The 144,179-nt window shown below is 40.3% G+C and overlaps 3 protein-coding genes, 1 long non-coding RNA gene and 2 pseudogenes across 5 annotated transcripts; 1 reads left to right on the top strand and 5 right to left on the bottom strand.

Moving 5' to 3' along the window:
* Positions 1 to 46,755: 46,755 nt before the first annotated feature.
* On the bottom strand, positions 46,756 to 128,669 carry LOC115680836 (F-box/FBD/LRR-repeat protein At1g13570-like). Its single transcript, XM_056311311.1, has 4 exons — positions 128,536 to 128,669; positions 48,084 to 48,914; positions 47,796 to 47,951; positions 46,756 to 47,154 (listed from the first exon to the last, which is right to left on the bottom strand). Exons 2-4 carry the CDS (start codon positions 48,900 to 48,902, stop codon positions 46,756 to 46,758), a joined length of 1,374 nt encoding a protein of 457 aa, XP_056167286.1. The 5' UTR covers positions 48,903 to 48,914; positions 128,536 to 128,669.
* Positions 56,161 to 118,230, bottom strand: LOC115680834 (F-box/FBD/LRR-repeat protein At1g13570-like; annotated as a pseudogene).
* On the bottom strand, positions 84,139 to 86,274 carry LOC115680812 (F-box/FBD/LRR-repeat protein At1g13570-like). Its single transcript, XM_030604652.2, has 3 exons — positions 85,434 to 86,274; positions 85,147 to 85,302; positions 84,139 to 84,474 (listed from the first exon to the last, which is right to left on the bottom strand). Exons 1-3 carry the CDS (start codon positions 86,250 to 86,252, stop codon positions 84,196 to 84,198), a joined length of 1,254 nt encoding a protein of 417 aa, XP_030460512.1. The 5' UTR covers positions 86,253 to 86,274; the 3' UTR covers positions 84,139 to 84,195.
* On the bottom strand, positions 94,659 to 96,412 carry LOC115680818 (uncharacterized; annotated as a pseudogene).
* Positions 101,170 to 122,981, bottom strand: LOC130138155 (F-box/FBD/LRR-repeat protein At1g13570-like). Its single transcript, XM_056311310.1, has 5 exons — positions 122,853 to 122,981; positions 113,968 to 114,149; positions 102,545 to 103,247; positions 102,257 to 102,412; positions 101,170 to 101,716 (listed from the first exon to the last, which is right to left on the bottom strand). Exons 1-5 carry the CDS (start codon positions 122,979 to 122,981, stop codon positions 101,438 to 101,440), a joined length of 1,449 nt encoding a protein of 482 aa, XP_056167285.1. The 3' UTR covers positions 101,170 to 101,437.
* Positions 128,670 to 130,006: 1,337 nt separating the features above from the next.
* Positions 130,007 to 134,552, top strand: LOC130138104 (uncharacterized). Of its 2 annotated transcripts, none has more exons than XR_008816508.1 (4): positions 130,007 to 130,217; positions 130,296 to 130,396; positions 130,479 to 130,576; positions 133,944 to 134,552. It is a non-coding gene; the product is annotated as an uncharacterized LOC130138104 (long non-coding RNA). The 2 variants fall into 2 exon arrangements; XR_008816509.1 differs by having other exon boundaries at positions 133,938 to 134,552.
* Positions 134,553 to 144,179: the final 9,627 nt, after the last annotated feature.

Genomic DNA, 144,179 nt, shown 5'->3' with positions numbered 1-144,179 from the left:
CAACTCGTTCAGTACCCAAATCACTTTGAAAAGCTCTGAAATTTTTATATGTCATAGCAAAAAGTGATTTTAACAATTTTCGTGAAGGAAGTTTGTTGAAATAAGGTCTAGAAAATTTTATAAAAAAATCGGAAGGACAAGAAGGTCGGGTGAACAGTAACTCCGGCAGCCCTGAGACGGTCCGAAAATCGACTTCCGAATGACCCCAAAAAAATTTCAAAAATTCTGAATTTAAAGTATGTTATACCTCAAGATGTTGGGAACAAATTATATGAAGAACACTTCCTCATATTCGGCCCACAATGATCACCAAAAAAATAACAAAGCGCAGAGGTACAGTAACAACCAGAAATCCGTGAATCATTAAACTTGCACCATTAAGCAAATCAAGCTCATACAACCCCTAAACCAACTATCCACAGCCCCTAATCTATCTCTAGACATGTCATTAGTAACCCACTAGCCTAACCAAGAATTAGGAAGTCACTTTAAAGGGTTTAAGCAAGAAAACCGGTGAACATGCAAACTGAGCTCCGGCGGTGAACAGGGAAGGACGGGAAGCTCTGGCGACTTTCCGGTGACCAGGCTGCGATGGTTGGAACGAACACAAGATGGTGGTGGTCGGGGTACCAGGAGTGAGGCCTAAAGAGAGAGAAAGAGGGGAAAATGAGTGTTTTCCAGTTAGTTTCTGGGCTAGTTCAGGCTTTTGTGAACAGTGCGCACTCTGGCAGCCAGACGGGTGGGTGGCCGGTGATTCGGGCGGCGAGTCCGGTGGCTTCTAAACTGAAGAAGCAAGGCGGAGGTGATGGTGCTTGGAGCTTCGGCCGATTCCAAGGAGGGAAAGAGAGAGCTCCGGGAAGGAGAAGAGAGAGAGAGGGAGAGAGAGAGAGAGAGAGAGAGAGAGAGAATTCCGGGAATGAGAAGAGAGAGAGAGAGAGTGACAAGAGTGAGGGTGAGAGTGATAGACAAGGGTGATGTGAGATGACTTCTAAAAGCCTATCAATGGCCAAGATTGAACCACAATCAAATCAAGATATCCAAGGGCCACAATTGAGTCTTCTAAAGCAAGATGGGGAAAATATACTAGGGCAATTAAGGAATAAGCAAAAAGGAGAGGGGGCATTCTTGTCCAAATTTTTGCTTATGGAGGGAAATGTAATTGTCCGAATTGCCCTTCAATATTTCAAAAGTGCTCTATTAACCTAGGGGCAAAATGGTCTTTTTCCACTCCCTGTCCAAATTTCGATTTTTCCGATAATTCCAATCGATCCGATAGTTGGCCACGCTAAATGAGACGATGTCCGATAAATTAGTCATCGAAATCTTGAAAATTCGACATCTCAATTCGTATTCTAATAAATGGCCAAAATCCAACAATCGCGACTTTAGTGTATCTCAAACTAACAGGCGGCTTTTAGGAGTTATGCGTATCGACACATGGCCAATGACATCGAGCCACATCCAAGTTAGTTAAGCCATGGCGATCTCGGTTGTTATGTAATTGCGATGGTCAATCACTAGTTCCGAAGGACATGATCTTTCGGATTAGATTTAGGATCGTTCGAAACTCATACAATGGTTAAGCGGAATCACCCGCGTTCTAATCGTATAAGATTTGCGAATCGTTCTATAGCCATCCTTGGATCGGTCTATAATGGTACAAAATATTCCCTCGTCAATCTTATGGTCGAAGTGCCAATCCATGATCAAGTTTTTAGGTCCACGTACTTAATTCCTAGCTAGCCTTTTCCTAACAGTTAGTATCTCGAAAGTGATCAATTTCGGAGTGAGATTTTACCGAAAGTGCATCGAAGAAAAAATTTATTTCATAAATCCCGAAAATGGGTCGAATTTCAGAATGTCACAATTCTTCCCCCCTTACAAAAATTTCGTCCTTGAAATTTACAACAAAACTACCCTACTCAAATAACTGGGGGTACTGATGCCTCATGATCTCTTCACTTTCCCACGTGGCTCCTTCCGTTCCGTGATGCTCCCAGATTACTTTGACTAGCGAAATAGTCTTGTTCTGCAAAACCTGTTCCTTTTTGTCTTCTATCCATATCGGTCTCTCCACGTACGACACCCTGTCATCCACGTCTATTACTTCATAATTCAGCACATGGGTCAGATCCGGTTCGTACTTCCTCAGCATGGACACGTGGAAAACGTTATGAACTTGAGACAAATTCGGCGGCAATGCAAGACGATAGGCTAGATTTCCGATTCTTTCCAATATTTCAAACGGACCTACGTACCTCAGGCTCAACTTCCCTTTCTTATCAAACCAAGACAACCCTCTCATTGGTGAAACCTTGAGAAACACATGATCTCCTACTTGAAATTCCAAGGGCCTACGTCTCCGATCCGCATAACTCTTCTGACGACTCTGAGCAGTCTTAAGTCTGTCCCGAATAACCTTAACTGCTTCGATTGACCGTTGGACCAATTCCGGACCCGTTATACTCCATTCCCCAACTTCATCCCAGCAAACTGGAGTTCTGCACGCTCTGCCATACAATACCTCAAAAGGTGCCATTCTGATACTCTGCTGATAACTGTTGTTGTAGGCAAACTCAACGAGGTGCAACTGCTCTTCCCAACCTCCTTTAAAGTCTATAACGCACGCTCGTAACATGTCCTCGATTGTCTGAATTGTCCTTTCAGACTGACCATCCGTTTGTGGATGATAGACCGTGCTATATTGCAGCTTCATTCCCATAGCCGTCTGAAGACTTTTCCAAAATGTTGCGGTAAGCTTAGGGTCTCTGTCTGACGTTATTGTCACTGGCACTCCACGGAGACGGATTATCTGTCGCATATACAGCTTAGCATACTTATCCATTGCGAAATCCTTTCGTACTGCCAGAAAATGTATCGACTTAGTCAATCTGTCGACGATAACCCAAATGGAATCATGACCTCTCTGACTCCTTGGCAAACCCATGACAAAAGTCCATCGTGATATGCTCCCATTTCTATTCAGGAATTTTTAAGGGCTGCAACTGTCCACTGGGCTTACAATGTTGTACCTTCACTTGTTGGCACGTCAAACACTTGGCCACATACTTGGCTACATCCACTTTCATTCCGTTCCACTAGTAGTGCTGACGCAAATTTTGATACATCTTTGTGCTGCCTAGATGAATGCTGTAGTTGCTACGGTGAGCTTATACCAAGATTTCCTCCTTAAGCTCTGCATCATCGGGCACACACAAACGTCCACGAAACTTCAAGATTCCATCCTCAGATACTTGAAAGTCAGCCTTTCTCTTAGTTTCGTCCATTTGCAGAATCTTTTGAATCTTAGGATCCGTAGATTGTAACGCCTTAATCCTCGCCTGAATCTCTGGTTCAATCCTCAAGGTAGCTAACAAACTTGAGAGGTGACTTACCTCAAACTTGAATTCCGAATCTCGCACCCCTTCGAGTAATGTCCATTCTTTAACCATCATCTGCGCAATACTTGATTTCCGACTAAGTGCATCCGCTACCTTATTAGCCTTTCCGGGGTGGTATAGAATGTCGCAATCATAATCCTTCAGGAGTTCCATCCAGCGACATTGTCTCATGTTTAATTCCTTATGAGAAAATAAGTACTTTAGGCTCTGATGATCCGTGTAGATTTGAAACCTTTCCCCACATAAATAATGCCTCAAAATCTTAAGTGCAAAGATGATAGCAGCAAGTTTCAAATCATGCATCGGGTAGTTAAGTTCATGAGGTCTTAATTGTCGCGATGCATATGCAACCACTCTTCCATGTTGCATTAACACGCATCCTAATCCTTTTAGCGACGCATCACTATAAATCTCATATCCTCCGAGACCTGACGGTATCGTCAACACAGGGGCGGTAGTCAACTTGTGCTTAAGCTCCTGAAAACTCTTCTCGCACTTGTCTGTCCATTCAAACTTTGATTCCTTCTTAAGTAAACGTGTTAGAGGAGTAGCTATCGCGGAGAACCTTTCCACAAAATGTCTATAATAGCCCGCAAGTCCTAGGAAACTCCGAACCTCTGTCACTGTTGTCAATCTTGGCCAATTCGTGACTGCCTCAATCTTTGTTGGATCTACTGAAATTCCAACCCCGGAGATTACATGCCCAAGAAATGCTACCCGGTTGAGCCAGAACTCGCACTTACTAAACTTGGCATAGAGTGCGTGTTCTCTTAGAGTCCGTAGAACCATCCTTAGATGTCACTCATGATCCACGAGGCTCCTTGAATACACTAGAATGTCGTCGATGAATATAACAACAAACTGATCCAGAAACTCCTTAAACACCCGATTCATTAAATCCATAAAAGCAGCCGGGGTATTAGTTAATCCAAACGGCATTACTGTAAACTCATAATGTCCATATCGAGTACAGAACGCTGTCTTCGGTATGTCCTCCTTCTTAATCCTCAACTGATGGTATCCTGTTCTTAGGTCTATCTTGGAAAATACCGATGCCTCTTGCAGTTGATCGAACAAGTCATCTATTCTTGGCAACGGATACTTGTTCTTGACAGTCACTTGATTCAACTGCCTATAGTCAATGCACAAACGCAAGGACCCGTCCTTCTTCCTTACAAACAGCACTGGCGCTCCCCATGGTGACGCACTTGGATGGATGAACCCCTTATCCAGTAGTTCTTGCATCTGAACCTTCAACTCCTTCAACTCTGATAATGCCATCCTATAGGGCGCTCTAGATATCGATTCTGTCCCGGGGACCAACTCAATTATGAATTCCACTTCCCTCTCAGGTGGCAATCTTGGCAATTCCTAAGGAAAGACATCAAGGAAATTGCACACCACGGCTATCTCTTCTAGCCTCGGTTCCTTAATCGATGAATCAACCACAGTCGCCAAGTAACCTTGACACCCATCATCCAACAACTTAGTCACCTCAAGCGACGAAATCCAAGGGATCGAGGTTCCTCCCCGGTTCCCCACAAACTCATATCTAGGATGATCAACCGGATTAAATTGGACCACCCTGTTACTACAGTCCATAACGGCTTTCTGTCTAATCAGTCAATCCATGCCAATAATGACATCAAAATCAAACATAGCCAAAATAGCCAAATTAATCAATTCCTCCCTACCACCAACAACAATTTTACAATCTGAACATCCTGACGAGATTAGCACTTTATCCTTAACAGTGGTGGTAACACATAAATTTACTTCTAACGGTTTCAATTTCATGCCAGCCAGATCAATAAATTGCTCAGACACAAATGAATGGGATGCTCCAAGATCAAATAAGGCATAAGCAGCATGACCACATAAAGAGACCGTACCTGTGACCACGCCAGGCGCATCCTCCGCCTCTTTGCGAGCCATAGCATAGATTCTCCCTTGAGCTGGGGGTCGGTTCTGAATATTTTGTGGGGCAGTTCCGGCCTAATTTTCCATCCGAGGCTGTTGCAGTTGCATTGGTAGCCTAGCTTGTCGGCTCGGGCAATCTTTCACTTGGTGACCATGTTGGCCACATCCATAACAAGCTCCACTCTGCCCGGGCAAGGACCATTCCCATGCCTCCTTCCGCACGATCGACATGCCGCGCTGGAGTGATAGTTCGGCTTTCCAATGTCTTTCCTAACGGGAGGGACATATCACCTATTCCCAGTCATAGGCCTCTTTCCAAAGTTCCGATTGTCCCTAACCGGCGTGTACCGCGATCCAGAAGCGGCAGCCCTTTCTGTCATATCTCGTTCAACCATTTGTGCCCGCTCGTAAAGTTCATTATAATCCCTCAAATTCAGAAGTATCAGTTGACTGCGGAGTTCCGGCTTCAGTCCATCTCGAAACCTCCGTGCCCTATCCGTAGGGTCTTCCACCATCCTCGGTGCAAACTTAGATAGTTTGGCGAATTCTACTTCATACTGATCCACTGACATCTGATTTTGGCGAAGCCGTAGAAACTCTGCCATCTTCTGTTCCCGTGCACTCTCAGAAAAGTACTTGCCATTGAAGACTTCAACGAGCACAACCCAAGTCTGAGCGGTACCAGCAGAGAACACTCTTCCTCTGGTGGCCTTCCACCAATCACTCGCATTTCCTTGGAGCTGGTACACCGTCAAGGTTACTTTCTCTTCCTCGGTACACCCTAGTACCTCAAAAACCTTTTCCAATTCCTCTACACACAGCGATGCAACCTCAGGGTCGCCTTTATCATCAAACTTAGGGGACTTTAACTTCAAGAACTGCTCAACTAACTGATGCATCTGCCTATTCGCATTCCCTTGCCCTTGACCATGATTCCCATTTCCATTCTCATTATGACCATTATTCCCATTATTTCCATTAGCCCCGTTAGCAGCAGCAATAGCGGCTTCAGCAGCAGCGGCAATAGCAGCAGCTTGTCCTTGAGTTTGCCTACCCATCAAGGTTCCAACTTCCGCAAATGCCCTCAATATCCCATCCACTCTGGGATCCTCCATAGCTCTAGCTCGTGAACCCCCTCGGCCTCTTGTCCCCCTGGTCCCTCTGCCTCGGCTGCTCATCCTCATAGTGTCCTCTCACTAACACCTAAACCTGCTATAATTCCGTCTAGGAATTAGAGACCTAAGCCATCTACTCAAGTCTAGCAGTTCTAGGCAGTAAATCACAACAGCAATCATAAGACAAGCAACCACAAAGCAAGCATGAGAGACACATAATTAACAGAGTTTCAGTCTCACCTTAATCCTCGCAGCGCCTGCAACCAAGAATATCACTAAGCAAGCATCTAGCAATCACAAGCACATAATCGTGAAGCATGTATTAAGATTCTAAACTTGTGATCAAGCAGGTCTCCCTAACTGATTACCCCAAAGTCATCGTCCTTATCACTCCAAGTCTCGACCAAACTTGGATTGAGCTGACTTTGCTCTGATACCAATTAAACGGGGATGTCATGCCCCGAACCCCGCGAGTGCACCAACATCCCTCCGAGGTCATCAAGTATGCGACATCCCAGGATTTGTCGCCGACCCAAACCGAACGCTAACGAATAGCGTAAGCGGAAGCAAAACGAACTCTTCATACAACATGTAATCCAACGGGATAATAGAGAGACAATCGAAACACATCAACAAATACATTTTATAAACATAGCGTTAAACACAAATAAGCAATTACAAGCCTTACTAGAGGCCACCATCTAGACACCACTCATAACAAAAAGGATTTGTTGGTGGGTAAGCTTAACTCCTCTATTAAAGGGGTACTCCAAAAAGAGACGAAGAGAATAATCCCATCCTTAGATCATCACGGTACCCTGGTGGCATCTCCGGATCAATCATGGTCGTGGGTTCGAAATGGTTTGGTTATACAACTATGAGAATACATCTCAATAAGCAACTACCTAAGCTTCGCTTAGGCTAACACGTACATCCAGACAATCCTAAACGTGCAATTCTAACAAACAACGTGCCATAGACAATCACAGGCGTTCTTACCTCGCCTTGGCACATGCACACGCCCTGCACGTTAGAATACCGCCATAACATGGCAATTCGCTGCATGAGCACATAATACAACCACATGACGTAAACGTGCATAAAACGGTTATTAATCAAGACATGCTCAATAGCAACACAAGCACATTGCATTCCCCAATGCATAACACACGATTATAAATGTCCAGATTATTAACGGCCCCTCGGGCCACCGAACCCCCACCGGTCTTCTGCCGTAACCAGGCATCGTCCCGCTACTTCGGCAACGGCAACATCCGGAACCCCCGTCCAGACGGCATTCCATAAAGGAGCATCGATCCGGCCTCCACCGCGATCAGCAACGTCTAGAACCCTCGCCTAGACGGCATCCGAACCCCCGTCGGGAATCGTCTAGAACCCTCGCCTAGACGGAACGTGTCGTGACCATGCACACACTCAACAACCATTACTGATTCTTATCTTTACGAATTAACAAATGCCAACTAAGTTTGTACTCATCAATTAAAAAGCCTCACCTTTCTTTTGTAACAAAAAATCTCTGAAAAGCCCCCGAGAGAGAGAAAAACGGAGTATGCACAGAATCGGGGCCAAATGGGCAGTTGTGCAGTGACCGAAATCCTTTTGAAATAAATAGTAAATCAACTCCAAAAATTCTGAAATTTGGATATGTTGCATAAAACATCTTGATAAACATTTTCCGTGACGAACTTAAAACCCAGTTCCAACCGTAAACACATCGTTTTGACACTCAAAGCTGGATAGAATCTGGTTCGCTCGGACAGCCCCTCAGACCATCAAAAATACAACTCACTCAGTACACAAATCACTTTGGAAAACTCTGAAATTTTTATATGTCATAGACACAAGTGCTTTTAACAATTTTTGTGAAGGAAGTTTGTTGAAATAAGGTCTAGAAAATTTTATAAAAAAATCGGAAGGACAAGAAGGTTGGGTGAACAGTAACTCCGGCAGACCTGAGACGGTCCGAAAACCGACTTCCGAATGACCCCAAAAAAATTTCAAAAATTATGAATTTAATGTATGTTATAACTCAAGATGTTGAGAACAAATTCCATGAAAAACACTTCCTCATATTCGGCCCACAATGATTACCAAAAAAATAACAAAGCGTAGAGGTACAGTAACAACCAGAAATCCGAGAATCATTAAACTTGCACCATTAAGCAAATCAAGCTCATACAACCCCTAAACCAACTATCCACAGCCCCTAATCTATCCCTATACATGCCATTAGTAACCCACTAGCCTAACCAAGGACTAGGAAGTCACTTACCAAGGGTTTAAGCAAGAAAACCGGTGAACAGGCAAACTGAGCTCCGGCGGTGAACAGGGAAGGACGGGAAGCTTCGGCGACTTTCCGGCGACCAGGCTGGGATGGTTGGAACGAGAACAAGATGGTGGTGGTCGGGGTACCAAGAGTGAGGCCTAAAGAGAGAGAGAAAGAGGGGAAAATGGGTGTTTTCCAATTGGTTTCTGGGCTAGTTCAGGCTTTTGTGAACAGTGCGCACTCCGGCGGCCGGACGGGTGGCTGGCCGACGATTCAGGCGGCGAGTCCAGTGGCTTCTGAACTGAAGAAGCAAGGCAGAGGTGATGGTGCTTGGAGCTTCGGCCGATTCCAAGGAGGGAGAGAAAGAGAGCTCCAGGAAGGAGAAGAGAGAGAGAGGGAGAGAGAGAGAGAGAGAATTCCGGGAATGAGAAGAGAGAGAGAGTGACAAGAGTGAGGGTGAGAGTGATAGACAAGGGTGATGTGAGATGACTTCTAAAAGCCTATCAATGGCCAAGATTGAACCACAATCAAATCAAGACATCCAAGGGCCACAATTGAGTCTTCTAAAGCAAGATGGGAAAAATATCCTAGGGCAATTAAGGAATAAGCAAAAAGGAGAGGGGGCATTCTTGTCCAAATTTTTGCTTATGGAGGGAAATGTAATTGTCCGAATTGCCCTTCAATATTTTAAAAGTGCTCAATTAACCCAGGGGCAAAATGTTCTTTTTCCACTCCCTGTCCAAATTTCGATTTTTCCGATAATTCCAATCGATCCGATAGTTGGCCACGCTAAATGAGACGATGTCCGATAAATTAGTCATGGAAATCTTGAAAATTCGTCATCCCAATTCGGATTCTAATTAATGGCCAAAATCCAACAATCGCGACTTTAGTGTATCTCAAACTAACAGGCGGCTTTTAGGAGTTATGCGTATCGACACGTGGCCGATGACATCGAGCCACATCCAAGTTTACTTGAGCCATAGCGATCTCGGTTGTCATGTAATTGCGAGGGTCAATCACTAGTTCCGAAGGACACGATCTTTTGGATTAGGTTTAGGATCGTTCGAAACTCATACAATGGTTAAGCGGAATCACCTGCGTTCCGATCGTATAAGATTTGCAAATCGTTCTATAGCCATCCTTGGATCGGTCTATAATGGTACAAAATATTCCCTCGTCAATCTTATGGTCGAAGTACCAATCCATGATCAAGTTCTTAGGTCCACGCACTTAATTCCTAACTAGCCTTTTCCTAACGGTTAGTATCTCGAAAGTGATCAATTTCCGAGTGAGATTTTACTGAAAGTGCATCGAAGAAATATTAATTTCATAAATCCCGAAAATGGGTCGAATTTCAGAATGTCACATTGTGGGAGAGATAGAGAGAGCACATTCTTTGAAAATCAAGACTTTCAATCAGACTCTGAATTTTGATATTCAAATTTTCAAAAAAGTTGAAGTCTACAACTCTGTTATTCATTATTCCTCTGGCTATGAGCGAATTGTATGCAACCTTATTAGTTTTGATTCTAAACAGACTGTCGTTTCTCTTGTCATCAAGAGGAATTCCAGAAATTGGCACAAACTCAACAAATAGTTTCTCATATTTATCCTCCTTCCTACTATCAATGTTTTTGCTTTTCTCCAAAGTCTGCAGTTCCTCCTTACCAACGAACTCATCTTCTCCAACATTCGAATGTTCTTCAACTTTCTCTTTTCCTTTTCGAGAAACTCCTTTTTTTTACGGTCACAGGGATTTCCTGAATATTAGAGGTTTCTTTAAGAACTATCCCCTTTTCAGCAATAGGTAATCTACCAAGCCTTATACCCTTCCCATATTCCTCCATAACTTCACGCTCAGACAGAAACCTAATGATTTACACACGGCATTTACAGTACTTTGGTCACTCCGATTTTCTCGAAGTACTCTAATGGTTTTTATCAGTCGTCTTGCCATAACAAAACGATCACGTTCTTGAACAGGGATACGCGGAAATTTATTACCTGTAGATGACTCTTTCTCAGAGCCCGAGTCAGAGATATCAATTTTCTCTGCTTCTCCATCTTTGTTTGCTCTGGTGAACATTCTCGCGATTCTGTTCGATCGTCTGGAACCCTTGATTCCTTTCTTTGATTCAGTGGTCGATTTTGGTGCCATTGATGAGATTTTTGAGTTTCCGAAGAAAAAGATGAGATCTTTTAGGGTAAGACGTGTGTTTGGAGATCTTTAGGGTTTCATAAAGTAGAATGTGTGTTCGGAGAGAGTGTGAGAGTGAGAGAGAAGATGGAAAAGGTTTTAAACTGAGAAGTACCATATATCGGTTTTTATAAAAACCTTTTTAGAAACTGTCAATTGACAGTTATGGGAAATTTCGGAAATTATATTCTGAAAATTTTGGGATTATAATCCTCAAACAATGTCAATCAAAGCAACTAATTTCAAACAATCATTATATTAAAAATATATGAGATATACATACCTTTTATAAGATGAGTTGCGCGCCAAAATCAGACACTTCACATATATGTTTGATCAAATAAGTCATCAGATGCAATGAGAGTTTATTCTGCACATCTCAATAAAGTGGGTTAATGATGTTTAGTTTATCTCTAATAAGCTCAAAACTTTTCTTCTCTAGAGGTTTTGTAAAAATGTTAGCTAATTGCTGTTTAGTGTCTATAAATTGAACATGTATATTTCCTTTTGAAACATGATCACATATAAAATGATGTTTAATATCAATATGCTTAGCTCTGGAATGCAGAATAGGATTTTTGGTCAGCTTGATGGCGCTGGTATTGTCACACTTGATCTCCACAGTTGAGTCTTAGATGTTGAAGTCTCTCAATTGTTGTTTCGTCTAAAGAATTTGAGCACAGCAACTACCAAGTGAGATGTATTCTGCTTCTGCCGTTGAAAGAGTTACAGTTTGTTGCTTCTTTGAATACCATGAAACAGGTATGTGTCCTAACAATTGACATGCTCTTGAAGTACTTTTCTTGTCTATCTTGAAATCAGCATAATCAGTATCAGAATATCCAATAAGAGTAAAATTTGATCCCATAGGATACCACAACCCAAGTGTAGGATTGGTGCTAACATATTTGATAATTCTTTTGACTGCAGTAAGATGAGATTCTTTTGGTTCTGATTGAAATCTTGCACACAAATAAACACTGAACAGAATATCTGGTCGTGAAGAAGTTAAATATAAGAGAGAACCAATCATGCTTCTATATAATTTTTTATCTACAGGTTTTCCTTTTTCATCCTTGTCTAATTTAATGGAATATGACATTGGAGTATCCGTCTTTTTGCAATTTACCAAACCAAACTTTTTCATAATTTCCCTGGCATACTTTTCTTGACAAAGAAATGTGCCATTTTTGGTTTGTTTAATCTGTAATCTAAGGAAGAAAGTTAACTCTCCTATCATGCTCATTTCAAATTCACTTTGCATCATTTTAGAGAAATTCTTACACAATTTTTCATCCGTAGAACCAAAAATGATATCTCTACGTAGACTTGAACAATTAAAATATCTTTACCTTTTCTTTAGATGAATAGGGTAGTGTCTACATTACCTTTTATGAATCCATTTTGTTCCAGAAAACTGCTCAGTCTTTCGTACCAAGCACGTGGTGCTTGTTTGAGACCGTATAATGCTTTCTTGAGAGTATATACCTGATCAGGCTTGTGAGGATCTTCAAAACTTGGAGGTTGTTCTACATATACCTCCTCTTTGATGTAGCCATTTAGGAATGTGCTTTTTACGTCCATCTCCAAGACTTTGAGTTTGAGTAGGTCCGAAAATGTCCATATGAAGCAACTGCAAAGCTCGGTTAGTGCTTACATAATTTATTGATTTAAATGAACTTCTTACCTGCTTACCTTTAGAGCAAGCTTAACATAATTCTGTGCTTTTAAAATTTCGTTCTGGTAATCCTTTGACAAGTTTCTTGGAAGCTATTTTGGAAATTAACTTGATACTGACGTTTCCGAGCTTTCTGTGCCACTGATTAGATTCTTCTTTTATGAAAACGAGACATTGCAAGTCATCAGACTTTGTGTCTAGTAGGTAGATGTTTCCATGTCTTCGACCCGTAAATAATTGATTGTTGTCTTTACTTATCCCAGAGCATTTGTTTTCTTGGAAACTAATTCTGTAACCAATATCACATAATTGACTAATGCTAATTAAATTGAAATTCAAACCTTTAACAAGTGAGACTTCATTGATGATGAGATTGTCGATTCTGACAGTTCCCTTGCGAATTATTTTTCCTTTGTTGTTGCCTCCAAAGGATACATTTCCCCCTTTAATTCTTTCTAACTTAATGAATTTCAGAGGATTTCCGGTCATGTGTCTTGAGCTTCCACTGTCAAGGTACCACTTGTTCTTTCTATTCTTTGGTACCTGCAAAAGATAAGTAACTCACTTTTTCTTTGGTACCCATATTTTCTTGGGTCCATTTTGGTTAGGATCAGTCATTCTCAGAATATCTCTCTAAATAGGTCTTCAAACTTTAGGACAGTCACTCTTAAAGTGATTTGAATCACTGCAATTTGAACATTTTTGGGAAGTTTGACCATTGTATTTTACAAACTGCTTTTGAAAGTGATTTTTATAATCAAATTTAGAAGGTCTTTTCTTAAGTCTTTCTTTGACATTCGGAAAAGAATTTTTTAATTCAGTATTTTTCTCAAAATCCAGACTTGATTTGTTATAATAAGAAACTTGAATTGACAAAATATGTTGAAGATTTTTCAAAGCCATTGAGAATTTCTTGGTTATATTAGACATGTCATTTTTCAAAAGTTTTTTTTCATTAGAGATGCGATCAAAACTTTCCTTAGAAATATTTTTCGGATTAGAAATTTCCTTTTTCAGTGAATCATTTTCCTTTTCAAGAAAATCTTTACTCTTCTTGATAAGATTAAACTCTTTTGCAAGAAATCAATCTTATCCTTTTGCGAAATATCTTGCTGTTTTAAAAGATTGTTTTCCTTTTTTAAACATTCAATTGACTCATCAATTTCCTTGTTTTGAGTCGTACTTCTTAGAGACACAATTTCCCTCTTCAATACAGAAATCTTTTTGAAGGCAGTTTTATTAACAGAGATTAATTCATCAATATAATTTGCAACTACTTGAGGAATATTTGAATTACTTACCTCATCTTCTTCATCAGAACTTGATTCTGAGTCTATTTTGCCATCAAACAAATATTGGCAAACTCTTGTTCGCTTTCATCATCCTCTGAATCACTCTATGTTTCAGCTTTGAAAGCCTTCTTGTATCGTTCGTATTTTCCTTTGTTCTTTTTTAGAAGAGGACATTTGGGCTTTATGTGTCCATTCTTTTTGCAGTGGAAACATATCACATCTTTGTTTTCTTCATCTTCGATACTAGATTTCTTCTGAAAATTTAGCTTCTTGGCTTTTGATAGCTGAGAATTCTTGAATTGCTTCTTTGACTTATTCATCTTCACCTTCTTTGCCATCTTTCTGAGTTTCTTGACCATTACAGCCAGTTCTTCATCTGAATCTATATCTGTGTCATCAGAATCAATGTTAGTTTTTAAAGCAATGGACTTTTTACCTTTGGGTTCTTCACTTTCTAAGAACTTTTCAGTTTCATAGGATTGAAGAGTTCCGATAAGTTCGTCCACCGTGAGTGGTCTGATCCCCTGAGTTTCTCGATTAGAAACTTTAATGTTGTTCCACATTTTGAAAGAGCTCTTAGCAACTTGTTCACCTTCATAGGTTCTGAGATGGGATTGTTTTGGAATTCAAGCCCATTTACGATCTCAATGAATCTGCTCTGCATCTCAGAAATTGTTTCATTTGGTTTCTGAGTGAAAGATTCGTACTGCCCAAGGAGAATGTTGAGATTTGTCTCCTTGACTCTTTCTGTTCCTTCATGGACAAGCTTGAGATGATCCCAAATTTCTTTAGCAGTTTTGAGATTTGCAATTCGTTTGTCTTCAACACTTGCTAGACCATTGTATATGGCCATTCTGATCTTTGCATCCAGATGGATTCTTCTGGAAATTTCCTTGGCCGAGAGAGGTAAGGCTTAAGGTCTGATTTGCTCTCTAACTCCTTCATAAGAAGGTGTCTCATTTTGCCCTTTTGAAGTTTTTGGGGAGTTTGTTTCGTTTGGGATGATTCCATGTTCAATGATGTCCCATATGTCTTGATCTATTCCAAAGATGAATGTCTTCATCTTGTTTTCCCAGACACTGTACTTAGTTCCATTGAAATAAGGTGGTTTATTGTTGTGATCTGACTTAGCATTACTAGCCATCAAGAATCGTTAGCTCAGAAGTAAAATAACACTTCAAAGAAAAATGAGCACTAGGCTCTGATACCAATTGTTAGGGCTAGTGCTGTCACCTAAAGGGGGTGAATAGGTGATTTTACCAAATTGGATGATTTAAACGTGCGGAATGAATATAATCAAGGTCAACAACTCGTATGTACAATATCATATAAATGCGAATTACAAATTTGCATGTAAGTTATCGTCAAATGATTGCATCTGATGACTAAGATGATGTTCTGACGAACTTGTTTGACAGATATATATGCAGTATAATGTCAGCAATAATAAATGAAAGTTTAGGGATAGAGAATACTGCATATAGATCTTTATAGTGGTTTGGCTTTATCAAGCCTACGTCCACTCTCCACGCTGGCAGCCTGTTGGCTGTATTTCACTATTAAATCACCAGAAGATTGTAAGAGCAGTGCTTCTCAGATGATAGACTACACTATCACGTATACTCTTCACTCAAGTAATTTTCTTTCTAAAAACACAACGTGGAAAACAGTAATCACAAGTATGTAAGATCGAAGCTCTATTCAGACTTTGGAATTCTCGATTCTGGTTTTTCTATCTTGTACGACGTTTGCACTCTTTATATACTCCTCTACTTCCAATCTATCCGTTGGACAGTCTTCAGAGGATTGATCTCTAAATCAATCCGTTGGAGATTCTTCCCAAAATAGGATGCATAGCCGTTAGAAAAAGAACCATTATCTCCGAGTGATTTGATCGCCCATACAATCAAATCAAGGTTTCCATAAGTGTAGTTCTTCATGTTTGAGGAACGATCTTGTGATTACCAATTAGGATATCTTAAAATATCAATTTGATTATCCTGCATAAAGATGCCAAAAATAACACTCATCGAATCTGACGAGTAATTTTGAGTCTGATGACAAAGTCCTTTCATCAACTAAGTCCGAAGACTCAGCATTTACCTGTATCAAATAACTTAAGTGTAATTCTGATCAGTAATAGATTGTTTTGTCATTCCTCAAAACTCATTAGGGATTTTGCTCAACAAACTTGATAGTAACCCGACAGCTTGGAAAACCATTGAGCACCTCTAAGTTGATCGAAGAAGTCAGCTATGAATGAAGTTGGATACTTGTTCTTCACCATTAGCTTATTGAGCACTTGGTAGCCAATACATAGCCGTAAGGATCCATCTTACTTCTTTTGGAAGAGGACGGGAACACCAAATGGGGCCTTAGAAGGCCGGATGAATCCAACATCAAGTAGCTCTTTGAGTTGTCACCAAAGGTCCTCCAATGGTACCATTCGGTAAGGAGACATAGTCAGAGGACAAGCATCGGGCATCAACTCGATTTTAGGATCCACCTCTCTCTGTGGTGGCAACTTATAGGGAAACTTCAGGGACATCACATCTTTGAAAGACTCAAGCAAGGTTGCCACTTTGGGAGGGAGTCCACCATTGTCTCCTCTGTCTTCCTCAGACTTGAGGGTGGTAATGTAAGTTTTTCCCATTCTTCCTCACCCCCTTGGCAAGTTGCATGATCGAGAAGTACTTGGTGGCTTGACTCGATTGACGGGACATGGGCACCACATGTTGCGAAGTCCCATTTGCGATGTGCAAATAATTTCCGCTCAGACTAGTCAAAGTATTGACTCGATCAAGAAAATCTATCCTTATGACAAACTCGTAGTCATCAACGGGAATTACCTCGTGTGTTTCCTTGCCTTCTCATGTGCTAATGCGAAGGTCCACATTTCGAGCGAGGTCCATGGTTGGGATCTCCTTTGAGTTGATGGTTTTGAGTCACCCTCCCGCCTTTTCTTGGCTACAACATTGGATATGAAGAGGTAGGAGGCCCCAGTATCCACTAGGGCATTCATCTTCGTTCCAACAACGAAGATATCGATGAACATTAGACCCCTCTTCTTTGAAGTTTGGCCTTTGATGGCATTGAGAATCTGTAAGGACCTGATGCAAGTACCTTCCCTTTTTTTGGCCTTTGTTGACATCTAAATTTTAGCTAATCATTTAGGAATTTATTGCATAACAAATTTGGGATTAACCCCGACCCTTAACAAAAATAATATTCATTAAATTGCATATAGCTTAAGAGCATATTTCATTTGATAGATAAGTTCATCAAAATTGCATTAAATTGGACTAGTGGTGGATGAGAAGCTTTGAACTTAGAGTAAATTATATATAGCATTGAACCGATCAAGATCTGGGACAATGCGGTCCGACTGATGTTGACTAGTCGATTATCCCGGGATATTTTCTAGCCAATTTTGGCCGTCCGGTAGCCCATTCCGGCTAGCAAAATAGCCGGCCGACCAGCGCCCTTCCACAAATACAGAAATTACAAAATTGCCCTCCATTGCTTGAAATGACCAAAATACTCGTAATCCTTGTAATTTAAAATCAAACGATGGGAGCATTCCTTAATGATTAAGGAATTGATCTTGGTCATTCATTGCTTAATCAATCTTGATCATCCATTGTGACACTTCATCAATCCATGTGAAAGGATTTAAACCAATGAGGACATATCTTAATTGTTAAACTTTCAACCATAACCATTGGATTCCAATAGTTGAGATTCAAACTAAAGGGACTTGTTATGAAAATCACCGATGTGGTGATTGTTGGGAAAATCCCCTATGTTGTTTTGAAGATGATAAAGACAATCAAAGGCTACTAATATGTGCATTGGTTAAGTATTACCGGGTGATATATACATGAGCCAGAATGCAAATGTTGTCATAAACAGCACCAAAACATTATGATATGAGGAGTGCTCTGCCACTATCAAGAAGCTCTGTCAATAGCTAAGGTGAAAAAGATATCGGGTAATTGAATATGTCTACAAGTTGGAAGGATCTTCGGATAAGGTGAACATTTGGAAGGACCTTGATCAAGGGTGAACAAGTTGAGAAGAATGGGGATGTTCGTGATCGCTTGGAGGTACAAAGATCGGGTGAATAGTTGGATGGACCTGGTGATGGTGAACAAGTCTAGAATGAGGATGTTTGCTAAAGCTTGGAAGGACCATGAAGATGAAGAGCTTGGTAGAATCGAAATTGCCAATATGCTTGGAAGGACAAAAAAGATCAACATCGATATCGGGTGAGAGTAACCGCCTTAAACAGATGAGGTTGAAAGCTGTGATGATCTTTAAGGACTACATGATATCCATGGTGTGATCCATTGGGAGAGGATCGTAAGATGTCCTTGTACATATTTTGTAAACAGCACTAATAGACCTAAAGATCAGCTGATTGATGATGTTTGTGTCGATTTGAGACATCAAGTCATTAATGATATTGGGTTAATGGACGTTTGAGGATGTTTGAGATTATAGCTGTTGAAGGGTGGAAATGCACAATGGAAAGATTAAGAAGCCTATCGGGGAACAGGAGAAGGTGTCTATCAGAATTGTCAGAGCAGTCAGCGTAGGGAATAGTAGTTACAGGACCTATTTCTAAGTAGCTTGCAAATGTTCAGGATAAAAGGGCTGTATGAGCAACACCATCTCTAGATAGCAACACCAACGGATCTCTAACGGCTAGTTGATCTTTCAAGACATCTCCAATGGGAAGATTGAAGATGGCTATTTGAGAGAAGAGCTTCCAGGCCAAAATGTTAGAGAGAGCACAATGTAGAATCCGAATATTTGCTCTGAGCTACTTTCTTTGTTGATATTGTTTTGTTCTCCTGAAAGATCTTCACTGTGATAATCTTGCCATATAGTAATTGTGTGAAATATCAAGTGTACAAGAGTAAGTGTAGTAGCTGAGTCCTGATAGTGTGATCTATTATTTGTAAAGGATCAGCACTTGTCAATTGTAACTTGTTGAGTAGATTACTAATGCAATCCAGCCCGTATTGCGGCTGTTAGTCTGGAGAGTGGATGTAGGCTTGGAGATAAACCCAAACCAATATATATATGCTTGTGATTCTTCTATCTCTTTACTATTAGCATTATCTGATCTTTATTATCATGATTTGTCAAACAGCAGAACGCACCTGATTCTATAAACTGTTTCTGCCAATGTTTGAAGTTTAACTTGTTATATTCCACAAATTTTTTTAATAGTTCTTAAACAACTTATTCACCCCCCTCTAAGTTGTATTGTTAGCCCTAACAATTGGTATCAGAGCCTCGTTGCTTGTTATTTGAAGCGTTTTGTTTCAAAGCCTAAAGATCTTGTTTTGGCTAACTCTACAAGAGGCGGTTTTTCAAATTTCTATTTGTTGATGATCTATTTTTTTCAACTCAAAAATTCTGAACTTACTTCATTGCTTTAAGAAATTCCTTGTTTAAATCACAGTTTTCCAGGTTTGAATTTTATTAAAGGATTTTCAATATCTTCAAAATTTCATGAACTCTCCTTATTGGCTTTGAATTTTTTTGTGATTACTTTTGATTTATTTTTTTGGACAGAAGATTATCCCAATCCAAATGTGTAGTCTTGCTTTCTAGCATTACTACTTACTTGGATTCTTGTGACCAAATGAATTTGTTAAATCTCGGAGTCTAAAGATCATCTTATTCGTTTCTTAACCGACATGATCTTTACAAGCGATAGGAAAGACAACCTGATTTCTAGCTTATCAATGTGTTCATCCACAACAATCAACATGGAATGAAAGGTGCAGCAAAAGCAATGGTCGTGATGAATAAGCAAATAGTTGATGCGATCAAACATGGAACAACAACTCAAATATCGGCAAGACCTCTTGTTCTGTAGCTAAAGAAGAACAACCACTAGCTCCACTTGCTTATGCTCTTGACGATATCCAGAGAAGACTTGCACTAATTGTTTAAAGTTATTTACTTCATACATTGTACATTTCTTATATGTTATTTAAGACTATTTCTTTTTGTGTGAGATTTGGAATCAACTCCGAAGTCCCATTTGAAGGAATCAATGGAGAAAGGGAAATGAAGCGGAACATCTTACTTGGATATTTTGAGACTTTCAAGATGAAACCACATGAAGATATCAAAGAAATGCTCATGCGCTGCAAAGACATCGTGTATGGACTTGCTGAACATGTCAAGATCTACACAAATGAAGAATATGCAATCAAGATTCTTCAAGCATTATCACAAGAATGTGTTCATGAGAAAATCATCAACCTGCGAGCTCAAAGGCTACAACTCTTGATCTTGGATGAGCTTATTGGAACTCTCATGACTTATTAAATAGAATCCAACATTGAGCCGTGGAAATCCAAAGGTAAAAAAGTTTATTGCTTATAAAGCTAACACTTTTCATGTAGACTTTGAAGGATTGGCTCCAACAACAACAACAACGATGATCATGATGATGATGATGATATGGCCTCATTGATTCAAGAGCTCCTAAGATTCTTGAAACGAAAGAAATCCAAAGGCAATCATATCATCTATCCAAAGTTTAGAAAGAAGAAGAAAATTTGAAAAGAAAATGCTTTGAGCAAATCGGATTGAAAATCAGTTGATATCAGTAATCAGCTCAAAGATCACTAAAAGCAAATTTCAACACCTATTATTTTTCTACTGAGTATCACCAAATCTGATCCTGTTCAAATCCTAATGCTATCAACAAAAGATTTCAAGTAAGGATTAATAAAAATCAGATTCAAAGGTATGGTATGTGTTAAATTTATACCTTGGATAAGAGTATCAAAATTTCATGATTATCCTCTAACTTGCCTCGCAAATATTTTGATGGAGTTATCACGATTCTTGATGATACTTGCTGAGTTGTTGATGATTATATATGATATATATCTATAATATTTCTAATCATAAATATAAGTCATTACATGCATTTATTGCAAGATATAGCATGTGTAATGCTTATATAGGAAAGAGGTATCAACATCTCATTTTACCAATGATGCTAGTGCTACATGTTATATTCTCATTGCATTTGAGATTATTTTTGCTTGAGGAAAATCCTCTAATATTGAAAGCAACCATTGCATGGTTTCATGTATTCGGTTGTGAGTGCCACATTATCGAAAATATTGATGATGGTTTGGTTAGTTCGAACCAAGAGCTCATAAAAGAAGTGGAAGAATCAATAAACATTAGGTTCAGAGATAAGTTAATAGGTGCACAAACTGATGTTGATAAAGAACAAGTGCCACTGCCTGTACCAACTAATGATATCTATCAAGATCAACAACCTGAAGCACAAAGTTTGAAATATGCACATTGTAACAGCCCGAATTTCGATGTAATTTCCGGGATCAATGAAACTGATATTATTTCGCATTTCATTTTAGTAAGTCTCACCCAGAGCTGATCACTCTCGGGATACTAACCAATAGGGTATGGCTAACTAGTAGATGGTACGTGGACCGGGGACCCTATCGCGAAAGGGATACCGATCACGAGAGACGCTAAGGAAATATTTTGGGCCAACGTGAGCCGATCTTAGGAAAGGTAACGGATTTGGTTTGGCCAAGGCCAACGATGTACGATTGGGACGCAGGTGATTCTGCAAGACCAAAAGTGCACGTGGTCAACCAGTCCGGAACTTGAACCTAATGATTGTGACCTCTGGAACTAATGATAATTTCTCATTCTCTCAATGATCGAGACCGTCACGATACGAATAGCCTTAGGTCGATACGCGTAACCTCTAAACAGCCACCCGTTAGTGAGAGACTCTGAAATTGAAAGTTTAGCGGGTTTTGTTCACGGAATTGGGCCCGGATTTCGGTATCGATTTTCAAAGGCTTAAGAGACTATTTTTGGGAATCTGACGTCATATTACGCTGGCCACTCACATGTGGAGTTAGTACGAGTAAAAATTGGAATTTCGGTCCGGGGGTGAAAAATTACGATTTTGCCCCCGGGATGCCAGCGTCGCTTTTCGAGGCCAAATGAGGTTATTTTTCGTGGCCGATTCCATTTTTGGGTGGCCACGCTTACCAGGAGTCATTTTGGACAAAAACTGAAATTTCGACAAAAATTGGAAAAATAATATTATTTTATTCCCGAAACTTTGACGTGGATTTTCGAGGGCTTGCGCGATGAATTTCGCGATTCCGACGCCATATTATGTTGGCCACGCATATATGGAACGCGTATGTGCGAAAATTGGAATTTCGGTTCGGGATTGGAAAATTACGAAAATGCCCCTAGGCCATTTTTGATTAATTCCGAAAATTGGATTTAATTTTGGGATTAACCAAGGTGAGTTAAGGTTAAACCAGGTCTGGTCAACCATGGTTAGGGGCAAAAGACCATTTCACCCCTAAATTATTGGATTAGGGCAAATCCTAGCCTTTGGATCAAGGGCAAAATTGTCCATTGGCTTGATTTTTGACACATGGCACCCTAGGCCCTAGTTTTTGACTAAGATAAGCATTTTTTTCTCTCTCCTCTCTCACTCCCACGACCAGACCAGCCTTCAGAAAATTTTCTCTCCATTTTCCCCACACTTTCTCTCATTTTCTCTCAAATTTTCACTCTCATTTTCTCTCTCGTCGGAGCTTCGCCGGAGCACGCCGCCGACCGCCGTGCCTCGCCGTCGACCCCCTTGTCCCCCGCTCAGCTCGGCCTCGGTTCCGTCCATTTCTCTCTCCCTTTCCCCCTCTTTTTCTCTCTTTTTCTCATTTTCCATTCTCGTGAACGATGCACCGCCGGAGCTTCGCGGAGCTCCGATCGCCGTTCCGTCGACACCGCTTCGGCATGTCCATACGTCGCCGTTCAGCCGGTCCGTACGGTGACCGTACAATTCGCATTCACGTCCGTACGGTCACTTGTTCATCCGACCCGTGCACGGCCGTCGCCGCCGTGGCCGGCGCCTCGCCGACCACCGTTCCCGGCCGTCCGCACATGTGTCCGTACAGATGTACTTTTTCACGCCGTCCCGTACGAGGGTACTGTTCCCCGTCCGTACACCGCGCAGCCGTCCGCGGAATTCCGCCGCGGTTTCACTGTTCATCGGTGATCGGCCGCCATTCCCGTCGTCGTGACCCTTGTTTTGGTGAGTAAAATTCCTAAACCCGGATTAGGACGATGTTGCGTTTTTACGGACGGTTTAGGTGTTATCGGTGCATTTTGGACCGGCTTAGATAATAGCAAGTGTGTAATTGAGGCTGGGTTGAGGACCGATTAGTAGAATTTATTATCGGAAAATTTTAGTGGATTAATGAGAATCGTTGGGGAGGATAATAGGGTTTAATGACCAATTTAGGAGTTCATCGGTGAAATTGCCGGGTATGCCCGGGTTGTCTGAATTATATTGGTGCTCGTGGTTCATTGCATTGCATAACATGGACACGCATTGCGTATGCCAAGAGTGAGGCATGTGATGAAAATTGTGCGAGAATGCGTGTACGCCATGAGCATGTGATCACCTAAAATACCCCGAAGCGTTATACGGGGGTTCGGATAATAATGAGCCGTGTGATCACCTAAGGACCTTCGGGTCGATACCGTCCTCATGCACTTTGAAGCAGGATGATGCCCGGTATGTCCGGAAGGCGACCATCCTCATGCACTTTGAAGCAGGCTCTGGTTCGCAAGGAGAACAGTGTTGCGCCTCATGCACTTTGAAGCAGGCTAGACGCACCGGGCCGTGAAAAATTGATGACTCGAGTCGTAATAATAATTAATTGGGCAAGTGTGCCAGTGTGGGCCAGTGGGCCAAAGAAATGTGCATGACATGTCAATGCCATTTGCATGCATAAACATGCATTGATTGGCATGCGAGTGTGTGAGACTCGGTGTGTGAGCTTGTGATTGACATACGTGTAATTATGCGTGCCACGCATGTGCCGTGATTATTACATATTGAACTGTTTAACCTGCAGGGTCAGATAATTGTTTGACTATTATGGTATTGTGATTTGAATAATTGTTTTCAGTCAGGAGATTGCATGCTAGCCTAGCCTAGGTTTAGGGGTTGAACTCACTGAGATTCGTCTCACGGTTGTGTAAACCGAAACTTTTCAGACCCCCAGCAGTAGGATGCCGAGGTCACCACCTCTTTTTGGGAATACCGCCTTTTATCCAGTAGTCGTCGAGCATGCACCCCGGTAGGGATGGAGCAGAACGGAGAAGTGGCTATTTGGGTTATTCCCAGCTCTTGGTGTTTCCTTTTTGGTTGTCGTGAACACTGTAAAAAGAGTTTTAAAATAGTAATATAAGTATGTACATATTTTCTGCGTTGAATCTTGTTTATTGGATGGCTATCCTTGGCTCATATTGTAATTGTCTGGGTTTGTTTATTTTATACTTCCGCTTGTGCTTGATCTCTGTATGGGCGTGGGTCGGCGGCGATTCCTGGGACGTCGCAATTTATCGACCGAAGGTGGGATGCTCCCGCTTCGTGGGGTACGGGGCGTGACATCCCCGTTTGATTTGGTATCAGAGCAAGGTCAGCTCGATTCCTTTGGTCGAGGTTTGGAGTGATAAGGAGCGATGAGACCCTGGGTAGCCAGTAGGGTGACCTCGTGTGCTACATGCATCTCCTGACAGCTTGTGATTGTTTTTGAATTGTGATTGTGTGACCCGTAAGTGCAGGTGCGGCAGGATTCGAGGTGAGTACGCGAATCCCTTGGGTGATGTGTTGGATAATTGTTAGACCGCGTGCTGATTGCTTGATTGTTGTTTAATACCTGCCTAGGACTTAGACTGGGATAGATTGGTTTAATTCTTTAATTCCTTCGTGGAATTATAGTAGGTAGTCGTAGAATCGAGTAGCCAAGATGAGTAGCGAGGGGAGAGGTATAGGAAGAATTCCCAGAAGGGGTGCAGGAAGAGGAATCCGAGGTAGAGGTCGTGCTCGAGTAGGAGCAGTAGACAATCTGGGAGTTAATGTGGGAGCTGCAGTAGACCCCCAAGTTGATGTTAGAACCGTGGAAGATCCACGTATGGAAGGAGTTCTGCGAGTATTAGAAAGGATTAGGAACGTGCTGGATAGGCAGACTCAAGGGCGAGATAATGTAGCCGCTGCTACGGTAGATGAGAATCAAGCTAACGCCGGACTGCTCGCCGCAAGGGTTAAGCGATGCCCGATTAGTAGAACAGTTTATGAAATTGAAGCCGCCTAAATTTCATGGTCGCGGTGACCCGAGGCTGCGCCAAGATGGATTGAGGAACCTGGAGAAAACCTTCAAAGTTAGGGTGCACCGATGAGGAGAAGGTGACATTGGCGGTTTACCAATTTCAAGAGGGTGCTAATGATTGGTGGAATGCCGTGGAGAATAGAGTGTTTCCAGTAGGAACGGCCCCGACTTGGGCTGCGTTTGTGGAAAATTTCTACGAAAAATATTTCTCGGAGAATGCGCAAGAAAAGAAGTTGATGGAATTTATGCGCTTGCGCCAGGGACAAATGACTGTGGATCAATATGAGGCCGAATTTGCAAGATTGGCTAAGTTTGCACCGACTATGGTGGAGAACCCGAGAGATAGGGCGCGAAGATTCCGGGATGGAGAGCCGGACCTTCAAGTCGATTTTGTCTCATGATATCAAGGACTATGGGGAGATGTTCAGACGGGCTCAGATCATGGAACGAGATCAACAGGAAAGGGCAGCCGCTTCAGGATCGCGGTTTGCTCAAAATCAAGATAATCGCCGTTTGGGAAAGAGGCCTATGACTGGAAATAGGCGATTTGTTCCACCAGCCAGACGGAATATCGGAAAACCGAATCCCCAGTTGGGTAGATATGGGGCGTGTTTTAAGTGCGGGAGTATGGGACATCGGATCCGCGATTGCCCACAGATGCAACCATCAGGACCGTCCAGAGTGCCGCCACCACGAGCGGGAAATCAAGCCGGACCTCCCCACCGGCTAATCGGGACGACGCCAGCTCAAGGAAGGATTTATGCAATGGCGCGCAAGGAAGGCGAGAATGCGCCGGGCGTGGTCACAGGTACGATTTCTTTGTGTGATCATGCCGCGTATGCATTGTTTGATCCGGGGGCAACCCATTCGTTCGTTTCAGAGCAATTTATTGAGTTGGTTGGTATGAAACCAGTGCTGCTTGAGCATGTGCTTTGCGTGTCGACACCTATGAATGATAGGTTGCTAGTTTCTTTTGGATGTCCTAACTGTAAGATAATTATTGGAGGTAAAGAAAAGAGCATCGACTTGGCAGTAATAGCCATGTTCGATTTTGATGTGATTATTGGAATGGATTGGTTAGTCCGACAGAAAGCTGTAGTGGATTGCAGCGATAGGACGATCCAATTTAATCCGGATGGACGCCCTAGTTTTGTATTTCGGGAAACCGAGGAGGAACCTCGATCCCTTGGATTTCCTCGCTCGAGGTAAGTAAGTGTTGGACGAAGGGTGTGAAGGATATTTGGTGAATGTTGTGGATCCAACGGTTGTTGAACCTAAGTTGGAAGATATACCCGTAGTAAGCAATTTTCCGATGTGTTTCTGAGGAATTGCCGGGTTTACCGTCCGAGCGAGAGGTGGAGTTTGTGATTGAATTGGCGCCGGAACAGAGCCGATTTCGAAAGCGCCATATAGGATGTCCTTATCGAATTGAAAGAATTAAAGGTCCAGGATACGGGAATTACTTGGATAAAGGTTTTATTCGCCTAGTGCGTCCCCATGGGGAGCGCCTGATCCTGTTTGTCAAAAAGAAAGATGGAACTCTGAGATTGTGTATAGATTATCGGCAGTTGAATCAAGTGACAGTGAAGAATAAGTACCCACTGCCGAGAATTGATGACCTGTTTGATCAGCTGCAAGGAGCCTCAGTGTTTTCCAAGATAGATTTGAGGACCGGGTACCATCAGCTAAGGATCAGAAATGAGGACATTCCCAAGACTGCTTTCAGGACTCGGTATGGGCATTATGAATTTACGGTTATGCCCTTTAGATTAACGAATGCCCCAGCCGCTTTCATGGATTTGATTAATCGTGTGTTCAAGGAATTCCTAGATCAGTTTGTGATAGTTTTCATTGACGATATACTAGTGTACTCCAAGAGCCTGGAGGAACATGAGATACACTTGGCTGAAGTGCTACGAACTTTGAGAGAGCATGCATTATATGCTAAGTTAAGCAAGTGTGAGTTTTGGCTCAACAGAGTAGGATTCCTTGGACATATCGTTTCTGGGGATGGGATTTCGGTGGATCCAGCTAAGATTGAAGCAGTTACCAAGTGGCCTAGACCGACGTCAGTAACGGAGATTCGAAGTTTTCTCGGATTGGCGGGCTATTACAGACGATTCGTAGAAGGATTTTCATCAATAGCCATGCCAATGACAAGGCTGCTTAAGAAGGAGGTGAGGTTTGAGTGGGATGACAAGTGTGAAAGGAGCTTTCAGGAACTGAAACACCGGTTGACAACTGCTCCTGTATTGACCATTCCGTCGGGCCCAGGAGGATTTGAGATTTATAGCGATGCTTCGCTAAGAGGATTGGGCTGTGTGCTGATGCAGCATGGAAAAGTGGTAGCATATGCGTCGCGTCAGTTGAGACCACACGAGATGAATTACCCGACGCATGACTTGGAATTAGCTGCTATAGTGTTTGCACTTAAGATTTGGAGGCACTACTTATGTGGGGAGAAGTTCTAGATTTATACGGATCATCAAAGCCTCAAGTACCTCTTTTCACAGAAAGAGTTGAACATGAGGCAGCGCCGATGGATGGAGCTTCTAAAGGATTATGATTGCGACATCTGTATCATCTGGAAAAGCCAATCGAGTGGCGGATGCTCGAGTCGAAAGTCTAGTTTGGCGCATCTAATGGTCAAGGAATGGACCTTATTGGAAAGACTCGGGGATTCGAGTTTAAGCGGAGATGAGTCACGTATCGAATTTACTAGCCGCCTTGAGGATTGAGCCAGAGATTCAGATCAAGATTAAGGAACTACAGACTACGGACCTAGAAATCCAAAAGATTATGGAGATGGATGCAGCTAAGAGGAAATCGGACTTTCAAGTGTCCGAGGATGGAGTTCTGAAGTTTAGAGGGCGACTCTATGTACCAGATGATGTGAAACTTAAGGAAGAAATCTTGTCGGAAGCTCATAGGAGCAATTATAGTATCCACCCGGGAAGTACGAAGATGTATCAGAATTTAAGACAACACTACTGGTGGAATGGAATGAAGGTGGATGTGGCCAGGCACGTAGCTAAGTGTTTGACGTGCCAACAAGTGAAGGCACAACATTGTAAGCTTGGAGGACTATTGAGACCGTTAGAAATTCCAGAGTGGAAATGGGAACATATTACAATGGATTTCGTGTCGGGACTGCCGAGAAGCCAGAGAGGACATGATTCAATTTGGGTGATAGTGGATAGACTGACTAAATCAGCGCACTTTCTGGCTGTGCGAAAGGACTTTGAGTTGGAAAGATATACAGACTTGTATGTGAGGCAGATCGTGAGGCTGCATGGAATACCAGTAACGATCACTTCGGATCGTGATCCGAGATTTACGGCTAACTTTTGGAAAAGTTTGCAAACGGCCTTAGGAACGAAGTTACAGTTCAGTACGGCCTACCATCCACAGACCAATAGCCAGTCTGAAAGGACCATTCAAACCCTAGAGGACATGCTGAGAGCTTGTGTGATAGATTTCCAAGGAAAATGGGAGGAACAGTTACACTTGGTGGAGTTTGCCTATAACAATAGCTATCAGCAGAGCATTCAGATGGCACCGTTTGAAGCCTTATATGGTAGGGCGTGCAGGACGCCAGTATGTTGGGATGAAGTGGGTGAACGGAGTATCACGGGTCCAGAATTGATCCAACAAACTGTTGAGGCAGTTGAGGTTATTCGAGACAGACTCAGGACAGCGCAGAGTCGTCAGAAAAGTTATGCCGATAGAAGACGACGACCCTTGGAGTTTCAAGTTGGAGATCACGTGTTCCTTAAGGTGTCGCCTATGAAGGGACTATCTAGATTCGGCAAGAAGGGAAAACTGAGTCCTAGGTATGTCGGGCCATTTGAGATTTTGGAAAAGATTGGGGAGATGGCCTATCGACTTGCCTTGTCGCCCAATTTGTCCCAAGTAGACAATGTTTTCCACGTGTCGATGTTAAGAAAGTATCAACAAGACCCGACTCATGTCTTGCGGTACGAGGAGATAGAAGTGGACGATAAAGTGTCGTACGTGGAAAGACCAGTCAGGATCGAGGATAGAAAAGAATGGGTCTTGAGGAACAAAACGATCCCGATGGTCAAAGTTGTGCAGGAGCACCACGGAACAGAAGGTGCCACGTGGGAAAGCGAAGAAGCGATGAGACGTCAACACCCCGATTGTTTGAGTAGATAAGGATAGATTGCAAATTTCGAGGACGAAATTTTGTAAGGGGGGAAGATTGTAACAGCCCGAATTTCGATGTAATTTCCGGGATCAATGAAACTGATATTATTTCGCATTTCATTTTAGTAAGTCTCACCCAGAGCTGATCACTCTCGGGATACTAACCAATAGGGTATGGCTAACTAGTAGATGGTACGTGAACCGGGGACCCTATCGCGAAAGGGATACCGATCACGAGAGACGCTGAGGAAATATTTTGGGCCAACGTGAGCCGATCTTAGGAAAGGTAACGGATTTGGTTTGGCCAAGGCCAACGATGTACGATTGGGATGCAGGTGATTCTGCAAGACCAAAAGTGCACGTGGTCAACCAGTCCGGAACTTGAACCTAATGATTGTGACCTCTGGAACTAATGATAATTTCTCATTCTCTCAATGATCGAGACCGTCACGATACGAATAGCCTTAGGTCGATACGCGTAACCTCTAAACAGCCACCCGTTAGTGAGAGACTCTGAAATTGAAAGTTTAGCGGGTTTTGTTCACGGAATTGGGCCCGGATTTCGGTATCGATTTTCAAAGGCTTAAGAGACTATTTTTGGGAATCTGACGTCATATTACGCTGGCCACTTACATGTGGAGTTAGTACGAGTAAAAATTGGAATTTCGGTCCGGGGGTGAAAAATTACGATTTTGCCCCCGGGATGCCAGCGTCGCTTTTCGAGGCCAAATGAGGTTATTTTTCGTGGCCGATGCCATTTTTGGGTGGCCACGCTTACCAGGAGTCATTTTGGACAAAAACTGAAATTTCGACAAAAATTGGAAAAATAATATTATTTTATTCCCGAAACTTTGACGTGGATTTTCGAGGGCTTGCGCGATGAATTTCGCGATTCCGACGCCATATTATGTTGGCCACGCATATATGGAACGCGTATGTGCGAAAATTGGAATTTCGGTTCGGGATTGGAAAATTACGAAAATGCCCCTAGGCCATTTTTGATTAATTCCGAAAATTGGATTTAATTTTGGGATTAACCAAGGTGAGTTAAGGTTAAACCAGGTCTGGTCAACCATGGTTAGGGGCAAAAGACCATTTCACCCCTAAATTATTGGATTAGGGCAAATCCTAGCCTTCGGATCAAGGGCAAAATTGTCCATTGGCTTGATTTTTGACACATGGCACCCTAGGCCCTAGTTTTTGACTAAGATAAGCATTTTTTTCTCTCTCCTCTCTCACTCCCACGACCAGACCAGCCTTCAGAAAATTTTCTCTCCATTTTCCCCTCACTTTCTCTCATTTTCTCTCAAATTTTCACTCTCATTTTCTCTCTCGTCGGAGCTTCGCCGGAGCACGCCGCCGACCGCCGTGCCTCGCCGTCGACCCCCTTGGTCCCCCGCCGGCTCGGCCTCGGTTCCGGTCCATTTCTCTCTCCCTTTCCCCCTCTTTTTCTCTCTTTTTCTCATTTTCCATTACGTGAACAGATACCGCGGAGCTTCGCGGAGCTCCGATCGCCGTTCCGTCGACACCGGTGTTCGGCATGTCCATACGTCGCCGTTCAGCCGGTCCGTACAGTGACCGTACAATTCTTCACGTCCGTACGGTCCACTGTTCATCCAGACCCAGACGGCCGTCGCCGCCGTGACCGGCGCCTCGCCGACCACCGTTCCCGGCCGTCGCACGGTGTGTCCGTACGATATCTGCTTCACGCGTCCCACTGGAATACTGTTCCCGTCCGTACACCGGCGCCGTCCGCGGAATTCCGCCGCGGTTTCACTTGTTCATCGGTGATCGGCCGCCATTCCCCGTCGTCGTGACCCTTGTTTTGGTGAGTAAAATTCCTAAACCGGATTAGCGATGTTGCGTTTTTCTCGGATTGGTTTAGGTGTTATCGGTGCATTTTGGACTGGCTTAGATAATAGCAGTGTGTAATTGAGACTGGGTTGAGGACCGATTAGTAGAATTTATTATCGGAAAATTTTAGTGGATTAATGAGAATCGTTGGGGAGGATAATAGGGTTTAATGACCAATTTAGGAGTTCATCGGTGAAATTGCCGGGTATGCCCGGGTTGTCTGAATTATATTGGTGCTCGTGGTTCATTGCATTGCATAACATGGACACGCATTGCGTATGCCAAGAGTGAGGCATGTGATGAAAATTGTGCGAGAATGCGTGTCTGCCATGAGCATGTGATCACCTAAAATACCCTGAAGCGTTATACGCTGGGTTCAGATAATAATGAGCTGTGTGATCACCTAAGGACCTTCGGGTCGATACCGTCCTCATGCACTTTGAAGCAGGATGATGCCCGGTATGTCCGGAAGGCGACCATCCTCATGCACTTTGAAGCAGGCTCTGGTTCGCAAGGAGAACAGTGTTGCGCCTCATGCACTTTGAAGCAGGCTAGAGACACTGGGCCAGATCGGATGCTGCGCCTCATGCACTTTGAAGCAGGCTAGACGCACCGGGCCGTGAAAAATTGATGACTCGAGTCGTAATAATAATTAATTGGGCAAGTGTGCTAGTGTGGGCCAGTGGGCCAAAGAAATGTGCATGACATGTCAATGACATTTGCATGCATAAACATGCATTGATTGGCATGCGAGTGTGTGAGACTCGGTGTGTGAGCTTGTGATTGACATACGTGTAATTATGCATGCCACGCATGTGCCGTGATTATTACATATTGAACTGTTTAACCTGCAGGGTCAGATAATTGTTTGACTATTGTGGTATTGTGATTTGAATAATTGTTTCCATCGGGAGATTGCATGCTAGCCTAGCCTAGGTTTAGGGGTTGAACTCACCGAGATTCGTCTCACGGTTGTGTAAACCGAAACTTTCGAGACCCCGGCGGTAGGATGCCGAGGTCACCACCTCTTTTTGGGAATACCGCCTTTTATCCAGTAGTCGTCGAGCATGCACCCCGGTAGGGATGGAGCAGAACGGAGAAGTGGCTGTTTGGGTTATTCCCAGCTCTTGGTGTTTCCTTTTTGGTTGTCGTGAACACTGTAAAAAGAGTTTTAAAATAGTAATATAAGTATGTACATATTTTCTGCGTTGAATCTTGTTTATTGGATGGCTATCCTTGGCTCATATTGTAATTGTCTGGGTTTGTTTATTTTATACTTCCGCTTGTGCTTGATCTCTGTATGGGCGTGGGTCGGCGGCGCTTCCTGGGACGTCGCAATTTATCGACCGAAGGTGGGATGCTCCCGCTTCGTGGGGTACGGGGCGTGACACACATTACCAAAGGATTGAAGATACAACTCAAGTCATCCTAAAGATCAAATCCTTGGAGATATTAGCAAATGAGTAAAGATCATATGATGATTCAAAAAGCAAATGTTTGTAGAGCAACGATGAAAAGATCTAAACAGGATCAACGACGTGTACCAGCTCAAGAGAGCACTTTACAAACTCAAACAAGCACCAAAAGCGAGATATGAAAGGTTAAGTACTTTTCTCGTTGAAAATGAGTTTGAGAAAGGTAAAATTGACACAATGCTATTTATTAAGAGAAATGATGATCATATTCTGTTGATTCAAATATATATATCATCTTTGGATCTACTAATGATCTATTGTTCAAGGAATTTTCAAATATCATGAAGAGCAAACTTGAAATGAGCATGATGGGAGAATTGAACTTCCTCCTTGGTGACAAACCAAAGCTGGCCCTTTCATATTCCTAGAAAAATGTGTCAGAAAATTGGTAAAGAAGTCTGGGATAGAAAGTTGCAAAAAACATGATACGCCAATGACACCATCAAGCAAACGTAACAAGGATGAGAAATGTATGATTAAAATGCTTATAGTTGCTACTCTTATTTATTCAAAAGCTAGGGCACATTATACATGAGATATTATGTTATTAACATCATTCGTGCAAGAGTTTGATGAGTTCATGCAAGTTGAAATTGAGATAAGCTTGAATGAAGAACTCGAATCTTGTTCTCAAATTTCAAAGGCAAAGATCATGAGGATGATGCTGTTACAAGTAGAAGCAAAACCTTCTATTTAGCACCCAAAAGAAGTGATATCAACACTGAAAGTGGAGACATTAGCACTCAAATCAGCACAAAAATCGTGACAGCACCTATGAAAGTTGAAGCAGGAGGTGACGTGGAATATGTTTGGAATTGTGAAAATTGAACCCCCGATGAAAGCTATTCGCAAAAACTATAATGATGATAGGGGGAGGAAAACAAAAGGATGAAGCAACAAGAGGAAAAATACAAAAGAAAAGGGAAAATGATGATCATATCAAAGAAGCAATATATAAGGAAAAGCAAAGATCAAGTATAGGCAAATCTTGATGAACTTGAGCTGAATGCAGCCCGAATCTTGATTATCTTTTTGAGGATGGAAGAAAAGGTGAATGCATGTGTAGAACCTACTAAGTTCTACATAGTATGATTAGTGCATCTTACATATCTCTTACTCTTCGTCATTTGTGAATCACATGATGATATTGATGAACATGATGTGATAATATTGAGATGATTGTTCATAACATATGCAAATAATGATAATATTCTCTGCGTGTTGATGATGATTGCATACTGATGATGATTATATGTTGATGATAATAATCTTAAGAGATGATAGCATGTAGATAGGGAAAGCAACATTGTTCTTGTTAATAGTTCATATCAATTGTTAATATGTTGTCTTTCAATACTTGTCTTTGAATATGATTTCATGATTAAATGCTTTTATTTATCATTTCTTTATATTATCATGAATTCTAATTGTTTCTATTATTACTTGATGATTATCAATATATGGAGACGTTGAAATCTGCTCATACAAATTATTAAAGGTATCTAAACCTATTTGAGCAGATCTTTATATTCCCTTTGCTGTATCATGTTTTTCATTAAAGGGAGAGCATTACTATGATTGCATGCATCTATATTTCTTGATATATATATTTCTTGATGTATATGATGTTTGATTCACCTAACACGAGCTTCATTCCACATCTTTTCTGTTCTTCTGAGCATGTCAAAATGGAAAAAGGTTAGATTGTGAGAAATGAGCTGAATTGCATATATACATTATTAGAGCCTTTTTTATCATGACAAAAAGAGGGAGAGGTTTGATGAATATGCATATGTGTTTGGAAGAGTATTACTTCACATGATGATTGTTCATTTCTACTCGAAAATCATGTGATTTAGTAACTTGCGTAGAAACATGAACTGTTGTTAATTTCTATTCTTCGCTCATAATGTTCCTACTTGCCATCTCTTGTTTATATTCATTGAATATCTTGATATTTGGAAATTGCATTGTTTGCTTAGTATTCCCTAAACTAAATTCTTATTTTTGGCAAAATAAACAAATGTTTTTTACTTTTCACGCACTCAATAACTCAATATCTTTTATTGCGTGTTAAGATATCTGCATATTCAAAGGATTGTTTTGTCATCATAAAAAAGGGGAAGATTGTTGGGAAAATCTCCTATGTTGTTTTGAAGATGACAAAAACAATCAAAGGCTACTAATGTGTGTATTAGTTGAGTATTACTAGGTGATATATGCACAAGCCAGAATGTAAATGTTGTCATAAACAGCACCAAAACATTCTGATATGAGGAGTGCTCTGTCACTATCAAGATGCTTTGCCGATATCTAAGGTGAACAAGATATTGGGTAATTGAAAATGTCTACAAGCTGGAAGGATCTTCAAATAAGGTGAACTTATGGAAGGAAAATAAGGTGAACATATGGAAGGACTATGATCGAGGGTGAATAAGCCGAGAAAAATGGGGATGTTCGCGATGACTTGGAGGTGCAAAGATCGGGTAAATAGTTGGATGGACCTGGTGATGGTGAACAAGTCTAGAACGAGGATGTTTAGTAAAGTTTGGAAGGACCATGAAGATGAACAGCTTGGTAGAATTGAAATTGCCAATATGCTTAGAAGGATAAAAAAGATCAGCATCGATATCGGGTGAGAGCAGCTGCCTTATACAAATAAGGTGGAAAGTTGTGATGATATTAAAAGACTACGTGATATCCATGGTGTGATCCATTGGGAGAGGATCGCAAGATGTCTTTGTACGTATTCTGTAAATATCACCAACGGATCTAAAGATCAGCTAATTGATGATGTTTGTGTCGATTCTAAGACATCAAGTCATTGGTGATATTGGGTTAATGAACATTTGAGGATGTTCGAGTTTATAGCCGTTGAAGGGTGGAAATGCATAACGGAAAGATCAGAAAGTCTATTGGGGAGGAGTAGGCATCTGTCAGAATTATCAGAGCAGTCAGCGTAGGGAACAATAGCCACATGACCTATTTCCGAGTAGTCTGCAAAAGTTCAAGATAAAGGACCATGTGGGCAGTAGAATCTCTAGACAGTAGCACCAACGGATCTCTAACGGCTAGTTAATCTTCCAAAACATCTCCAACGGGAAGATTGAAGATGGCTATTTAAGAGAAGAGCTCCTAGGCCAAAATGTTAGAGAGAGCACAATGTAGAATCCAAATATCTGCTCTAAGCTACTTTCTTTGTTGATATTGTTTCGTTTTCCCGAAAAATCTTCATTGTGATAATCTTGTCGTATAGTAATCGTGTAAAATATCAAGTGTATAAGAGTAAGTATAGTAGCTGAGTCTTGATAGTGTGATCTATCATTTGTAAATGATCAGTACTTGTCAATTGTAACTTGTTGAACATATTATTTATGCAATCCAGCCTGTATTACGGCTATTAGTTTGGAGAGTAGATGTAGGCTTAGGGATAAAGCCGAACCACTATATATTTGCTTGTGATTCTTCTATCTCTTCACTATTAGCATTACATGATATTTATTATTACAATTTGTCAAATAGCAGCATGCGCATGATTTCTACAAACTATTTTTGCTAATGTTTGAAGTTTAACTTGTTATATTCCGCAAATGTTTTTCATGGTTTTTAAATAATCTATTCATCCCCCTCTAAGCTGTATTGTTAGCCCTAACAGGACTGTAAAAGGATTTTTCCCTCCAAAATCAAGGGAGTTTAGCTATTATACACATAAAATTCTCTCTCTCTCTCTCTCTCTCTCTCTCTCTCTCTCTCTCTCTCTCTCTCTCTCTCTCTCTCTCTCTCTCTCTCTCTCTCTCTCTCTCTCTCTGCGAGCACCACTCAGCCGGCCTCTTCCCTTACCATCGTTGGCTGTTCTCCGATTGTCCTCCAATGAGTCACCACCGTGTTGACGTTCTTCTAGTTGTCCTCGAACTGATCGTGATTGGTATTGCACCGGAGTATCGCTGGAAGACCTCGAATTTGGTAGTTTTCTTCCCTAGCTTCATCATTGAGGTACACGCCGGTGATCATTACAGCTAATTCCAACCACAATTCCGGCTAGCTGGCAACCTTTCTTTTTCATTTTAAGCCTTGCGACTAGTTCCCTCAGCTATTCCTCAAAGTTTTGGTGGTTGGAGCTCAATCAAAGCTTCATCGGATCTCTATTACTTGATCATTTTTTGTTGTTCATTTGTTGTGGTTATTATAACCAATTCTCTCTTCAATTTTTACTTCGTCTATTCAGATTTTGGCGAGCTCACATTGGTTAATCTGTTGTGCTTATGAAGTATATACGGTGGCCAAATAGCTTGATTGAATATCAAGAAGTCCATTGACAAGGTTAGTACCTCTTGAACTTAGATTAGGATGAATGTGGTGAATGATGTGGCCAATGCATGTAGGAAGTTTGATGATGGCCAATGATAATGCTGAGTTGTTAAATGTAGGCTTAGAATGATGTGTGTTCTGCAAATCATGTATAGAAATAAATAGGTGATAGGACATTGATTGGTCGATGCATGCCATAAATGAATGATCAATTTCCGTAATTGATCTGTTTTTCGATCTATGCATTCACCGATTTTGTCTTGCAAATTTTACAAATTTCGCATCCTTTTTTGCAAAAACCTAAAATTGGAATGTTGTTCATTAGGATCTTAATTAGTAATCTTGAGAATTTGATGACCTAATTGCAAATTTTAAGATGTTCTTAGGGATAAAATTCCGGATGAGGTCACTCGGCCTACAAAACAATTTTGCAAATGAGTCCTTGGGATAAATTGAAAATCTAACAAATAACCATGGCTAATTTGCAAAAACTCAAAATAAGAAAGTTGTTGAAGACACAATAATTTAACTGACTGTAAAAGTTGTCGCATTTTTTACATTTCTAGATATTTTCCGCAATTTACAAGAGTCAGGTCAAAATCGGGTCAATTTCGGGACAAATAGGTCAATTTGTTCAATTTCAGATTTTTCGGTGTAGAAACGGGTCAAGTGATCTAAATGAATTTCAAAAATATACATTTTGAGCTTTCTATTGATGCCTGAACCATTTCAATTGGATCTCATTTGATAGGTTAATTGGGGCAAAGCATAATTAGTTCGAATATGAGTTAAAATGGAATAAGTGATCCTTCATGGCTCACTTCCTTTCTTGATTGATGGTTGTGAATCAAGGTCAATTGGCCTGAATTTGTGATTAATTAAATACTTATGCATGTGTTTGCTAGATATATGTGAGGTGCGATGCATGATCGATGGGTAGTCTATTGGGAATTGATTAAAACGGAATTACGGATTAATTGATATTGACTATCGTTATGTGAATGCAAATGGTGGCCAATCATCATTAACCATTAATTAATGAACCCTAGTCAATAGGAGGTTGGGGTAATCGAAATGCATGAAAATCAAAGGCCGATCCCAAGGCTATGCCGATGTTTGATTAGATGAATATTGTTAATTGTTTGGACGCATGTTATGCTAATGAATGGATTGAATGGAAACCAAAACCAATAATGGTTGCCATGCGAGGTAGTCCATGGAGGAGGCGGACAAGGCTCTTGAAGATGGTGATTTGAGATCGATGACCAATTCGGTCTCATTTTGTAATAGCTAGTCTATTGTTGCTAGTTTAGATTGGCTAGTGCATTATTAGGTTCAAATTTGCTTAGTTTAGCTAATAAAAGCCATATCAACTTAGCTTCATTTTTTTTAATAAAATGATTAAGGTAATTTAGTCTTAATTCAATCATGATCAATTCATTAGAATTAGGCCCGCCCTAGTTTCGATAGCAAGCTTCCAAGAACTCATGTCTCAAGGCTCAAAAACAAAGCCAAGTGATATTCTTTGCTCGACATTGTACCGGGTTTTTCATTTCCCGCACTTATATTAGCTTGTCTTTCAATTCATTGGGTGTTTAACCCTCACATAGCTTTCAATACAATGATTGTTAATTACTTTTTTCTAGGTTAAGAATTACGATTAGCTTAGAATTTTAATGAAAACTCCCACAAAAAATAATTGCATGAAACACTTAGTGGTTCAAGAAGACCTTTAAGATCATAAAAGGTAAATCACATTTGCATGATCACCATAGAAAAAAAAAAACTAACAAGTTTAGGTACCAAAAGGGCGCTAATAGAAATTTTAGCATAATCAAGTCCCCATTCTTAGGTATCTCTGGTTGTGTAGAAAACGAGCATGAACCTCTTGCTTCTCATTTGGGTTTTAGTCGACCTCGACAATGGCAAGTGGCAACTCTTAGTAAACACTTAAGCTCTAAAGAACAAAAAAATGATCCTGATGCCACGTGAGTTATAGTCTTAGGATACACCATGCTCAAAATTGATGGACCGATTGGGTGGAGAAAAAAATAGTGTTCGAGCCGTTTTTTTTATTCATCATTCGAACCGTCTTTCGGGTAATACCTCTAAATCTATTCCCGAGAGGCCCTTGAGAATGGGTAGCGACAAAATTGATGAATTCAAAGTTCAATTAAGCATAAAAGGAGTTGATTTGATGATTTCTTATATTTTCAAATATTTGAAAAATATTGACCAAAGGTTGACTTCAGTGACCAAAAAGTCAGCTCTAAAAACTTACTTGGATTATGAGTGAAATCAATGTCTCGGTTTAGACAGAACACTAGAGAACATGAAAAACTTGAAAAAACACTAAAACAACTCTTTTTGGCCAAGAAAAACGCCCTATCACGATCAGATCATGCACCATAATCTTGAGTTTTTACCTTTATCCAATACGTCGGTTAAAAATTAGATGTCAACAAAAATAAAAAAGGGAAAGGATTAGAGACTCACAAAGCTTTTGTTTTATGATTTCAATGGCATTGTGGGCAGCCTTAGTCCATTCTAAGGTTCCATTCTTCACACATTCCGTAACTGGGAGCTATGATGGTGCTGAAATTCTTCATAAACCATCGATAGAAGGATGCAAGTCCATGGAAACTACTCGCATAAAAAATCAATGTTGGCTCAAGCCAAGTCTTTTTTGCCTCCACCTTGGACTAATCGACAAAGATTCCATCCTTTGACACCGCGTACCCCAAGAAAACATTGCTTGTCGAAAAGAATTGACATTTCTCCATCTTCGCATAAAGCTTTTGCTTACTCAAGGCTTCAAAGACCCATTTTAAATGAAATACATGCTCCTCCTTGTTTTTGCTATAAACAAGAATGTCATGGAAATAAAGAACAATAAATTGACAATGAAGGAACAAAGAACTTCGTTCATTAGTCTCACGAAGGTGTTGAGAGCATTTAATAAACCACATATGTGACATCCCGAATTTCGGCCCATTTTTGGGATTTATAAAATGTGTAATTCGTCAGTGCACTTATAATAGAATCTCGCCCTGGAACTGATCACTCTCGGGTTCTTGTTTTTAAAATAGAGATTTTGCTAGAATTGCACTCGATCGAATTTGGCCGTTATTTAGACCCCGGACTTGGCAGTCGATTTTCGGGAGTGTCGGGACGAAATAAATTGGACGGTGTCGATATGGTCGGGGCCAACGTTGAGATTGTCAGGAATAATGGAAAAAGGAGAGTTTTTGACCAAGTGTGAATTTGGACTAGTAGACCTCCCTCGTTATAGTTTGGTTCAATTAATTTGGCTCAATTAATTTGGCCTTTGTCCCTTTTTATGTGCGAGGCTTATTTTAGACCGGCAGATCGTTTTCGATTTTGAGATTGGGCCTTCGGATCGCGATTAATATTTGAATGAAGTTTATTTTCTTTTATTTCTCTCCCCTCTCTCTCTCTCTCCCTCTCTCTCTCTCCTCCGCGCACACGCTCCCCCTCCTTCTGACCGCGCACGTTCCCTCTCTCTCCTTTCTCTTCTTCTCCTTCTGACCGCACGCAACATCCCCATGCAACGTCCACTCTGGCCCATACCCCCCCTCTGACACTCTCTCTCCTCTCTCTTTCTTCCTTCTTCTTCCCTTTCTTCTTCCTTTTTCTTTCTCTTCTGGCCTTTTCTTCGGTCTTCTTCTTCCTCCCCCGACGAGCCTGCGCGTGGCCCTGCTCCGCCAGCGCCGACCCGGCTGGCCAACCGCCGCTCATCGGACCAACCTCCGCCGCCCGTCGCCACCGCGCGTCTTCCGGCCGTTGCCTCCGCTCTGTGGTCGGACGCCCCCGACGCCGCCGCGAGCTCGCGACGCGCCCGCAGCTCGCCGGCTGGCCCCGCGTAGTCGTCGCTGCCTCCGGTGCCGCCGATCGCCGCCGTGTCCCACCCCAAGCAGCCGGCAAGCCCCCTTTTCTCCTTCTCTCTCTCTCTCTCTCTCTCTCTCTCTCTCTCTCTCTCTCTCTCTCTCTATTTGGCCGTGAGAGGCCTCGAGCCGGAGGAGCTCCGCCGCCGCCGTTACTGTTCCGGCGCAGATCCGTCGCCTCGCCCAGCCGTCCAGCCGTTCCATTTCTCTCTCTATCTCTGATCGTGCCCCTCTCTCTCCCTCTCTAGGCCGTGGATTAGCTTAAACCGTCGCCGCCGCTCGCGCCGTTCGCCGGAGCCGCCGCCGCCGTTACTGTTCCGGCAAGGGACCGCCGCTGCCCAGCCCCTTTTCATCGCGTGTTTGGCCGTTTCAAGCTTAGGACATCCGGTGAGTTTGACCCTAAACCCTAATTAGGATAATTTGCATTTCTAGACGGGTTTTAGGGGTTAATTAGGGTAATTAGAGGCTAAATGGTGGCTGCTGTTGTGGTGGCTGATTTGGTGGCTGTTCTATGGGCTTAGCGCGATAAATTAATGGAGGTTTAGCGGCCCGATAGGTATCGTTCAATGGCTGAACAGATTGGGTTAGAATGGCCCGGGTTCGGAGTAAGTTCGGGCCTTAAGTGTGGATTTTAGTGCGCGCCTCATTAGTTCTTGTGAGAGCTGATCCAAGTGAAGTTTTGGGGAGTTTAATGGAACATTTTGGAGATAATTATTGGCCTAGAACTCGCGGTATAGTGGCTGCCCGCGACGGGATTTAATTTGGGCAAGGCGCGATCAATTGAGGTTTAATTGTGCAATTACCGGGAATGATCGCATTGATCAATTGACTAGCTAAATGAGCCTTGTTGTGATTGATTTTAGGATGCCATGTTGCTTGTTTAGCGGGACTAGGATTGGAATGGCTTGGCGGGCCTCGGGTGCGTGAATTCATGTTGATCAAATTGTGCGAACTACATGTGTGATTTATGTGCCGTGCAAGAGTGCCTTGAATAGTGATATGGGCTGGTTCTGTGGTGTTTTTGGTGACCCAGGGATCATTATTTAGTCGAGGTTTAGCGGCTCGTATAGTGCTGTGATATGGCGAAGCATGGGTGCCGAGATTTAGACAAAATGGCGGACTTAGTGGATGAAATTGATAGACCGGGTGGTGGCTGTTTTGGTGGCTGTTCTACAGGCTTAGTGCGATAAATAAATGGAGGTTTAGTAGCCTGAGAAGCGCCGAGTATTGGCTGGACAGATTTGGATCGGATTAGCCCAAGTTTGGGAAGTTTCGGGTTTAAAATGTGGATTCTAGTGCGCACCTTATTTGGCATTATGGTGGCTGATTAAAATGGTGTCTTGGGGAGTCTAGTGGAACATTTTGAGGTCATTAAATGGCCCGGCGCAATTGATTTAATGGCTGTCCACTTTGGAAATTAGTCGGACAAGGCGCGATTGAATTAAGGTTTGGAGTGTAAGTGCCGGAAATGATGGATTGACCGAACTAGTGGTTGAATGGTCCCTAAATGCGAGTGATTTTGTGGTGCCATGACATGTGCCTAATGCTATCAGGAAGGGAGTAATGTGATGGGCCTCAATTTCCGTGGATTCATGCTGAACTGATTGTGTGATTTATACGCGTGAATTGTGTACCGTGCTTGAGTGCTTGAATTGAATTTCATGGTCGTGCTAATATGTGGGTTGGGCATATTGAAATGTTGATTGGACATGGTGCATTGTGAACTAATTAATTGGCGTTGTGCTATTGAATGTCCATTGTGAAATCGTGAATGCCCGAGTGTGAAGTTTATGGCCATAAGTTTGCATCACGAGCATTGGCACGGCATGTGCATTTACAAGTGTGCTCGAGTGACATGTGCATTGTGATCACCTAAAATGCCCTGATGCGTTTAACGCGGGGTTCAGATGAAAATTGGTGCTTGTGAATGTGTGATCACAATAAACCCTGATGCGTTTTACGCGGGGTAGTGAACCCGTCCTGAGGCGTTTAACGCGGGACGATGCCCGGATTGCCGGAAGACGGCCAACCTGATGCGTTTACGCGGGTTCGGTCCGTATATGGAGATCGGTGTTGCGCCTGATGCGTTTACGCGGGCTAGAGACACTGGGCCTGATGCGTTTTACGCGGGCCAGGAAGTGTTGGATAGTGATAGACCTGATGCGTTTTACGAGGGTCGGACCTGATGCGTTTAACGCGGGTCGGAGGAGAAATTGATAAATGGCAAGTGTGCTGAGTGCAAGCGTGCGAAAATGCATTGATGAGGCGTGAGCACGCGTATGAGCACGAGCATAAGCATGATATGCGTTGTGACCAAATGATGTGTACGTGTGCTGCGATTGGGTCCTATGTTTTATGCTTGAACTGTAAGTGCCTAACCTGCAGGGCAAGGTGAGTGTTGGATTTGGGCCCGAGGGCCTAAGTCAATTATGATTTGCTTGGGGTGTTGATTTAGTACTCGTCAGGAGGTGCACTTTAGCCTAATTTAGGTTTAGGGAATTACTCGCTGAGATTTATTCTCACTGTTGTTGAAACCCAATTTTTCAGACCCCCAGGCTTGAGGATGGCAGGCGTATTGAAACGTTTTGGGAGGAGCCCCGGCTAGATATAGTGTTTGATCGCCGAGCCACGTACCCGCTTTTGATTTTTGAGTGTGGGCTGTATATGAATATTGTATATGTTTCCCAATGTCAAAACAAGTGTATATTTATCCGTGCTGGTTGTTGTATGGCTATCCTTGGTTAGGTGTATTTTAATGTACGGGTGGTTTTAATTACTTCCGCATGTGCTTTAAATCTCTGTGTTGGGTGTTGGGTCGGCGACGCGTCCTGGGACGTCGCACACGAATCGACCTTTGCGAGGGATGTGGCGCGCCGAGGAGTGCGGGGCGTGACAACATAGCATAACTAGCCACTCATAAAAACCTCCTTTCATCTCAAAGGCTATCTTTCATTCGTCACATTTCTTCATGCAGATATGATGGTAGACACTCCTTCGATCTTTCTTTGAAAACATTGTCGATCCATACAATCCATGAGCATATCATCAAGTCTAGGTATATGGTACTTATACTTGATTGTGATGTTGTTGATAGCTCGACTATCGACATATATCCGGTATGAACCATCCTTTTTCAGCACAAGTAGGGTTGGAACAGAACAAGAACTCATGCTTTCCTTTACACATTCTCTTACAAAAAGCTCATCGACTTGTCGTTGTAGCTCTATTGTTTCTTCTGGATTGCATCGATAAATAATTTTGTTGGGTAGAGAAGAACTTGGGATCAAAGCAATTTGATGCTCAATACCTCTTATGGGAGGTAATCCATGTGGTAATTCCGTAATAAAACATATTTAAACTCATTGATCAGGGTATGCATTTGGGGTGTATGGGTCTCTCTTCTCATTTTTTCGATTTTCAACCAAAAGTAACCCAAAAACATTTTTCTATTTGCTAATGGCTCTCTCTACCCGTGTTTCACTCATGAAAAAATTTCTTTGATATTGTTTCCCTCCCAATGTTGATTTTTGTGGATCATGAGTGGGCTTAAAGGTGCAAGGGTGATGAGTTTTTGCTCTTTCCAAAATGCGTAAGTGTTTTCTTATCCAACATAGATGGTTATTCTATCAAATTGCCAAGACCTTCCCAATAATAAGCGACATGCATCAAAATGAGTAAGTGTTTTTCTATTCAACGTAGATGGCTATTCTATCAAATTGCCAACACCTTCCCAATAATAAGAGACATGTATCCATGGGAATGATATCACATAGAACCTGATCTCGGTAGCCTTTCCCATTTGAAAATGGAATCAAGGCTTGGTTAGTTACCTGGAGATCGTTCCCTTTGTTTAGCCACTGCTACTTATACGGTTAAGAGTGTTTAGAAGTGGGAAGATTTAACTCGTCGACGCTACATTGGTGCAGCTTTCACCATCGATGATCAAATTACACACCTTCCCATTAATGGTGCAATGGGTTTGGAAAATATTCTCCCTTTGCTCGTCTGCCTTTAGAGTAATTGTGCAGTGCAAAGCTCTCCTGATAACAAGCGATTCTCCTTCATCTAGCCGCTTGGCGATTTCATCTTCCTCCTCAGATTCGGACACAATCTTATCGGGGTCTTCCATAACTTTTTGAAGCCCTATGTCGATCTTGTCAATGTCTTGGAGAGTCATACCTCTTCGATTAGGATAACCGGCTTTGAAGTGTCCATAACCACGATACTTGAAGCACTTTCGAGCACTTCCACCATCGATCTTTCTGGAGAGTTCTTTACAGACTCTGTGGCCTTCTCTTTGCATTTATCTTTCATCGACGTATTCTCAGCCTCGCTAGAAGAAGCACCCCTAAAGAAGGGTGTCCCTCTTGTTGATGATTTAGTTGACAAACCCTTGCCACGCTTCAGTTGTTTCTCCACCTTCATGGCTAGCTTACAAACATCTTCAAAAGACCAATATGGCTAAAGTTCAACCACATCAACAATCTCTCTATTCAAGCTACTAAGGAAATGAGTGATGGTTTGCTCTGACATTTTTGGAATATCTCACCTCATAAGGTTTTGTTCAAACTTCCTAATGTATTATTCAATGCTCATTCCACTCTGTTAAAGGCAATTCATTTTGAGGAACATGTCTGGCTTATAGTTATCGGGCAAGAACCGTTTTTTCATAAGTTTCTTAGCTTTTACCAAGACCTGATTCGGCTTTTTCCATCACGAACTCTCTAGTTCTTCAAAGCGAAGCATCTTTCTTTAACTTGAGAGCAACAACCTTGCAACGCTTTTCGTCTGAGTATGAGTGGAAGTCGAATACTCGTTTGACATCATGTAACCAATCGATAAATTCCTTGGGGTTAAGGTTTCCCTCAAATTCTGGCATCTCTACTTTTACTTCACGATCATTCTCCTCGCGCCTTCTTCTTCTTCTAACTCAATGATTTGAATCACTTGAGTTGCTTTCGGTGTCGTTGGATTCATTACCAGAGTTTTGATGAGGATCTGAATCGTCATGGTGTGGTTAATTAATAGGGCGTATCGGTGGTGGTTATTATCTCGCCTGATTCTCCAGGAGGTTGATAACTCGCTCCATCTCCTATTGGAGTTTCGTTATGGCATGGTCACACCTTTAAGTGTGTGCCTACTCTAGGGTCAAGGCTCTTGGAACTGGATCACCCTTTTTTTTGAACGAAAATATGAACTGGAGTAATAGAAGAAATCGTTAAAAACGAGTTCAATATTGAGCTCTAATACCAATTTGATGCGGTTGTGGGTACGAGCGCAAGCAAGTGATGTCAAAGGAAGTACAGATAAATCAGAGTATCTGGAATGGATGTTGATAGAAAAATGTAAACGCATGATATGAAGGATAGATTATGATCACCACCAAGGTCTAAAGGATGTGCCACCAGCCAATGATTATGATCAGGATTGACGAAGTTCATCACAAAGGCTTAAAGGATGAACCTGCCGAGGATAAAAAAACTTCATAATAGGAGAAGCTCATCATCAAGGCCTAAAGGACGAACCACCAACTATGGATATAGGGCTTCTTGGTGCACCACCAAGGAATAATCCACGTTCTCAGGATAAAGGAGCTGGGATAGGAGAAATCCATCGGCCATGGACATGGATAAAGGACTTCTTGGCTCACTACTAAGGAATAATCCACCTTCCAGGGATAAAGAATCGGAAAAGATAATTGCTCACATAGACGAAAATCTCATATGTTTTCAATATTCAAGTCTTCTGCCTTTTACAATGAGATTACACCTCAATTTATAGAGATATTGCTAAACAATTGAGAATTGACTCCTCAAATTCTCAAAAATTGAATAGACTCTTGGGGGAAATCACCTAATTATGACTCTTAAATAAAAGACCACAATAAACACTCATAAAAAGCTATGAATTAAGAGACTTAAATGCATATGACTTTTATTGGATGCGTAGAAATGAGTGGAGCTTGGTTGATCGATGAGACATGAGTGGAGCCTGGTTGATCGATGAAACCCAATCCTCCCACATCAAAGTTGGGTTGGCTTCTGGATCAACGGGGTCGAGAAAGATCACTTCCGCTTGCGCCGAGGCTCGCCGGAAACGCAGCAACTCCCTGAACAACTTGCCTTCTCCACTCGTGGAATTAGGCCTGATCATCATCGTTTGTAGTTTCGGCGAACTAGCAAGTAGAAATTTCATCATTTCCTGCTCTGGCTTACTACCATAAATTCCGCCCATCGATACAACTTGTACTTGTTCTAGGCAACACGCCTGATGGTCTTCCCAAAAGTTGGCCATTGTCCCGATCCATGTAGTTTGTTGATTCTCAGCACGAGACTGTTTTTAATGATCAAAAGAGCAACTTTAACAAAACGATGCATAGAGAGAGCTTAATCTGGTCATTTAATAAAGAGAGCAGAGAACTTGATTTGTTTATTTCCTTTATGAATCATGATCCCCGGATTGCGATATCTTTTTTTTTCGGGTGAACCGGATTACTATACCGTCTTTTATTCTGAGAATGTATAATATAGTCGCTGTAAAGTATAGGGTAGCTCTCTTTTTCATCAAATTCGATGATTTAAAGAACCAAGGTAATATGATGATCACTAAAAATCAAATCAAATGAAATTATTTCCAACATATATTTTGAAATTTGATACAAAGGAAGCATTAGACTTCTGATAACCATTTATCTTTCTTTAAATCATGAACAATTTCGCTAAATAGAAAAGGTTTCGTCAATTTGTTTCATTCTGATATGTTAAGCATATGCATTTCGTCAGTAAAGTCCATTTAGACTACAGTGATACATCCTTGGACTTTAAGTTTGACTCACTATTTGCTAAAAAAAATTTGCCAAGTAATGAAAATTTGTGGAGAAGATCACACAAATACCTAAATAAGATCTTCGATAATAGTTTCGAAGTAATACCCAGATTAGTCTGCTGAACACTAATCTCAATGATCATACTCACCTGAAAGTCTACACATTTCAATTGAGGAGAGCTTCTGATCAGGCACATGACGGTCAAAATCTTCTCGGGACTATTGAAGTCTATGCATGTGAAGAGGTAATTCAAATGAACGAGCTCATTAGGTGGTGGCTGTGGAACATTTCCAATAGCCAAATACTGCACAAATAAGCCAAAATCAAGTGTCAATATATAATATTGATTTAGTAATAGAACCAACATATTTTCGTCCCAAAAATAATATTGTACAAAATCCTAACAAATTTCAGAATTTATGCGCTTGACATGTACCTTCAATGAGTAATTTTCAAGCTTGAGACTCTGAATTTTGGGCAGATTTCGGAAGAATTTGTGCAAATTGCTTGAGTTGGCATTGCCAGGTATGCATTTGTTAGCAATTTCATCATAGAAACCTACCGTGATTGACTTCAAACGGTTCATAATACCGAAAGCAACATCCCGTAAACCTCCTCGAAGCAGAAGCCACTCGAGGTTGCCAGCTTCAACGTTAATTTGCTTAATCCCCTCCAAGTTACACAAGTTCAAACGTTTTAGTAAGGGGCAGCAAGAAATCAGAGCCTCCAGCCCATTCGAAGACATGTCAACGTGCTGAAGATCCAAACTTTCCAAATTCTTGAATCCTTCAAACGTCGATGGGATTTTCACAAAACATCTGTGCAGTTCCAAATGAATCAAGTCTTGGCATTTGAATAAGGAGGTGGGAATCTTGTAATCGAACCCTTTCCATATGTGGAGTACAATTGCTTTAATGGAGACTCTGGATAGATGAAGAATCCAGTGGTCAATGTTACTCGTGGCACAAAATCCCGTGTGAGAGAGCATGAACTTCTCTATTGGGCCAGTATGAAGCAAGAGGACCTCGTCAATTATCTTCACCAAGTTTTCATTCAGAGATTGTTGAAGAGAAGGAACTCCCCTGGCCCTAGTACATTGCTCATCAAACACAAGTTGTGGAACAGAGGACCATTTGTACCTCCACTTTCTTGACAAAATACTAGTTCCCACTGCGTCCTTGATTGGCAAGCGCGACAAGATTTGGTCCATTATGTGCTCCGGTAAATGGCTGATCTTGTCCAACTCATTCATCATTCTTATTCTCACCTGCGTTACTTTAGAATTTCAGACAAACAGTGACGTATTAGAAACGGTTAGATGCAAAATTAAAAACTCTAATTAAATTCTAAATATAAAATAAGAAAATATAAACTAATAAGATAAACGAACGTACTAAATCTTAAATATAAAAATGGATAACTACACAAAATTGAAAAAAAAAATCATCTAATATCCTAACAAAGTTAAAAAGATAAGGAAATAAGTAAAAATTGTAATCTTCGAAGATGTACACTCCGCATTAATTTTTCTTTCTTTTGGCCGTCAATTGGAATTCCCTACGATGCATGGTACCTTACTAAAGAAGTAACTGTCATGAATGCACAGGATGCATTTTCAACCTTGAAATCTCAATCCTTGGATCAAGTGGAACTCATACGAAGCCGTGAAATCCAAGGGCCTAAATTTTGTAAGTGCACATGCTCGGAGTTCAGTAAGTTCGTCCTCTAAAAAATCCGCCACTACTACTTTCTAACCTCCTTGCCCAAGGTCCGAGACAAATGACTCATGTTACTTTTGCATAAATAAATACCATGTAAAGTTCAGCTAAAAATAAACAGATGAAGTTCGGTTACATTGCTCACCGGAGGAATATGTTCTTGCTTGGCGATGGATTCAGTCAATCTTTGAGAGAGAGAGAGAGATGAAGTGCAATTGTATGGAGCAAAAGGAAGTGCTAAATGCAGGAAGGGGAGTAGTGAAGTGGAGAGAGGTTAAAAAGGGCAGCCGGTTTGGCTTTTTAAAGTGGAAAAATTTTAAAAAGCCAAAAGCAACCCCTTATGTAACAAGTTACTTTAGAACTCCTTTGTCAACAAGTTTTTGACAGTGTCCCGCCCCTTTTCCAACTTTGTCGCCTTCTACTTGTCTCCTAGCATGTCTTCTATCTATTACTAGAACAACTTGGTAGTCTTTTCTCATAACTATTCATTGAAATTCCATGGCGTGCGGTGCGTGCCCTTCCCCTTCAATTTTTCATCAATGTTGCTCCGAAAGTGGCGCCCCTCATTTCCCTAAAAGTGAGTTCTTGGACCTCTAGTCATGGTAAAAAAAATGATTTTTAAGAAGTTAAAATTGCGGAAATGAAGTTGGATGACCCGACCTGCTTGGAGTGCCTCGATGTAGACCAAACTCTTGGCTTCATGATCTTAGGAACTTACCCTGTCAATATTGAACTTGTTGAAAAGTTCTTGCCACAAGTTGTCCGACACCGTGAAGGTGCATAGCAATTCCATCGTCACTGCCATCTGTAGAAAATGCATCAACTGCGTCTGTCATCTTCTGTAGATCTGCATGAGGAAGCTTTAAGAGCAATGATCTTTTCCTTTTTAGATTCCTTTTCATCGGAGTGTTCAATCTCAACTTCATATGCCATGAAGGATCCAATTAGCTAATCTAGTGAGAGTTGATAGATCTATGGGCTTTTATAGTGCGGTCTTCTTGGGCCTCCACTTCTTTGGTCAACACCTTAGAATTGTCTTCTTCACTAGATTGGCCATTTGTGATGGTTTTCCAAGATTACCATTCACACTATCTGCGAATCTAGTGAACATTTGTATGATGTTCTCTTCTAACTTCATCTTGAAGAGCTCGTAATCGTTGACCAGTATCTTGGCTCTAATCTCCTCTACACAAGTTGTACCTTCATGTGTCACAATAAGTTATCCCAAATTTCTCCTGCTGAGGTACATGAAGAAACACAATTAAATTCAATCAGAGATAAGGCACAATATAAAACATGCCTAGCCTTGAAATTTAAAGAAATCTTTCTATAATCTTCCACAATAAACTCTTTTTCTTTCGGAGACGAAGTTCCTTCTGATGCAGCCAAAGGAAGAAATCACCCATTTTGCACAATCCTCCAAAGCTCATAAATCACGGATTTATATAAACATAGTCATCTTGGCACTTGTAATATAAAAATTTAGAGCCATCAACTGGAGGTGGACTCGAGATTGAATTTCCTCTATTCATGCTTGTCTCAGACAATGGTTGCCATTTCATCTTTGACTCTGAAGTAAAAACACTTCCTGATATCTTGAGCACGAGACATTGATACCAAATATAAGGTCCAGATATAACAATCAAAAGGGGGGTGAAACGACCGAGGGTGATTTTTCAAATCTTTTCACCTAAGAGAAGATTTAAAAAATTTTACGAACCGTAACTTTTGGAACTTCTAAAAGCTGTGTGAGTGAATCATTGAAATTGATCTTATGCATGTATAGGCTACAACAAAGAGAAAAATGGATAGAGATTACGAAGACAAGATTCATAGTGGTTCGGCCTTCATTTTGCCCAATCCACTCGGCCAGCTTTAGCAGCCATATCAGGCCATATAAATTGGTATGAACAATTACATTTCACCTTCTACAATACTAGTTTCTCTATTGACGCCCCGCAGCAGAATTAACCTTTTTTTTGGTTGCTGATTCACCCACAACAGCATTAGAGCTCTCACGTTCTCCATTGATCCCATGAATGGATTTACAAATTCCTTCGTTAAAAATTTTGACAAATGACAATTCCCTGTGTTTGTAGAACAAACAGCTTATGTGAACACTTAAAATGACAATCCTTGTTCTCTCTCATACTCATCCAAGTGCCTACGTCTTATTAACGAGTGTTTAGAGGAGATTTACAAGCAAGCTCTCGACTCTCAGACTCCTCAAAATGAATATATGTTCGTAAGTTCACGTATGTGCAGCAATTCGATCGACTCCCCTCCCTCCCTCCCAATTTTCTAAGTACTTTCATTTGCTGATGTGACACATACTTGGCGTCCAACTCAGCATTTCAGCAGGCAAATAAGAAAGCTGAGCAAATCATAACTCGACCCATTTCTTCACTCATCATTCCGTCCGACCACATTAACGAAGGGACCATCAGTGGACCATTTAAAGAAGTGGACAGGCCGTTTTGGGAAAAGAAAAAGTAAGAGGGAAAAACTATAAAAAATTTCAAATTATACCTATTGTGATACATTTTTTTAAAATTGTATTTTGTGACATAAAAAATTTCAAATTTGTATCCGAGTGACACATTTACCCTCCATTAGGATTCTGTTAAAATTCTCTGTTAAAATTCTGACGTGGCAATGCAAAAAAAGTTACTGTTTATCTCGAGTTACTGCTCAGCGTCTTCGAAGTTTCTGTTCAACGTCTTCAACCTCGCGATTGCTTGACCAAAGCTCGTCCGTCACTGCCCACTGTCGCTTGGACCTCCGGGAGCTTCGTCGTAGCTGCCAACCATGGCGGCCAAGAGCTTCAAGATCGGATTTGGCTTCGAAGCTTGCGACCGCCATGGCTGCTCCGCTCGAGCTTGAAGCTTGGCCTGAATGAGCGTTAATATGAGCATCAGACATCCGTTGGCTCGTTTTCTTAATCCCGTGAATGCTAGATGAAAGCAACAACCGCAATGCTCCTCTCGGGCATAAAATTGTGCGTAATCTATTTAGATCTGATTGAGTTATCAAGAAAAAACTCTGAAGGATTGGGTCGATTAACATTACCGTGGTGTTACTGAATACGGTAGCTTACAGTCTCATTTAGTCGCTTTGAATGAACTCCTAAAATTGCAAATCTTGACTACGATTGCGGGAGCATCATGTGTGGATGTTGCGTAGCTTAAGATGTTTGGAGCGGCCGCCATGGCCGCTTGAGCTCGAAGCTTGGCGGAGAGCCTCTCTACCTTTATTCAGATGATGACGAAGAAGAGGAAGATGATGACGAAGTTGAAGATGAAGATCCACTTCAGCCAAGCTTCGCCCTCAAGCCAAGCTTCGAGCTTGAGCGGAGCGGCCATGGCGATCGCAAGCTTCGAAGCCAAATCCGATCTCGAAGCTCGCGGCCATGGCGGTCACAATCTTCAAGCTCTCGTAGCCATGGCAGTTGCAAGCTTTGAAGCCAAATTCGATCTCGAAGATCCTGGCTGCCATGGTCGGCAGCTACGACGAAGCTCCCGGAGGTCTAGGCGGCAGTGGGCAGAGACGAACGAACTCCAAAAGAGCTATGGCCGAGCAATCACAAGGTTGAAGATGATGAACAGTAATTTCAAAGAGATGAATAGCCATGTCAGCGACACGTCAAAGTTTTAACAGAAATTTTTAACGGAACCCTAATTGAGGGTAAATGTGTCACTCGGATACAAGTTTGGGGTTTTTGGTGTCATAAAAAAAGTTTGGGGTAAATGTGTCGCAATAAGCATAGTTTGAGATTTTTGTTGGTTTTTTTCCAAAAGTAAAAGGGATTGATTTTCAATTTCTGAAAGGATTACAAAGCCATAAGTGGCATTATCTCCCCCGAAAAAATTAAAGAGTGCAGCTGGCTGAATGGCACTGTTACAAATTCAGTGTAATGGCAATCAGAATGTAAAACTTCCTAGCTAATCGCCAAAAATGGCCCTTAATCCGTTAGGCTGCGTTTAGTAGGTAGGATCAATTTTAGGATAGGACAACATTTATCCTATCTTGTGTTTGGTTCCTGCTCAAGATGGGATAAAGCCAGATATAAGGGAGATATAACCTGGATAAAATTATCCCGAAGGGAGGTGGGATAAAGGTGGATAAGATTTCTCATATTTATGGCATAAAAATAATTTTTCTCGAAAAAAACTTTTTAAATAATAAAAATAAATTAATATTTAAATGTAAAATAATATTTGAGTTATAATATTAAAAAGTTAATTTAGAATAACAAAAAAATAATTTTCATTTTTATATATTCCTATAGTATTTATATAATTGAATTTCTTTCTACTCTATAATGTATATTTAATATCTATATTATTATATATTTTAGGTATAATAGAATAGTTTATAAGTTGATAAAATTTTTATAAAGGACTGATGGAAGGGAATAAAAAAATTAAAAAAGAGATGGAAAAATTTAAAAAATTGAGTAAATAAAAATGAGGTAGAAGAACCCATATTTTAATAAACAAATTCAAATTTGAATAGAATCTTTCTAATTCTCAAAAAACGAGGGGCAATGAAATTTCTAGAAAAACCTACCCTCACTCGTCTTCTACTCCTCCTATGTATCTCTAGTTCACGTTGAAGCTTTATGACTCCGTAGTTTTTTAGTTTACGTCAAAGTTCCATGAAAGTGGCGAGAGAGTTTAAGCTTCTTCTCATTTGTAGCTCTCTGGTTCATGTCTAAAGTCCACAAAAGCAGCAACAGAGTCGAAACTCCTCCCTAATTTTGTGGTTCATGTTGAAGTTTCACAAAAGTAGCGAGAGAATCCAAATACTATACTCTTCGTAATCACAAAAGTAAATGATCATATTTTTACTCTCTTACTAGATTTGGCTGTGAATTATGAGAGATTTTTACAATATTCGTTTGTGCATTTTCAGATTCATTTATATTGATATGTCGTAAATAGCAAACAATGGACGTGATAAAATATGAAAATATCCGATTTTATTACTGCAATTCACCAAACAGTGGATATGATATGACAAAATTTTTGAATTTCATATCCTATTCTATTTAATCTTATCCTGGTTAGAAATCCGAACGACCAAACTCAATCTTAAAGAATAATAAAAGCCAGAATCTTATCATATGGCACAATATTAAACACATGTAGGGAACAAAAGTTAAAATAAAACCCAACCTTTCGTATTTATTTTAGGTCTCGCGCTTTATACTAAAATGATTAACTAAAATGTCGCACACAATTTTACAAAAGGGATAGGAAAATTTTAATTGATTTTAAGGACTAAATAATTAACAAATAAACAAAAGTAAAAAATAATTAAAAAATAGGATACCGCAAGTCTTAAATATATATAATATATAAAAAAATTGAACAATCCGTTCCAATGGGACCAATATTAAATATTTTTCATATATATATTAAATATTATACATATGAAAAAATGAGAAAAATATATATTTATCGGTCCGATCCGGTTGGTCTGGTCCGGTCCGGTTCCCATTCTAGAAACGGGAACCGGACTGCCCGGAAACCGGTTCCACTTTTAGGAACCGGGAACCGGACCAATATTCCCGAGAATCGAACCAAACCGATCGGTCCGATCAGGTCCGATCCGGTCCTAGTTTGGGCGGTCCATTTTGCTCACCCCTAATATTTGTGACAAATTTACCGTCCATTAAATTGAATTAATACCAAGAAAAATCCTAAGATGGTACACATGTGACAAACGGAAGCTAAAATCCAAAACTGCTACACTCGTCAACTGCCACGTGTCATCAAACTCAGAAATTTGACGGTAAAATTTAATAGAAACTAATGGAGGGTAAATTTATTACAGATGTACCAGTTTGGGATTTTTCGTGGAATTAACCCTTTTCTTTTAACTAAAATGGATAAAATGATAAAAAATAATAATAACAGAAAAAATGATAAAAAAAAAATAAAAAATAAAAATATCCACTATGCTAGCTTGACATTTGGGGGCGAATGATTAAATTTCTCTTCCCTGGCCATATTTCCGGCTAGAAATATATTCTATTTCTATTGCTCGGACAAGTTTCTAAAAAAAAAAGTAATGTTTGATAACGACACAAAATTTATGCACCTGGAATAGAAATTTGTTTGATAAGTTATTATTAAATTTCTGTTCCTAGAATAGAAATTCATTTGATAAGTTATTCTTAAATTTTTGTTTCCAGCGCTAGAGGTGGACAGTGGGCGGCGGAGGATGGCCGACGAAAGTGGATGACGGGTGGGCAATGGAGGATAGCCGGCAAGTGGTGGCGGCGGATGGCCGGCGAGTGGGTGGCGGCAGGTGGGCGGCAAGGGCAAGTAATAAAATAGAGTTGTTATTTTTGTTTTTGTTCCAAAAATAGAAAAGTAGAAAATTTTAACTTCTCATTTATGTTCCAAACCTATTTCTAGGCTAAAAATTTATCTCGAAAATAGAAAAAGAAATTATTTTACCAAACGGATTTCTGTTCCAAACCTGTTCCCGGAAACCAAAAAATAAAAAAATAAGAAAACAAAATGATTATCGTTTACACCCTTGACGTCCAACTCAACATTTCAGCCGGCACCTAAGAAAGTTGAGCTAATCATAACTTGACCCATTTCTTCATCATCATTCCGTCCGAACACATTAATAAAGAGACTATAGTGACCATTTAAAGAAGTGTACAGACCATTTTTTTTTTGGTTAAAAAAAAGTAAAATAAAGGGATTATGATTAAAGTGACTGATACTCCCATGTGTGATTTCATCTTAACTTGGGTTGGCTTCCGGATCAACAGGATTAGAGAAAGATCACCTCCGCTTGCGCTGAGGCTCGCCGGAACTGCAGCAACTGCCTGAGCAACTTGCCTTCTTCGCTCGTGGAATTAGGCCAGATCGTCATCTTTTGTAGGTTCGGCGAGCTAGTAAGTAGAAACTTCATCAATTCTAGCTCTGGCTCATTGCCAAAAATCCCACCCATTGATACAACTTGTACTTGTTCTAGGCAACACACACGGTGGTCTTCCCGAATGTCAGCCATTGTCCCAATCTTTGTAGTCTGTTGATCCTTGGCACAATTCTGTATTTTTGACGATCAAAGAGTAACTTTAATATAGAGATGCGTGGGTTGGCTGAAACGGATTATTATACTGTCAGTCATTCTGAGAATGCATAATTTAATCATTATAAAGTACATATTAGTTCCCTTTTCCTTAAATCAATTATCAAAAGCACCAGGGTAACATCATGATCACCGAAAATCAAATCAAATCAAATTAGACCTAACGTATAATCTAAAACTTGATACAAATGAAGCAACACTCTTCTGATACCCATTCATATTTCTTCAAATGATGAACAATTTCGCTAAATAGAAAAATATTTGTCGATTTGTTTCATTAAGATATGTTATAGCGTACCACTTATTAAGTAAAATCCACTTCAACTAAAGTGACAGATCATTGTAATTTAAGTTTGGTTGTTGACACCTAAATTTTAACTAGTCATTTGGGAATAATTGCATAGAAAATTAGAGATTAATTTTTTAACCCCTAAACAAAAAATATAATTAGATGGCATTGCATATAGATATTAGGAGCATTTCATTAATAGTTAATTAGGCCCATATAGTTTGCATATTTATCGGACATACGTCAGATGGACTCGAGCGAATGATTCTGAGCTTAATTCAATCAAGCCCATGACCAAAAGTCACATGTTTTGCACGTGTGATCTTCGGTCGCAAGAGATGTTCTGTATATATATTTTTCTGCCACATGGAGGACAGAGAAGGAAGGGAGATTCATTATATTTGGCCATATTGTCAGAAGATAGGAGGGAGTAATATCCTATCCGCACGTATCTTTAATCCATGGACAGTAATGGGCAATATATCTTTTGGAAATTCCATTAAAAAATCTTGGGCGTCACGACAAGACAAGGAGGAACATTCTTCACCGAGGCGAGGGCAATATATCAGCAGATTTTGTTTCTTGGTATCTTTGTGCAAAGAAAAAAAAAAATATGAAGGATACAAGAAGAGGAAAACAGATTCGGTCAACGTGGGGGATATATAGTTGGAATTATGTTATGGCGTCATGGGCGCAAGCAAAAAGGAAAGAAGCCAAACGTAATATGTTTTAAATATTCTTGAGTGGGTCTCTTTCTAAAAAAGGCATAGGCATTCTCACTTATAAAAGGATCACGTACAGACAAGAACGGGGGCTTTTTCTTTTTGGGGAGAGTTTGACAGACGAGAAAAACACACGTGAGATTGAGAGAAAGAGTTGGCTGCATACGCGCGCTGCCGCTATGCCACGCCGCCCCTCCGCTGCATCCGCAACGCCCCGCTGCCGCACCCACGTCACCTGATGCCCACTGCCTCGCCGCCGCTGTTTCCGGAGCTACCGTGGCTCCCGCACCGATCTCCACCTACCGCCGCTGCCATCCAACCGCGGTGAAGAGCCATTGTTGTTAGCTCGACGACGCTGCTGTCCCGAAGCCCTGCCGACGACCTGCTGCCCCAATCCAACGATTCACTTTTGCTGTTGCTGTTCTTCGTGAGTCGTCCCTGTTGCTGTTCTTCGTTCAGTGACGCTCTGCTCGTCGCCGACACGTCAAGCAAGCCCTGACACTCCACGGTTAAATATCTGAGGAGTCAACCTACACGCAAATCATTCACTTTCTTGCGAAGCATCGTCGCCGGTCATCCTCACCGCGATTTTTGACGTGAGCCGCTCGAGTATCACTTGCCTTGACCGAGCATCACCGTGAACCACCATCGAGAAGACGAGCCCACTGTGAGCCGTGCCATGTCCTCACCAAAACAGACCAGTAAAGTTTCTGTTTTTGCAGGTTGTTGATCATCGAACCGAGCCACCACAACTTGTTGCCTTTGCCAAACACCACTGCGACACCGTTGCCGGTCCATCCCACCGCCGCTCGTCCCGATCCGCAATCCCGATCCGCGAGTCCAAATTTGGAAATATCTCAAAATTAGGTAAGGATGTTATCCAATATTTCCAGAATATTTGGTTTCTTAATTTTCGGATGTTTGAATATTTCATAAATATTGCGTGGATAACTAGATATCTTAGGATAATTTTGTGGTATCCGCAATATTCGAAAATACCCAAAATTAGGAATCATTCCTAATTTGGCAACGTATCTGGACGACTATTCGACCTTATCCCTAAGGTATGATACGCGGCGATACGGAAAATCGTTATCTTGTCCATAATCACTTGGATACGATAATAGATTTTATTTGCTTTCCAAATTTGAACAATCAACTTTCTGTCGATATCTATAACCCTATAGATATGACCGTTAGTTTGATTTTTTTGCCTTATCTGAAGAATCTTGCGGATTGCGTGGATTGTTTGGATGTGATTGTTATCTTTGTTTGATTGTTTTCCTTTTAAATAAAGAAAATCTAAAATTTTGTTAGTTAGATTAGAAATTTTGCATGCTTAAGGAATCCTTAATATATCCAAAAGAATAAGATAATTATTTGATTTAAATTGGGATTTAGGGTGGCATATTTCCTAGTTTAAATTAGAAATTGTTTTAATCTTTGTGGATTATTTAGGATATTTAATAATTTCGAATTTTAATAAAAATCACAAAAAAAAGAATCACTTTAGGATAGATCAAATCATTTTCTCTAGGATAGATTGCATGTTAATTTGAGTAATTTTTAATTCCGAATTTCATTTTAAAATACCAAAAATAAATCATTTGTCCGTCATTAGAATTAGGTCACGTCGTCGCATGACATATAGTTTGCATGTTAGGATGCATTAATCGCATGTTAATTTTTGCACGTCATTACATATAGGTTAGTTTTCATTTAAATAAGTGAAAATCCTAAAAAATATTGAGTGAACTGCTTGTTAATTGGAAATCATATTAGGATTGTTGATGTGATTTTCTACCTAACAATGCAGATGCTTACGTTGCTTCGAGGTAAGTAATTCTCCCAATCTTGCAATTTATTTAATGTTTTGATTATTGGGTGTTACTTTGGTGGTTTGCGCACCCGCATGATCACCTCACATGCTAGTGACTAAGTTAAAATGGATCCAGACTGCATGCATAAACATTTTTTGAAAAGAAAAGGTACTGAAAGGGCGTTAGACTAGATCTAGCGTAACCAAGTCCCCGAGCTTAGAATCTCTAGTTCGTAGGAATAAAACATATCTCCCTATGTTTTATTTAGGTTTCTAATCGACCTACCATAAATAGATTAGTGGCGACTCCAAGCATGAAAATTTTTGCATGTTAAAAACTTAAACCCTAAGTCGCGAATTGGTAGGGCTTGGAAGGGTTCGAGTTAGGCTTAGTCTTAATAATCCATTAGCGTGAGAGAAAATTTAGGTCGCGGCAGCTTGGCGACTCCGCTGGGGACTTGAGTTAAAACTCTTAGTGGGCTTAGGCCAGTTTTTCTTTTCAAAAAAAATATTTTTGTTTGACAGCGAGAATCCCAGGTACGTCCCTAACATTTTAGGTGTTAAATGTTTTTGCAGAATGGGAGGTATAAGGGGAGGCGTGATTGTTAACCATTGTTTTGCAGGGAGGTGTTTGGATGTATGGTTTATTTTATGCACGAAGCGTTGTATGATATAACTTGCTGTGCATGCCTTGCATTTACACTACACCGCACACACTACCCGCTGCCGGACCTGGGCGGCACAGGTTTAGGATGGTACTGAGACAGCGGACACCCCGACCACACCCGTGTGGTACGGGTCGCCCTCCTCAGTCCCGAAAGTTCTTTCACAGTGTCATTGAGTTCCCACCACGGTTGTACCCTTTGTAACCCAGGTCGGCTCCTTGACTAAGTCGGAGTCAGGGGAATCCTAGCCTAACCACCACCATGACTGGTTTAGCTCGGTAATCCTCGCGTCTCCACTTTGCAAGCCAGAATCTAGATAGAAATCGAACCTCACATTTCATGCGCATGTCTATATGGTTGCCATGGTCCTACAAGGTGAAGTAAGTCTTCTGAACCTTTATCTTGCAGTTTACTTATTTTCTTGTATTTTATTGGGTGGTCCATGACAGGTCTAGGTAGGTTTTAATTTGAAAGCCATAATCATTGAGTCCTTTGAAAAGAAAAAAGAAAGAAAGAAAGAAAGCCTTTTTTTTAGAGAATTTATTTCCTGGGTGTGTCATAGGTAATTATTTTCACAAGAGATTGTCATCGTTTTTATAACAAAAAATGGCGAAAAAAAAAAACTTCAGAGAATTTGTTATCAGTTCATAGTTTCTAGGGAGTCTTAATTTTTGGTTTTCCTAGTTTTATGATTAGGGATTTCGATGCGTTTATTTCCTAGGTTGTGTCTAGAGTGTTATTTATATTTCTTTGCTTAGAGCACTTTTCCATAAAGTCTCATTCATTTACGAGTATTTTTATGAATAAACGAAGAATGAAAAAGACTAGAAAGCGTGTCAAGGACCAACCTTGTCTTGACCATGTGCTTATTTAGTTCATTTCTCTTAAATTAGGTGACTATGGATCATCCACAGTTATCGATCCGTCGCTCGAGCCTCGCCAAGGGGCAACCTTGCCGAGTTCCTTCATTGTTGCTCCTTCGCCACCGTGAGCTCACTACCCGGAACAAACCGCAGCTCCGTCCACCACTTGCCGTTCTCGCGGCGACTGCGGCTTCTCTACATAAACGCTGTCCATGTCTTTGTTTCTCGAAGCCTCATACGTCTGCTAGCAACCAAGCCGAGACGCCTCTAGCTGTGAGCCACTACCGCAAGGAAGTTGATACTCGAGCTAAGTGATCATGGATCGTCGACCACCGGCCGTTCCCGCCTGGCCACGAGAGAAAATAAGTAATCAGAGTGAAGTGCTGAACCGCCTTGCTAATATCAAGAAGGACCTGAAGCAGGCCTCTGTCATCCTCCAACAACTCTCGAGGCAAACTGCGCATCTGTCGGACTGCTTGAAACAACTCACCATGACCCGTCCCTTTCCTCAAGGGCCAAGGGTGATGATTCAAACGAAGCCCTTCAGCACCGACTCAAATGACAAAGCAGTCGTACCTGGCAGTACTATTGAGTCCCCTGATCCTAGGGAGTTGAGCACCTTCCGTCCAAAGTTCGTAAAGCACGAACAAGGTGATCGGGATCCACTCATTCCAACATCGCGGCCCCAGCAAAGCAAAGCACGACTACTCCCTGGATGTCAAGACAACCCACCGAGACACCCGTTCTCTAATCGACGACAACGCGCTAGAAGACAATTCACTTCTATCCCCGGGTCTCTATCCCATGTATTGACGATCCTCCGGGAAAAGGGCTTGCTTTCCACTGAGCCGAAGCGGCCTAATCCTGAGCGGTTCTCCAACTATGACCTATCCAAAAAGTGTGACTATCACCTGGGAGAAGTCGGTCACTCCACTGATGACTGCTATGTTCTAAAGCACAAGGTTCAGGACCTCTTAGATACTGGGGCATTCACATTTCGTGCTTCGTGGCTCTGCCAAGGCCGAGACGATCTTCTCATAGTTCCAAACATCCGGACCACACCCCCGAGTCCTGCAAGAATGATACATGAAGAGAAGGAGGTGATCGACACCCTGGGGCAACCGAGCGGCAAGTTCGACTACCACGTGAAATACTCGGCTCCCCCGAGCTTCTATATTGACCCGCGTGATATTGTCCCCGATGGATGGGGAGGTATGGATGATCCAACATTTCCAGTGACAGAAGATCCTGATGATGCGATGGAGGGAATCACTGCCCTGCTCAATAACATGCTCATTGGAGCTATCGAGGAAGGACTGTTGGAGGGAATGGGCACTATCCTCAAGAGTGACATCTTTACTTTTTCATACACTCCCCCTGTGTGGGAATTTTTACTGCTTTTTAGGACTTGCCCCGTCTCGGCAACTGCTTTTTAGGATTTTTCGTTTCCATGACTCAATTGTCGCAATTTTCATTCAATAAATGTAATTCATTTGGTGATAATCAATGAAATTACAAATTATTTTCATTTTTGAGGGCATGTTGAGGTACATCAAACCAGCCCGGTGATGATATCCAACCAATAAAAGAAAAATAGTCCAAGGAGAATTCTGAGGCCTGGGCTTCTTCATGTTTCCTCTTGTTAAAACTTTTTTTAAAAAGAATTTCGAAAAAAAAGTCGCAAAAGAAAATCAAAAGAAATAAAAATACACTGTTTAGCCCTGTTTGTCCTTCTAAACCCCCTACTTTATGTTTCAAGGGCAATCTTGTGACACGCGAGGGTATGGGAAAGGTCCAATCTGATGAATTATGTGCCGCCGAGCCTGATCTCGATGACACCGACGAACTCGAAGATTCCTCGGACCTTCAGCGCGATCTAGAGCGTCATGAAAGACCTAAAGTCCTAACGTCAGACCAAACTGTCATTATTAACTTGGGTGATGCGGAGGAAACCAAAGAAGTGAAGAGAGGGGCAAATCCCCCTGAGAGTGAGACGGAACGCTCGATCCAGTTGCCGCATGAGTAGGTAAGTCTTTCAATCAAAAAGTGCGTCAAAGACACTTCGAGGTAAATGATCTAGTCCTAAGGAATGTACTGCCAGTTTTTCTTGTTCCTGGGGGTAAATTTGCCCGAAACTATATCGGCCCATACGTGGTCAAAAAGGTGCTTCCTAGAGGTGCCCTGGTTCTCGCAGAAGTGGATGGTCGTGAGTTTTCCACGCCTATTAATTCTGATGTTATGAAGATGTATTATCCCAGATAAGATCTAACATTTTTGCGGCAAAAGTTTTCAAGTGTTTGGTTTTATACTCTGAGTCACAAACGTTTCACTTATGAATAAATGGTTTCAATCAATTTAAAGATGGAATGTGTGCATTGGCGTTAAATTCTACTTGATCATTTTGTCAGTCTGCATCATCGATTTCAAAAGAGGAATCTATTTGGACAATCTGATAACTCATGTGGAATGAATTGAATGTGTTGAATGAGGTACATCGGAATGATGAAAGGCAAGCCATATCCTATACACAGTCCCATGCACTAATCTCCAGTGAATTGAGTGGAAAAATTACATGTCTACAAGGTAAAGGGTTATTTCGAAAAGGGTACGGCAACTGAAATGACAAGAGGCGGTTCATTTCTCTATCCCAAACACTACAGGTTATCCATTGTTTTGCCACTTTGAGCCTAAACACTTAGAGAAATTCTTTCAAATTACCCCTGTCAAGAACCACCCCACATCGGGGCTAACTGGAGGTAAGTCAGCATTATAAGGTGAAAAATAAATAGAGATTGTCTTGCTCTCAGTTGCATCAATCTTTGAGTGTTGCTTTCTCAGATGAATGTCTACGAAGCTCTGGTGCCTTAGGATGACGAAGAGCATTTCTTTCTTTATCCTACACACACTTTATCCTTTGCTAAGCCCAATTGAGCCTGCAAATTCATTTCTTAAACTCAGTTGGTGATCATCCCCCACATTAGGGCAAGGTAAAAGTTGTCACCGTCGAGCAGCATATTCAGAATGTCGATCGAAGGCAGTTACCCCTGGAAGTCTAATGTTGAGTCATTCAGTCGGAGTATAGTTGGCCAACATATGCATTGCAAACAGTGTATGTCAAAAAAAAAAGGGGGTGGGCATGAAAAAGCAATGTGCCTGGTAAAAGCAAGGCCGATGCCCAATGAAAAAATAGGTGTGTCAAAATCATCTCCAGTGGGATAGTTATAGTCCTACAAATTTAGAGAAGTGGTGAATTCAAGCCCAATGAAGCATTTACTGAAATGATAATGCCTAAGGATGAAGAAGAAGATTGGTAACAATGCTGAGATGAGCACCAACTTATTCACCCCAATTATACACATTTTGAGCCTGATAATCCATTCATTTCTCAGCCCATGGGCTAGCCTATGTTACATCCCTTACAAAGTCTCTTCAGATTATGGCACTTGAACTAACGTAGGATTCGGATGTTTATAAGCTTAGCTCGAAGAAGTGCGAGCAAGTCCATTTCTATCTCATTTTGCAGGATTCTTGACTTGTAAACCCGGAGATGATTGCGGAGTATTTTCTTCCAATAGCCTCGACTCGAAGAGTCCCCTTTTGCTAAGCCATTGACCAAGCCCACGTTACGGTCCTAGCAAAGACCTCTCGGATTGGTAAGGTCGTACTGTTTGCGAGAATACTCGAACCCTTGTCGACATGATGATGGTGAGATAGAGCGATTCTCACAAATCATCCTTTTTCAATGAGAATGAGTGAAAGCCCTTTTCAGACCGGAGGTCCCTCATTTAACATTTTCAAGACACCCACTTATGAGTTCAGATTGTCTTGATTGATGATTCTCCCCAGTGGAAATTTGGTGATGTAAATACGGTGAAACCATTATGCACGGACCTCAATTGGATTGATAAAAACTCTAATGAACTTTGAAATATGCATCCTGGAATAGCCTAGGTTGTCTATCTCCTTGATGAATGCATGCGTGTTTGCTCTAATTGTGTCTGACAGGTAATGTTTCAACGAAGACTAAGTGAATATCCGACGTTCGAGTTGTTTCAAAGCCTCGAGATTCGTCCAGAAATTCTTGAATTTTCCTCCTACAGGGAATCGACCCTGCATGCTCTCGTAGCCCAGAGTTCCTTTCATTGACACAATGTGCTTCTGTAGCCCAGAGTCTCTTCCATTGACACGGTGTGCTTCCGTAGCCCGGAGTCTTTTTGTAGACACGGCGTGCTTCCAAAGCCAGGACTTTTTTATCAACACGGCATGCTTCCGTAGCCGGAAGTCCCTCTTAATCGACATGGTGTGCTTCCGTAGCCCGGAGTCTCTCTTAATCGACCCGGCGTGCTCTCATAGCCTGGAGTCCCACTGACACGGCGTGCTCTCGTAGCCCGGAGTCCCTTCATCAACCTGGCGTGCTTCTTGAGCCCGGAGTCTCTTTACACCGACACGGCGTGCTTCCGTAGCCCGGAGTCCTTTCATAGACATGGCGTGCTTCTGTAGTCCAGAGTCTCTTCCATCGACACGGTGTGCTTCCGTAGCCCGGAGTCTTTTCGTAGCCCGGAGTCTTTTCGTAGACACGGCGTGCTTCCATAGCCCGGAGTTTTTTCATCGACACGGCGTGCTTCCGTAGCCTGAAGTCCCTCTTAATCGACACGGTGTGCTTCCATAGCCCGGAGTCTCACTTAATCGACCTAGCATGCTCTCATAGCCCGGAGTCCCACTGACACGGCGTGCTCTCGTAGCCCGGAGTCCCTTCATCAACCTGGCGTGCTTCTGTAGCCCGGAGTCTCTTTACATCGACACGATGTGCTTCAATAGCCCGGAGTCCTTCCTATTTTCAAACAACAACATGAGACGTATCCTCATGAGTCAGAGATATTATCAGTTGTGTTGCAGTCTCTCGGCATCTTTGACAACGTCCAGGTGCCTATCAATCCAGCCTTCCGAAATATCTCATTCGAGTGCTTGAGGAGAAATCCAAGTATATCATCCGAGTATCCGAGGAGAAATCCGGATATCTCACCATATTTCTCAATTGAGTGCCTAAGGAGAAATCTAGGTATCTCCTCCGAGTATCCGAAGAGAAATCTGGATATCTCACCACATTTCTTACCCGAGTGCTTGAGGAGAAATCCAGGTATCTCATCCGACTATCCGAGGAGAAATCTGGATATCTCACCATATTTCTCAACCGAGTGCCTGAGGAGAAATCCAGGTGTCTCATCCGAGTATCCGAGGAGAAATCCGGATATCTCATCAAATATCTCATCCGAGTACCTAAGGAGAAATTCAGGTATATCTTCCGAGTATCCGAGGAGAAATCCGGATATCTCACCATATTTCTCAATTGAGTGCCTGAGAAGAAATCCGGGTATCTCATCCGAGTATCCGAGGAGAAATCCGGATATCTCATCAAATATCTCATCCGAGTACCTGAGGAGAAATCCAGGTATATCTTCCGAGTATCCGAGGAGAAATCCGGATATCTCACCATATTTCTCAATTGAGTGCCTGAGAAGAAATCCAGGTATCTCATCCGAGTATCCGAGGAGAAATCCGGATATCTCATCATATATCTCATCCGAGTGCTTGAGGAGAAATCCAGGTATCTCATCCGAGTATCCGAGGAGAAATCCGGATATCTCACCATATTTCTCAACCGAGTGCCTGAGGAGAAATCCAGGTATCTCATCCGAGTATCCGAGGAGAAATCCGGATATCTCATCAAATATCTCATCCGAGTGCCTGAGGAGAAATCCAGGTATATCTTCCGAGTATCTGAGGTGAAATCCGGATATCTCACCATATTTCTCAATTGAGTGCCTGAGGAGAAATCCAGGTATCTCATCCGAGTATCCGAGGAGAAATCCGGATATCTCATCATATATCTCATTCGAGTGCCTGAGGAGAAATCCAGGTATCTCATCCGAGTATCCGAGGAGAAATTTGGATATCTTACCATATTTCTCAACCGAGTGCTTGTGGAGAAATCCAGGTGTCTCATCCGAGTATCCGAGGCGAAATCCAGGTATCTCACAATGTCCCTTTTCAGAACTCCTGAGGTGAAATCCAAGTAATTGGAGTCCTATCGGGAATCTTTGATCCTATCAAGTCCGTGAGGTAAAATCCAAATGCTTGACGGCTTCATCAGGATTGTCCCGTACCTCTCAATCTACTTAACCACTCCTACAAGGTAAGTAACTTCATGTACGTTTTTATTATTCGCATGCATCATTTCTTATTGCATTTCAAAATGGGACTCATATTCCCACAAAAAATAACATTCATTTCATGGTCAAAATTTAGGTATCATTTAGTCTTTGAATGCAACCTTTTTGAGCTCACCTTCAAAAAGGGACAGCTGTTGATACCTAAATTTTAACTAGTCATTTGGGAATAATTGCATAGAAAATTAGGGATTAATTTTTTAACCCCTAAACAAAAAATATAATTAGATGGCATTGCATATAGATATTAGGAACATTTCATTAATAGTTAATTAGGCCCATATAGTTTGCATATTTATCGGACATACAGCAGATGGACTCGAGCGAATGATTCGGAGCTTAATTCAATCAAGCCCATGACCAAAAGTCACATGTTTTGCACGTGTGATCTTCGGTTGCAAGAGATGTTCTGTATATATAGTTTTCTACCACATGGAGGACCGAGAAGGAAGGGAGATTCATTATATTTGGCCATATTGTCAGAAGATAGGAGAGAGTAATATCCTATCCGCACGTATCTTTAATCCATGGACAGTAATGGGCAATATATCTTTTGGAAATTCCATTAAAAAATCTTGGGCGTCACGACAAGACAAGGGGGAACATTCTTCACCGAGGCGAGGGCAATATATCAGCAGATTTTGTTTCTTGGTATCTTTGTGCAAAGAAAAAAAAATATATGAAGGATACAAGAAGAGGAAAACAGAATCGGTCAACGTGGGGGATATATAGTTGGAATTATGTTATGGCGTCATGGGCACAAGCAAAAAGGAAAGAAGCCAAACGTAATATGTTTTAAATATTCTTGAGTGGGTCTCTTTCTAAAAAAGGCATAGGCATTCTCACTTATAAAAGGATCACGTACAGACAAGAACGGGGGCTTTTTCTTTTTGGGGAGAGTTTGACAGACGAGAAAAACACACGTGAGATTGAGAGAAAGAGTTGGTTGTGTACGCATGCTGCTGCTATGCCACGCCGCCCCTCCGCTGCGTCCGCAACGCCCCGCTGCCGCACCCACGTCACCTGATGCCCACCGCCTTGCCGCCGCTGTTTCCGGAGCTACCGTGGCTCCCACACCGATCTCCACCTACCGCCGCTGCCACCCAACCGCGGTGAAGAGCCATTGTTGTTAGCTCGACGACGCTGCTGTCCCGAAGCCCTGCCAACGACCTGCTGCCCCAATCCAACGATTCACTTTTGCTGTTGCTGTTCTTCGTGAGTCGTCTCTGTTGCTGTTCTTCGTTCAGTGACGCTCTGCTCGTCGCCGACACGTCAAGCAAGCCCTGACACTCCACGGTCAAATATCTGAGGATTCAACCTACACACAAATCATTCACTTTCTTGCGAAACATCGTCGCTGGTCATCCTCATCGCGATTTTTGACGTGAGCCGCTCGAGTATCACCTGCCTTGACATCACCGTGAACCACCATCGAGAAGACGAGCCCACTGTGAGCCGTGCCGTGTCCTCACCAAAACAGACCAGTAAAGTTTCTGTTTTTGCAGGTTGTTGATCGTCGAACCGAGCCACCACAACTTGTTGCCTTTGCCAAAAACACCACTGCGACACCGTTGCCGGTCCGTCCCACCGCCGCTCGTCCCGATCCGCAATCCCGATCCGCGAGTCCAAATTTGGAAATATCTCAAAATTAGGTAAGGATGTTATCCAATATTTCCAGAATATTTGGTTTCTTAATTTTCGGATGTTTGAATATTTCGTGAATATTGCGTGGATAACTAGATATCTTAGGATAATTTTGTGGTATCCGCAATATTCGAAAATACCCAAAATTAGGAATCATTCCTAATTTGGCAACGTATCTGGACGACTATTCGACCTTATCCCTAAGGTATGATACGCGGCGATACGGAAAATCGTTATCTTGTCCATAATCACTTGGATGCGATAATAGATTTTATTTACTTTCCAAATTTGAACAATCAACTTTCTGTTGATATCTATAACCCTATAGATATGACCGTTAGTTTGATTTCTTTGCCTTATCCGAAGAATCTTGCGGATTGCGTAGATTGTTTGGATGTGATTGTTATCTTTGTTTGATTGTTGTCCTTTTAAATAAAGAAAATCCAAAATTTTGTTAGTTAGATTAGAAATTTTGCATGCTTAAGGAATCCTTAATATATCCAAAAGAATAAGATAATTATTTGATTTAAATTGGGATTTAGGGTGGCATATTTCCTAGTTTAAATTAGAAATTGTTTTAATCTTTGTGGATTATTTAGGATATTTAATAATTTCGAATTTTAATAAAAATCCCAAAATCACTTTAGGATAGATCAAATCATTTTCTCTAGGATAGATTGCATGTTAATTTGAGTAATTTTTAATTCCGAATTTCATTTGAAAATACCAAAAATAAATCATTTGTCCGTCATTAGAATTAGGTCACGTCGTCGCATGACATAAGTTTGCATGTTAGGCTGCATTAATCGCATGTTAATTTTTGCACGTCATTACATATAGGTTAGTTTTCATTTAAATAAGTGAAAATCCTAAAAAATATTGAGTGAACTGCTTGTTCATTGGAAATCATATTAGGATTGTTGATGTGATTTTCTACCTAACAATGCAGATGCTTACGTTGCTTCGAGGTAAGTAATTCTCCCAATCTTGCAATTTATTTAATGTTTTGATTATTGGGTGTTACTTTGGTGGTTTGCGCACCCGCATGATCACCTCACATGCTAGTGACTAAGTTAAAATGGATCCAGACTGCATGCATAAACATTTTTTTAAAAGAAAAGGTACCAAAAGGGCGTTAGACTAGATCTAGCGTAACCAAGTCCCCGAGCTTAGAATTTCTGGTTCGTAGGAATAAAACATATCTCCCTATGTTTTATTTAGGTTTCTAATCGACCTACCATAAATAGATTAGTGGCGACTCCAAGCATGAAAACTTTTACATGTTAAAAACTTAAACCTTAAGTCGCGAATTGGTAGGGCTTGGGAGGGTCCGAGTTAGGCTTAGTCTTAATAATCCATTAGCCTGAGAGAAAATTTAGGTCGCAGCATTGGTTCACTATGTGCTTCAAATTTTTTGCCAAGTCATAAAAGTATGTGAAAAATTAGACAAATAACTTAATACGATCTCTAATAATAGTTCTGAAGAAATACAAGATTTGTCCACTAGACACCAATCTCAATGATCATACCTCACCTGAAAGTCTATATGTTTCAACTGACGAGAGCTTTTGATCGTGCACAGAACAATCAAAATCTCCTCCACACTATTGAAGTCAATGCATGTGAAGAGGTACTTCAAATGAAAGAGTTCATTAAGCGGTGTCTGTGGAACATTTCCCATAGCCAAATACTGCACAAATAAGCCAAAATCAAGAGTCAATATATACCAACAATTAAGTAATAGAACCAACATATTTTCATCCCAAAAATAATAGTGAACAAAGTCCTAACAAATTTCAGATTTTATGCGCTTAAAATGTACTTTCATTGAGTAATTTCAAGCTTCAGACTCTGAATTTTGGGTAGACTTTGGAAGAATTTGTGAAAATTGCTTGAGTTGGCATCGTCGGGTCCACGTTCGTTGGCAATATCATTAGAGAAATCTACCCTGACCGACTTCAAACGGTTCATAACACCCAAAACGACATCCTGAAAGCTCTTTCAACATCAAGCCACTCAAGGGTGCCAGCTTCGACGTTAATTTGCTTAATCTCCACTAAGTTTCTCAATTTCAAACGTTTTAGTAGGGGGCACCAAGAAATCAGAGCCTCAAGCTCGTCCGGAGATAGCTCAAGGGTCTGAAGATCCAATATTTCCAAGTTCTTGAATCCTTCAAACGTCGACGCGATTTTCACCAAACATCTATATAGTTCCAAATAAATCAAATCCTGGCAATTGAATAAGGAGGTGGGAATCTTGTAATGTTGCCCTTTCCAAATGTCAATTACGATTTCTTTGACAGAGACTCTGGATAGATGAAGAATCCAATGGTTTGTGTCACTCGTGGCGCAAAATTCTTTGTGAGAGAGCTTGAACTTTTGTATTGGGCCAGTGTGAAGCAAGAGGACCTTGTCAATTATCTTCACCAAGTTTTCTTGCAGAGATGGTTGGAGAGAAGAAACCCCCCTGGCCTTGGTACATTGGTCATCAACACACAAGTTGTGGAATAGACGACCATTTGTACCTCCACTTTCTCGACAAAATACTAGTCCTCACTACGTCCTTAATCGGCGAGCGCGATAGGATTTGGTCTGTTATGTTCCCCTGGTAACTAGTTGATCTCATCCAACTCATTCGTCATTCTTTTTCTCACCTGCGATACTTTGAAATTTCTAACAAATAGTGAAATTCTAAGTATAAAATAGATAAAATAATAAGAAAAAAACAACTACTCAAAACTGAAAAGAAAATCACGTAATATCCTAACATAATTTCCCAGATAAAAGGATAAGGAAATAAATAAAAACTGTCATTTTCGAAAATGTACGCTCCACGTCAATTTTTCTTTCTTTTGGCCATTGATTGGAATTTCCTCAAATGCATGGTAACCTTTTTGTTTTTTTTGGATCGAACAAATGCATGGTTACTTACTGAAGAAGCAAGTGTTATGATTGCATAGGATGCATATTCACCTACCGAAATCTCGATCCAGGGTTAAGTGGGACTCAAGTGGAGCCGTCAAATTCAAGGGTCTAAATTTTGCGAGTGCTCATGCACGTAGTTCATGAGTTCGTCCTCTAAAAAAACCATTTACTACTACTATCTAACCTTCTTGCCCTAGGCCCCGAGCTAGAAGTTAGAATCCATTTATCGTTGCTCACCGGAGGATTGTTGAAGTGACTGTACTGTTCTTGCTTAGCGATTTATGGAACTTCTGCAACAAACTGCATTTAGATAACCTCAGAGGAGAGAGAGATCTTGTTGATCAGCAACACCCAGTTGAAGGCGTTAGCATATGGGGCAGAGTGAAGTGCACCTGCAAAGAGTTGAGAAGTGGTGAACTTGGAGACACAAGGAGAGCAGAAGAGCAGTTTGTTTTTGTAGCAGTCACGTCATGTGACAGTGACATTGAAAAAAGCAAGCCAATGAGAAGCAGGAGATTTCAAGATTCAAAGGCAAATTTAATTGAAATGCATATTGTACGAAAGATCGATTATATTACGTCAATCTTGTGATCCATAATGGTCATTCTCTCCTAAGCCACTTCACTGTGATTGTACTAGATCCACATAGATCAAGGTGAAGCAAGAATTTCCCGGGCCCTCCTTTCATTTTCAGTCAAAAAGATAATTGCAAAGTCTCCTAAAGATAAAACAGCTACTTCATAATTCATGGCTCATTTTTTCTTTGTGCTTTCCCTTTTTAAAGTGGGAAGTGTGAATGCCCCAGGTAGTACAATGACACTATCAATTATATTACTCCCTGTGAAGACTAACGTGATGGGGCTTCGTCACTATATTAGATGCTGCAAAGGCCAGAGGCCAGCCAGAGCCATAAAGAAACCAATCGTTTTGCTCCTATATCATGATAAAGTTGAAAAAAGAGAGTAGAATATATGTAGAATTTGGAGTATCTATATTAGAATTGAAATCACATATCTGGTTTTAGGCGGTCTTCATCTTTGAATCAATCAATGCGGACAAAGTCATACGAACCAGGAGCTAGGTCATCCTCTCCTTCTCCTCTCTTAGAGGTCCCAATGGATAAACCATACTTTAATGGAACGAGGGGGTGGAGAGGGGATCATAACCTATTTATAGTGGGCATTCTAATTTCTAATAGTCTCATCCACATAGGTCACTTCTAAAAACTAGCCCATGCTGACGGTCCAATCACATTGTAATATCGAAACCCAGATTGCTAAGCCCACTATAACTTGATCACATAACTCTGCTTGGACTATTACCATTGTCTCATATGTCTTATTTACTTTATAACGGTATGTTATTCATAAATTAAAATATGTATGCGACTAATGTTAGCCCACATCTATAAGAATTTCCAACATTTCTCCCTCTTGAGCAATATTAACTACAAACTACTTTGAAAAATGGCCCTTATGCGGTAAAACCACAAAAGCTGAATCCGCTAAAGAATAATAGAAACCTCAATCTTATAATTTAGCACAATATTGAACACTTGTAGCGAACAAAAATTAACATAAAACCCAGCATATGCTAAAACGATTAAGTAAAATGTCATGCACAATTTTATAAAAAGGGAAATGAAAATTTAACTGATTTGAAGAACTAAATAAAAAAATAAACAAAAAAATAAAAATTAATTAAAATATAGCAAAGTGCAAGTCTCAGTTAGACAGTTTTATCTTAGAAATAGCTTTAATTGAATTTCAATGGGTTACGATTCATCTAGTTTCTTTCTTTTCTTTTGTTTTTTTGTTAGGGGATTCATCAAGTTTAGGGAGTCATTTTTCTTAAAATTTTGAATAAATTTGAAATTTAGATGTTGTTTTCTTTGAGCTAAAATGGATAAAATGACAAAATATGATAACTGGTAAAAAGTAAAAAAAAAATCCCATTTGCGTTTACATTAGGATTACATTTAGGGAATACCTCAATATATGGTTTCGCTTTTAATATTGTTTAGTAAATTTTTGGCTTGGTAGATGATTCCCTTTAGCTGAAATTAGATTTTAACTGTCATTTTGAAAATTGGCTCACGAGTTCCCGTCCTACGGCTTAACAACAAGACAATGCAATATTTGTTGCTTGACTCGTATTGAATTTATTTTCTCGCATCTTATTTTGGTCGTCTTTACTCTTGTGCTTTACACATGTGGCTTTCATTACTTTTGATTTGATATGGATTTTGCCTCATATGATTAATAGAAAAATATTTTCAAAAATAACCACCCGTGGACATTTAGTAGGTCTTAACTAGACACTTAACATGAATAAAACCGCATGATTCACGTTTTCGATAAAAAAAAAAAGGGTTAATACCATGAAAAACCTCAAACTAGTACACATGTGACAAATTTTCTCCAAACTAATTTTTTGACCACCAAAAACCCTAAATCAATACATTTGTGACAAATTTACCCTCAATTTATTTCCGTTAAATTTTACTGTTAAATTGTTTCACGGTAGTTGACTTATGTACTAGTTTTATGTTGTGCCCTCCGTTTGTTATAGGTGTATCAGTTTGTGATTTTTTGTGATATTAATCTAATTTAACGGAAACTAACAGAGGGTAATTTGTCACAAATATACCAGTTTTGGGGTTTTTAGTGGTCAAACAATTAGTTTGAGATAAATTTGTCACATGTATATTAGTTTAGGGTTTTGGTGGTCAAAAATTGGTTTAAAGTAAATTTGTCGTAAGTGTATCAGTTTGGGGTTTTTCGTGATATTAACCATAAAAAAAATGAGTTTATATACCAAAATGACGCTAGTTAGACCATTAGCGTAACCAAATCTCGACCCTAAATATCTAGTTCTTAGGAAATGGAACAACCTCCTAACGTTCCCGCCTATCCACCTGGCTCCTACTTAGCCCCAAAAAGACTAATGGTGACTCCAAGTTAGTTAGACTTATCATCGTGTACTCAAATTGAACTAACCTTGCGCACAATAAGATTTAGGAGAACTTGTGCCAAGCGAGAGCGAGCACCTCGATTAGAAGGATTGCCCGTTTTTTCTCGGTAAACCGCTAAACCCGCTTCCCCCTAAGTAACCCATTAGGGAGGATCGTTGTCACGCCCCTAACCCCAACGGGCTCGCAACACCCCTTCGTTGGTCGTATTGAACGCGACGTCCTAGGACATGTCGCCGACCCAAAAGAAACACTCACACGAGTATGCAAGCGGAAGCGAAATTTAAACAATCCAGACAATTAATAAAGACAAAGGGGCAGTACATGCACAAATCAATAAACTCATAACATACTCAGCATAACTTGCAGCATTCACAAATACACAACAACAACCCAAGCTACTAACTTTAAACCACAATTATCAAAAGAGGGCGGTGGTTTGTAAGCTTAACTCCTCTATAAAAAGGGGGCACATAAAATACGGGGTAACTTCACCCGTCCTCCATCCCCGAGATACCCTGGTGGCGTCTCCAATCAATCACGGTCGCGAATCTGAAATGGTTTGGTTAAACAACCATGAGAACACTTCTCAATAAGCAGACACCCTAAACCCCACATAGGCTAATGCGTACCCAGCCGAGTCTAAACATGCAATCTAACTATCCACATAACAAATTTCACATAATGTACTTACCTTGCCTCAAATCACACGCCAACTCTGCACATTAGTCAAATCATGGTAATTCAATAATATCCCGAGAATATAACACAATCACTCGAGCGCCATCCACACTTGCACTCAACCAATCCAACCAAACATCCACACGTACATTCAACCAATTCAACCAAACATCCACATATTCATCCAGCCAATCCAACCACTCACATTACGCACACGTGTCCAACCAACTATCCACGATCCGCGTCAACGCGCCTCAGGTCCATTCTCACAGCCTGCGTAAACTCGCTTCAGGCCCAATCACACGACCCGCGTAAACACGCCTCAGGTCCATTCTCACAGCCCGCGTAAACATGCCTCAGGCTCAACATCTTCCAATGACCCACGTAAACACGCCTCAGGTCTAATCTTCCTTTCACAGCCCGCGTAAACACGCCTCAGGCTGGCAGCCCTTCGATCAATCCGGGCTTTGTCCAATGACCCGCGTAAACACGCCTCAGGCTGGCAGCCCTTCGATCAATCCGGGCTTTGTCCAATGACCCGCGTAAACACGCCTCAGGTCCAACTTTCCTCAACTTTCCTTCCAAGCACACACGCCACAACACAATTCGCCATTCTCAAAAGTCGTACAATTCAAATTCAAGTCATGCTCACCACATGATCTCACCAACCCGACATTCAAGTCGGCCACAATCAAATATCAATTCCACTCACAAACGCCACGACAACCAGCTAATCCATCTCAATCAGCCACTCGATATATATAACAATATAATCCACTACGAGCCACATCCAACTAGCAATTCTACCCCAAGTTCAATCCCTAAATCGGTACTAATAAACTCCTAGACAAGTATAATAATACCCAATGTACTAGGTAGGGTTTAGGGAGTCACTTACCTAAGTTTGGCCCGGGAAAAATCCACACGGGCCCAAAATGGCCTGGGTGAACAGTGCTGGGATTGGCACGGGCGAGGGCGCGACGAGCGCAGGGCTCGGCCACGGCTTGGCACACGGCCCGGCGACTCGACCACTGGCAAGGGCAGCGGCCTGGGCAACAGGCACGGCCTGGGGCGACTCGGCCACGGCCTGGGCACACGGCTCGGCTACTCGGCCACGGCCTGGGCACGCTCGGGCACAGCTAGGCTGCTCGGCCGACGGGCTGGGCTGGCTGGCCGGCGAGCTGGCTGACTGGCCAGCGAGTTGGCTGGCCGGCTGGCTGGGATGACGAACGGCGGCGGCGATGGTGATAGCGGCGGCGGTGGCGGCGCACAGGTGCAACGACGGCGGTGGTGAGCTCGGTGACTATCTCGGCCAGAGCAAGGGACAGCAGCGTCGTCGTTAGGCAGTAGGGATGACGGCGGCGCGGTGGCGAGCTGGTCCCGGTGACGTGGCGGCGATGGCGCCGAAGGGGAGGGGGAGGTCAGCTAGGTCGGGGGTGACGAGAGGGGGAGAGCTGAGGCTGAGGGGGGCAAACCGGCGGCGATCGGGGTGACACGGCGCGGCTGCTGGTGGGGCGGCGGCGGCGCCAGGCGAGTGGCCGGACGAGCTGGCCGATGGCTCGGTGGAGCCTGGCTGCGGTGGACGCAGCGGCGAGCTGCTGCTCGCACGGAGGAGAGGGAGAGAACAATCGATTGGGGTGGCGGCTGGACGGACGGTGCGGCGCGGCGGTCGAGCTGGTTGGCGGCGGCGGTGGAGCGCGGCGGTGGGCGACGACGAGTTCGAGCGACGGTCGGGCAGAGGAAGAAGCAGAAGCAGCAGCGTTGGGGAAGGAGGAGGGAGAGGAAGAGAAGAAGGAAGAAAGAGAGAGAAGGAAAGAAGAGAAAAAAAAGAAGAAAGAGGAGAGAGAGAGTCTGACAGAAAGGGGGGGGGGGGGGGGAAACGTGCGCGGCAGGTGGGGCGCGCAAAGGAGAGAGAGAGAGAGGGGTCAAACATCGCACTCAAGTGCGATCCGACGGCCACGATTCAAATCCGAAAACGATCTAACGGCTCACAAAAATCCTAATTATAAATTAGGAAAAAGCACCAGAGGATAATAATTAAAACACACTACGAGGGAGGTCTACTAGTCCAAATCCGCACCTAGTCAAAATTTTACTTTTCACATTCCCGGGCAATATCGAGGCTGGCCACAACAATATCGACACCATCCAATTAAATTCGTCCCGGAACTCCAAGAAATTCAACACCAAAGTTCGGGCTCTAAATAACGGCCAAATTCGATCGAGTGCGATTCTAGCGAAATCTCTAATTTAAAAAGAAATAACCCAGGAGTGATTAGTTCCGGGGAGATTTTATTATATGCACACTGACGAAATACCCGTTTTATAAATTTCAAAAATGGGTCGAAATTCGGAATGTCACAATCGCAATAATGTTTAATTTCTAAGACCACAAACATTTAATTTTCTGGAATAATGCAATGCACGAAGTTAATGAATATTAATGCTGATGTGAGACATGAAAATATGCATTTGTAAGAGTCTACAAAAGCTTGACATGATGAAGTCGCAAGAAACTAAAGAACGACGACGTGGAATTTTAAGAAAAAGTTTGTCTTCAGAGCAGCTTAGAGACGGGCAAACAGAGAGAGACGCCACATTAATAAAAAGGTTAATACCACGAAAAATCTCAAATTATTACATTTGTAACAAATTTACCCCAAACTAATATTTTGATCATAAAAAACCCCAAACTTGTACACCTGTATCAAATCTACCCCAAACTAATCTTTTGACTACAAAAAAACCCCAAACTGCTATACTGGTAACAAATTTACCCTTAGTCAAATTAAATTAATACAAAAAAAAATTACAAACTGGTATACCTGTGACAAGCAGTGGATAAAACCCCAAACCGGTACACCCGTCAATTGTCACGTGTCATCCAACTAAAAAATTTAACAATAAAATTTAACGGAAATTAATGGAAGGTAAAATTGTCACAGATGTACCAATTTGAGGTTTTTGGTGATCAAAAAATTAGTTTTGGATAAAATTGTCACATATTTACCAGTTTGGAGTTTTTCGTGGTATTAACCCTTAATTAAATGCTTCTCATGGACCATTTAAGGAAGTGTACAGGCCCTTTTTTTAAAAAAGTAAGATAAAGGGATTGATTTTCAATTTGTGAAAGGATTACAAAGCCATAAGGGGCATTATCTCCCTTGAAAAAAATTTAAAGAGTGCAGCAAGCCTAACGGCACCATTACACTGAATTTAGAACTGCTCTTGTGGCCACAATTCTCATATTATGCTAGCCGGACTCATTTTGGTAACCATATAAAACTTTCAAAGCTAATTGCCAAAAATGGCCCTTATACTGTAAAACCACAAAAGCTAAACCCGTTATTCATATTTATTATAGGTCTCGTGCTTTACACTAAAATTAAATAGTAGAATATCGTGCACAATTTCCAAAAGGGAAATGCAAATTTTAATTTAGGAAGTAAAAAGGGACATGAATGTATTGCTAGCTATGTGATAGACTTCATATGTACAGTGATAGTACACTTCACATGGGCAAATGAAGAATCATAGCCTGAATTCACAAGGGCAAATGAAGAATCATAGCCTAAAGAGTGAGACAAAATATTTTGTACATTCCAATTTATAGGGTGAAATATGAGAAAATGCATAGAAACTTAGTAAAAGATAAAATTTGTTCAAGTAAAATTGTATTCTGTAAGGAGTCGGATTCGTCTTTGATTCCAATCACGTCTCTAATTTCATGTTGCTTGTGTTTGAATCGTTACTTTTGTAGACTAGCCAGTCTCACCAAAAATCCAAGCTAGACATGCTCTAAAATTGCGAAAATGAGGTGATCATGACTAGGGCAAATGATATTGTGCCAGTGATAGGCTCGAGTGAGGAAATTTAAACGTGAAGTGTGGTATAGTAGTCATGTAAATTATTATGTTGGCTTTTATATATTATAATGTTTTAGCAACTTTATAAAATGACACAAACCTTGGGAATTCCAATCTAACAAATATTAAGCAAAACAATACTTTTTAAACTCACATAAGGTCTCCCAAATGGCCACCATTTTCACTTGGGAAAGGGGAGGTGGGGAGTTCGAGTCCCCACCTTCTCAGAGGGGCTGGGGGTTAGGACAATTAGTTTCAGGTGTATGGTTTGACTCTCATGCTCTGCAAAGAGGCGGAGCAAAAAGTCTAAGAGTGGATGAGAGTCAGAGTAGGACAGATAAAAAAAAATTCACATAAGGTCTATGATTTAGTAATCTTCTTTTTTTTTTTTTGCGTAACTATGTGTAATCTTGGGTAAATAACCTGGTGTTTTAACTGGGAAAAAGTACTGAAAAAGTACCAAAAAAGTCCTAAACCTTTCAATTGGACTAATTTAGTCCTAAACCTTTTTGCATTGATACCAATTAAGTCATAAACATTTCAATTGGACTAATTTAGTCCTAAACATTTTTGCATTGGTACCAATTCAGTCCATTCGGCCATTTTAGGTAGGAAATCGTTGACGTGGATGCCGGCGGTCCTACGTGGAACAACCAGCGGTGACGTGGACAAATTTTATAATTTTTTTTCCTTTTATTCCCTTTTCTTTTTTGTCTTTTTTCTTTTTCTAAACCAACCATCGCCAGCCACAGTCAAGGGCCAGTGACCCTTGCCTAGTTTGGATGAGGGCCTCGTGCCTTCGCCGGCCACGGGGGAGGGACAATGCCCTTGCCCAAATCTAGGCTAGGGCCGCAACGCCCTTGCCCGCCACGAGCAAGGGCCTTCACGCCCTTGCCTGTGGCCGACAAGGGCATGACGGCCCTCGCTCGTGGCGGGCGAGGGCCGCAATGTCCTCGCCTAGTCTGGGTGATGGCGTCGCAGCCCTCATCGGCCAACAGGCGAGGGTCAAAACCCTTGCCTGGATCTGGGCGAGGGTGTCACGCCCTGTTCCCATTCAAGAGTGCAACATCCCACCTTGGTCGTACAAATGTGACGTCTCAAGACTTGTCACCAACCCTTCATCTTATCTTCTAATTACGCATGTGGAAGCTATAACAACATTCACCTAGACAACAACAATAAATAGGGATAGATAGGAAAACAGCTCACACCAATCAAACCAAAACACCATTTTAGTTATTTACTTGATTAACCCCTGGGAAACGTTTTCTTACAAGCCCACTTCGGGTATTTCCACACAAGCCTACAAAAAGATACCAGGCTGAGGGTCAATCTACTTTGGCAACAACAAATCAGTCAAAAAGTCAACTTCTAGGAAGGTCTCTCATGGGTTATCCATGTAGAGGGTCGGTGAGTCGAAGTAGGACGAGTCGGGATCGTGCTCCGACAGATACTCGGGAACGGGATCAGGCTTGAGCTCGGGATCCTCTACTGACCCGTCAGGTGGGTCAACATCCATAGGGTCCCATATCTCGTGCCCAGGACCCTCTTCCGGAGGACCGTCAAAACTCCAGAGAGGCCCAAACAAATCCTCACCATCGTTAACAAACCAGGCCTGGAACTGATGAGGGACCCAATAAGCCAGTCCCTCATCCATCCAAACTGTCATCCAGTGGCGCTAAAAAACGTACGGCTTGTTGAGGAACACATGAGTGGAAATAACAGTATCCATATCCTGAGGTACCCCAAACTGTACCGGGTGCATCAACATACTAAGGTTCTGAAAGACCTTTAACAACAACAAATGAGATAGAAATCTAAATAAGTTAACAGCCTAAGCCCCACTTAAGAGGCCAACTCGCCTCGGGCTCCTAGCCAATCAACCACGCATCGGATACAGGCCAATCGCAAGTCGATAAGCAATCACAATCATCCTTACCTTACCTTGGTGCACACATCATGCATGACATTGGTTATCGAATGTAACAACAATGCAACAAGCATAACACATACTTGAAACATTTGTCGAGATTTCCCATGCATCATGCATCCACACTCCCACGTGTCTCGATTATAATGTAAAACCCACTTGGGCATATCCCATACCGTGCCTAGCAGTTTTCACCCCATAATCAAATACTATGCAAACATGCGTGTTCCATTTATTACGACTCCCCCTGGGCCACTACACATCAAGCAATCTGCAGCAAGATGGCAGTCTTCCGGCATGACCGAGCATCGTCTCGCTCCGTCGGGCACGACAACGTCAAACGATCTACAGTAAGACGACATTCCAATACGGCAACATCAAACGATCTACAGTAAGATGGTATCCTATAAGGAGTATCGAATTTGGCCTCGGGCCGCAACTCGGCATCCGGATTATCGGCAATCCAGATAATCTCCAAGCATCCGATAAATCGGTATTGTCAAGCGATCTATAGCAACACCTCGATAAATTAGGCAACGTAGCGATCTACAGCAAGACGGCACCCACATGTGACCACACGAGCACTCGAGCATTCAAGCCAATTCTTATCTTTTCAATTAGCCAATCCAAACATGGATCGTGCTCACAACAATGCCACACCACAATTTCACATGATCACATATGCAAATAATCGCTCGACTTTGTAAAAGCATCATTTCCAAACATGCTTTCCTTCCCAAAGCATCGAATTCATTTCTTAAACATAGCGATAAAATAATCTATTTCAAAAAGTTCATAATCTTTCCTTGAAAATAATCGTTCAAATCATTGAGCTAAACAAGCTAATTTATACGGCGATTTCCAACATTAGCATCACAATTTAAGCATAAAACAATCACAATTCTGTATATAAAAAAAAGAATTATTCGAAAATATTAATATTTAATTTTGGGAAATTAATTAATTTAATAATAAAATATTAATATTAGATTCCGAAAATTAATTTATTTAATTAAGAAAATATAAATTATAAAATAATTTGATAACTTATTATCAAAATAGCGATAACTTATCGCCCAACAACCGATAGGGATAGCCTATCACCCAAATAATAATGACTTATCAATCAATTACCGATAACCTATCGCCAATTCACCAATAACTCATCATCCATTCATCGATAACCTATCGCCATTTCCATTGATAACTTATCATCCAATGATAACATATCACCAAAGGTTAACCAATAATCCACCGATAACTTATCCCCTAATCGCACTTAAATAACCACTAATCACCGTTAACTAAATCTAAACTACCCTAAGCAAGTTTAACACCCTAAACAAGGGATTAGGAGTTAACTTTCTCGTCTAACGATGGCGACGACGCTAGGATGACGGCAACGACACGAGCTGTCCGCGATGCCCTCGGCTTGGTGCGGCGAGTGGTGGACGGTGGCAGACAGGTGCAACGGAGGGGCGGCTGCTAGTGGCTGTTCGGTGGTGGCTCGGGGGCTATTCTAGGCGTGGAACAGTGGCTGGTGGCGGTGGCTTGGAATGGAGAAGCCAAGAAGGAGAAGAGAACGAAGAAGAAGAAGAAGAAAATAATGGGTTGGTGGGGAATCGGTGGTGGTGCAGCCAAAGTGGGGGAGAGAGAGAGGAGAGAGAGAGTCAAATGATTATCCCAAAAAAATCTTCCAATAAATCTTCTTTATTTGACACTTGTCCCACTATGGCATTTTTGTAATTTCCCAACTTTGTCCCCCAAAATTACCACTTTGTCCTTGGCCCATGTACCGATTACGGGTTGACTTATCCTTATTGGGCCTTGTTGGCCGGCCCCCTTGGGCATGAGGCCCAATGGGATCTTGCTCGGCTCATTTCCGTTTCTCGCGTCAAATTCCCGATTCTTTGATCCTTATCCGAAGTTGTAATTTCAATGGCTAACTCCTAGAATTGTGAGGCGACGTCCTATGGTTCGGTTGTGAAATCCTTGAACATTCGATACTCAAAATCGTATCATAATTCGTGACTGAAACCAATCAATTACAGCTATAGTACATCTCAAACTAACCGGCGGCTTTTAGGAATAAATCCTCAGTAGCCTTTCCCCTTTGGTTAGTATTCTCTGAGTGATCAAGTCAGGGGCGAAAATTAACTAATAGAGTATCGATGAAATCAACATTCCATATATCACCAAATTGGATCGAATTTTCAGGATATCACAGAGGGTGTTGGGCCCTCGCTCGTGGCCGGCGATGGTCAGCCAATGACCTCACCAGCCAACAGTGTGTAGAAAAAGAAAAGAAAAGAGAAAAAAAGAAAAAAAACATTAAAAAAATCTGAAAAAAATTATAAAATTTATCAATGTCAGCACTGGTCGTGCCATGTAGAACAGCCGGTGTCCACGTCAGCGATTTTTGGCTTAAATTGATCGGATGGACTGAATTAGTATCAATGCAAAAAGATTTAGGACTAAATTGGTCCAATTAAAAAATTTAGGACTGAATTCATATAAACACAATAGGTTTAAGAGTTTTTTAGTACTTTTCCTGTTTTAAAGGTCACATCCATAGAAACCTGATGAACAAGTCATTCTGTTCCTAGGGAATGACTTTAGGGCCAAGAGTAGGCCATCACTTTCCATAAGGTCACAGCATCGTCTTCTTCGCATTTCTCAAAAACAAATGCTGAGAAGTCTTCAAATTACCCACACAAAAAAACTACTCTTCGTGGCTCATCTTTCTTTCAAATTACCTTTCGTGAATTTGAGAATGTGAAAGATGTAGTACATTAATATATTCTGACCCAACCCAGAAGAAAACCTTCGAATTACAGTACTCAGTGTGAAGACTCATACAATCAAAGGCAAAGGCTAATCAAGGCCATAAGAAAAGCAACCAGTTTCTTCCAAATTTGACTATATATGGAATTAGAATCTCCTCACGAGAGGCTAACGCAAGATGAACGAAGAGGATTTTCATTTTTCTAAGTAATACAAAAAACTATCTAACAGTATATTCAAGTTCCAGACAACATAGCAAAACAATTGCGGTGACTGTTACTCCTACGTGTGATTCATTTTAACGAGGGCTGGCTTCCGGATCAACAGGATCAGAGAAAGATCACCTCTGCTTGCGCTGAGGCTCGCCGAGACCGCAGCAATTCCCTGAGCAACTTGCCTTCTCCACTCGTGGAATTAGGCCGAATCATCATCTTTTGTAGGTTCGACGTGCTAGTAAGCATAAACTTCATCAATTCCAGCTCTCGCTCACTGCCAGAAATCCCAACCATTGATACAACTTGTACTTGTTCTAGGCAACACGCGTGGTGGTCTTCCCAAAAGCCGGCCATTGTCCCAATCCTTGTAGTCTGTTGATCCTTGGCACGATTCTGTGTTTTTTACGATCAAAGAGCAATTTTAACACAAAGATGTGTAGATAGAGAGAGCGCTTAATCTATTCATTTTATCAAGAGAGACGGAGAGCTTGATTGTCTATTTCCTTTATTATGATCCCTGTGCTACAATATCTTTTTTTTTATTTGCTGAAACGGATTATTATACTGTTATTTATTTTGAGAATGCATAATTAAATCTCTATGAAGTACAGATTAGCTCTCTTTTTCCTCAAACCAATGATTAAAAGTATCAAGGTAACATCATGATCACCGAAAATCAAGTCAAATGAAATTTCCCTAACATATATTCTTTAACTTGTTACAAAGGAAGTAACACTCTTTTGATACCCATTTATCTTTCTTTAAAAGATGAAATATTTTGCTTAATAGGAAAGGATTCGTCAATTTATTTCATTTATGATATGTTATAGCATACAACTTATTTAGCAAAAACCATGTACACTACAGTGATGGATCATTGTACTTTAAGTTTGGTTCTGCTTCTAAATTTTTACCAACTAATAAAAAATGTGGAGATCTGACAAAAAATAAAAAATAAAAATAATATGGAGAAATCACACAAATAACTAAATTATATCTGTGAAAATAGTTTCAAAGAAACACTAGGTTAGTCCGCTAGACAATAATCTCAATGATCATACTCACTTGAAAATCTATTTGTTTCAACTGAGGAGAGCTTCTAATCAGGCAGAGAACAGTCAAAATCTCCTCTACACTATTGAAGTCTATGCATGTGAAGAGGTAATTCAAATGAACGGGTTCATTAGGCAGTGTCTGTGGAACATTTCCAGCAGCCAAATACTGCACAAATCAGCCAAAATCAAGGATCAGTAGATACGAACAATTGAAGATACAGCCAACACATTCTCATCCCAAAATTAATAGTTAACAAAGTCCTTACAAATTTCAGAATTTATGCGCTTAATATATACCTTGAGTGAGTAATTTTCAAACTTGAGACTCTGAATTTTGGGCAAATGTCGAAAGAGTTTGTGTAGATTGCTCGAGTTGGCATGGTTGGGTCCACGTTTGTTAGCAATATCATCAGAGAAACCTATCGTGACTGACTTTAAACGTTTCATAAAACCGAAGGCAACATCCTGAAATGCTCCTCTAAGATCAAGCAACTTGAGGTTGCGAGCTTTGATGTTCACTCGCGTAATCCCCTCTAAGTTCCTCAACTTCAAACATTTTAGTAGGGGGCAAAGAGAAATCAGAGCCTCAAGCCCGTCCTGAGACAGCTCAACGTACTGAAGATCCAAACTTTCCAACTTCATTAATCCTTCAAACGTCGACGGGATTTTCACCAAACATCTATACAGTTCCATATGAATCAACTCTTGGCAATTGAATAAGGAGGTGGGAATTTTGTAATACTGCCCTTTCCAGATGTCGAGTATGATTTCTTTGATGGACACTCTGGATAGATGAACAATCCAATGGTCTATGTCACTCGGGGCGCAAAATTCTTTGTGAGAGAGCTTGAACTTTTGTATTGGGCCAGTATGAAGCAAGAGAACCTTGTCAATTATCTTCACCAAGTTTTCATGCAGAGATGGGAGAAGAGAAGGAACTCCTCTACAATTGGTACATCGGTCATCAAACACAAGTTGTGGAACAGAGGACCATTTGTACCTCCACTTTCTCGACAAAATACTAGTCCTCACTGCCTCCTTGATCGGCAAGCGCGACAGAATTTGGTCCGTTATGTCCCTTGGTAACTGGCTGATCTTGTCCAACTTATTCGTCATTCTTTTTCTCACCTGCAATAATCTAGAATTTCAGACAAACAGCTATGCATTTGAAATTATTAGACAAGTAAATTAAAAGAAAAAAAGACAGTCTAATGGAATTCTAAGTTTGAAATAACAAATATATAAATTAATAAGAAAAACCAACATACTAAATCTTAAATATATAAATGGATAACAACTCGAAATTGAAAAATGGATAACCACTCGAAATCATCTAATATCCTCACGTAATTTCTAAGATAAGAAGATGAGGAAATAAAATGAAAAAAATTGACATATTTGAAAATGTACGCTCTGCATCAAATTTTCTTCCTTTTGGCCATTAATTGGAATTCTCTAAAATGCATGGTGACTTACTAACGAAGCAAATGTTATGATTGCGTGGGATGCATGCGCTCACCTGCAAAATCTCAATCCATCGGTTAAGTGGGTCTCATGTGTGGCCGTAAAATCCAAGGGTCTAAATTTTGCGATTGCTCATGCACGGAGTTCTTGAGTTCGTCCTCTAAAAAACCCATTACTGCTATTCTTGCCCAAGGCCCGAGACGGATGTTAGAATCGATATATCTTTTGCATACATACCACGTAAAGTTCGACTATGTTGCTCACCGGAGTATTTGTTGAAGTGACTGTACTGTTCTTGCTTAGCGATTTATGAAACTTCCGCAACAAACTGCATTTAATTAACCTCAGAGAGAGAGAGAGAGAGAGAGAGAGAGAGAGAGAGAGAGAGATCTTGTTGATCAGCAACACCCAGCTGGAGATGTAAGTATACGGGGCTGAGTGAAGTGCATTTGCAAGAGTTGAACGGTGAACTCGGAGACACGTGGAGAGCAGAAAAGTAGTTTGGTTTTGTAGCATGTAAAAGGAGCCAATAAAGTCTCCCCTCTTGACAAGTTTCAAGACTCCTTCGCCGAGAAGCTCCTTTGCCGAGAAGCATGTAACAGTGTGCTCAACCCTTTTCTCATCTCTGTTGCCTTTTTAAATGTGTAGATACTAGAGTTAAAGCACGTCCAAAGCGCCAGCATGATGCTGAGTGTTTGTGTACAAAAAAAGTAAAAAAAAAGTAATCAATTTGGGGGCCTAATTTTACAAAAAAAAGCACTAACTTTAGGTCGATAGACAATTATGGTCCAAAATTTTTTTTGTCCCGTAAAAAGCATCAATTTTAGGTCGAGTGACAATTCTGGCCCCAACTTTTTTTTGTCTACTAAAAAAGCACCAACTTTCACTTAAATATCAAATCTGGCTCCCATTGACTTAGAACTATTGATTATCCAACTTGACTATTCCACCTTAGCAATAAATTCACGTGGCTTGTTGACTGTATTTAAAGTACTATTCATTGTCTTATTCTCTAGGCTACAACTTGAAGAATAATGGTGAAATTGTTTGTTTCCTTCACTTCTCTCTGGCCAGACTTCGTTGTTTTGTTGTAATCTGAAGCTGTAGACCACTGCCCGTCGACAGATACCATGAATGAGATTCGCCAAGCTCACCACCATAACTTTTTTTTCTCAAACAAGGGTGACTTTAGACAGAAAGTCAACGAGGGGCTAGATTTGGGATCAGGGTGAAAGTTGGTGATATTTAATGAGACAAAAAAAAGTTGGAGCCAGAATTGTCATTCGACCTAAAGTTGGTGCTTTTTTACTGGACAAAAAAATGGTCGGCCCAGAATTGTCCCTCGACCTAAAGTTGGTGCTTTTTTTTTTAATTAACCCCAATTTGGGAGGAACTTGATGATTATTTAATAAAGTGGATGTAGCCAGTAATTATAAAACATGTGAATTGAGTAACAATTAATGAAATGAGCACAATAGTTAGTTCGATCTTTATATTTTTTTTATCAGTGGTAATTATGAAAATATCAAAGAGTGAAACATACCTTACTTTTCCTATTATATCATTAGATGTATCTACTCTTTATTAAATATAAGTAGCTGGCAGCTCTTTTTTTTTTTTCTGAAAGTTTAGCCATAAGATTTTGTGTTTTGCCTTAGTAAAAAAAAATATCTTAAGAATATTGTACAAAAGATCAATTACGTCACGTCAATCTCGTGATCAATAATGGACATACTCTCCTAAACCACTCCAGTGACTCTGCTCAATCCACACGGATCAAGGTCGGGCAAGAATTTCCTAGGCCCTCTTTTCAACTTTCAGTTAAAAAGATAAATGCAGAGTCTCCAAAAGATAGAAAAAAAAAGAGCTACTTTTAAATTCGTGGCTCATATTTCCTAATGCTTTCCCTTTTTAAAGTGGGAAGTATGAAAACCCTAGGTTGTACAATAACACTACGAATTATATTACTCGCTGGGAAAAAGACTCACATGATGAGGCTTCGTCACTGTATTAGATGCTGCAATGGCCAGAAGTCAATAAGAGCTATAAAGAAAACCAATCGTTTTGCTCCTATATTATGATAAAGTTTAAAAAACAAAGTAGAATATATGTAGAACTTAGGAGGGCAAGCGGGAGAATTACCAAAAAAGTCCTAGACGTATTGCAATTGTGTCAATTTAGTGCTAAACCCTTTTTTTTGTGACAATTGAGTTCTAAACAGTTTGTATTTGTGCCAATTCAGTCCATCCGATCAATTTTACTTGATTGGCGCTGACATGGTATAGTCGGCGCTAATATAGATAATTTTTAATAATATTTTGATGTTTTTTTGAATTTTTTAATCATTTTTTGTTTTTCCTTTTTTTTCTTTTCTTTCTCTTTCCTTTTTTTTCCTTCCTTCTTCCTTTGGCTAGTCGCTAGACTGAGGCAACTGGCCATAGGTGCCCTCATCAGTGGCTAGGCGAGGTCGACCAAGCCCACCCCTAGCGAGGCTCGACCTCACCGTTGCTAGGTGAGTGTGAGCTCACCCAAGCACTGGCAAGACGAGCCCCCGCTAAATCTTGCGAGGATGAGACTCGCCAGTGGCCCTCACCGAATCTGGCAAGGGCTCACCTCGCTCAGTGATGGCAAGGTCGCCTCTAGCCAATCTTCTTGGTCCAGCTATTGGCCAAAGGAAGAAGGAAGGAAAAAAAAAAAGAGAAAGAAAAGGAAAAAATAATTTAAACAATTTGAAAAATAAAAATGTTATTAAAAACTATCCACTTCAGGGTCGGTCATGCCACTTCAGCGCTGGCCGGCCAAAATTGGCCATATGGATTGAATTGGCACAAATACAAAAGATTTATAACTCAATTGGCATAAAAAAATGTTTAGGATTGAATTGGCACAATTGCAATGGGTTTTGGACTTTTATGTAATTTTCCCAACTTAGGAGTATCTATGTTATAATTGAAATTAGATATCTGGTTTTAGGCGGTTTTCATCTTTGAATCAATCGATATGCATGAAGTTGTACGAACCAAGAACTAGGTCATTCTCTGCTTCTCCTCTTATAGGTCCCAAAGGATAAATCGTACCTATATTGATTGAGGGGATGGAGAGGGGACCATAAAGTCCATAACCTATTTATAGTGTACATTCTAATAGTCTCATCCATCATAGGTCACTTGTCGCGACCTTACCCTCCTGCGGGCATGTGGACCACCTAAGGGTTCGACTAATGGATTATTAAGTCTAAGCCTAACTCGGGCTCTCCCAAGCCCTACTTTTTGGTACCTTTTCTTTTCATGAAAACATTTGAGAAGGCAATTTGGATCATTCTATTACTTCCTAACATGTGTGGTGATCATACGGGTGCGAAAATCACCAAATTAACACCCAATAATGAAAGCAGTAAATAAATTACTAGATATGGAGAATAACATACCTCGAAGCAATATAAGCATATGCATTGTTAGCTAGAAAATCATATCAACAGTCCTAATATAATTTCTAATTAACAAGCAATTCACTCAAGGTATTTTTTTTGGGGGTTTTCTCTTGATTAAATGAAAATTAACCTACGTGCCATGACGTGCAAAGTGTAACATGCAATTAATTAAACCTAGCATGCGAACTATATGACATGCGATTAAATGACCTAACTCTAATGATAGGCAAATGAGGTATTTTTGGTGTTTTTCAATGAAATTCGGAATTAAAAAAATGCCTAAATTAACATGCAATCTATTCTAGAAAAGATAATTTAACCTATTCTAAAGTGACTTCTTTTTGGAATTTTTCATGAAAATTAGAAATTGAGAATTACCCTAAATAAACCATTAAGATTAGGATAATGTTTAAATTAGACTAGGAAATAAATTACTTTAAATCCTAATTTTAGTTGGAAAATTATCCTATCTTTCTAGCATATTTAGGTTATCCCATTCTATTCAAACAAGGTTATTTAAACACATCCTAAACATGCACAATTATATTCTAAGAAAATAATTCGAACTTTAACTAATTTTTTTGGATTTTCTTTTAAAGGAAACAAGATCAAACAAATGGATAACTACCACCGTCAAAATCAATCCACGCAATCCGCAAGATTTGTTTTATCATCTTTGAATTAGGGAAACAACATAAACAGACGATCATATCCATGTGGTTATGGATATCGATGGAAGGTTGAGAAAAAAAAATAAATCTTTTATTGTATCCAAATAGTTTTGCATAGAATAAAGATTTTCCGTGCTGTCGAGTATCGTATCTCATGATTGAGATCGGATAGTCGTCCCAGTGCGTTGTTAAGTTAGAAAAGTTTCCTAACTTGGGGTATTTTTTAAATCTTGCATATATGCCATGCATTACCTAAATATATCTAAAGATTCACAAAAAAATAACATATCATCCAAATCAAGAATTTAAATATTTAAAATGATACTGGATGATATTCTAACCTAATTTGCAGATATCTTCCAAATCCGAACTTGTTTCGGATCGGAATCGCGGGATGCGAAACGGCTGGTGACAGTGGACTAGCGGAGGCGGCGGCGGTTATGCTCGTGGTGGTGCTCCGATTAATCTGCAAAACAAAGACACTTGCTGCGGTGATGGAGGGATGTGACAGCCACAGCTGCGATGGGGAACACTGGGACAGACCGAGGATGGTGCCGAGCACTGAGCTCGTGCCTAGTCAAGTATAGCAACCATGGGGATCGTCGGTTGGCCCTTGCGATGGTGCTCGGCCAACAGTGATATGGGAGCGGTGACGGCTCTGCAGGAGACGCCAAGTCAGGGCTCACAGCCACGAGTCTGGCCATGAGGGGGGCGGCAGCGTCCCTAGCTGGGCCGAGTACTACTCGATGTGTGAGTTAGACTCGCACGACTGACTTTAAGTTCATTCGCCACCACCGGTTCAATGCAAAATGTAATTAAACTATATGATTCTAAACTATATTCTATGCAATCTAATTTTAATAATTTTGTTTAGGGGTTAGAGATTAATTCCTAATTTTCTATGGACTGATTATTAAATGGTTAGTCAAAATTTAAATGTCAATAGCACTTTTAAAAACTAACATACACTACCCGTCCAATCATATTGTAATGCCGAAAACAAGATGTGCTAAGCGCTCAATCACCAGTCGGACTTTATGGCATTGTCCCATATGTCTAATTTACTTAAGAACGGCATGTTATTCATAAATTAAAATATTATGTGATTAATGTTAGCCCACATTAATAAGAATTTCAAACATTTCTCCTTCTTGGGCAATATTAACTACAAATATTTTGAAAAAAATTTGAATTAGATAAAATGACTCGCTGGCTATTTAAATATTAATTGTATGTTGCCCCTCATCAAAGACAACATTTCGAGAAACATCCCCCCGACCAACAAACTCACCGACACCAAACCCTAACCATCATGACATCTCTCGATAGATGTCCGACAATCATGATTACAAATGATAATCATTCTGTTCCAAAAATATATTTGTGGCTAGAAATAGATTTTTTTATTTCTATTCACTGGACAAGTTTTTAAATAGAGGTACGAGTTTGATAACGACATAAAATTTCTCCCTCTTATGCTCTTTTCCATTCATCGACGGGCGGCGGACAGCAGTGTCGGGAGGAGGTGGGTGGCGGGAGCCAGCGGGCAGCTGGTGCGACGATCGACGGCAAGTGGCGGTCGCAAGTGAAGGGAGGCAGCGGTCGGCAGGAGGCGATGGGAGGGCAAGCGATAAGAAAAGTTTTTATTTCTTTTTTTGTTAAAGTAATAAAATATTAAATCATGTTTTCATCTAACAGCTTAAACTTTTATAAGAGTTGACAGGGTCCATCAAATCTCACAACACAAGTTATACCTTCATGCATGACAATAAATTTATTCTAAATTTCTCCTGTTGAGGTACTCAAAGAAACACAATTAAATTCAATTGGAGAAAAGGCACAATATGAAACTTGCAGAGTCTTCAAAATTAAAGATATAATCAACCACAATAAACTCTTTTTCTTATTTCGGAGACGATGTTCCTTCTGTTGCAGTCACAGGAAGAAATCACCAATTTTCCACAACCTCTAAAGCTCATAATTCACGGATTTTTGTGAGCATAGTCATCTTGGCACTTGTAATATGAAAAGTTAGAGCCATCAACTAGAGGTGGAGGGGCGTGAATGAATTTCCTTCATTCATGCTTGTCCCGACGATGGTGGCGATTGGACATTTGACTTGGAAGTAAAAACACTTCCTGAAATTCTGACCACGAGACTCTGATATTTCAAAAGCGGGTGAATTGGTTGAAACAACCAAGGGTGATATTTCAAATCTTTTCATCCAAGTGTAAATTTTAAAACTTCTACCAATTGTAAATTTTGGAACTTCTAAAAACTGTGTGAGTGCATTCATTGAAAGTGATCTTATGCAAGTATAGGAAACAAGAAAGAGAAAAATGGATTGAGAATATGGAGACAAGATTTATAGTGGTTCAGCATTCATTTTGCCTACTCTGCTCTGCCAGCTTTAGCAGCTCAATTAGACCATATCAATTAGTATGAACAAGTATTACACTCTTACATTTCATCTTCTACAAGACTAGTTTCTCTATTCGTGCCCCACATAAGAATTAATCGTTTTCTTTCCTGCTGATACACCCACAACAGTATTAGAGCTCTCACATTACCCATTGATCCCACAAATGGATTTACAAATTCCTTCGTTAAACACTTTGATTAAATCACAATTCCCTATATTTGTACAACAAACAACATCTGAACTCTTACAGTGATAATCCTTGTTCTCTCTCACACTCATCCAAGTGTATACAAATCATCTTGTATACAAATTAGCAGAGAAAATTGTCTAAAAAGTCTTAAGTCTATTGCAGTTTTGCCAATTCAGTTATAAACCTTTCAATTTTACCAATTGAATCTTAAACATTTTCACATTTTACTAATTGAGTTCATCCGGCCAATTTTGGCCTGAAATCGCTGACATGGACGCCGGTCGTGTTATGTAGGACAGACGGTGCTGTCATAAATAATTTTTAATAATATTTTAAAATTTTTACGAAATTTTTATTTTTTCCGTTTCTTTTCTTTTCTTTCCTTTTTTTTTCTTTTATTTTCTTTTCTTTCCTTCCTTTTTTTTTTTTCCAAACTCTAGCCGACGAGGGCCAACGATCCTCGCTTGGGCTGGGCGAGGGCATCGTGGCCCTCAACAGCAACAGGCGAGAGCGCAGAGGCCCTCGCCTAGTGTGAGCGAGGACCACGACGCCCTCCCCGGCCACGACAAGGGTTGCGAGCCCCTCCTTTGTGGCCAATGAGGTCATCGCGACCCTCACCTGGATCTTGGCGAGGGCTGTGGCCGGCAAGGGCATAGAGTTCCTCGCCCGTTGCCGATGATGGCCGCGACGCCCTCGCACCACCTAGGCAAGGGTCGCTGGCCCTCAACAGTGGCCAGGGTTTTACTATCTCTAGGCTCAATTTATTTCTCTTCTGAGTGGGCTTTTATTTTGCTCTTTTTGTGGTGTCATGAATCAAGCTTACCAAAACTAAATTTGGCGGGTTTGATGTATCTAGGCCGCCGGATTGAAGCGAAGTATCAATTTGAGCGGAGACAAATGGGTTTGAAGCAAAAGTGCGTATGATTCGAACTTGTGAATCATTACACCATTTTTATTCATTTTCTATATTCTTACAAACATTACACGCCTAATTTGTAGGCAAAATTCAAGTGTCAATAATTGGTGGCATTGTCCCTTAAAAAATTAAGAGCTGAGAAGTCATCAAAAGACCAAAAACACTACCTTTCATGGTTCAGATTTCTTTCCATTTACCTTTGGTAAATTTGAGAATGCGAAAGATGTACTGCGTGGATATGTTCTAACCTAACCAAGAAGAAAACCTGTGAATAACGTTACTCAGTGCGAAGACACGTATGATGAAGGTCGCTGTAAAGGCCAGAGGGCCAATCAGGCCCATAAGAAAAGCAACCATTTTGCTTCCAACTGATAATGAAAGTTACACACCGTTAAGATAGATATGGAATGAGAAACTCTTGAGACTAACGGAAGATGAACGAAGAGGATTCTCATTTCTCTGAGTAACACACAAACTCCGTATCACATTTTATTCAAGTTCTAAACAGCATAGTATAAACAATTGCAGTGGCTTCTCCTTACTCTGGAACAGAAGGGTCGAGAAAGATCACCTTCGCTTGTGCCGAGGCTCACCAGAATTGTAGTAACTCCCTGAGCAACTTGCCTTCTCCAATCGTGGAATTAGGCTGGATCGTCATCGATTGTAGGTTCGGCAAGCTAGTAAGCAGAAACTTCATCAATTCCAGCTCTGGCTCACTGCCAAAAATCCCACCCATCGATACAACTTGTACTTGTTCCAGGCGAAATGCTTCTTTGTCTTCCCAAAAGTCTGCCAATGTTCCGATCCATGTAATCTGTTGATCCTTGGCACGACACTGTGTTTTTAACGATCAAAGACCAACTTTAACAGTGAGATGCATAGAGAGAGAGCTTAATCTGGTCATTTTATCAAGAGAGTCAGAGAGCTTGATTTGTCTATTTCCTTTATTATGATCCCGTATAATGATTTCTTTTCTTTTTGGCTGAAACGGATAATTATACCATGATTCATTCTGAAAATGCAAAATTTAATCACGATAAAGTACATATTAGCTCTCTCTTTCCTCAAATCAATGATTAAAAGCACCAAGGTAACATGATGATCACCGAAAATCAATTCAATATACCTAAACAGATATTCTAAAACTGGATATAAAGGCAGCAACAATCTTCTGATACTGAATTCATCTTTCTTCAAATGATGAACATTTTTGCAAAATAGAAAAGGATTCGTCGATTTGTTTCATTATGATAGGTTATAGCATGCAACTTATCTAGCAAAATCCACTTGACTACAATTATGGATCATTGTACTTTAAGTTTGGTTCACTATGTGCTTCCAAAAAAAATTTAAGTAATAAAAATGTGGAGAAAATCACACAAATAACTAAAATCCGTGATTAAAGTTTTGGAAAAAATACTAGATGAATCCACTAAAATCTAATCTTAATGATCATACTCACCTGAAAGGCTACATGTTTCAACTGAGGAGAGCTTCTGATCAGGTACATAACGGTCAAAATCTCCTCCACCCTATTGAAGTCTATGCATGTGAAGAGGTCATTGAAATGAACGAGTTCATTAAGCGTTGTCTGTGGAACACTTCCAGTAGCCAAATACTGCACAAGTCAGCCAAAATCAAGTGTCAATAGATACCAAGGATATAGTTATAATACCAACATATTTTCATCCCAAAAATAATAGTGAACGGAGTCTTAACAAATTTCAGAATTTATGCGCTTAAATGTACCTTCAGTGAGTAATTTTCAAGAATGAGACTATGAAGTTTGGGCAGATTTCGGAAGAGTTTATGCAAATAGTTTGAGCTGGCATAGTCAGATTCATGTTTATTAGCAATATCATTAGAGAAACCAACCATGACCGACTTCAAACTGTTCATGACGCTAAAAGCAACATCCTAAAAAGCTCCTTCAACATCAAGCCACTCGAGGTTGCCAGCTTTGACATTAATTTGCTTAAAAAGTGCAGCTAGCTTAATGGCTTTGTTACAAATTCAGCGTGATGGAAACCGAAATATAAAACTTCCAAGCTAATTGCCAAAATTGGCCCTTATGCAGTAAAACCACAAAAGCTAAATCCGTTAAAGAATAATAAAAACCAGAATGTTATCACTTAGCACAATATTAAACATCTGTAGGGAACAAAAGTTAACATAAAACCCATCCTTTCATATTTATTTTAGGTCTCGTGCTTTATAATAAAATGATTTGGTAAAATGTCATGCACAATTTTTTAAAAGGGAAATGAAAATTTTAATTCATATATTAAAGATTAAATAATAAATAAATAAAAATAATTTAAAAGATAATATAAAAATAGGAAAGTGCAAGTCTTAGTTAGTTAGTTGTATCTTAGAAATAGCTTTAATTGAATTTCAATCGGTTTATATTCATCTAGCTTTTTTCTTTTTCTTTTTTTGATTTTTTTTGTTAGAGGATTCATCTGGTTTGGGGAGTCATTTTTCTTAAACTTTTGAATAAATCGATTTTAGATGGTGTTTTCTTTTAGCTATAATGGATAAAGTGATAATAAAATAATAAAAGGAAAAAATGATAAATAATAAAAAGTAAAAAATCCCATTTGCGTTTATATTAGGATTACATTTAGGATTACCTCGATATATGTTTTCACTTTCGATATCGTTTAGTAAATTTTTGGCTTAGTAGATGATTCCCTTTACTTGAAATTAGATTTTGACTTTGAATTTGAAAATTAGCTCACGGGTTCCCTTCCTGGGGCTTAATAACAAAGCAATGTAATATACTTTGCCCGACACGTATCGGGTTTATTTTCTTGCATCTTATTTTCGTTGATGGAAAATTATGCTTTAGATATGTGGCTTTCATAACTTTTAATTTGATATGATTCTTGCCTCATATGATTGATGGAAAATTATTTTTAAAAATAACGACACATGAACATTTAGTAGGACATAACTAGAGACTTAAAATGAAAAAAACCGCATGATTCACATTTTTCGATAAAAAAAATCGAGTTCATATATTGAAATGACGCTAATTAGACTATTAACGTAACCAAGTTTTCGACCTTAGATCTCTGATTCTTAGGAAATGGAACGTCCTCCTAACATTCCCAACATTCCACTTGGCTCATAGTTGGCCTCAAAAAGACTAGTGGTGACTCCAAGTTACATAGAGTTGTCACTGTGTATTCAAATCGAACTAAAGTCGCTCGCATTAAGGTTTGGGAGAACTTGCGCCAAGCGAGACCGAGCACCTCAATTAGAGGAATCACCTGTTTCCGCTCGATAAACCGTTAAACCTGCTTCCCCCTAGGTAACCCATTAGGGAGGGTCGTGACAATGTGTAAATTCTAAGACCACAACCCTTTAATTTCCTGGAATAAAATGCAATGTACGAAGCAAATGAATACTAATGCAGATGTGAGACATGAAAATATGCATTTGTAAGAGTCTACAAAAGCTCGACATGATGAAGCCGCAAGAAACTAAAGAACGATGACGTGGAATTTTAAGAAAAAGTTTGTCTTCAGAGCAGCTTAGAGACCGGCATGAAAGGATTACAAATATAACATATATTTGGGAGAGACACCACATTAATAAAGTTCCTATCGGTGGACCATTTAAAAAAGTTTACGGGCCATTTTTTTTTTAGAAACAGTAAATAAAGGGATTGATTTTCAATATTTGAAAGGATTACAAAGCCGCAAGGGACATTATCTCCCCTGAAAAAATTAAAGAGTGCAGCTGGCCTAACGGCACCATTACACTGAATTTGTAATAGTGCTCTTGTGACCACAATGCTCATATTATGCTGGCCGGACTCATTTTGGCAACCGGAATATAAAACTTCAAAGCTAATTGCCAAAATTGGGCCCTTATGCTGTAAAACCACAAAAGCTAAACCCGTTAAAGAATAATAAAAACTAGGATCTTATCATTTAGCACAATTTTCAACACCTGTAAGGAACGCAAGTCAACATAAAACCCAGCCTTTCATATTTATTCTCGGTCTCGTACTTTACACTAAAATTAATTAGTAAAATGAAACCAATATGTTGCTCCTTTTTTTTTTTAACAATTTTCTATGTTGGCTTTGTTTCAACGTTAGAACTAGAAATGACCAAAAAGTATAATCTTTAGAAAGTTAACGTGGCAATCGGATGATCAATGAGACGATGGGACATGATGAGTGTCAAGTGGGGTGCATGAATTTATAAATTTTGCGGAACTAAGTTTCCAGTAAAATGAAATAACAACATAAAAGAACTTTTTTTTGTTAATTATATAGTAACACGCACGTCGCCAACCTAACAGAAGAAGTAAAATTATTTAACAAAAAAAAGAAGGCATTAAAAGTTCGGCAGTGCTATTTGCACCCCATTTTGACTAAGACACTCATTTTTTTTTCAATTAACTGACTGGAATACCCTTCTATCTCTCTCTCTCTTCAATCTTTTATCTTTTTGTTTATCAAGCCAACCAAAAAAAAAATCGGCCTAATACCCTAAAAATCCTCCAACTTTAACTTTTGTCCTAATTTTACCTTTTTCTCATAAAAAACCTCCAACTTTAGGTTTATTCCCAATTCTACCATAAATTTTTTTGTCCCATAAAAAACCCTCACCTTTAGAACATGTCCCAATTTTACCCTAAACTTCTTTTGGTCCTATGAAAAACCCCCAACTTTAGGTCTTGTCTCAATTTTACCCTAAAAATTTTATAATCTCATAAAAAATCACAAATTTTTACTTGAGTCACAAATCTGCCCCATTAACCCTTCATCCAAAATTTCTTGTTGACAACCGATAGATAAAAAAACTCTCAAGCACAAGCTGTTCGAGCGTTCCGAGCGCTCTCTGACCGTGAGAGATGGAACATTCCCAAACACGAGAGATCAACGAGCGCAAATCACTAAGGGCGATTTTGACGGAGGTTTAATATAGAGCAGATTTGAGACTTAAGTAAAAGTTGGTGATCTTTTTATGAAACAAAAAAATTAGAGTAAAATTGAAATTGGACCTAAAGTTGGAATTTTCATATATGATAAAAAAAAATGAATAACGTATGCGCAAGAGACAAGCAAGCTCTCAACTCTCAAAGAAGATTTTCATATGTGATAAAAATTGAAATTAATAACGATTGTTTAGAGAAGATTTACAAGCAAGCTCTCAACTCTCAGAGCAAGAGTCGCAAATTTCAGACTCCTGAAAATGAATATATGTTCGTAAGTTCACGTATGCGCAGCAATTCGATCGACTTGCCTCTCCCCCTTCTCCCTCCCTCCAAAATCCTTCATCCCAATTTTCTAATTACTTTTATTTGCCGATGTAACACAAACTTGGCGTCCAACTCATCATTGCAGCTGGCACATAAGAAAGTTGAGCTAATCATAACTTGACCCATTTCTTCACTCATTATTCCGTCCGACCACAAAAGTAAAGGGACCATTGGACAGGCCGTTTTGGGAAAAGAAAAAGTAAAAGGGATTGATTTTCAATTTCTGAAAGGATTACAGACCTGTTTGGTTCAACTTTGAAAATGCTACTTGGGGAAATGCAAATACCTTTGGGTGAAAGCCCATTGGAGAAATACAAATGGTGTTTGGTAAAAATATTTTGTAAAGCTACTTTGGCCAAAATATAGTGTTTGGTGAATTTTTTTTGCAAATGGACTTTGAGAATTATCTTATTTATTAAAAAAAAAAAAAAAACAAAACTACCCATTGCCGGAGCCGGCTGCCGCCGGCCGTCACCCGAGGTCGGGCGACCCCCGGCGAGCCAGATCCGCCGCCGCCGGCGGTCGCCCGAGGCCAGCGACCGCGGTCGGGTCGCACGACCCAGGCGACGGCCGCCCGGGTCGCGCGACCTCGTGGGCGGCCGTCGCCTAGGTCGTGCGACCCCGCCAAGGGTCGCCTAGCCTCGGGCGACCGCCGGCGGCGGCGGATCTGGCTCGCCAGGGGTCGCCTGACCCCAGGCGACCTCGCCGGCCCTTCTCCCTCGCCGGCCACCCTCGCCAGCCGCCGTCGCCGGCCCTTCTGGTGAAGAAGATGAACAGCTTCAAACCCAAAAAAAAAAAAAAAATGTGAACAATAGCATTCGTGGAATGCTGAAAGCCCAAGGCTGGTCCGGACCAACCTTGGGCTTTCAGCATTTGGAATGCTAGCATTTGGCCAATGCTAGGTCAAATGCTGAACCAAACACTCTAGCATTTTGGGAAGGAGCTTTCAAGGCCCAAAGCCCATTCCCAAAGCTGAACCAAACACCTCCTACAAGCCATAAGCGGCTCTCTCTCCCCCGAAAAAATTAAAGAGTGCAGCTAGCTGAACGGCACTGTTGCAAATTCAGTGTAATGGCAACCGGAATTTAAACTTCCTAGCTAATCGCCAAAAATGGCCCTTATGCAGCGCGACGCAAAAGCTGAATCCGTTAAAGAATAATAAAAACCAGAATCTTATCATTTAGCACGATATTAAACACCTGTAGGGAACAAAAATTAACATAAAACCCAGCATTTCATATTTATTTTAGGTCTCGTGCTTTATTCTAAAATGATTTAGTAAAATGTCGTGCACAATTTTATAAAAGGGAAATGAAAATTTTAATTGATTTTAAGGACTAAATAATAAACAAATAAACAAAAGTAAAAAAGAAATAAAAAAATAACTAAAAAAATAGGATACTGCAAGTCTCAGTAGCTGTATCTTAGAAATAGCTTTAATTGAATTTCAATCGGTTTGAATTCATCTAGCATTTTTTTCTTTTCATTTTTTTTTATCATAGGATTCATCTAGTTTAGGGATTCATTTTCTTAAAATTTTAAATAAATTGAATTTTAGATGGTGTTTTCTTTTTTAGCTAAAATGGATAAAATGATAAAAACAAATGATAACAGAAAAAAAATGATAAAAAATAAAAAGTAAAAAAATCCACTCTTCCAGCTCGACACTTGCGTCCAACACAGCATTCCTGTCGGCACATAAGAAGTTGAGCTAATCATAACTTGACCCATTTCTGCACTCATCATTCAGTCCGACCACATTAATAAAGCGACTATAGTGATCATTTAAAGAAGTGTACATGCCATTTTTTTATAATTAAAAAAAGTAAAATAAAGGAAATGATTTTCAATATTTGAAAGGATTACAGTGACTGTTACTCCCATGTGTGATTTAATCTTAGCATGGGTTGGCTTCCAGATCAACAGGATTAGAGAAACATCACTTCCGCTTGCACTGAGGCTCGCCGGAACCGTAGCAACTCCCTGAGCAACTTGCCTTCTCCGCTCGTGGAATTAGGCCGGATCGTCATCTTTTGTAGGTTCGGCGAGCTAGTAAGCAGAAACTTTATCAATTCTAGCTCTAGCTCACTGCCAAAAATCCCACCCATTGATACAACTTGTACTTGTTCTAGGCAACACGCACGGTGGTCTTCCCTAAAGTCGGCCATTGTCCCAATCTTTGTAGCCTGTTGATCCTTGGCACGATTCTGTGTTTTTTACGATCAAAGAGTAACTTTAACACAGAGATGCATTGGTTGGCCGAAACAGATTATTATATTGTCTTTCATTCTGAGAATGCATAATTTAATCATTATAAAGTACATATTAGTTCCCTTTTTCTTAAATCAATGATCAAACGCACCATGGTAACATCATGATCACCAAAAATCAAATCAAATCAAATTATACCTAACGTATAATCTAAAACTTGATACAAATGAAGCAACACTCTTCTAATGCCCATTCATATTTTTCAAATGATGAACAATTTTGCTAAATAGAAAAAGATTTGTTGATTTGTTTCATTATGATATGTTATAGCATACCACTTATTAAGTAAAATCCACTTCAACTAAAGTGACAGATCATTATACTTAAAGTTTGGTTCACTGTCTGCTTCAAATTTTTTGCCAAGTCATAAAAGAACGTGGAAAAATCAGACAAATAACTGAATACGATCTCTAATAATATTTTAGAAGAAATACAAGATTTGTCCACTAGACACCAATCTCAATTATCATACTCACCTGAAAGTCTATATGTTTCAACTGACGAGAGCTTCTGATCAGGCACATAACAGTCAAAATCTCCTCCACACTATTGAAGTCTATGCATGTGAAGAGGTACTTCAAATGAAAGAGTTCATTAGGTGGTGTCTGTGGAACATTTCCAATAGCCAAATACTGCACAAATCAGCCAAAATCAAGTGTCAATATATACCAACGATTAAGTAACAGAACCAACATATTTTCATCCCAAAAATAATAGTTAACAAAGTCCTAACAAATTTCAGAATTTATGCGCTTAAGATGTACCTTCATTGAGTAATTTTGAAGCTTGAGACTCTGAATTTCGGGCAAACTTTGGAAGAATTTGTGAAAATTGCTCGAGTTGGCATTGCTGGGTCCAGGTTTGTTGGCAATATCATTAGAGAAATCTATCACGACTGACTTCAAACGGTTCATAACACCCAAGGTGACATCCTCAAAAGCTCCTTCAACATCAAGCCACTCAAGAGTGTGAGCTTCGATGTTAAGTTGCTTAATCCCCACTAAGTTTCTCAACATCAAACGTTTTAGTAGGGGGCACCGAGAAATCAAAGCCTCAAGCCCGTCCGGAGATAGCTCCAGGGTCTGAAGATCCAAAATTTTTAAGTTCTTAAATCCTTCAAACGTCAACGGGATTTTCACCAAACATCTATATAGTTCCAAACAAATCAAATCCTGGCAATTGAATAAGGAGGTGGGAATCTTGTAATATTGCCCTTTCCATATGTCAAGTACGATTTCTTTGACGGACACTCTAGATAGATGAAGAATCCAATGGTCAATGTCACTCGTGGCAGAAAATTCGAAGTGAGAGAGCTTGAACTTCCGTATTGGGCCAGTATGAAGCAAGAGGACCTTGTCAATTATCTTCGCCAAGTTTTCTTGCAGAGATGGTTGAACCCCCTTGGCCTTGGTACATTGGCTATCAAACACAAGTTGTGGAATAGAGGACTGTCGCGACCTAAAATTCCTCTCAGGCTAATGGATTGTTAAGACTAAGCCTAACTCGGGCCCTCCCAAGCCCTACCAATTCGCAACTTAGGATTTAAGTTTTTAACATGCAAAAGTTTTTATGCTCGGAGTCGCCACTAATCAATTTATGGTAGGTTGATTAGAAACCTAAATAAAACATAGGGAGATATGTTTTATTCCTACGAACCAGAGATTCTAAGCCCGGGGACTTGATTACGCTAGATCTGGTCTAACGCCCTTTCGGTACCTTTTCTTTTCAAAAATGTTTTGGCAGGCAGTTTGGATCCATTTCAACTTAGTTACTAACATGTGAGGTGTTCATGCGAGTGCGCAAACCACCAATTTAAGACTCAGAAAGTATTAAATAAATTGCAAGTTTGGAAGAATTACTTACCTGGAAGCAACGTAAGCATCTGCATTGTTAGCTAGAAGATCACATCAACAATCCTAATATGATTTCTAATTAACAAGCAGTTCACTCAATATTTTTTAGGATTTTCACTTATTTAAATGAAATCTAGCCTATATGCAATGACATGCGAAAATGACATGCGATTAATGCAACCTAGCATGCAAACTATATGTCGTGCGACGACGTGACCTATTTCTAATGACAAGACGAATGATTATTTTTGGTATTTTCTCAATTTAAATTCGGAATAATAAAAATGCCTAAATTAACATGCAAACTATGATGACTTAATCTACCCTAGCATGATTTCTTTTTAGGATTTTTGTTAAAATTCGAAATAATGAAATAACCTGAATAATCTATTAAGATTAGAATATTACTTAATTTAAACTAGGAAATAGATCATCTCAAGTCCTAATTTAAATTAAACAACTACTCTATCTTCTAGATATATTTAGGATTCCTAGACATGTGAAAACTCTAATTCAAATCTAATTAATATTTTTTTTGAATTTTCTATTTATTTGAAAAAGGAAAGCAATTAAATAAACAAGGATAGCAACTACATTCAAAACGTCCACGGGATCCGCCATATTTGTTTCAAACTCGGATTAGGCACAAAAATCAAACTATCGGTCATATCTATAAGGTTATAGATATCGACGGAAAGCCGATTATTCAAATTTGGAAAGCGGATAAAAATCATTATCGTACCCAAGTGGTTATGGATAGGATAATAATTTTCCGTATCGCCGCGTATCGAACCTTAGGGATAAGGTCGGATAGTCGTCCAGATACGTTGCTAAATTAGGAAGTTTTCCTAATTTTGAATATTTAAAAATATTGCGGATATATCGAACATTATCCTAAGATTTCTAAATATCCACATGATATTCACGAAATATTCAAACACCCATATTAGGAAATTAAATATTCTGAAAATATCGGATAATGTTGAATTACCTAATTTGCAGATAACTTCCAAATTTGAATTGTGGATCGAGATCGGACTCGGACGACGGGCGACGCGGCGTCGGCGCGGCAGCTCACGGTGGCGTCTGGCACGGTGGTGCACGGCAAGGCTGAGCGTGATGATGCCTTGGTCGCGTAGACTCTCTGCTCAGTGGGGGCTACGTTGGTGTTGTTGAACACGACCAAGAATCTGCAAATATCGGTGAAACAAGCGCACGAATTGAGAAGTGGATGAGGAAAAGAGAGAACTTTTTCCTCAACGTATCATGGAAAAAGAACTCCTGTGGGCGTCGTTATTCTCTGTGTCGGTTCTCAAAAGAAAACCAATTGTGATTTTTTTTTCTCCACTTCGTACGTCTCCCCAAGAGAAGACCTCCAAGTGAATTCTTTAATCCAACTTCCACTAAAGCTCTTTTGACCACCCCTTGGAATTTTCTTTAAACCCGCAAAGGCAGAAGAACAATTTATCATGGAGAGCACAAAGGGGCGCTTGGTGTGCGCAAGGGCAGCAACGTCGTCGATCACGGGAAGGAGCAGCTGCGAGTTTCTCGGCGCAGGATCACGATGGCTTCATCGTCATAATACGTGTAGCAGCTTGTTGATCTAGGCGTCAGTGTTGTGGTAGAGACACAACAAGGAACTAGCCGCTGTACAGGGGCGTCGTAGAAGAGCAGCAGCAAGATGGCGGCGTTGTGACCTCAGCTCAGGAGCGGCGTGGTAGCGATGGCAGGACGGCGCGGGCGATAACGGCGTTGCGTGTGCGGCCGTCTTCTCTTCTTACTCTTAATCTCACGCGTGTTTCTCGCTCTCTCTGAAAATTCTCCGAAAATTATGAGTCCCCCCGTGATTATGACGCATAACGACATATTTATATCGCAACCCTAGGTTAATTAACCGGGCTTCCTAGTCCTAATGGGCTTAGGCTTGGGTTTAGATTTTAATTTAATTTAAATGGGCTGAATTAATTAAGGATAATGGGCTGAATTAAGCTCAAATTAAAACAACCGAGCCCGTTTGACTTGTAATTCCCGGCCCTTGCCTTCCGAGCGAGCCGAGTCCCATTCGATGAAATTTAAGCTCGTTCGTCACCGCCGGTCCGATGCAAAATGCAATTAATCTAAAATGAATTTAAACTATATGTTATGCAACCTAAATATTTTTGTTTAGGGGTTAAAAATTTAATCCCTAATTTTCTATGCAAATTACACTAAATGATACTCCAAAATTTAGGTGTCAACAGCTACCCCTCTTTGAAGGTGAGCTCGTAGAGGTTGCATTCAAAGACTAAATGATACCTAAATTTCAACCATGCAAATGCAATGAATGTTGTTTTTGTCGGGATTATGACTCCCATTTTAAAATGCATTAAGAAATGATGTATGCTAACATGAGTGGAAAACATACCTGGAATTACTTACCTGACAGGAGTGAGATAGCGCAATTCGAGGCACGACTCGGATTTTGTATGTTGTTTGGCAAATGTCTGGGCTCATTTCCATAGGTATTGCCTAATATACGTTGATGAACTTCGGTGATCTGCAGTTAAGTCAAAACACACGAAGAAAGCTCGACATATCCAATCATCATCTGGATTCGTGAGAACAGTTCCGATCTTTACCAACTACCTATACATCTCCATAGGTGTTTGCAAAGATTTGGTCGCTTCACTTATACCTGCTCATAAGTGAATTGCGGGGAGAACTTTTGAAGTCAAGAGGATATTCCGACCTTTACATATACCTGCTCATATGCAAAGATTTGGCCGCCTCACTTATACCTGCTCATAAGCGAGTAGCGGGGGAACACCTGGGGTTGAAAGAATATTTCGACCTTTACATATACCTGCTCATATGCAAGGATTTGGCCACTTCACCTATACCTGCTCATAGGCGAGTAGCGGGGGAATACCTGAGATTTGGGGAGAATTCCGACCTTTACATATACCTGCTCATATGCAAAGATTTGGCCGCCTCACCTATACCTGCTCATAGGCGAGTAACGGGGGAATACCTGAGATTTTGGGAGAATTCCAACCTTTACATATACCTGCTCATATGCAAAGATTTGGCCGCCTCACCTATACCTGCTCATAGGTGAGTAACGGGGGAATCTTCTCGAGATTGTATGAAAATCTGTGATTTGGTGAACAAAGGGGCTAGCCCAAGTGTTCAAGGGTTCCTTGACAAAGTACCTGGATATCATCAGAGGTACCTGAAAAAGCTTGATCAATAGACACCTAAACATTATCAAAGGCATCTAGAGATCGCAAAAATGATCAAATGTGGGTCCTGACGATTGCTCGAACAGGTTAGGGACACCTAGATAGTCATAGATATCCTAGGGATAGAGATATACTTACCTGGCGATATCTCCAACTCTGAAGGTGTGTCTCCTGTTAGACACAGATTTAAGTAACATGTAATATGCATTCGCACACTGTCAAGAACACATATACACATGCACTATGATTTTCAACTGATTTTCATGCACGATGGTTTTGTCAAATCGGTATTACAAACTCCGCTGGGGAACAATCATGACAAGACAATCCGAACTTACAAGTGGGTGTCTTGAAAATGCCGAATGAGGGACTTCCGATCTAAAAGGGATTTCTCTCATTCTCATTGAAAAAGGCTGATTTATGAGAATCACTCCATCTCTCCTTCATCATGTGGACAAGTGTCCAAGTATTCTCGCAAGCGGTACGACCTTACCAATCTGAGAGGTCTTTGTCAGGACCGTAACATGGGCTTGGTCAATGGCTTAGCAAAAGGAGACTCTTTGAGTCAAGGCTATTGAAAGAACAATACTCCGCAATCGTCTCCGGGTTTACAAGTCAAGAACCCTGCAAAACGAGATAGAAATGGACTTGCTCGCACTTCTTTGAGCTAAGCTTACAAACATCTGAATCCTTCGTTAGTTCAAGTGCCCTAATCTGAAGAGACTTTACAAGGGACGTAACGTAGGCTAGGCTCATGGATTGAGAAATGAATAGATCATTAGGCTCAAAATGTGTATAATTGGGGTGAATAAGTTGGTGATCATCTTGGCATTGTCACCGGTCTTCTTGTTCATTCTTGGGAGTCGTCTTTTCAGCGAATGCTTCATTGGGCTTGAATTCACCACTTCTTTAAATTTGTAGGACTATGACTATCCCACTGGGGATGATTTTGATACACTTATCTTTCATCCTTGGGCATTGGCCTTGCTTTTACCAAGCACACTGCTCTTTCTTGCCCACTGAACTCTTTTTTTTTTTTTTTTACACTTGACATACGCTGTTTACAATGCATATGTTGGCCAACTATACTCTGACTGAATGATTCAACATTAGACTTCCAGGGGTAATTGCCTTCGATTGACATTCTGAATATGCTGCTTGGCGGTGACAACTTTTACCTTGCCCCAATGTGGGGGATGATCATCAACTGGGTTTAAGAAATGAATTTGCAGGCTCAGTTGGGCTAAGCAATGGATAAAGTGTGTATAGGATAGAAAAAGAAATGCTCTTCGTCATCCTAAGGCACTTGAATTTCGTGTGAATTCATCTGAAAAAAGCAACACTCGAAGATTGATGGAAGTGAGAGCAAGAAAATTTATACTCATTTTTCACCTTATAATGCTGACTTACCTCCAGTTTGCCCCAATGTGGGGTAATTCTTGACAGGGGTAATTTGAAAGAATTTCTCCAAGTGTTTAGGCTCAAAGTGGCAAAACAATGGATAACCTGTAGTGTTTGGGATAGAGAAATGAACCGCCTCTCGTCATTTCGGTTGCCGTACCTTTTGCGAGATAACCCTTTACCTTGCAGACATGAAATTTTTCCACTCAACTCATTGGGGATTAGTGCATGGGACTGTATATAGGATAGGACTTGCCTTTCATCATCCCGATGTACCTCATTCGACACATTCAAGTCATTCCACATGAGTTATCAGATTGTCTAAATAGACTTCTCCTTTGAAGTCAATGATACTGATCGACAAAATAACCATGCAGAAATTAAAGCCAATGCAAACATCTTAACTTGAAATTGATTGAAACCATTTATTCATCAGTGAAATGTTTGCAATTCAAAGGTATAAAGCCAAACACTGGAAACTTTTGCTACAGAATGTCAGGTTTTATCAAGAATAATACATCTTTACAGCATCAGAATTAACAGGATTGGAGAACTCACGACCATCCATTTCTGCGAGAATCAGGGCACCTCCGGGAAGTACCTTTTTAACCACATATGGACCAATGTAGTTTAGGGCAAATTTGCCCCCAGGAACAGGAAAAACTGACAGTATCTTCCTTAGGACTAGATCATTTACCTCGAAGTGTCTTTGACGCACTTCTTGGTTGAAAGACTTACCTACTCATGCGGCAACTGGATCGGGGCGTTTCGTCTCACTCTCAGGGGGATTTGCCCCTCTCTGCACTTTTCTGGGTTCTCCAGAATCACTCAGGTTAATAGTGATAGTTTGGTCTGATGTGAGGACTTTGGGCCTTTCATGCCGCTCTAGATCGCGCTGAATATCTGAGGAATCGTCGAGTTCGTCGGTGTCATTGGGATCAAGCTCGACTGCACATGATTCATCAGATTGGACCGTTTTCATACTCTCACGTGTCACAAGATTGCCCCTGAAACATAAAGTAGGGGGTTCAGAAGGACAAACATGGCTAAACGGTGTATTTTTTTTCGATTTGTTTTTTTTTTTGTGACTTTTTCGAAATTCTTTTCAAAAAGGTTTTAACACGAGGAAGCATGAAGAAGCCCAGGCCTCAGAATTCTCCTTGGACTATATTTTTCTTTTATCGGTTGGATATCATCACCGGGCTGGTTTGATGTACCTCAACATGCCCTCAAAACGAAAATAATTTGTAATTTCATTGATTATTTCAAAATGAATTACATTTATTGAATGGAAATTGCAACAATCAAATCCTAGAAATGAAAATGGGAAGCAGCGCCCGAAACGGGGCAAGTCCTAAAAAGCAGTAAAAATTCCCACGCAGGGGAGTGTGCGAAAAAGTAAAAGTTTTACTCTTGTGGGCATGTGCCCATTCCCTCTAACGGTCCTTCCTCGATAGCTCCAACGAAGAAATCATCAAACAGGGCAGTGATTCCATCCATTGCATCATCAGAATCTTCTGTCATTAGAGGTGTTGGATCATCCATACCTCCCCATCCATCCGGGACAATGTCACAGGGGTTAACATAGAAGCTCGGGGGCGCCGAGTATTTCACATAAAAATCGAACTTGCCGCTCGGTTGCCCCAAAGTGTCGATCACCTCTTTCTCTTCATGCATCATTCTTGCAGGGCCCGGAAATGTGGTGCGGATATGTGGAAGCAACCTACCATGCCCAAGCTCTCCATTGTTGTGGGTAATTCCATTCGGCTCTTCTTCGGATCGCTGTCTATTATATCCATCTCCTCGACCTCGACCTCGGCCGCGTCCACGTTCATGTCCACGTCCCCCATTATTTGGCCCGCTTGACCCCTAGTATCCCAACCCAGTAGTGTGGGGCCTTCAAGAGACTTCCACCGGCTGGCGGATACCTTGACCATTCCTACCAAGGCCTTCACCCGGAATAAAGCCATGGGACACCATTACTCTTCCAACCATGACTGCAGCATTTGACACCTCAGGAATGGGCGGTGATGATCCTCTCGATGCATGTATGGTTGATACGAGCTCGAGCGACTGATAGCTTGATTCTATTTTGCAATCCGGCTCAACATAGGGGATAGCCGTTGCGTGGTAGATTGGGTGCTCCTCTTCACCGTGGACTGTGACTAACTTTCTCTCCACAACGAACTTCACCTTCTGATGCAGACTGGATGGCACAGCTCCGGCAGTATGAATCCATGGACGACCCAACAGAAAATTGAATGCAGTGGGAATGTCCATAACTTGAAATAGGATGTTGAACATCGTTGGTCCTATCTGTATGTCAAGGTGGATTTCTCCCATTACTTCTTTCTTCGTTCCATCAAAGGCTCGCACAGAAGTCTTTGCAGAATTTATCCTAGAAGGGTCTATCTTGAGGCGGTGTAAAGTCGCCAAAGGACAGATATTCAAGGCTGATCCATTATCAATGAGTACCCGGGCTACATGCGAGGCCTTATATTTAACAGAAATGTAAAGTGCCTTGGTATGCCCCCTCCCTTCCAGAGGAAACTCTTCATCTGAAAAGGCTATGAGGTCCTTGAGGAGTATAGAACCGACAAATTCCTTCAATTTATCATGATCGATCATTTCTGGCACGTGGACTTCACTTAACACCTTCATTAGGGCCTTCTGATGCTTGACAGATGTCTGGAGTAGTTCAAGGAGAGAGATTTGCGCGGGCATCTTGCGCAATTGTTCAACTATGTTGTATTCGCTAGCCTTAATCACAGCTAGAAACTCTTTGGCTTCTTCATCAGTAACAAGTTTTGTAGGTTGGGCATTAGCTTGGCTATAGGTACGCCCAGATCTGGTAACCAAGTCGACATCGAGGCTGTAAAACCAAGGGACCGCCTTATTATCACTGTACTCATGTGGTTGAGGTATCTCGATCACTATCCCTTCATCAGCTATAGGCGTGCTTACTACGATCTCTTCATCATCGGACGCGTCTTCGAGCGGAGGCATGTCTTCAAGCAAAGGGTCGAACTTGTCCTTCCCGGTGTTCAATGTAGCAAACTCTTCTTCCCAATTAATAACCACTTCAGAAATAGTGGAAACAATGCCAGTGTGGTCAGCATAAACAATCATCCCAGCTTCTACCATACTTGAGATTCTTTCTCTCATGACAGCCAGGGGAAGGGTCTCGTTACTCGGGTAATAACCGGCTTTCACCAACTCGCCATAGATGTCCGTAGTATAAACCTTGACGTTCTTAATTCGACCAGCATCGAAGCTAAAAATGGCATTCACATTGCCCGCGTGATCGGGGAGTGGGTTATTCTGAACATTCGACTTAGCAGGTTGGAATGAGAAAGCCCTCGTGTCCAGGAGGTTCTGGATTCGGTGCTTGAGGACATAGCAATCATCGGTTGAGTGTCCCAGCTCACCCATGTGATAATCACATTTCTTTGACGGGTCGAAGTTATAGAACCGCTCAGGATTGGGCCGCTTTGGCTCAGTAGTAAGCAAGCCTTTCTTCTGAAGTACTGCCAATACTTGAGACAACGACCCGGGGAGGGAGGTGAATTGCCTCTTGTTGTTCCTCCTTTGAAAAGGTTGACGACCCGAGTTTTGTTGCTGAGCTTCCGCTACTTGGATTGCTGGGGCGGAGTTAGTATTCCGCCGGCTCGGTTGGTTATAAGCCACATTCACTTCAGCTGCCGGTTCTTTCTCTTTTCTCGCACCAAATCTTCTGGTCGAGGAGGACGGCTCGACAAACCATCCATCTTTCAGCCCTATCTCAATCTGTTCGCCTATGGGGATGAGTTGGTTGAAGTTGTCAGCCGGAATGGCAACCATCCGATTACGGTATTCGAACGGGAGAGTTTTTACGAACATCCTCTTCAACTCACTGTCTATGGGTTCTGGGACAACCTGAGCAGCTAAATTCCTCCATCTGATAGCATAGTCTTTGAAGGACTCAGTCTTTTTCATTTGAGCACGTTCGAGATCATCACGGGTAGGAATGATGTCCGTTATGAATCTGTACTGCTTTAAGAATGCTTCACTGGCTTCTTTCCAAGTTTTGAGGCCATTTATCTTCTTCATGAGATACCAGTTCAAAGCAGGACCCGTCAAACTTGCTTGAAAGGCATGGATCATCAGGAGTTTGTTGTCAACATACGAAGTCATCTGTACGTGATAGAGCTGCAGGTGGGCTTTTGGACATGTGGTGCCATTGTACTTGTCAAAATCTGGCATTTTGAACTTCTTTGGGATTTTGATCTGTGAGTACAGGGACAGATCGATCGAAGGTGAATCCTGCGAACCTTCCAGCTGCTTCACTCTTTCTTCAAGCTTGTTGACTCGTTCGTCAGGTTTGTCTTTGTTGACGATAATCTGGACGGGGTCATCTACTAAATCGGGAAGGTCGTCATCTTCCTCACTATCGACATTTTTTCCACCTTTATGCTTTAGGGCTGATGCCTCAGGGGATGCAGGAACAGGAGTCAGTCGAAGGGCTTTGATCTCAGCGGACATCTGTTGCATTGCGGCAAGGACTTGCTTCATTTGGTCCTCAATGCCAACGACACGATCTCGTAAGTCAGTTTGATCTGCCATTCTAGTTCTCGACCTCATACGAATAGGCGATCGTGATCGGTCCGTAATTACCTGATGTAAAGGAAATGAACCAAATAAGCACATGGTCAAGACAAGGTTGGTCCATGACACACTTCTAGTCTTTTTTTTGTTTATTCATGAAAATATTCGTATATGGACGAGACTTTATGAAAAGTGATCTAGGCAAAGAAATGTAAATAACACCCTAGACACAACCTAGGAAATAGAAGCACCAAAATCCCTAATCATAAAACTATGAAAAACAAAAATTGAGACTCCCTAGAAACTATGAACTGAAAACAAATTCTCTAAAGCCCCTTTTTTTTTGTAAAAGAAAGACAACGGCAAACTTCTTAGGAAAATAATTACCTACGACACATCTAGGAAAATAAAGACATAGATTGAAAATAAATTCTCTAAAAGAGCTTTCTTTCTTTTTTTTTTTTAAAAAAAAGGACTTAATGATTATTACTTTCAAATTTAAAACCAACCTAGACCTATCATGGACCGACCCGAAAATTGTAATAACTAAGTTAATTGCAAAAAGGAGAGTTCAGAAGACTTACTTCACCCAGTAGGACCATGGCAACCACATAGACATGCGCATGAAATGTGAGGTTCGATTTCTATCTAGACTCTGGCTTGCAAAATGAAGACGCGAGGATTACCGGGCTAAACCAGTCATGGTTGTGGTTAGGCCAGGGTTCCCCTTACTCCGGCTTAGTTAAGGAGCCAACCCGGGTTGCAAAGGGTGCAACCGTGGTGGGAACTCAATGACACCGTGAAAGAACTTTCGGGACCAAGGAGGGCGACCCGTACCACGCGGGTGTGGTCGGGGTGTCCGCTGTCTCGCACCATCCTAAACCCGTGCCGCCTGTGTCCGGCAATGGTAGTGTGTGCGGTGTAGTGTAAATGCAAGGCATGCACAACATGTTATATCAAACAGCGCTTCGTGCATAAAATAAACCATACATCCAAACACCTCCCTGCAAAACAAGGGTTAACAATCACGCCTCCCCTTATACCTCCCATTCTGCAAAAACATTTAACACCTAAAACAAGGGTCCAGGTTTGTTGGCAATATCATTAGAGAAATCTATCACGACTGACTTCAAACGGTTCATAACACCCAAGGTGACATCCTCAAAAGCTCCTTCAACATCAAGCCACTCAAGAGTGTGAGCTTCGATGTTAAGTTGCTTAATCCCCACTAAGTTTCTCAACATCAAACGTTTTAGTAGGGGGCACCGAGAAATCAAAGCCTCAAGCCCGTCCGGAGATAGCTCCAGGGTCTGAAGATCCAAAATTTTTAAGTTCTTAAATCCTTCAAACGTCAACGGGATTTTCACCAAACATCTATATAGTTCCAAACAAATCAAATCCTGGCAATTGAATAAGGAGGTGGGAATCTTGTAATATTGCCCTTTCCATATGTCAAGTACGATTTCTTTGACGGACACTCTAGATAGATGAAGAATCCAATAGTCAATGTCACTCGTGGCAGAAAATTCGAAGTGAGAGAGCTTGAACTTCCGTATTGGGCCAGTATGAAGCAAGAGGACCTTGTCAATTATCTTCGCCAAGTTTTCTTGCAGAGATGGTTGAACCCCCTTGGCCTTGGTACATTGGCTATCAAACACAAGTTGTGGAATAGAGGACTGTCGCGACCTAAAATTCCTCTCAGGCTAATGGATTGTTAAGACTAAGCCTAACTCGGGCCCTCCCAAGCCCTACTAATTCGCAACTTAGGATTTAAGTTTTTAACATGCAAAAGTTTTTATGCTCGGAGTCGCCACTAATCAATTTATGGTAGGTTGATTAGAAACCTAAATAAAACATAGGGAGATATGTTTTATTCCTACGAACCAGAGATTCTAAGCCCGGGGACTTGATTACGCTAGATCTGGTCTAACGCCCTTTCGGTACCTTTTCTTTTCAAAAATATTTTGGCAGGCAGTTTGGATCCATTTCAACTTAGTTACTAACATGTGAGGTGTTCATGCGAGTGCGCAAACCACCAATTTAAGACTCAGAAAGTATTAAATAAATTGCAAGTTTGGAAGAATTACTTACCTGGAAGCAACGTAAGCATCTGCATTGTTAGCTAGAAGATCACATCAACAATCCTAATATGATTTCTAATTAACAAGCAGTTCACTCAATATTTTTTAGGATTTTCACTTATTTAAATGAAATCTAGCCTATATGCAATGACATGCGAAAATGACATGCGATTAATGCAACCTAGCATGCAAACTATATGTCGTGCGACGACGTGACCTATTTCTAATGACAAGACGAATGATTATTTTTGGTATTTTCTCAATTTAAATTCGGAATAATAAAAATGCCTAAATTAACATGCAAACTATGATGACTTAATCTACCCTAGCATGATTTCTTTTTAGGATTTTTGTTAAAATTCGAAATAATGAAATAACCTGAATAATCTATTAAGATTAGAATATTACTTAATTTAAACTAGGAAATAGATCATCTCAAGTCCTAATTTAAATTAAACAACTACTCTATCTTCTAGATATATTTAGGATTCCTAGACATGTGAAAACTCTAATTCAAATCTAATTAATATTTTTTTTGAATTTTCTATTTATTTGAAAAAGGAAAGCAATTAAATAAACAAGGATAGCAACTACATTCAAAACGTCCACGGGATCCGCCATATTTGTTTCAAACTCGGATTAGGCACAAAAATCAAACTATCGGTCATATCTATAAGGTTATAGATATCGACGGAAAGCCGATTATTCAAATTTGGAAAGCGGATAAAAATCATTATCGTACCCAAGTGGTTATGGATAGGATAATAATTTTCCGTATCGCCGCGTATCGAACCTTAGGGATAAGGTCGGATAGTCGTCCAGATACGTTGCTAAATTAGGAAGTTTTCCTAATTTTGAATATTTAAAAATATTGCGGATATATCGAACATTATCCTAAGATTTCTAAATATCCACATGATATTCACGAAATATTCAAACACCCATATTAGGAAATTAAATATTCTGAAAATATCGGATAATGTTGAATTACCTAATTTGCAGATAACTTCCAAATTTGAATTGTGGATCGAGATCGGACTCGGACGACGGGCGACGCGGCGTCGGCGCGGCAGCTCACGGTGGCGTCTGGCACGGTGGTGCACGGCAAGGCTGAGCGTGATGATGCCTTGGTCGCGTAGACTCTCTGCTCAGTGGGGGCTACGTTGGTGTTGTTGAACACGACCAAGAATCTGCAAATATCGGTGAAACAAGCGCACGAATTGAGAAGTGGATGAGGAAAAGAGAGAACTTTTTCCTCAACGTATCATGGAAAAAGAACTCCTGTGGACGTCGTTATTCTCTGTGTCGGTTCTCAAAAGAAAACCAATTGTGATTTTTTTTTCTCCACTTCGTACGTCTCCCCAAGAGAAGACCTCCAAGTGAATTCTTTAATCCAACTTCCACTAAAGCTCTTTTGACCACCCCTTGGAATTTTCTTTAAACCCGCAAAGGCAGAAGAACAATTTATCATGGAGAGCACAAAGGGGCGCTTGGTGTGCGCAAGGGCAGCAACGTCGTCGATCACGGGAAGGAGCAGCTGCGAGTTTCTCGGCGCAGGATCACGATGGCTTCATCGTCATAATACGTGTAGCAGCTTGTTGATCTAGGCGTCAGTGTTGTGGTAGAGACACAACAAGGAACTAGCCGCTGTACAGGGGCGTCGTAGAAGAGCAGCAGCAAGATGGCGGCGTTGTGACCTCAGCTCAGGAGCGGCGTGGTAGCGATGGCAGGACGGCGCGGGCGATAACGGCGTTGGGTGTGCGGCCGTCTTCTCTTCTTACTCTTAATCTCACGCGTGTTTCTCGCTCTCTCTGAAAATTCTCCGAAAATTATGAGTCCCCCCGTGATTATGACGCATAACGACATATTTATATCGCAACCCTAGGTTAATTAACCGGGCTTCCTAGTCCTAATGGGCTTAGGCTTGGGCTTAGATTTTAATTTAATTTAAATGGGCTGAATTAATTAAGGATAATGGGCTGAATTAAGCTCAAATTAAAACAACTGAGCCCGTTTGACTTGTAATTCCCGGCCCTTGCCTTCCGAGCGAGCCGAGTCCCATTCGATGAAATTTAAGCTCGTTCGTCACCGCCGGTCCGATGCAAAATGCAATTAATCTAAAATGAATTTAAACTATATGTTATGCAACCTAAATATTTTTGTTTAGGGTTTAAAAATTTAATCCCTAATTTTCTATGCAAATTACACTAAATGATACTCCAAAATTTAGGTGTCAACAAGGACCATTTGTACCTCCACTTTCTCGACAAAATACTAGTCCTCACTGTGTCCTTAATCGGCAAGCGTGACAGGATTTGGTTCGTTATGTTCCCCGGTAACTGGCTGATCTCGTCCAACTCATCCGTCATTCTGTTTCTCACCTGCGATGCTTTGGAATTTCTGACAAACAGTGATGCACTGGAAAACGGTTAGACGCAAGTAAATTAAAAATGCTCCAATGAAATTCTAAGCATAAAATAGATAAAATAATAAGAAAAACGAACATACTAAATCTTAGGATATAAATGGATAACTACTCGAAATTGAAAAAAAAAATCACGTATATCCTAACGTAATTTATAAAATAAAAGGATAATGAAATAAATAAAAATTGTCATATTCGAAAATGTACGCTCCGCACCAATGTTTCTTTGTTTTGGCCATTGATTGGAATTTTCTCAAATGCATGGTAACTTACCGAAGAAGTAAGTGTTATGATTGGATAGGATGCATGTTCACCCACCGAAATCTCGATCCATGGGTTAAGTGGGACTCAAGTGGAGCCGTGAAATTCAAGGGTCTAAATTTTGCGTGCGCTCATGCACGTAGTTCATGAGTTGGTCCTCTAAAAAAACCATTTACTACTACTATCTAACCTTCTTGCCCTAGGCCTGAGTTAGGATCCATTTATCTTCTGCATAAATACCATGTAAAGTTCGACTATGTTACTCACCGGAGGGTTTGTTGAAGTGACTGTACGGTTCTTGCTTAGCGATTTATCGAACTTCTGCAACAAACTGGCTTTAGATAACCGAAGAGGAGAGAGAGAGAGAGAGAGATCTTATTGATCAGCAACACCCAGTTGAAGGCGTCAGCATACGGGGCAGAGTGAAATGCACCTGCAAGAGTTGAATAGTGAACTTGGAGACACAAGGAGAGCAGAAGAGCAGTTTGTTTTTGTAGCAGTCACGTCACGTGACAGTGACATTGAAAAAGGCAAGCCAACGAGAAGCAAGGGATTTCAAGATTCCAACGCAAATTTAGTTGAAATGCATATCGTACGAAAAATCGATAACATTGCGTCAATCTTGTGATCCATAATGGACATGCTCTCCTAAGTCACTTCACTGTGATTGCACTCGATCCATAGATCAAGGTGAAGCAAGAATTGCCCGGGCCCTCCTTTCATTTTCAGTCAAAAAGATAAATGCAAAGTCTCCCAAAGATAAAAGAGCTACTTCATAATTCATGGCTCATTTTTCTTTATGCTTTCCCTTTTTAAAGTGGGAAGTATGAATGCCCCAGTTGTACATTAACACTATCAATTATATTGCTCCCTGTGAAGGCTAACGTGATGGGGCTTCGTCACTATATTAGATGCTGCAAAGGCCAGAGGCCAATCAGAGCCATAAAGAAACCAATAGGAAAATTCCAAATAAGGACTGAAAGTGCTCTCATTTTTCAAATAAGGGCTTGAAGTGAAAATTGTGTCAAATAAGTGCCTGAAGTGCCATATTTTTCTCAAATACGGGATTGAAGTAAATCTTGTTTCAAATAAAGGTCTAAAGTGGCCATCTCAGTCTAAAAAAAAGGGCCTACTCTCACCGGAGTCAAGGGCATTTTCGTCTTTTAATTTTTTTAAATTTTTTTCCTTTTTTTCTTTTTTTCCTTTTGTTTTTTCCATAAGAAACAAATTCAAAAAAAAAAGCTACAAGTTTTTTTTTTAAAAAAAATTAGGGGGCAGGGTTGCCAGAGCCTCAGCGAGGGCCAGCCACAGGCGGGAAGGGCTAGCAGCCAGCCCTCCCCCTTGTTTTTTTCTTTTTGTTTAATTTTTAATATAATTGAACTAAAATTTATGTTAAAATTGTTTTTGAACGAAAATGCCTTTGACTGGCCGGAAAATTTGGTTGGCCGGTGAGCCGGCGGGGTGAGGCCTTTGTTTGAAATTGTTATAGCCACTTCATGCCCTTATTTGAGAAAATGAGGATGCTTCATGCCCTTATTTGATATAAAGTTCACTTCAAGCTCTTATTTAGGAAAATGAGGATACTTTCGACCCTTATTTGGAATTTTCCTCCTATATTTTGATAAATTTGAAAAAAAGAGTAGAATATCTGTAGAATTTGGAGTATCTATATTAGAATTGAAATCACATATCTGGTTTTGGGCAGTCTTCATCTTTGAATCAATTTGTGCCGACGAAGTCGTACGAACCAGGAGCTAGGTCATCCTCTCCTTCTCCTCTCCTAGAGGTCCCAATGGATAAACCGTTTTTGTATGGAATGAGGGGGTGGAGAGGTGATCATAACCTATTTCTAGTGGGCATTCTAGTAGTCTCATCCACATAGGTCACTTTTAGAAACTAGTCTACATTGATCGTCCAATCACATTGTAATATCGAAATCCAGATGTGCAAAACCCACTATAACTTGATCACATAATACCATTGCCTCATATGTCTAATTTACTTTGTAACGGTATGTTATTCATAAATTAAAATATTATGTGATTAATGTTAGCCCACATTTATAACATTCTTCGTCTTGAGCAATATTAACTGTAAACTACTTTGAAAAATAATTGAATTTGATAAAATCACTCGCAGGCTATTTAAATATTAATTGTACGTGGCCACCTAGAAACAACATTTTGATAAACAACCCCGGACCAACAAAATCGTCGACATCAAACCCTAACCATCATGACATCTCTCCATAGATGTCCGACAACCATGATTACGAATGCTAAGCAGTTTAGCCGTCATGGGTCAATGCGGTAGTGTAGCTGAAAATAGCATTCTTTAATGTGATCTGACATAATTCTATCCTCAAGTCTGGTCCTCTTTTAATTTTTGTGGGAACAATATACTTTAAAACTAGTCAAGAAAACCCAATCGGCAATTATGCCATGTACGTCTCTTTTAACCTTCAACTTACTATAATATTGGATGATGTCATTCTTGAAAAATATCATCTTAATAAACCGTCTTACCCACGACAGACACCCAAATCTTGAGCATCTACTAGAATTAGAAATGTGCACATTTAAACATGATATAACAATCAACTGATAATGATGATCATCACGTATGTAATAACCAGATATTCACGACGCATAAGCATAAGTTATAGGAATGAATATCTGAATAATTGAGAAAAGGACAACGAGTTTTTTTACAATTACTCCCACCGACCAAGCAGATCAAAAGACTCTAATTCTTCTTATCATTGAAATGTTTCTCATACTATGGGCCAACAATATTATAACTTAAATTCTAGGAACAACAGCAACCATATTCGCATTTCACAAAAAAAAATTTATCATTGTTTTTCTTTAATCATTTGATGAGAATCAGGGTAATGATACCACAAGCATCTGAACTTTTTCTATTTTACAATTGAATATTAAATTTTTGTTTTTGTTCAATCAAGTATCTAAAATTTTCAAATGTAAGTGAACGAAGACGTTTATTAAAATCAGGAATGGAAAATGGCCCATTGGACATTAATGCCGCTAAAATAACCATTAATCGTAGGGGTGAGTAAAAGGAACCACCCGAACCAAATCGGCCGGTTCTAAGTGGTTTCCGTGGGAACCGGTCTGATTCTCGGTTCTCAAAAATTGGAACTGATGAGTACTGATCTGGTTCTAGATTTTAGGTGTGGAACCACCTACCAGAACCACTCTATATATAAATTAATTGTTATTATTATAAATAAAACCCTAATTACTTACCTATTTAGAGATCAGACTCTCGACCCCTCTCTCTCTCTCTCTCTCGTTCAACTCACGACCTCGACGCTCCTTGCTCCTCGCTCCTCACTCTCACTCACGCTCACTCTTGGCCTTGATGGTTTTTCATGTACCAATTTGCCTCTCGCAGCCTATATTTGCCCTAATTTCGTTTCTTACTACGCGTCCTGGTTTCTTTTTTTTGTTTCATCTGGTATGGTTGTTATCTGTTAATGGTTTTCTTGTCAACATGGTGGCTTTTGAGTCTTGGATTCGCGAGGAAGGAGAGATGGTCGACGGAGGTTAAAGAACATGATGAAATGCATCTTTTCGGGAGAGCAGGTACGGGTGGATGAAATGATAGACTCTTTAGAGTCATTGGCCGCAGGTTTTTGAAGAAAATGTAGACCTCAGGACACAACTGGTTTTATGGACCCATTCAGGAACTAGATCACTGGTGATCCGATTCCTGGTTGGGTCCAATGAACCAATGGGCGTTGAAACCGATCGCCCCTAGTTAACTGTCCATATTGAGGTTCTATACAAAAAAAACTACCCACTAAGTGATAAACATATTGTACGAATGCCAATTCAGTTTTAAACTTTTTAATTTTGTCATTTTAATACTAAACCTTTGTACGTAACTCCAATGTAGTCATAGTGACTCTTTTTTGCTAGAAATCACTGATGTGGCACGTCGCCACATCCATATTGATATCGATGTAGGCCAACCTCTTGACTTCGTGATCTTTGGAACTTACCCTATCGATATTGATCTTGATGAAAAGCTCTTCCCACGAGCTTTCCAACAACATGAAGATGCATAGCAACTCCATTGTCACTGTCATCAGTAGAAGATGCATCATCCACGTCTGTCATCTTCTGTAGATCTGCTTGAGGAAGCTTTAAGTGCAAAGATTTTTTTCTTTTTTAGACTCCTTTTCATATGAGTGTTCAATCTCAGCTTCATATGCCATGAAGGATCCAATTAGCCAATCTAGTGAAAGAGTTGATAGATCTTTGGGCTTTATAGTGCGGTCTTCTTGGGTCTCCACTCCTTTGGTCAACACCTTAGAGTTGTCTTCACTAGCTCGACATTTGCGAAGGTTTTCCAACTGCAATCACCATTCACACTATCTGCGAATCTGGTGAACATTTGGATGATGTTCACAGCAAAACATGAGCTTTCACTTTTTTGTTGTGGGCTTTTTACTCTCTCTAGGCTCAATTTATTTCTCTTCTGAGTGGGCTTTATTTTGCTCTTTTTGTGGTGTCTGAATCAAGCTCACCAAAACTAAAATTTGGCGGGTTTGATGTATCTAGGCCGCCGGAATGAAGCTAAGTATCAATTTGAGCGGGGACAAATCGGTTTGAAGCAAAAGTGGGTTTGATTCGAACTTGTGAATTATTACGCCGTTTTTATTCATTTTCTATATTCTTACAAACATTACATGCCTAATTTGTTGGAAAAATTCAAGCGTCAATGGTTGGTGGCATTGTCCCTCAAAAAAATGAAAGCTGAGAAGTCGTCAAATGACCAAAAACACTACTTTTCATGGCTCAGATTTCTTTCCAATTACCTTTGGTAAATTTGAGAATGCGAAAGATGTAGTACGTGGATATGTTCTGACCCAACCCAGAAGAAAACCTATGAATAACGTTACTCAGTGCGAAGACTCGTACGATGAAGGTCAATAGGCCAGAGGACCAATCATGCCCATAAGAAAGAAACCATTTTGCTTCCAAATGATAATGAAAGTTACAAACCGTTAAGACAGTTATGGAATGAGAAACTCCTTGACGGAAGATGAACGAAGAGGATTCTCATTTCTCTGAGTAACACACGAACTCCGTATCACATGTTATTCAAGTTCTGAGCAGCATAGTATAAACAATTGCATTGACTCCTCCTTACTCTGGAACAAATGGGTCGAGAAAAATCACCTTCGCTTGTGCCAAGGCTCGCCGGAATTGTAGTACCTCCCTTAGCAACTTGCCTTCTCCACTCATGGAATTAGGCCGGATCGTCATTGCTTGTAGGTTTGGCGAGCTAGTAAGCAGAAACTTCTTCAATTCCAGCTCTAGCTCACTGCCAGAAATCCCACCCATCAATACAACTTGTACTTGTTCCAGGCAAACATGCTTTGTTGTCTTCCCAAAAGTCTGCCAATGTTCCGATCCGTGTAGTCTGTTGATCCTTGGCTCGACACTATGTTTTTAACGATCAAAGACCAACTCTAACATTGAGATGCATAGAGAGAGAGAGAGAGAGAGAGAGAGAGAGAGCTTAATCTGGTCACTTTATCAAGAGAGGCAGAGAGCTTGATTTGTCTATTTTCTTTACTATGATCCCCGTATTGTGATTTCTTTTTGGCTGAAACGAATTATTATACCGTGATTCATTATGAGAATTCATAATTTAATCATTATGAAGTACACATCAGCTCTCTTTTTCCTCAAATCAATGATCAAAAGCACCAATGTAACATGGTGATCACCGAAAATCAAATCAATATACCTAAACAGATATTCTATAACTTGATATAAAGGCAACAACAATCTTCTGATACCGATTCATCTTTCTTCAAATGATGAACAATTTTGCAAAATAGAAAAGGATTCGTGGATTTGTTTAATTATGATATGTAATAGAATGCAACTTATTTAGCAAAATCCACTTGACTACAATTATGGATCATTGTACTTTAAGTTTGGTTCACTATGTACTTCAAATTTTTTGACAAGTAATAAAAATGTGGAGAAAATCACCCAAATAACTAAAATCTGTGATAAAAGTTTGGGAAAAAAATACTAGATCAGTCCACTAAAATCTAATCTCAATAATCATAATCACTTGAAAGGCTACATGTTTCAACTGAGGAGAGCTTCTGATCAAGCACATAATAGTCAAAATCTCCTCCACGCTATTGAAGTCTATGCATGTGAAGAGGTAATTAAAATGAACGAGTTCATTAGGCGGTGTCTGTGGAACACTTCCAATAGCCAAATACTACACAAATCAACCAAAATCAAGTGTCAATAGATACCAAGGATATAGTTATAATACCAACATATTTTCACCCCAAAAATAATAGTGAACTGAGTACTGACAATTTCAGAATTTACGTGCTTAAATTGTACCTTCAGCGATTAATTTTCAAGAACGAGACTATGAAGTTTGGGTAGATTTCAGAAAAGTTTATGCAAATTGCTAGAGTTGGCATAGTCGGATCCACGTTTATTAGCAATATCATCAGAGAAACCAACCGTGACCGCCTTCAAACTATCCATAACACCGAAAGCGACATCCTGAAAAGCTCCTTCAACATCAAGCCACTTGAGGTTGCCAGCTTCGATGTTAACTTGCTTAATCCGCTCGAAGTTCCTCAACTTCAAACGTTTTAGTAGGGGGCACCGAGAAATCAGAGCCTCAAGCCTGTCCGGAGAAAGCACAACGTGCTAAAGATCCAAACTTTCCAAGTTCTTGAATCCTTCAAACATTGACGGGATTTTTATCAAACATCTGTACAATTCCAAATGAATTAAATATCGGCAATTGAATAAGGAGGTGGGAATCTTGTAATATTGCCGTTTCCAGATTTCGAGTATGATTTCTTTGATGCACACTCTAGATAGATGAAGAATCCAGTGTTTAATGTCACTTGTGGCACAAAATTCTTCGTGCGAGAGCTTGAACTTTTGTACTGGCCCTGTATGAAGCAAGACTGTTGACACCTGATTTTTGGTCAAGTTTTCAATTTTACATAAAAATCATGAAAATTAGGATTAGGAACCTTGGCAATGCTTAGAAACCTATTCCTAAACAAAAAAATAATTTTTTTTAGATTTTTCGTGAATTTTTCCTCAATTTCTTTTTGACTAAGAAGGGAGAAAAATCAAGAAAAATACTAAATGGATTTTAAAAAAATTCCACAAAAATAGCCATTAGTCTTCTTTTAATTCCAATTTAAGCACTGCAGTTTCAATTTAGAAAATTTCAGTTGGGGATATGTTTTTCTCAAAATTGGGTAATTTCAAATCCTAATTGAGCTGTCATTTTTGGGCTATGGTGTCTTCACAACAATTGATTCTGGGACCTTAAATTTCATATTGGTCGGTCCAATTTCACAAATTGACAAAAGAATTGAAAAGCCCCAAAAATTAATTGAAAATTAGGGATTTTAAGACCCAAATTTGGGATCTTATTCAATTTGAAATTTTCAATTGAAATCTATACCTTCCCTAGGGTTAACTGAACATGGGTAATTCAATTTTTATCTCAATTTTACCTAATTAGATCATTTGGACCCTTAATTGAATAGAATCCCAATTAAACCGAATGCAAAATTAAGATTTTTTGGGTTTAATGAGGATGAAAACTCAAATTGATTTCATATTTTGAGGTAAAAAATGTGAAGGATTCGAAATTTGGGGTTAAAATTGTGAAATTGGATCAAAATTGAGTTGAATTTGCAAATTTAGACCAATCCGAGCCTACTGGGTCGGTCGGATCTGACCTAACCCAACCCAACCCGAGTTGGTCATCCCCTTCACTCGGCTTAGACAATGCGCGGGAAAGGAGAATAAAATATCAGCTCAACCCCATCTCTTCGCCGACTTAGAATTCTTATTCAGCACATGAAAAATAGGATTGGATAGTTGGAAAATCTCCAGCTGTCCATCCTCATCTGTTATAACCGATCGGTGAGTTAGTTAGGGGTGAGAACCGATTGGGGGAAGGAGAAGAAAAAGGAGGGAAAACTTGTTATCACAAAACAGAAGGTGCTCGACGAAAATCCAGAGAGAACGAGAGAGAGAAATAGAGAGAGAAAGAGAGAAATTAGGAAAGAGAGTGAATAGAGGTCCTTCAAGCCGAGCGATCGGCACGATTCTGACCAGAAAAGCATCAACAAATCGGTTTCTCCAGTGAACCTCCTCACTAAAGGTCCAGAAGCGAGACTGATCGAGAAGGTCTGAAAAGCGATCCTGATCGACGAATCCGAGGCTTTTCCGGCGAAACGATGACCACGTGCTTGAAGAACAAGTGTAGGAGAATCATCCTAGAGCTTCCTTGTTGCTCGGAATTTCCAATCTAACCTCCGGTGAAGAAGGTAAAAATGCTTCCCACTCACACACCAACCATTCTGTGAAATGTTTGAATGATTGATCGAACCTTGTTATGTTTGATTCAGCGATTTTCTTTTTGTGATTGTGATTATTGATGCCACATACGTATTTCTGATCATTTACTTTGTCATTTGATGCATTTTGGATCATGATTGTGTGAAAACCTTGAGTAGGCCCCCATGATCATCCTCGCCGGAGCTCCCAAACCTCGCTGGAATGCTTTCTAGCGGCTAATGGCCGATCAAGTTAGTGTTTCTGATCCTATTTGATGTTCTGGTTGTTGTTTTGATCGCTAGAAACGGCTATGACGTGTTGTTTGATAATCTGAATGTTAGAAGCATTTGATTATGACAGTTTCGAGTTAGTGTTTTTAGGCTCAATTTTCACCGGCCATCGGCTATCCGGCGGTGGTCTGGCAAGGCTAGGTGGTTAGAAGGTGTGGGATAGTTGATCTAGGAGCTAAGGTGGTGGTCGGAATGTGATCGGAGGGTTGCCGGAGATTGACGTAAAGTGGCGGCCCTGAAAACATAAAAATGAACTCATGCCCACCAAGTGTTTGTCAATATGCCTAAGAGAAAAAAAGAAGAAACGGTGCCCTTTTTTGGCATAATGCTTGCCGGGAATTCGTCGGAGACCGATTAGTCCGGTCCAACCCGGTCAGACTGGTTTGAACCGGTTCGGTTCGATCCCGGTGAGAATAAAAAATGAATAAAATGAATAAATAATAATAAAAAATTAGAAATTTCATAAAAAATCATAAAAAAATTAGAAAATAAAAAAAAATTCTCAAAAAAATTAGATAATTAAAAAAATCCATAAAAATTAGAAAATTTTAGAAAATACTTAAAAAAATCGGAAAATTCCAAAAATTCATAAAAACTAAGGGAAATTTAAAAAAAATTCAAAAATTCATAAAATGCCTTAGAATATCTGTGGCCACTCACTTTGAGTGAAATTTAAAGTTTTTGAGATGCCCAAGTGGTATTTTTGAAGATTCCTTAGCTTAGGGATTAAAAAGGGTTTTAACCCCTAAAAAAATCCTAAAAGGAATTTAACCCCCAAAAGGGGTCGTTCCCCCTAAAAAACCCTAAAGTCACATAATCCATTGAATGAACAAGCCTTTAGGGCTTTACTAGGGTTTAGATGTTTTGATTGATTTTCATTTTAGAGACCGTTTTAGGATTACTATGTTTGATTGAAATTGTTTGCGCATTTCCGTATTGATTGATTGATTTCTCCCGATTAGAACGGTTAGAATTAGTGGATAGGCCTTGCGAACTTGTGTGACACGTTTAGACACTTCGTATCGTTTTAGGTACCTAAAAGGCATTAGGGATCTCATTTTGGAATCATTAACGTAACCAAGTCCCCTTACTCATATAATCTCTGGTTCGTAAAAATCGTGCTCCCATACCTTGATTAGGTTTCTAGTCGACCAATAAGGACTAGTGGCAACTCCAAAGTAAAATTTAGGTTAAATAGAAAAATTAAAAAACAAATACCCGCTATCTTGTGGGGTATGGTCGGGGAGAGACCCTCGTTCGATTAGTTATAGAATGTCTGTGAGACGTTTGGGCGAAATATTCATTTCGGACCTTAGTAACTCATTCGGGGACAGTTTTCCTTATTCATGACAAACGAAAGTACCTCCAAAGGCGCGTGAAAGCGCGGCACGACAAAGAGAACCTTGTCAATTATCTTCACCAAGTTTTCATGCAGAGATGGTTGGAGAGAAGGAATTCTTGTGGCCCTAGTGCATTGGTCATCAAACACAAGTTGTGGAACAGAGGACCATCTGCACCTCCACTTTCTCGACAAAATACTAGTCCTCACTACCTCCTTAATCAGTAAGTGCGATAGGATTTGGTCCATTATGTGCCCTGGTAATTGGCTGATCTTGTCCAACTCATTCGTCATTATTATTCTCACCTGTAATACTTTAGAATTTCTAACAAACATTGATGCATTGCGGATGATTAGATATGAACAAATTTAAAAAAAAAACTCTAATGAAATTCTAAGTATAAAATAATAAATATATAAACTAATAATAAAACGAACATACTAAATCTTAAATATAAAAATGAATAACTACTAACAATTGAAAAAAAAAAAACACCTATTATCCTCACGTAATTTTTAAGATAAAAAGAAAAGGAAACAAATAAAATGTAATCTTCAAAGACGTACACTCCGCATTAAGTTTTCTTTCTTTTGGCCATCAATTGGAATTCCGTACAATGCATGGTAACTTACTAAAGAAGCAACTGTCATGAGTGCTAAGGATGCATTTTTAACCTTGAAATCTTGATCTTTGGATCTAGTGGGACTCATATGAAGCCGCGAAATACAAGGGTCTAAATTCTGTGAGTGCACATACACAGAGCTCAGTAACTCCGTCCTCTGAAAAATCGACCACCACTATTTTCTGACCTTCTTGCCCAAAGTCGGAGACAGATGTTAGAGTCAATAGATATTACTTTTGCATAAATAAATACCATGTAAAGTTCGGCTCAAAAATAAAAATATTGCTCACCGGAGGAATTGTTCTTGCTTAGCGATGTACTTGGTCGAGCTTTGAGAGAGAGATGAAGTGCAATTGTATGGAGCAAGAGGAAGTGCTAAATGCAAGAAGGGGAGTAGTGAAGTGGAGAGACAGGGTAGCAAGGGAAGCCGGTTTACCTTTTTAAAGTGGAAAATTTGAATAGAGCCAAAGGCAACCCCCTGTGTAACAAGTTACTTTAGAACTCCTTTGTCAACAAGTTTTTGAAAGTGTCCCACCCCTTTTCCAACTCTGTCGCCTTCTACCTGTCTCAAAGCATGTCTTCTGTCTGTTACAAGAATGAATTGGCTGTCTTTTCTCATAATTATTCATTGAAATTCCATGGTGTGCGGTGCGCGCCTTCGAACTTCAATTCTTCATCAATGTTGCTCCGAAAGTGGCGCCCCTCATTTTCCCTAAAAGTGAGTTACAAAAATGATTTTAAAGAACTTAAAATCGCGGAAATGAAGTCGGATGACCCGATCTGCGTGAACTGCCGTGACGTAGACCAAACTCTTGGCTTCATGATCTTTGGATCTTATCCTATCAATATTGAACTCGTTGGAAATCTCTTGCCAAGAGCTTTTTGACAACGTGAAGATGCGTAGTAATTTAGTTGTCACTGCCTTGTGTAGAAGATGCACCATCTGTGTCTGTCATCTTCTGCAGATCTGCTTGAGGAAGCTGTAAGTGCAATGATCTTTTCCTTTTTAGACTCCTTTTCATCTGAGTGCTCAATCTCAGCATCGTATGCCATGAAGGATCCAATTAGCTAATCTAGTGAGAGAGTTGATAGATCTTTGGGCTTTATAGTGGGGCCTTCTTGGGTCTCCACTACTTTGGTCAACACGTTGGAATTGTCTTCACTAGCTTGTAAAGGTTTTCCAAGTGCAATTACCAATCACACTATTTGCGAATCTAATTTGAACATTTGTACGATGCTATCGTTTAACTTTGTCTTGCAGAGCTCGTAATCCATGATTAGCTCTACACTCCTTTACACAAGTAGTACGTTCATGTGCCACAATAAAGTTTATTCCAAATTTCTCCTGCTGAGGTACATGAGCAAACCTGATTAAATTCAATAGGAGATAAGGAACAACATAAAACATGGGTAGCCTTTTTTTGTGTTTTGATCAGAAAAGATAACTAAGCTTCGTTACTTCAAGTAGTTTCTCCATTACACCGAACTTAGGCCTCAGAGACAATGAGGTCCCATAAAACACTAGGGGAATTAGTGAGCCAGTTTCTAGGGAGGTAGTTGTGTCTATGGGCCTTGGCAACCCAGTCCGCGACTTTATTTGCTTCTTGCCCGCAATGGGCTAGACTCAGCTTTTCGAAATGGGCCATCTCCAACTTGTAGGCCTTGATAAGAGCCTCCTCTTCCCACGAAGCCTTCTCTTGATCTGTCAGCACCCTTATCAGGTTCAAGCTATCTGACTCCAGCACAAAGTGCAGAGAAGACTTCGACTTCAAATGCTTGCACGCTTGAAGGAGAGCTAGGGTTTCAACTTGTCCAACTGTAGAAGCATAAACACTCATGGCAAACCCATCCACCGCTTTTCCAGTATGATCTTTGCAAATACACGCTATACTTCGTTTTGATCTACTTTCCGCAAACGATCCATCCACGTTCACCTTCAACTCGCTGCTCTTGGGTGGCTTCCATTCCTCAGGTAAAAAACCTTTTTCCCTTCTTGATTTCTTGTTTGCTGGGTTCCATCTCACGAAACTTTTGCAAATAGCCAATGAAGAGTCCACCACATTCGATGGCTCAGGAGCTCATTTATAAAAACAAAATTGTTTCTTGCTTTCCACATCTCCCAAAGCATTGATGCCAACCACTTTAGTGAAGGTGAGTTTCCCGTCCTCCTAACTTGATTAAGTAGCCAAATTTCAAATCGGCCTAGCCCTTTTTATGATATTTCCACTTTCAGGTCTGGGTGTCGCCAAACGTCGTTTGTCCACTTGCATAGCAGAAAGATATGTTCTATAATTTTTGGGCCTTGCCTACATAGAGGACACACCGGTTCAGGTAAAATTTTCCTTTTCCACAAATTCTCATTAGTTGGGATCGCGTTTTGGCATAGACTCTTGATGGAAGTTTTAATTTTTTGGTGTATATGCATATTCCAAACCATACGCCATAATTCTTTTGGGTGCTCATAAGAAGATGATGGCTGGTTTATGTTCTGCTTTTTCTCTGATTTCCAAATCTGATTGTACGCACTCTTGACCGTAAAAGTGCCAGCCTTTGTTCGCGTCCACATAACTTTGTCTTTTTCCTTAGTGACCTCAATTGGGATAGTTAAAATTTCTTAGCAATTTTTTTATCAAACATTTGAAACAATTTTTGGTCATCCCATTTCACTTCGTCTGTGCTAATTAGCTCGCTTACTGTCTGTGGCTCCCCACTTAGTTCCTCTCCTCCAATTGTGCTTGATTTGAGCCATCTATATTCTCTAATCTTGATATCCCCGCCACTCCTCACTCTCCATCTCACATTCTTAGCAATTGCCTCTCTTCCCCACAATATGCTCTGCCATCCCCATGAAGCGTGACTACCCTTTCTGGTATGCCAGAATTTACTATATGGGAAATACAATCCTTTGAGTACCTGTACCCAAATGCAGGAAGGGTTTTGATCTATCCTCCAAGCTTGCTCCAAGCATGGCCTTATTGAAGGACAATAAGTCTCTAAACCCCATTCCACCTTGGTCCTTCCTTCCTTTTATAGCATTCCAGTTTTTCCAGTGGATTCCCGACTTTGAATCACCATTCTTCCACAAAAAATTTGCAACTTTTTATTCAATAGCTTGGCAAATAGAGATAGGTCGTTTAAAACACGACATGGCATATTGTGGTAGAGCTTGCGCCACTGCTTTCATGAGTGTCTCTTTTCCGGCTTTTGAGATCATCCTTTCTTTCCACCCTTCAATTTTCATGTTTACTCTACCCAAAATCCATGTGAACATTTGTTTCTTAGTTTGACCCCAATCCGATGGAATCCCTAGGTACTTTCCAGTTTTTTCTATTCCGGGACTCTCATTTCTGTCGCCATGTTCCTTCTCAACGTTTGAGGACAGTCTTTATTGAAGAAGATGCTGGATTTATTCAAGTTGACGGCTTGTGCTGAAGCAAAACAGTACTGGTTTAAAATTCGTGCTACATTCTGACACTCTTGAACCCTTCCATCTAGAAAGAATATTGAGTCATCCGCAAACAAAAGATGAGATAGGGTTGGGCAATGTCTATTTAGTTTAATTCCCCTTATTCTTCGTTCCTCCACCACTTTCTTTAAAAGACAGGATAGCACATTGGCCACTAAAATAAAGAGTTAAGGGGAGAGTGGATCTCCTTGACGTAATCCTCTTGAAGGTTGGAAGAAGTTATGTGGTTCACTATTAAATTTTATGCTCAAGGATGCCGACGTCACACAATACATAATACGAGCTACCCATTTGGCATCGAAATCCATTTTGATCAAACATGCTTCCAAGAAATCCCATTCTACCCTATCATAGGCTTTTCTCATGTCTAATTTGAGCACCGCTTGAGAATTCTTCTTTCTGTTTCAAATTCTAAGCTGATGCAATACCTCCTGTACCACCATGATATTGTCTTGAATTTGTCTCCCCCCACAAAAGCACTTTGTTTACTGGCTATCAATTCCGGAAGAAAAGGTTTAAGGCGATTCGCCAAAACCTTTGAAATAATCTTATATCCAAAATTGCATAAGCTAATTGGGCGAAATTGGTAAAGACTTTCTGGATTCGGCACCTTTGGAATAAGAGAAATATGAGTTTTATTCAGCTGAGGATTAAACATTCCGGTTTTAAAGAATCCGCCACCATTTTGAACACATCCTGGCTTATTATCTCCCAATGATAATGATAAAATTGGCCGTTTAGTCCATCCAGACCAGGAGCTTTAGTTGCACCTAATTGGAAAACCACGACCCTCACTTCTTCCATGTTAAGATCAGCCATTAGTTTTTTTGTTAATTTCCTCCGACAGCATCCTTGGGCACTGTTCCATGACGGGTTGAAAGTTTCTGGGACCATTTGTACTATAAAGCTCTTGAAAAAATTCCGTCATCATACTTTTGAGCTGCTCAATCTCTCGAATCCACTAGTTCTCAGAATTTTTCAGCGTTATAATTCTATTCCTTTGCCTTCTTTGTTTGGTTGTGGCGTGAAAGTATCGAGTATTTTTATCTCCCCATTTCAACCAGTTAATCCGAGAACGCATCCCCCAGTACATTTCCTCCTACCGCCAAAGGCTTTCAATAAATTCCTTTTGTTCTCCGCTAACCAAATTTGTTAACTGTTGAAGCTCCACTTTAAAGGAGTTTATTTGTCGGGAAGAGTTTGTAAATTTTCTCTTGCTCCATTTCTCCAATTCTACTGCCGCACGTCTTAGCTTTCCTGTCATATTAGCTCTTCCCGATTTTGGTGACTCCCGAAGCAGATTTTACTACATCTTAACATTCTTCATCTTCTATCAAGAAAGCTTCAAACTTAAAATTTTTCTTCCTTTTTGCAAGGGTCAAGAATAAGGACACTAAGAGAGGGCTATGGTCTGAACCAATGGCCGGTAGGGCAAAAACTTCAGCTTCTGGGAATTTTTTCTCTCCATTCTACGCTATAGAGGACTCTATCCAGTCTCTCTTTCACCAAATCTTCCCCGTCTCTATTATTAGCCTAGATGAAAGCACATCCCTTACTTTCTACATTCATTAAACAACAATCATTTAAGAAATCTTGAAACGCAACAAGGCGGTAATTCTCAGCTACCCTTCTCCCTACTTTTTCCCAGTGATACAAAATTTCATTGAAATCTCCCATTACAGACCAAGGTAGGTCATTACAACTTTTTATACATTTTAACTCCTCCCACAGTACAAGCCTCTCCTGAAAATCATTTGGCGCATGGACGAAAGTAATTCTCATGGCATTATGTCCCCCCTTCTCCTTTATACGAAGATTGATGAAATATTTCCTAGCTGAGTCCACTTCAACTTCCACCTCTTCTGTCCACATAGCTGCTAATCCCCCTGATTTGACATCTGGTTCCGCTATAAAACAATTCTGAAAGTTGAGGATTCTCATTACCCTCTTCACTCTTTTTTCATGATTTTTTGTCTCCATTACAAACACTAAATTAGGCTTTTCTTGAACCACAAGGGCTCTCAAGGCTTGGACTGTCAGGGTGAGCCTAAATCCTGACAATTCCAACAACAAATAAAATGCATTTGTAATCCGATGGCTTATTAGGGCTAGCCACCAAAGCATCATTTTTCACCTTCCGTCAGAATGTGCACAAGTGCATCCTGGAACTATCTCTCTGCTTGTCCGTAATTACTCTCTATCAAGTTGCTAACGGTACCTCAATAGTTTCAGGCTATTATATCCGCAACAACTGCCACGACCTCTACTGCGACGTAGCCACTGAGAGACACAACAAAGAAGAATCCTAGCTTATCTTTCTGTCAAGCATTTTGTCGAACACTAGATCTGCACGTGGAAGTAGCTTCCGATTAGCAAAGGATTGGAGGCTCAATCAAGGAGGTGATGAACCAGATGAGTCAAGCAGCCGCTGAGAAGGCTTGGTTTCAAGACGCATCAACTGGTAACAACGAACTGAAACCAGCAGTGAAGAAGGAACCGTAACCACGGTTGGACAGCGACTCGATTAAATGATATGGCTCTGGGTGGAAGTGGAAGCACAGAGACGTAGGGTGGTGTAGACGATGGAGGATTGGAGGCGCAATGGACGATGAGGAAGGCCTCTCATATCGAAATCGAGAGAGGAAGCTCCCATAGAAGGGAGAGGTTCGACTCGTTGTCGACTTGGGTAGCCTCGAAAGTTAAAGAAGTCTTTCTACAATCATCCACAACACTCTTTTTCTTCTTTCGGAGACGATGTTCCTTCTGTTGCGGTCACAGGAAGAAATCACCCATTTTGCATCACGAATTTTTATAAACTCATAATTCACGGATTTTCCTTCATTCATGCTTTGTCCCGACAAAGGTTGCCATTTGATCTTTGACTCTGAAGTAGAAACACTTCCTGACATCTTGAGCACGAGACTTTGATACCAAATATAAGGTCCCGAATATAATAATCAAAAGGGAGTGAATTGGTTGAAACGACCACGGGTGATTTTTCAAATCTTTTCATTTAAGAGCAGATTTAAAACTTCTTCAAACTGTAACTTTTGGAACTTCTAAAATCTGTGCGAGTGCATCGTTGAAAATGATCTTATGCATGTCTAGGCAACAACAAAGAGCAAAATGGACAGACTACGAAGACAAGATTTATAGTGGTTCGGCCATCATGTTGCCTAATCCACTCTGCCAGCTTTAGCGGCCCAATCGGGCCATATCAATTAGTGTGAACAGGTATTAGATTTCACTTTCTACAAGACTAGTTTCTCAATTGATGCCCCACGGCAGAATTAACCTTTTTTTTTTATTGCTGATTCACCCACAACAGCATTAGAGCTCTCACGTTCTCCATTGATCCCACGAATGGATTTACAAATTCCTTCGTTAAACACTTTGACAAAATCACAATTCCCTTTATGTGAACACTTACAGTGATAATCCTTGTTCTCTCTCACACTCATCCAAGTGTCTCCAGTTTAATAACAAGTGTTCAGAGGAGATTTACAAGCAAGCTCTCGACTCTCAGAGTAAGAGTCGCAAATTTCAGACTCCTGAAAATGAATATATGGTCGTAAGTTCACGTATGTGCATCAATTCGATCGACTCCCCTCTCTCCCTCCCTCCTCCCTTCATCCCAATTTTCTGATTACTTTCATTTGCTGAGGTAACACATACTTGGTGTCCAACTCAGCGTTTGAACTGGCTCATAAGAAAGTCGAGCTAATCATAACTTAACCCATTTCTTCACTTATCATTCCGTCTGACCTCGTTAATAATGGGACTATCAGTGGACCATTTAAAGAAGTGTACAGGCTATTTTGGTAAAGAAAAAGTAGTAGAGGAATTGATTTTCAATTTCTGAAAGGACTGCAAAGCCGAAAGAGCGGCATTATCTCCCCCGAAAAAATTAAAAAGTGCAGCTAGCTTAATGGCACTGTTACAAATTCAGCGTAATGGCTACCGAAATATAAAACTTCCTAGCTAATTGCTAAAAATGGCCCTTATGCAGTAAAACCACAAAAGCTAAATCCGTTAAAAGAATAATAAAAACCAGAATCTTAGCACAATATTAAACACCTGCAGGGAACAAAAATTAACAAAAAAAACCCAGCCTTTCATATTTATTTTAGGTATCGTGCTTTATACTAAAATGAATTAGTAAAATGTCATGCATAATTATATAAAAAGGGAAATGAAAATTTTAATTGATATTAAAGACTAAATAAAAAATTAAAAAAATTAAAAAATAGGAAAGTGCAAGTCTTACTCTGTTAGTTGTATCTCAGAAATGGCTTTAATTGAATTTCAATCGGTTGATATTCATCTAGCTTTTTTCTTTTTCTTTTTTTGATTTTTTTTTGTTAGAAGATTCATCTGGTTTAGGGAGTCATTTTTCTTAAACCTTTGAATAAATTGATTTTATATGGTGTTTTCTTTTAACTAAAATGGATAAAATGATAAAAATATAATAAAATAAAAAATGATAAATAATAAAAAGTAAAAAATCCCATTTGCGTTTATATTAGGATTACATTTAGGGATTACCTCGATATATGTTTTCGCTTTCGATATCTTTTAGTAAATGTTTGGCTTGGTAGATGATTCCCTTTAACTGAAATTAGATTTTGACTTTGACTTTGAAAATTAGCTCCCGGGTTCCCTTCCTAGGGCTTAATAATAAAGAAATGTAATATTCTTTGCCCGACTCATATCAGGTTTATTTTCTTGCATTTTATTGTTGCCACCTTTACTTTTATGATTTAGATGTGTGGCTTTCAATACTTTTGATTTGATATGATTCTTGCCTCTTATGATTGATGGAAAATATTTTCAAAAATAACCACGCATAGACATTTAGTAGGGCGTAACTAGAGACTTAAAATGAATAAAAACCACATGATTCACGTTTTCGAAAAAAAAAAACAAATTCATATATTGAAATGACGCTAATTAGACTAACGAAACCAAGTTCCCGACCTTAGATCTCTAATTAGGAAATGAAACGTCCTCCTAACATTCCCAACGTTCCACTTGGCTCCGAGTTGACCTCAAAAAGACTAGTGACGACTCCAAGTTAGATAGAGTTATCATTGTGTGTTCAAATCGAACTAACGTCGCTCGCAGTAAGGATTGGGAGACCCCGCGCCAAGCGAGAGTGAGCACCTTAATTAGAGGAATCTGCCGTTTCTGCTCGATAAACTGCTAAACCTGCTTCCCCCTAAGTAACCCATTAGGGAGGGTCGTGACAATGTGGAAATTCTAAGACCACAACGCTTTAATTTGCCGGAATAAAATGTAATGTACAAAGTAAATGAATACTAATGCAGATGTGAGACATGAAAATATGCATTTTGTAAGAGTCTACAAAAGCTAGACATGATGAAGCCGCAAGAAACTAAAGAACGATGACGTGGAATTTTAAGAAAAAGTTTGTCTTCAGAGCAGCTTAGAGACCGGCATGAAAGGATTACAAATATAACATATATTTGGGAGAAACACCACATTAATAAAGTTCCTATCGGTGGACCATTTAAAAAAGTTTACGGGTCATTTTTTTTTTAGAAACAGTAAATAAAGGGATTGATTTTCAATATTTGAAAGGATTACAAAGCCGTAAGGGACATTATCTCCCCTGAAAAAATTAAAGAGTGCAGCTGGCCTAACGGCACCATTACACTGAATTTGTAATAGTGCTCTTGTGACCACAATGCTCATATTATGCTGGCCGGACTCATTTTGGCAACCGGAATATAAAACTTCCAAAGCTAATTGCCAAAATTGGGCCCTTATGCTGTAAAACCACAAAAGCTAAACCCGTTAAAGAATAATAAAAACTAGGATCTTATCATTTAGCACAATTTTCAACACCTGTAAGGAACGAAAGTCAACATAAAACCCAGCCTTTCATATTTATTCTTGGTCTCGTGCTTTACACTAAAATTAATTAGTAAAATGAAGCCAATATGTTGCTCTTGTTTTTTTTTAACAATTTTCTATGTTGGCTTTATTTCAACGTTAGAACTAGAAATGACCAAAAGTATAATCTTTAGAAAGTTAACATGGCAATCGGATGATCAAAGAGACGATGGGACATGATGAGTGTCAAGTGGGGTGCATGAATTTATAAATTTTGTGGAACTAAGTTCCTAGTAAAATAAAATAACAACATAAAAGAACTTTTTTTTGTTAATTATATAGTAACACGCACGTTGCCAACCTAACAGAAGAAGTAACATTATTTAACAAAAAAAAGAAGGCATTAAAAGTTCGGCGGTGCTATTTGCACCCCATTTTGACTAAGACACTCATTTTTTTTTTCAATTAACTCTCTCTCTCTCTCTCTCTCTCTCTCTCTCTCTCTCTCTCTCTCTCTCTCTCTTCAATATTTTATCTTTTTTTTATCAAGCTAACAAAAAAAAACCGGCCTAATACCCTAAAAATCCCCCAACTTTAACTTTTGTCCCAATTTTACCTTTTTCTCATAAAACACCTCCGACTTTAGGTTCATTCCTAATTCTATCATAAACTTCTTTTTGTCCCATAAAAAACCCTCACCTTTAGGATATGTTCCAATTTTACCCTAAACTTCTTTTGGTCCTATGAAAACCCCTAACTTTAGGTCTTGTCCCAATTTTACCCTAAAAATTTTACAGTCTCATAAAAAACTACAAACTTTTACTTGAGTCACAAATCTGCCCCCATTACCCCTTCATCCAAAATTTCTCATTGACAACTGATAGATTAAAAACTCTCAAGCACGAGCTGTTCGAGCGTCCCAAGCGCTCTCTGACCATGAGAGATGGAATATTCCCAAGCACGAGAGATCAATGAGCGTAAAATCACTAAGGGCGATTTTGATGGAGGTTTAATAGAGAGCAAATTTGAAACTTAAGTAAAAGTTGGTGATCTCTTTATGAGACAAAAAATTAGAGTAAAATTGAAATTGGACCTAAAGTTGGGATTTTCATATGTGATAAAAAAAAATTAGGGTAAAATTGGTACATGACCTAAATTAGAGCATTTTTCATGAGACAAAAAAAAATTAGGGTAGAATTGAAACTAGACCTAAAGTTGAAGGTTTTGTATAGGACCAAAAAAAGTTTAGGGTAAAATTGGGACATGACCTAAAGTTGAAGGGTTTTTTATGAAACAAAATGTAAAATTAGGACAAAAACTAAAGTTTGAAGTTTTTTGGGATATTAGGCCCAAACAAAACTTACTTTAATTCAGCATCTCTCTTATCAGTTTCACAATATAAATACTCTATTACACCCAACAAGACTTCATCTTATCATGCATCGTGCTTTGCCTAGAGAAGGTTGAAATAAATGAACTCATATTTTTAATCACAATATCTATACAGAAAATTAGAAATTTCTGTTTATGACGGCTATGAACACGCATTTAGTTGCCTAGTTTTTATCAAATAGTTTGAGTGAAACTATGTTTCAAATTTGAAATCTAAATTTTTAATCTAATTATCTAGTCCATCTTGATCAAAAAATGGAAAAAAAAACTTATCATAATGTCAAAAAGGTTAATTTGTTAGAAATATGATTAAACGTTAAACATGTTTATATTTAGATCACATCGAAATGAAAGATAAGCAAAAAAGGAAAATAAAGTAACTTCTTGATGTTCTACTTCTGCCATGAAGAAAATATGAATATCGATTATAAATTCAATCTCATAGCAAGTGGATTAAAATTTTGAAATATGATTGCACGGCACATATAATTGCACGGCACATGCGAATTGTATGGTCGGTCCTTCGATCGTGTACGCAAGGAAGAGGCTGAAATCTCTTGGCATTTCAATCTCTACTGCACGACATGGAACAGTCTTATGTCTATAAATTGCCATTAGCGGCTTTGTTTGCGTCGCTCACGAAAAGAAATCAAGAACTGTAGCCATATCATCTTCTTCCTCTTTGTATGTTCACTTCCTTTGGTTAGTATCTCAAGAGGGGGAAACCAAAAAGAAACGTCCGTCTCTCCAGATTTCTGCAAATCCTCCAAAGTCCTCCTAAAATTCAGCAGCTGTCGCCGCTTGGCAAATTCTCATCCAAGCAAATGGGAAGATTACATCCAAAACTTTTCCGCCACTCGCGCTCGATGTTAGCATCATTAGTGTCTGATCCATAAAAAAATCAGTGGTAATATTTGCCACTGGTGGTGTAGCAGAAATGACATCGATCCATGCACGCAACAAATGTGCGAGATAAATGACAACTGCAAGTTCTGAAATAATGGATCGACCATCACCTCCGCGTTTTTTTACAAGACAGGGACCACACAACATGATAGATGCCCCTTAGACCCCTTCTCGCACGTGAAAGAGGCCATCCAAGCGACCTCGGACACCACGAAGGTCGGTGGTTGTTCTAACCATGAGGTTGTTGACCGACAAGTAAGGAGAGAAACTAGTGGACGATCCAAGTTCGTTTGTTTCAGACTGTCCTTGCCAATGCGCACGTCTTTTTTGCAACTGCACACGAGAGATGGGCTTACTGATATCCTGAAGTTCTGGATAGTATTCTCAGGGACGACAACTGTGCCGTGCATACTTGGAAATACCATTGGTTTCTTCAGTCCCATTGGGGCAAACCCCATTGTCCTTAATGCAAAATGATCCTGCACTCAAAATTATTTTAAGCTATTTTCCAAACCGGCGATGGCCTCATTCTTTAGTTCATATGAATAAACTATAGATATCTCTTAACTGGACTCTGTTTTCCCCCTCAAAAAGTGTAAAACAGATCGCTTGTACAAGTTCTGAATTAATTCCAATGGCACCATCATCGTCCCCATCCTATTCCAAGTCAAGACAAGCACAGCTAGAGCCGATCATGAGCTTTTTAACTTTCGTGCACTACACGTTAATGACATGGTATATCAATTGGACGTCGAAATCAAAAGATATTGTCGAAATCAAATGATATTGTGTAGATTCACTCTACCGTAAATATAAGAAGTGGTTGAATAAAATGCATGAGACGAGGAAATAAATCGGATACTGAATTTAAGTAGTCGAATTATCACAGAGTAAATCGGCTAAATCACTCGGGTTTAATTGCAACGAACAAAATGAACTCACAGAAACCACTCTCTTCTTCAGTGCACCAAGACACCCTTCAACCACGATTCGAGAGCTCCTTATATACAGGAGGAACTCCTGCATAAGAGTTCCTTCTGCAATCAAACAAATCCATGTGCGGCAGATTTTCCGCGTGAAAAGAGGTATCGATCAGCATTCGGCCGGCCTATCCCATCATACGAGTGGTCGAATCATCACCAAGGATATCGTCATCTTCCCTTTTGTCCCGTATAATGAATGGCCATCGTTACATCTGTGTTCCTTTCTTCAGCTGAACAAAGCTCTCTCTTTTAATCAGGACCATCACGGTCTCTCTTTTTCTTTCCATACTCAAGCTACACACGATGGATTGGCGTCATGGCCATTGGCAGGCCCCATTGCATTTCCACCCAGCAATCTTGAACGATGGTTAAGCGTACATAATTCCAGTTGAGTCGGGTTTGTCCCACGGTTTCAAATTCAAGATATATTTTGACATACTCTATGCACAACATTCATGACAAATAGAAAATACATGGGGAAGAAGATGCTTTAGTAAATTAAGGGACAAATCTATTAGAAGTTCTAGAACTTGTCACAAAAGTGTAATTTAGTCCTAAAACTTTCAAAAAATACAATAAAGTCCTAAACTTGTCACTAAAATGTAATCGAGTCCTAAAACTTCAAAAAAGTGCAATCAAGTCCTAAAAATTGTCAAGTTGGTCCAATCAATTCCTTCTGTTAAAAATTTTAGGACTCGGTTGCACTTCCATGACAAGTTTTAAGACTTATAGTGCACTTATCCCATAAATTAACTATTGCCTTTTCTGTTCCTTAGAAAAGGTGAAACCGATAAGGAGTTACCGATAAAAGTGAATGAGGACTCTTTGTCTCCTTCTCCCTAAGATTGTGTGAGTTGTGAGGCTGCGTTTGGTAGATAAGATATAACTCCGGATAAGATAACTTTTATTCTATTCGGTGTTTGGCACAACAAGAAGTCTGGATTTGTCTGGATATAATCCAAATATAGCCCGGATTAAAAAAATCCCACCTAGGGGGTGTGACATACCCGGATATAATAAAATTTTAAAAAAATAAATAAAGGAAAGAAAAGAAAAATATGAGAAAAAAATAGAGGGTAAACATTGCATATGATATTACAAACATTGCATATGATGACTTAATTCTAGGTTTTATATCCAGCTTATATTCGGACATTTATCAAACATTGCATATGATAGTACAAATCTGGTCATTACCCTATCCAACCCTTTTCCTATCCACCGGACGACCAAACGCGGCCTGAATGTTTCATCTTCAAATTTATTCCAACAAATGACTACGAAATAGAAAATACATGGGGGAGAACGTGCTTAGATAAAATAAACGTGTTTGCCTTTGCAGTTCCTCAACCTTTCTGACATAGGAATCCGCTAGCCTATAAATACCCATCCATAAGGTTTGGACACTCCCAGAAAAGCCTATGCCCTCCCTCCAGTGTTCTTCGGCTATATTCGATCCGAAACCTTAATCTGAGAAATAGCAATAAAAAAATGTCTCTTCAGATTTCAGCGGTCCCATCTTCTCCTCCTGCTCAAGAAAGAAGCCCGGTCGCTGAACGCCGGTCGGCAATTTTTCATCCATATGGACAGATTACTTTCTAAAATATGCTTCTGACTCCAACTTGACGGTAGCATTTAAGTTACTCTTTTTCTTGGATTACTTTCTGATAACTTTTCAGTTGTTAAACTTGTTATGTCATTTGAAAGCTGAGAGCATAAAGAATATCTTGGAACATTGAGGATCGTCCCACAGCATTTGATATGAAAAAAGAAAAGAAGTTCCATACATGTGTTGGTCCTCACACGATTCAAAATTCCTATGCGAACCTTGTGGCATGCACATATGACTTAACGAATGGAGAAAGAACTTCTCTACCAACAATAAACCTAGTCTTAATGGTATAATCTTTAGGTAATTTCAGTTCATATTTATCGTGGTCGATCGGATAATAGGCAACCTAATATGTTTCTTGCATTCTTACTGAATTTATGTCAACTTCCTGTAATTTTTTGTTGGACTTTCAATTTTATATTGATCGTAGAGTTCCCATGGCATAGTAGAGGAACAAGTTGAGAGATTGAAAGAAGAAGTTAGGAAGATGTTGACAAGTGCTATGGATAAGCCTTCGCAGAAGTTGAACTTGATTGATCAAATCCAACGCTTGGAATGGGCCTACCATTTTGAACTTGAGATAGATGAGCAGCCGGAACAAATCCATAGAAGCTATTTCAAATATCACTGCGGCAATAACGACGACCTCCTACACATCATCGCTCTTCTCTTTCGATTATTACGACAACAAGGTTTCAATGTTCATGTGGTATGTAATGTTCCAATTTCATTGATCGATGAGTTGGCAAAATTATGTTGCTGGCACTAGCTTGATAATCCATTGATTGATTAGAGTGAACAAATAATATCACATACATGTTTAGTTTACTCTGATGTTGATTTCTTTATTCGTTAACCTGTTTTTGTATAAAATTCTCTCATCCCGAGTTCTTCAAATTTTCTCACTTTGAAAGGTGAATGGTCCTTTCTCCTAATTCCTCGGTTTAGTATGTCATTTTTCCATCGTTTACAATTGATCTACATATTGAACATGATGCTTTTCACAACATCTATTATAGTTGCTTTCCCACATTCCGTTTGGCCATACAGAAATCTTTAACAGGTTCAAGGACACCGAAGGGAATTTCAGCAAATTGATCATTGCCGATGTGCGGGGACTACTAAGTTTATTTGAAGTGTCACGGCCCAAACCCTCGAGTGTGCAGACATCCTTCCTTGGTCGTGGAATTGCGACGTCCCAGGACGCGTCGCCGACCCATTCATTTTAACTTTCAATTAAACGCAAGCGGAAACAATCATAATCCACCCAATCACAACAACAGTGATAATCAAGAAAACACACCTCAATATATACAACATCATCAGCAATAAATTGAGTTAACATATTACAAGTTCGTTACGCGGACCTTCCCAATTACAACCACAAAAGGTAAGGAGTTAACCTAGCTCCTCTATCTACGAGGGCAACCTCAAAGGTGTTCTCCTCAAAACAGCCGGTTCCCATGAAACGCAACGCGTACTCATACCTAAGCACCTAAAAAATGGTTAACAACAACGAATGAGATAAATCTTAGTAAGTTAATGACCTAAGCCTCAGTTAGGAAGTCAACTCACCTCGGGCGCTCCTAAACATACAGCAACCTATCAATGGCAGATCAATAGCAAAACAATCCCTGCTTTGCCTTAACTATAAACACAAGCAGGTTACCTAGGCCAGCATAAACAAACGTGCCATTAAACAATCGCAGGCATTCTTAC

Source organism: Syzygium oleosum, unplaced genomic scaffold (assembly GCF_021117445.2).
Source record: "Syzygium oleosum isolate NSW1041296 unplaced genomic scaffold, Sole_v2.1 Sole_v2.05, whole genome shotgun sequence".
NCBI classification, from domain to species: domain Eukaryota; kingdom Viridiplantae; phylum Streptophyta; class Magnoliopsida; order Myrtales; family Myrtaceae; genus Syzygium; species Syzygium oleosum.
Note: the sequence above shows the minus strand (reverse complement) of the source record. Positions and strands in the feature narration are given on the sequence as shown.

What these genes read in the sequence shown, in the direction of transcription:
- LOC115680836 (XM_056311311.1), bottom strand. Translation starts at nt 48,902, where the DNA reads ATGATGAATGAGTTGGACAAGATCAGCCATTTACCGGAGCACATAATG. An exon ending in TTGAAAATTACTCATTGAAG is followed by an intron (nt 47,952 to 48,083) that starts GTACATGTCAAG and finishes TTATTTGTGCAG; the next exon opens with TATTTGGCTATTGGAAATGT. An exon ending in TGAAATGTGTAGACTTTCAG is followed by an intron (nt 47,155 to 47,795) that starts GTGAGTATGATC and finishes CATTAAAAACAG; the next exon opens with TCTCGTGCTGAGAATCAACA.
- LOC130138155 (XM_056311310.1), bottom strand. Translation starts at nt 122,981, where the DNA reads ATGGGTGGGATTTCTGGCAGTGAGCTAGAGCTGGAATTGAAGAAGTTT. An exon ending in TTCAAAATTACTCAATGAAG is followed by an intron (nt 102,413 to 102,544) that starts GTACATCTTAAG and finishes TGATTTGTGCAG; the next exon opens with TATTTGGCTATTGGAAATGT. An exon ending in TGAAACATATAGACTTTCAG is followed by an intron (nt 101,717 to 102,256) that starts GTGAGTATGATA and finishes TAAAAAACACAG; the next exon opens with AATCGTGCCAAGGATCAACA.
- LOC115680812 (XM_030604652.2), bottom strand. Translation starts at nt 86,252, where the DNA reads ATGACGAATAAGTTGGACAAGATCAGCCAGTTACCAAGGGACATAACG. An exon ending in TTGAAAATTACTCACTCAAG is followed by an intron (nt 85,303 to 85,433) that starts GTATATATTAAG and finishes TGATTTGTGCAG; the next exon opens with TATTTGGCTGCTGGAAATGT. An exon ending in TGAAACAAATAGATTTTCAA is followed by an intron (nt 84,475 to 85,146) that starts GTGAGTATGATC and finishes TAAAAAACACAG; the next exon opens with AATCGTGCCAAGGATCAACA.